The 131,588-nt window shown below is 40.0% G+C and overlaps 1 protein-coding gene and 1 long non-coding RNA gene across 8 annotated transcripts; one reads left to right on the top strand and one right to left on the bottom strand.

The window, feature by feature from the left end:
• Positions 1 to 12,717: 12,717 nt before the first annotated feature.
• gab1 (GRB2 associated binding protein 1) lies at positions 12,718 to 119,995 on the bottom strand. 7 transcript variants are annotated; one of them, XM_008111856.3, is made up of 12 exons: positions 119,445 to 119,995; positions 34,519 to 34,813; positions 31,212 to 31,425; positions 29,925 to 29,999; positions 28,066 to 28,667; positions 26,771 to 26,856; positions 26,014 to 26,320; positions 22,350 to 22,439; positions 18,333 to 18,426; positions 17,268 to 17,391; positions 16,411 to 16,533; positions 12,718 to 14,502 (listed from the first exon to the last, which is right to left on the bottom strand). In XM_008111856.3, the coding sequence occupies exons 1-12, from the start codon at positions 119,514 to 119,516 to the stop codon at positions 14,344 to 14,346; spliced, it is 2,241 nt and encodes a 746-aa protein (XP_008110063.1). In that variant the 5' UTR covers positions 119,517 to 119,995; the 3' UTR covers positions 12,718 to 14,343. The 7 variants fall into 7 exon arrangements, with proteins under 7 accessions (XP_008110063.1, XP_062836979.1, XP_062836977.1 ...); XM_062980909.1 differs by lacking the exon at positions 119,445 to 119,995 and adding an exon at positions 60,916 to 60,937; XM_062980907.1 differs by lacking the exon at positions 119,445 to 119,995 and adding an exon at positions 45,189 to 45,258.
• On the top strand, positions 38,405 to 41,626 carry LOC134299133 (uncharacterized). Its single transcript, XR_010006277.1, has 2 exons — positions 38,405 to 38,622; positions 39,088 to 41,626. It is a non-coding gene; the product is annotated as an uncharacterized LOC134299133 (long non-coding RNA).
• Positions 119,996 to 131,588: the final 11,593 nt, after the last annotated feature.

The following is a 131,588-nucleotide window of genomic DNA, read 5'->3' as shown; positions in this document are numbered from 1 at the left end:
TAAATAGAGCCTTAGCTTTAGTAAACAGCATATAGTTAGTGGTTTTAAATTACATTGAAAATCAAGAGTCAAATGGCTTACATGACCAATTGATTGGTATAACCATATTTCTGGCTCTCTAGACTCCTAGGGAGTTTTTTTCCAGAAAATTTTCAACAAGGGATCTGCTCACAGTAGTTAGACTGGCTACAACTTGTGCATTAATCTCAATCCCACTTGTAAATTCCAGTGGTCATCAAATTCCACTAAAATCAAATGCAGAGACTGGAAACATTACTGTTCTTAACTATAAATCTTACAGTTGCCCAGCAAGCAACTGGCCAACAAATCTTGGAGACGAAGACTCCAAAAATAGTTTTGCCAAGCTCTAATCAAATGAAATCCAAACACATGCCCTCCTTACCCTGCTGCTATGAGGCACCCTCTTCTGCAAAATTAGGTAAAGCAGCAACACAGCAATGTCCTCATAGATGCGAGCTACCAGCAGAGAAGTATAAAGTAAAGGTAAAGGTTTCCCCTTGACATTAAGTCTAGTCATGTCCAACTCAGGGGGGTGGTGCTCATCTCAATTTCTAAGCCGAAGAGCTGGCGTTGTCTGTAGATGCCTCCAAGGTCATGTGGTCAGCATGACCGCATGGAGCACCATTGCCTTCCTACTGGAGCGGTACCTATTGATCTATTACATTTGCATGTTTTCAAACTGCTAGGTTGGCAGAAGCTGCAACTAACAAGGGGAGCTCATCCCATCCCAGTGATTTGAGCCACCGACCTTCCGGTCAGCAAGTTCTGCAGTTTAGCAGTTTAACCCACTGCACCACTGCGGTGAACACAGTTTATCAAACACAGTTTATCTGTTTATATTTTTGTATATATTTACCAAATGCCCGATTTAAGTGTTTAGTTAGACATATCCTGGACATATTTGGTCTACTCGAAGTTCAAAATTCTCTGTCTAGCAGTATCAAAAATGCCAACATAACACAATTTATTCTTGTGTGAAGGAACCCACATAGTTGAGGTTCTGAAACAGCACAAAAAATTCTGTGTTTTTGAAAGGCAAGTGATTACAATACTCAGGGGCGGTTCAACTGTTAGGCGAACTACACGGTTGCTGAAGGTGCCATGAGTTGGGAGGGCGCAGCCTGCCTCCTTCCCCCTCCCTGGCTACCCCGCCCTCTTTGCGCCCTCCGACCTCCTCCCCCTCCTCCTGGGCGGCGGGAACAAAGCAGCAGAAGGAGAGGAAGGCCATGCCTGGGCCTCCCTCCTGGTCCTCTGCCCAGGCGTGGCCTTCCTCTCCTTCCGCGGGAGCGGCCTGGCCAGCCTCCATGGCCTGGCCTGCCTCCGCATCCTCAGAGGTCACGCTGCCGAATCCTTAATCCTCCACTGCTGTCTCAATGGTCCTCCTGGATCCTCTTCATCCAGTCTGTCTCCTCTTCTTCTCTCCGATAATTGTCTCCAATCTTATCTCTTTTCCTCTTTCCCTTCCAAGGTCTTTCTGTCTTAGTTAGTTAAACTGCCACTTTCCCCCTTCCGTTTTAATCAAGCCTCGCTATTTTGAGTTGTTTACCTGTCCGGAGCTTTGCCCTTAATAAAGATGTCCTCATAGGTGCATTTGCCCACTTCGTCTTGTGAAGTAACTTCCTCCCTTACTTTGCCCTTGAGTCCCGGGTAAATCATCACTTCCTCTGTGGGCAAAGCTCCGAGAATGTTTATGAAGATAGTTTACACAGGCTTCTCTTGTAGCCTAAACAATGTCGCCAATACCTGAAGGTAATTAAGTTTTACTTTTCTTGAGTTGTTTTGGGTTATCTGAGTCCACACTTCTATATAATCCAGTTCAAAGCAGATAATGTGGATTATCTGCCTTGATATTCTGGGTTATATGGCTGTGTGGAAGGACCCTCAGGGCTCTCCCACCCAGCCATATAACCCAGAATATCAAGGCAGAATAACCCACAATATCTACTTTGAACTGGATTATCTGAGTCCACACTGCCCTATATCCCAGTTCAATGTTTGGTGCTAAATTCGCAAATATAGTAATTCCTACATAACATTACCATGTATTGAATTGCTTTTTCTGTTGATTTGTTGTAAAACATAATGTTTTGGTGCTTAATTTGTAAAATCATAATGTAATTTGATGTTTAGTAGCCTTTTCCTTAATCCCTCATTACTCAAAATTTTCGCTTATCCAACGCTTTTATTTTTCAGTGATTGGTTTGGGGTGGGGGGGTGTCAGAACCCTGGCTGCTGGGCACCAATAACCTTACACGGAGGCCAGTCTCTATCTAATATCTTTATTAAGGAAATATATAAAAGCAATAAAAACAAGTGAAGATTATAGTTCAGAAGCAGACCTTTCAAATGAGGTCAAATATAGTCCAAAAATGTATTGTCCAATAAATGATATTAGAGTTCAAAGTTTTAATCCACTTGACCGAAACACACACTTTTGCCAAGCAATAGTGTGGGGAAATGACAGAGTCTTAGAGTCCAATGAAGCTTGACAACAAGGCTGGAAATAAACTTGGTTCTTGGCTAGGTCCGTGACTGGAGACAAGGCAAAACATGAAGCGTGGAGCAGGGTCCGTGGTTAAACCGCAAGGCAAGGCAAAGGCTTGAAAGCTTGATCCGGGAAGCAAGGAACTGGGGTTACGAAGTCCACACACGATCTCTCTCCTGAAGCTGATCAATTGACTCCGCAAAGAATCTCTCGCGCCAAACCCCTATATTGGGTCTTGTTTTCCCGCCAACAAACTCTTTCCCTAGAGAACGAGAAGCGAAACCCACTCTGTCCAGATGCATTACTCCTTAGAATTTCCCAAGGGAAGCAGACCTAATCAGCCAGTTGTTTGGCAGCGATTCTCAGGCTTCTCCGATTAGCTTCTCTAACTCCCCTATCTCTAGAATAAGATTCCTTCCTGGGAAACGGAGGGGAGTACTGCCCAAGGCCTGGTTTACTGAATTCTTGACGGCAAACGTCAACATCCGGCAGGTGAAGAGACTCCGGCTCTTGTTGCACCGGCGAAAACCCCATGTTTTCATCTTCATCTGCCACAATAGTACTAGGAACAGGACTACAGGGCCCATGAGGCATCACACTATCCCCTCTCCCAAGGCCCCCCTCATTCAGGGCCCGTCCCCGAGAGTCGCGGGGCCGCGGCTTGGAAGGGTAGGCCTGATGGAAGCGGCGGACCAAATCAGGGGCGTGAACTGTGGAAGCGTCTTCCCAGGAGCGTTCTTCGGGGCCAAAACCCACCCAGTCAATGAGATACTGAAGGCGGCGGCGATGGAAGCGAGAATCCAAAATGTCCTGAACTTCGAACTCCTCCTCTCCGTCCACTAGAACAGGGGAGGGGGCGGCCGGCTCGCGTCGGGGCGTACACCATCCGCCGGAAGGAGCAGGGAACGGCGGAACACCGGATGAATGCGCATGGAGCGCGGAAGTTGGAGTTTGAAAGTCACGGGGTTAAGTTGCGCCACCACTGGGTAGGGACCAATGTAACGGGCATCTAACTTCCGGCAGGGACGGTGGGAGGGCAAAAAACGAGTGGACAGCAGAACCCGATCTCCTACCTTGATCTCGGGGCCCGGCTGGCGATGGCTGTCAGCATGGCGTTTGTCAGTTGCTGGTGCAAGAGTTCTTGTACTGCTGTGAGTTCCTGCAGCCAATCCTCCGCTGCAGGGACTTCTGAGGTTTCAATGACAGAAGGAAAGAAACGTGGATGGAAACCGTAATTTGCAAAGAACGGGGTTTCTTTAGTTGAATTCTGGACACCATTGTTGTAAGCAAACTCTGATAGAGGCAATAGTGAAGCCCAATTGTCCTGTTGGTAGTTTACATAACAGCGAAGGTATTGTTCCAAAGTGGCATTGGTGCGCTCAGTTTGCCCATCCGTTTGGGGATGGTGAGCTGAAGATAAATGAGAGTCTATGCCCAATAGTTTTTGTAGTGCTTTCCAGAAACGAGAGGTGAATTGAGATCCACGATCAGTGACCAAACTCTTGGGCAATCCATGTAGTCGAAATACATGCTGAAGGAATAAATCTGCAGTCTCTTTGGCCGTGGGGAGGCCATCGCAGGGGATGAAATGGGCCAACTTGGTAAAAAGGTCCACCACTACTAGAATCGTGGTGAATCCAAGGGAGGGTGGTAGATCAGTGATAAAATCCGCGGAGATTATCTCCCATGGGCGAGAAGGAGTGGGAAGGGGATGCAGTAGCCCTGACGGCTTCTCCCTTCGTGTCTTGGAACGCTGGCATACAGGGCAGGTATTGACATACTTCTCCACATCCTTGCGGATCTTGGGCCACCAGAAATCTCGCAGGATCAAGTGCATGGTTTTAAATAGTCCAAAATGTCCTGCTGGCTTGCTGTCATGACACAGATGAAGTGCCTTTTCTCTGCCGGGGCCTGGAGGGATGTAAACATGATTCCTGTAGCATAGTAGCCCGTTCTTAAGTGAGAAAGGGAAACGTAGTCCTTGGCGAATCTGTTATTGAGCCCAGGCATCTGTCTGTTGACTGGCTCTAATTTCTTGAGTGAAAAGGGATTCTGGGTTAGAGGGAGTTGGCTCAATTGAAGTGGATTTGATGTTTCCCACTGTGAGCGTGGCAAAGTTTTCAGGTTGCAGCAATCGAGATTCTGAGGTCTCTCTGCGTCCTGCAGCATATTCTGGTTTCCGTGACAGGGCATCTGCTTGCTTGGTCTGAGCCGGGGTCACATAATGGATCCGGAAGTCAAAACGTTCAAAGAATAAAGCCCAGCGCTGCTGCCTTTGATTTAATTTTTGTGCGGTCCTTAGATGCTCTAAATTTCGGTGATCAGTGTGAACTTCAATGGGAAATTTGGCCCCTTCTAACCAATGTCTCCAATTTTCAAAAGCAGCCTTTATGGCCAAAAGTTCTTTCTCCCAAATAGTGTAATTTCTCTCTGGGGCTGTTAGTTGACGGGAGTAATAGGCACAAGGGTGAAGATGTTCTCCCACTGGTTGCATGAGCACAGCCCCAATTGCCACATCGGAGGCGTCAACCTGCACAACAAAAGGGGTTTTAGGATCAGGGTGCTGTAGAATTGGCTGGGTCGTGAATAACTGCTTTAGCTGGTGGAACCCTTTCTCTGCTTGTTCCGTCCAGCGGAAAGGCTGTTTCCCTCGGATGCAACTGGTGATTGGGTCAGACCAGTGAGCGAAGTCTGGGATGAATTTGCGGTAGTAGTTGGCAAACCCCAAGAAGCGCTGTACTTCTTTTTTGTTGGTTGGCGCCCGCCATTCCAATACTGCTGAAATTTTTGCCGGGTCCATGGAGAGCCCTAGTGGCAAGACGCGGTATCCCAGGAAGTCTACTTCTTGCAAATCAAAGGCGCATTTCTCTAACTTGGCATATAGTCCATGATCCTGCAATCGTTGTAGCACCATTCTGACGTGTTGCTCGTGTTCCGATTGTGATCTAGAAAACACCAAAAAATCGTCGAGGTATATGATCAAGAACCGATCTAGATAATCTTGGAAAATATCGTTGACAAAATGCTGGAAAGTTGTGGGGGCTCCGGATAATCCATAATTCATGACTAGGGACTCGTATAATCCGAATTTGGTCTGGAAGGCGGCTTTCCATTCGTCCCCTTCTCTTATGCGAACTAGATTGTAAGCCCCGCGAAGATCCAGTTTGGTGTAAATCTTGGCCCCTCGGAGTCGGTCCAATAGGTCTGAGATCAATGGCAATGGGTAGCGGTTCCGTTTCGTGATGTTGTTCAGTGCCCGATAGTCCACAACCAAGCGTAGGTCCCCTGACTTCTTTTTTACAAACATCACTGGGGAAGCGGCTGGGGATTGAGAGGGTCTGATGAACCCCTTGTGAAGGTTTGACTCTATAAACTCCCTGAGAGCTTCTTGCTCTGGTTCAGTCAGGGAGTAGAGATGTCCTCGCGGAATTGGGGCCCCCTCCACTAGGTCAATGGCACAGTCATAGGGTCTATGTGGGGGTAGTTTCTCGGCTTCCTTTTCATTGAAAACATCCCAAAAGTCCGAGTATTTCTTGGGCAAGGTGATGATGGGTTCTGCGTCTGTGGCATGGCAAACCTTGGCTACTAGGCAATGATTTTGGCAAAACCTTGAGGCGAACTGCAGTTCTCTGTTAGTCCAGGAGATGTTTGGGTCGTGGAGTGTCAACCATGGGATACCCAAAATCACGGGGAAATGGGGGACTTCGGTAACAAAAAAGGAGATTTCCTCCATGTGTTCTCTTATCCACATTCTGGTGGGCTCGGTCCATTGGCTTACTAGACCTGTCTTCAGGGGTCGGCCGTCTATGGCTTGCACCACCTGGGCGTTCTTGAAATCATGATATTGTAGTCCCAGAGAGTCAGCATAGTCCTTATCGATGAAGTTGTTTGTTGCCCCTGAGTCTATCATGGCATGGATCATAACGGGTCCTTTTTTCACTGACCACAGCGTGACCACTAGGAGAAATAGGACCCCCGTTTGCGGCTCTTGGGTGGATTTTTTGACCGGGTTGGCGAGCCCATCTACGCCCGGTCGCTGGCTTCCCCCGCCGGCTTTGTTCCAGCCGCCTCGGCAGCCTCCGCCTCCGCGGAGGACGCCGCCGCCAGACGGGCGGCGGGCTTCTTTTTGGCTGGACATTCTCTGGCGAAGTGGCCCCCGTTTCCACAGTACCAACACAGATTCAAACATTGGCGGCGGGCCTTTTCAGCAACATCTAGTCTGGGGCGCACGTTGCCCAACTGCATCGGCTCCTCCTCGCTTCCCATGGGGCTAGGGGCTGGTGGTGGGGATCTCCATACTGGACGCGGCTGGATACTGGCAGAAGTGGGGGGTTTTACTCCGGCTCTTCCACTCTGCCCCCGGAGCCACTGTTTTTTGTTGGCAAGCAGGACTTCAGCCCGTAAACACTGGTTGATGAGTCTTTCCAGAGTCCCTGGGGGGTCCACCTTAGAGATTTCTTCCTGCATCTCGATGTTGAGGCCCTCGTGAAACTGTCCTCTGAGGGCTATGTCGTTCCAGCCGGTGTTCTGAGCCAACACCCGGAACTCGGCTATGTAATGGGACAACGGTCTGTCCCCTTGGAAGAGGCGTCGGAGTTTATGACCGGCCGCCTCCTCGTCGTCCTCGATCCCCCAGGTTTTCCGAAGGTTATTCAAGAATTGCTGCGCTGTGTTTAGATGCGTGGAACCCGCATCATATAGCGCCGTCGCCCAAGTGGCCGCAGGCCCATCTAGGAGACTGAAGATCCACGCCACTTTGACATCTTCTTGGGGAAACCCGGCTTGGCGGGCTGCTAAGTACGCCTGGCACTGGCGACGGAAAACATGAACCTTGGAGGCTTCTCCAGAAAACTTGGTTGGTAGAGCTAGGGCAGGGAGACGGGCTCCGTGTTCCTTCAAGCCCCGTATTTCTCCCTCCTGCGTTCGGAGTGTGTCCCGGATCCGATTGAATTCATCTTGGGAAATGGTGTAACTGGGTGGTTGAGCTGGGACATCCGCTCCGGTTCCTGTAGACATTCTGGCCTTAGGTTGTTTGGTGCTGTGGGTGGCGGAGTCAAACTGTCAGAACCCTGGCTGCTGGGCACCAATAACCTTACACGGAGGCCAGTCTCTATCTAATATCTTTATTAAGGAAATATATAAAAGCAATAAAAACAAGTGAAGATTATAGTTCAGAAGCAGACCTTTCAAATGAGGTCAAATATAGTCCAAAAATGTATTGTCCAATAAATGATATTAGAGTTCAAAGTTTTAATCCACTTGACCGAAACACACACTTTTGCCAAGCAATAGTGTGGGGAAATGACAGAGTCTTAGAGTCCAATGAAGCTTGACAACAAGGCTGGAAATAAACTTGGTTCTTGGCTAGGTCCGTGACTGGAGACAAGGCAAAACATGAAGCGTGGAGCAGGGTCCGTGGTTAAACCGCAAGGCAAGGCAAAGGCTTGAAAGCTTGATCCGGGAAGCAAGGAACTGGGGTTACGAAGTCCACACACGATCTCTCTCCTGAAGCTGATCAATTGACTCCGCAAAGAATCTTTCGCGCCAAACCCCTATATTGGGTCTTGTTTTCCCGCCAACAAACTCTTTCCCTAGAGAACGAGAAGCGAAACCCACTCTGTCCAGATGCATTACTCCTTAGAATTTCCCAAGGGAAGCAGACCTAATCAGCCAGTTGTTTGGCAGCGATTCTCAGGCTTCTCCGATTAGCTTCTCTAACTCCCCTATCTCTAGAATAAGATTCCTTCCTGGGAAACGGAGGGGAGTACTGCCCAAGGCCTGGTTTACTGAATTCTTGACGGCAAACGTCAACATCCGGCAGGTGAAGAGACTCCGGCTCTTGTTGCACCGGCGAAAACCCCATGTTTTCATCTTCATCTGCCACAATAGTACTAGGAACAGGACTACAGGGCCCATGAGGCATCACAGGGGGGGACAAAATTCTGTTTGCTTACACTTGAAAATTACCTAGGGCCAGCCCTGACAGTTCTCCTCTATATAAGGGTCAAATTTTTATCAGTCCCAAATATTGTTTGCAAACATTTTGAAATAAATGCTCAGGCACCCTCACAGAGAGGCATATATCAGTGTCCCTTAAACCTATGGTGAAAATGCTTTGTTTTGGACACGCTTTAGGGCAATGATAGTTTTTGGGGAAAATACTTGTTACTGCTTTTATTTTTCACTTTTAATGACTATGTGTTAAAATTGTTTTCAATTCTGTTGGCAGGTTAATTGTATTTTGCATGTTTGCTTGAAAATACCTTTTGAGTGTACATATTTTAATGTAGTAATTTGTTTTGCAATTGTATTAATTTTATGATTAGTTATTCCTTCTTTGCTCTGTGTGTGTTTTAGATTGTATGCCTCTGGCAGGATCTCGTTTTGGCTTATATTGTAAATTATAATTATTATGATTATTCAAGCATATATACTTGATGGCATAATAATAATTATTAATATTAGAATTTAAGTATAATGAATGATGATACTGATGATGTAATCTAAAGTGACATTTCATGCTTTGAGTCTAAAGAAGTCTTCTGAAACAATCCACTGTTGAAGGTTGTTTCCAGTACATCTTTACATCTGAAGAAGTGAATTGAAGTCCATGAAAGCCCATGGTAAAGTAAATCAATTAGTCTTAATAGGTTTTAACCATTACATTTATTCTTCACTCACTTTTTTTTACTATAAAGCATAAAAACAGCCATTCCTTAGCAATGTGACATGCCTGAGAAGTTATTTCTGCTACAAGCACAAGAGGGAGCCCGCCATCAATAATTATGGTTTTGTGAACTTCTTGTTAGACCCGTGGCCTTAGGAACATTTCTCTTTCATAACTGAAATAAGAACTAAATAATAGTCAAAATGTAGATGCAACACTGTTTTTTTTTATAATCACAACTTATGCCCTTCCCATTTTATGCTCCAAACCCATATTACCCATGAACAAGAGCAAGTCTGCACAATACAGCCTGTGGGTAGGATGGCGCGTGCAAAGGGATATAACAACAACAACAACAACAACAACATCTTTGAAATCCAAATAAAATTCTTAAATATTTTTTGTTAATGAAATTATAATGACAATTTACGTATATATATTTTTTAAAAAATGTAAAAACTAATGGGCTCATTTTTTTAATTTGCAACATTAAAAGTTCATAAGTGTATTTTCATTTGGTGAATTAATCAATGATTTTTTTAAAAAAATTATTTGGCATAAGGAAATCGAGAACCCAGATCTGGAAATTGTGAAAGTCTGTTTTGGAATGAAAATTAATTGATATGAACATGAAGGACAGCTATACAATAAATCTGGGTTGGAGCATGATTTTACCTTGGAAAATGGTGATCTAGCTCTGATGAGTAATTAATTTGATGTATAAGAGACATAGGTAAATTACATTTTTTTTAATCACAGATTGTATTTATTAAATATGTTGTGGTTAGTCAGAACTATTTTCTTTCTAACCAAAATCATGCCAGTTCTTGGAATGCTGTTTTAGAGGTTGTCTATACGTTCTCCAGTGGCGAAGTGTGTTAAAGCGCTGAACTGCTGAACTTGCGGACCAAAAGGTCACAGGTTCAAATCCGGGCAGCGGAATGAGCGCCCGCTGTTAGCCCCAGCTTCTGCCAACCTAGCAGTTCGAAAACATGCAAATGTGATCAATAGGTACCGCTCCGGCGGGAAGGTAACGGTGCTCCATGCAGTCATGCCGGCCACATGACCTTGGAGGTGTCTACGGACAACACCGGCTCTTCGGCTTAGAAATGGAGATAAGCACCAACCCCCAGAGTCGGAAACGACTGGACTTAATGTCAGGGGAAACCTTTACCTTTACCTTATACGTTCTATCTGAGGATTTCTATTATTACTTCTGAAGTTATATTGGTTGTATCTTTTCTATTAGTCTATAGTATATATATATTTAAAAAACCATAGCATCAAGGAAGTAGGAAGTTGTAGAAACCATTTTGGGAACAAAAATGAATTGGTTTGAATGTAGCAAAGAGAATATTATATGGTATGAGTGCAGAAGTGGGGATATAAGTAGATTCACACAACTATACACTTTTTTGAAGTTGTCACTCTTCAGGAAGAGTGTTTGTTCAACTGATTTGCACACTGAACAGTCTTGTAAAAGCGACAAGATATGTCCCGATTGTCATGTTTAATATGTTATGGTTCTGCTTGAATTGTGATCACTCATCATGGTTGAAGTGATCAACAAAGTACTCATCCTACTTAACAACGCAAGGTCTGTGTTTGACACTGGAACCATGAATTGTTTTCAGCAATCATTGCCTCCTCCTTTTGAAAGAATTAATTATATTTATAGGTGGGCGAAGAGCAGTGACAAAACAAAACATGATGAGAGTGCCTTATTCGTATTCTTTTTGTAATCGTGCAATAAAAGTAGGTATAAAATGTTCTTCTCTTGTAAATCCTCCTCCTTCTGTTTAAATTGACAGTGTGAGGATGAAACTAGGGCTGCAGGGTATATGAAAACTGCCATCCTCATCTTCCTCCAGATGGGAACCTCCTTTAAATTCCGGCTCCTCTGATGGTTTTCTTCTGTCGATAAGAAAAGGCCTTTGCTTCATGTAGAATATCTATGGACTCGATCCGTTGTGTGTTTTCCTTTTAAATAGAATTTCCCCAATAGCAAGGCAGAATTGTGGTTTAAAAAAAGAATGTTCTTTTGTCCTGTTATCAGATTCACTTGCCACTTCTAATTATTAAAAGCCTGAATGAGTCTCTCCATTCCCATCCCCATCCTACACAGAGGGTCAAAGGATGCTGATCAATGGGGTTGGGTGAAGAGAAAAAAAATCATTAGATGGAGATATCTCCCAGTTCAGTTTAATACATCAAGCCACTCATTTTAGTAGGTATATCATTACCATGGCTGTGAACCACGGTGGTGCAATGGGTTAAACCCTTGTGCCAGCTGAACTGCTGACCTGAAGGTTGGGTTGCTGACCTGAAGGTTGGCAGTTCAAATCTGTGAGAAGGGGTGAGATCCCGTCTGTCCGCTCTAGCTTGCAGGGACATGAGAGAAGCCTCCCAGCTGACACATCCGGGCGTCCCCTGGGCAACGTCTCTGTAGATAGCCAATTCTCTCACACCAGAAGCGACTTGCGGTATGTTCTCAAGTTGCTTCTGACATAATAAAAAAGTTACCATAGCTGCTTTCAGCTCTTTGCAATAGCACATCTTCCAACAATGGCAAATTGTAGCTTCCATATCATTGACATGGTGAATCCGTTCTGGGCTGTAGTACAGTTTTTATAGTCACTACCTAAGCTGCCAGTTAGAGATGTGCACGACATTTGTCTCATTTGTTTCATTCGTGTTTCTGTTTCATTTCATATCGTCCATTCAGATGGTACAAAACAGAAAGACCCCCAATGAAACAAAAACTGCCTCAAAATGAAAGGCAGGCGGGAGCCGATATCGGCTCCAAGCCTGCCTTTCGAATCGATCAGCTGTAGGCCCTGTGGGGCCCAGGTGTGTACAGGCCTGGCAGGGAATGGAAGGAGGTTGGGGGTGGCTGAGTCGCCCTTTGCCCGGTTCCTTATCGGGCATTTGAGTGGCGCTGGCTGCTTCTGTGGCCTTGGCTGGTGCTTCCCACCCCTCCGGAAAAAAAAACCCCACAACAAATGTCTGACGAAAACAGATCAGGGCCTCGACGAAAGCCGGGACATGAAAGAGAACAAGGTAAGTCCCGAAAGCCCATCTCTAGTGCCAGTCTACTCCCAGGATAGTTTATTTACAGTTCAGACTTTAAAGTTTGATACATGTTAGCTGAGTGAGTCAATGTGATGTAGTGGGGTTTGCATGCTGGATTAAGGTTCAAATTCCACACTCAGCCCTGAAAATCCACCGGGTGACCTTCAGCAAGTCATACTTCATCTTAAGAGCAATGCAGTGGCAACCCTTCCCAAACAAACCACCTCAAGAAAATCCCATGATAGTAGTGACGTAAGTTGGAAACAACTCAAAGTCATACATCACATGACAGCATATTGACTACTCTTCTGATATGGAAGTCTCCAGCCATGGCTGCTTTCCAATGCATAATGCTAAGCCAACCATAAGAAATCCACACAAAAGTCACACCGGAGCCTTGCAATGGGATCACTTTGCAAACACATTGGTAATGTTTTGGTGAAGGCTTAATCAACAGCTTCCACACATCAGAAACTGAACAATTTGAATTTATTTAAAATTCATCTCAAAATGCAACATGTTTAGTTTTTTTAAAAAAACACTCAAAACATCAAAATACTTCTAATTTAAAAAGAAACCTTGTTAGGAATAAAGAAGATTTACATACTGTTCAATTGGGTGGAAGCAGGGAAATGGTCAATTAGGCACAGTGATTAAGGCCAATATCTCTAAATTCATTCAATATTTAGGAAGTATGAAGAAATTACTTGAATGCAACTGTATAAGGGTGAATTAGTAGATCATTTCCATCATGACATGACCGATGAATTTATTAAGAGGTACTTTAAAGACAACTATGCTTCCCCTCCCACTTTGTGAAAATTAAGTCTCTTGGAGATGCTATTTATTTGGTGAAGGGATAGAATCAAGAAATAAAAGTACTCAATATGAATGCTGTACCTTGGGAGAGGAATTCTTGTTGTTGTTTAAAAATGGGATCATTTTATTATAGCATCTCTCTAAAAACAGCCCAAGATGTTGAAAGATACCAACTGCATAGGAATTTAAATATAAGGCTAAGCGGAAAACTAGGCATAATACGAATCATTGAAAGAGCACTATGGTGTCATGACATAATATTTCCATCTGAATTGCAATCTAATTTAAACAGAAAAATATCACAGTATCTTCTAGTACTACAAACAGTGAATGTCAAACTGTTTCATTTATTTTCATATCAAAAACCAATACTAAGGCTTGGCAGCAGTACAAAACTAAAAATGTATTGTTCAAACCTGATAATTGTGTTAGCACCATAGTGCTAGAGTACGTACCTGATGCTAAAGTTTCTACCTTCTGTAAATAATGTAAAAGTTGTGGCTTGCAATTAAAGTGTTGAGATCACTTATACTACACACCATTGTCAGTGTGCGGGATTGTATTGTGTTTAATTCTTCAGTGCAAAGATCCCTCCCTGCAGAATCCTCACTCTCTGAACAATGAACACTGTCATCAGTGAAAATGCACTAGGAGTGCCCCTATTAGTGTGCTATTGCATACAAAAGACAGAAGGGTAAATCCTAAAACCCATAAAGACTAACTCACAGCCATTTGTGTTAGGAAGGTAACCTGTAGACTTCCAGATATTCTTTGCATGTATTAAATACAAAACATAGGTATTTAACAAATCATTTTTGACATTTCAAGTAGATTAAAACTGTGAAACTATCTCTTACTAATTAGTACTGAACTATTAAAATGCACTTCAAATCTTAACTTTAATATGATACAAGTAGCTTACTTCCTAGAATGTTATTGAGTAGTGTCAAAGGGGAGAAAAGTGTTAAAATACATTAGATAGGGAAAGCTGATCCAACATTTCAACAGGAAAAAAGTGCATAAACCATTGTAATACTACAAATGTATTAACTTCAGGCCAAACTGTTTTCTGGGACCTAATCAATACTATTTTACACATACATATTACACATCATACAGTTCACCCAATCATACAGGTTACTATTTTATCTCACTGCTGACATCTTGATTTTGTATGTTTGGGAAAAAAAGTATAACCCAGTCCTTTTCTGTCATACCATGGCATAACTGCAGCACTTTTTATGAACATTTCAATAGGATAATAAAGGGATGAGCTCTTTCATTTTACACTTTTTATTGGAGTTTCAGATTCTGTAGATTGCCTGCCATCAGTCCAAGCTTCCCGCGTACTCTTCAGTGCTAAAGTTTTTTGTTGGTCAACCACAACGTAATCAACTCTTTCGTCAGGAACACTGCTGCCAGAACCACTGCTCTTCTTCTGGAAAAGGAATCAAGAAGGGGAAAATTAAGATGAGTTAAAACAAGTCTGAGAGCCAGTGTGGTGTACTGGTTTGAGCATAGGACAATGACAATGGAGACCAAGGTTCAGATCCCAATCAACCATTTTTTTCTGTGTCAGGCACGACTTGAGAAACTACAAGTTACTTCTGGTATGAGAGAAATGGACGTATGCAAGGACGTTGCCCAGGGGACGCCTAGATGTTTGATGTTTTACCATCCTTGTGGGAGGCTTCTCTCATGTCCCCGCATGGGGAACTGGAGCTGACAGAAGGAGCTCACTTGCTCTCCCAAGATTCGAACCACTGACCTGTTGGTCAGCAGTCCTGCCGGCACAAGGGTTTAATCCATTGTGCCACCGGGGGCTCCTACCATTGATATCTATTGGATGACTTGGGGAAAGTCACACTTTTCGAGCCTCATAGGAAGACAATGGCAAAACCTCCTCTGAAGAAATCATGCCAAGAACACCCATAAGTGGATTACCATAAGTCAAAAATGACTTGAAAGTACAGAACAACAACGACAAAACAAGCACTGTATATGGACTAGCTGCAGAATGTTTCTTAGACGTTTCTGTTGGATAAGAGAAAGAACAAAAGTCCACTTCTTCCCCCATTTCTCCCAGGTGTTCACCCATCACCTCCTGCAGCACTGTTTTGGAGTTTCCTCTGAGGGCTCTTCCACAAAGCCATATAACCCAGAGTATCAAGGCAGGTGATCCACGATATCTGCTTTGAACCGGGGTATCTGAGTCCACACTGTCATATATTCCAGTTCAATGTGGATTTTAAACAGCGGTGTGGAAGGGGACTGAGTCAGAGGAGACGGGAGCTGCAGGAAAAAGGACCCAGAGGCAGAAATGTTTCAATTTCTCCATCTTGAGCATACCAGGAGCAGTCTTAAAGGCAGTTTGGATCAATGTCTCTAAAAACAGGAATACCCACATTTCAGTTTTAAAAATGGTTCTAGGTAAGATGTCTATCTTCAAAGGTGATACAAAAAATGTCCTCAGTTTAACAAGAATGGGAAGTGACATTTACAATTCCAGAGGTCTCCATTCTGCAAGACCGAATTAGTAGATTAATCAGATAAAACTTTATCTCATTCACTGGCAAGAAGAAAATTCAATCACCAACAAAAATGGAGATCCTAAGGCCATTGCATTTTTGCAGTAATTTGTACAGTAATGAGGAGTGATGGGACTGGAAAAGAAGATACTGAATGTATCTTTTCCCTTAACAACAAGTGATATGCTGAGTGCCCCTGACATATTGTATAAGAAAAGAGGGGGAGTTGTTTTAAAAAAAAAGTAAGAGCAAGGAATTTGTTACTCTCCAAAAGTTGTTCAACTCCCAACTCCCTTCAGCACTAACCAGGACAGACAGTAGTCAGGGATGATGTAGGTTGGGGCCCAAGTGCATTTGGGAGGCTACAAGTTCCCCATCTTTGCTGTGTGTGAACTTCTTTTTGCATGGGCTCCTCATCAACAGGAGACTGATTTACCCCATAGTATTTCCCCATGCTATATAGAGGATTTTATTCCAATTAAGAAATGTTATCCCATCCATCATGAAAAGCCCCCACTCAGACACACTTTGAAGGATGTAATTGTGTCAATTTTTAATTATAAGGAAAAACAAGCACAAGTCATTAATCTGAGTTAAGTATATTTCATTAACCTTTAGTTCTCCCAAAATATAAAGAAAAGATACACTGTAGTTTGAAAGTCTTTGATGGATATTTCCTGAGATGACTGGCTTCTAGAGAGAGAATACAGAAATGTTGTGCACTATAACTCTCCAAATCCTCCAGCTAACATGCCTGGGGAATTCTGTCAAAAATGTAACTTTTCTAACTGCTGTTTAGAGTGTTATATTTTGCATACCTTGCGAGGAGGGGTAGATTTCCCGGAGTCCAAATCCAAATCTAAATATTCCACTTGCTTGTCTCCTTTTGGTTTTATCATAGGGCTGCTTCCTCCATCAAGACTATTACTTCCAAACAAAGTCTGAAATTGTAATTGAAATAATTCATTCAGCAACATTTTTAATAGAATGGAGAACATGATTAGACATGACTTTAAAGATCCAGTATTTTACACCGACACCGTTTTAAATAAAAGCTAGAACAATAACATTTAATATCTGTGATCATAATGGCATTCCTTGCTGAAAAAACAAAAAAAATGGCTATAGGAGAGGCATGTTAGAAGTTTAGAAAATTGTGTACAGAACAGAGAGATTGATAAAGGAGGAAAATGTTCTTTTATCCCAAGAAATTGAACAATAGGGATCAAAAGGCTTAAATCCAACATAATTTTCAGCCACTTTGCTATCAATAGTACTTAAAACTTGTGGAAAACCTGACCCCCCCCCCCCCCACTCCCTTCCACCCAGAAGATTTCAAAGGTAAAGCGAGGTCCGCAAGAGACAGAAATGACTCTCCTCCCTAGTAACTAGAGAAGTTACTGATGCAGGGACAACGTCAGTACAACATAACAGACAAAGACTATACAACAGAACTATAGAAAATACTTTTGAAAAAGGCGTAGACACAGAAAACCAACACATGCACCATGAAGAGCAATGTTTGTTTTTAAGAATGCTAATTTAGAAGTATGTCTGAAAATGTGCCAATGAAAAAGGTCAAGATGGCTCTTCTTAAAAAAATGAAACACCCTTGAACTCAAAACACAACATAAGGGCTACATAGTAAGCATATTTGAAATGTGAAATAACATACTGGATCATCACTGGACTGATTTGGATTCATGGCTACATAATTTTCTTCACTGTCATGTGAGTCACTACTAGATGTTGTGCTGTGAACGGAATCTGGCCGAGGCGATAATGGAAACCTGGAGGAACTAAATTGAGAGATTAAATTGGAAGATCTATAAGTTTCACAAATGTCTTATTGATACCAAATATTTGTAGTCTATTTTTCTTCATTAATGTTAAAGGCAGTCTTCATTTAAAAAAAAACCCACAATATACAATAAACGTAAAAGTCACTAAGGAGAACAGCAGCTTCAGAGTTTGGAAATGTCAATGCTGGCATTACTGCATTACTATTAAATTGATAAAGAAATTGAGTTATGTTGATGTTAAAACATTAAACATGGGCTCTGGGGCAAAAAGGGCAAATCAGCCCTTATGATGAGGTTGTAAGACACATGCTAATATTAGTGCCACCAACAGAAAAAGCACCTGCATTTCTAAGGATCACAATTCATTTTTAGATATGTTTATATGGGCAAAAAGTGTATCTTAGAATCAAATATAGTATATCAAATTTAACACCCACACTCTATTTTTCCAGCAGCAGCTTTACCCGCCACCATCAGAAGCATTTCTTTGCCACTGGGAAGTTGGCAGCAGCCATCTAGCCATTTCCCATAAATGAGTCCATAACAACAGGCATCCATGGGGACCATGGAGATCTTCCAGATGTCCCAGTAGATGATCTTATTACCAGGCATCCAGCTAGGGGAAAATAACTGGCTGTCTTGTCTACCACCTTTCCCACCAAGAAGAAAATGGACATGTTGGGGACAGAGGACTGCAGCTAAGAAAATGTGGTTTGAGAGGATTGTGTTTGATGCCGACAGTACAGCTTTTAGATCTTTACAACAAGCAAACAAGTGAATTACAATGACATAAATCCAACTTATGATGTTGTAACTCACAGCTTTAAGATTACTCCATTCTAGTGAGTTCACACATTCATTGTAGTCAAAATTCACAACAGTCAAAACAGAAAGAATACATCTATCGTGACTATATAAGAAAGGGAAAAAAGACTTACTCTCGTGTAAAACTTCTGGTGATGGGAGATCTAACTGGAGCTGGCAATTCTTCCCATTCAGGGAGAGGTTTTATTTCCAGTGGTGCTGGTTTTACTATTTTAAAAAACATGGGGGCAGGGAGAGAAAAGAATAATAATGTACTTTCAAGCAGGGCACTGTAGAATCTCTTAGCATTGCAGCAAGGAAATACATTTTGCTGCGCAAATGTACCGGTATTTAAACATTAGAGAAGTTATTTCAAAATAATATTTTTCTTTCAAAATATTTGGGTTACTTGATTTACACATGAGATAGGTTTCTCATTTAACAGTAAATAATACCAAATTACATCCTAGGGAAAAGGCAATTGAAAACTTCAGGAGCTAAAAGAATGGTCAATGTACACTTTGTTCTATAAATTTAATTGTTAAGGCAATTAATTGTTCAAATGTGAATGGCTTAGTTGCTGTAGTAAGTATAGAATTGCTTTCTCTAAAATATAAGACAGGATGGGCAGTCATCAAGGATACAGGAATTCTCTCTTGTCCACCCAGATTCACTGTGGACCCCACTAGTTAACATCTGTAAAACTTCTAGTTCACTTCTAATTTCTCAAAAATTGGTTTAGAGCAGTGGTTCTCAACCTGTGGGTCCCCAGATGTTTTGGCCTTCAACTCCCAGAAATCCTAACAGCTGATAAACTGGCTGGGATTTCTGGAAATTGTAGGCCAAAACACCTGGGGACCCACAGGTTGAGAACCACTGATTTTAGGAAGAGCTCTCAAGACTCCAAAAGTAGCCTATGTTGGAAGACTGTAAATGTCCATATTTCCTACCCATGACTGAAGAGGAGGGAAAACAGAGTTGACTTTATACCAGTATAAGCTTTTCAGGTGCATTTTTCTTCTCTACGTGTACATGTGTCTTCAAGTCACCCACTGATTTATGGCAACCCTGTGAATTTCATGGGGTTTTCTGTAGCAAAGAATGCTCAGAGGTGCACTGATATAAAGTCAGATCTTTATCTTGCAAGTGGTATTTCAGTAAACACTCATCAAACTGTACTTGCAAAGTGAAAAGTATGATACCTGTGTCTCATGTACTATATCCAAGCCAGATCTGTTGCTTAGGAAAATGTCTACATTGAAAGTAGCTTCAAATGTGTCTTTTAAGTATATGAGAATCTAAGCTGCAATTACTAACTTAACAACACGATAACATCATTATAACCCTAACTAGGTCTCGGTATTACATGATTAAATTCAGGAAAGCCTTGCCAGCAGTCTACATTGATATCAATTACATAACTGCTGTTTATTGAAAAATTGAATTCTGAGCAAATAAGCTATGTCCTAACATTACCCTGCAATTAAAAATAATGTTTAAAAATCCATGTAAATGTTGACATGAATTATATTAGGACTATATTATCTCCAGGCTATCCTACTTGTATATGTATATAGAACAAATGTAAGCAACTTAAAGAACCAGGCTGTTCACATTCACTACTTTTATATGAGGTTTCTGACACTGTATTCCTAGGAACATCAACTCAGACATAAGCTCACTGACTTGAGTGGAAATTCCTCTCTCTCAAATGTACATAAGATTACAGCATTAAACAGTTTTTAAAAGTACTTCCAAGATTTAAGAGACTGCTTTCTGCAAATGCGCAAACAAGCAGTCGCAGGAGACTGTACTATACAAGAATTCAAGGCATTTAAGTGTTCCGGGCAGGCTGGAGTAGCAGTCCTTCCAGAGAAGCTGTCTAAAAAGCATTTTAAATTATTCATCCTAAATTTAGGTGAGGTATCATCCAAACTGAAATACTTTTACCAACAAGCCCTCTGATTCACTGCCAAATATAAACAAGGGCAGAATCCAATAGTGAATGTTTACTAACAGAATGTCAGAATCTACAGAGACTGGAGGAGGAATCACCTCTCCTGCTCTGTGCCTCTTAGCCATTTCTGGTGGGCCAAGAAACTATCAACAGACATTTTTAGTTGGCATAGGAAGGTATGAGAGGTCGGATGAAAAGTATTATTATTATTATTAACAATAACAACAACAAAAAACAACAACTTTATATACCGTTCTATCTCCCCGGAGGAACTCAGGGTGGTTTCCAACATAGGTAAAGCATTCAATTATCAACATAAAACATACTACAACAACAACAATAAAACATCAACGTAATTACTATTAACACAACATAGTCATGTAGAATTAAAACCAGATTCAAATGCTGATCCTTTGGGTGAGATTCAACTACCAATGGACAAGATCCTAGGGAGCATCTGGGCAACTCTGAAAGGCTGGGCCAGGGTAGGTGCAATGAAGTAGCATAGAGATAATGTTCAAAACTGGTGGCCAGGATAGAGCCTGGGTTTCTCAATCTCAAGGCTTGTTGAGCAGCTATGAGAGGGTTAAACTTGTGCAACGATGTATCGCAGGGCCGGGAAATTATTCAAAGGCAGCATTTAATCAGTGTAAATGTACACTTAACATTGATTTGTTTGTTTGAAGTATTTTTCTTCCCAGACCACTAGTCTTCCCAAAGCAACACACAACAGATAAAAACTTTTTTTTTAAAAAAGAATAGAGCCACTTTAACAATGGGTTTTAAAAGCCAAACATTCTTTGAGGACAGATTAAAACAATCCCAAAAGCCAACCCTAAACCTAGTTCAAAGAACCAAAGGTTATTTGGAATAACACAGTCTTGGATGCTCACTGAAAACTCAGCTTGACATCCTTCAGACGTGAATTCTCCAACAAAGATAGTACTACTGAGAAAGTTCAGTCTTGTGTATTCACTGACCAAGTCCCTATGGTGAAATCTGCAACAGCACCTCCATTGATATATATTTATAGTCACTGAATCTCACAGAAATTATGAATACTAGTTTACTTTATATGTTTACAATATACATTTCTACTAAGATGTCAGAGGCGACATCTCAAAGTAATAAAAATGTCCTTAAAAGTTTCCTTGTTCCACAATGTAGTAAACAACTGTCTCCGCAGAAAATAGGTCAGACTGTGAAGAATATTGTTCCATATTTTGCTTTACACATTTCTTCCCTTTGGCATCATAAAATGTTTATTATATGTTCACTCATTATTTGTTTATTGTATGTTTAGACCATCATAAGGAACAGGTGCAGGAATTAAGTCTAAGTGATCTCTTGTGATCTCTGCATTGGAAGTTATTTCTACTTAAAACCCAGTTCCTGCTGGCTGGTTTTTATTTTCTAGCAAAGCAGGAGAGGAAAAAGAAAACAAATTTTATTTTGCTTAAAGTCTTATATAGACCTTTATTCCCATCCCAAATATTCCAGGTTCTGGGTCTATTGGATCTATAATGTTATCCTGTCTCAAATTAGGTTACATATAGATGCAAGCCCCAAATATTTTTTAAAAGAAAAAAAATCAGCAGACCTTAGGTTGATAGCAAGTGTTTTTGACAATGGAACCCTTCCGCGTATTTACTGGGATTCTAAAACTCTCACCCAGATTCCACTGAAAATTTACATATTAGATGCAAAATTGCAAGTTGGCAAATGTGAGACTGTAACTTTTCAAATTGCTTTTGTTTTTATTAAAAACTCTATCTATGTGACAACATGGGATATGCGAGCATAATACAAATCTATCATTAAAATAACTTAAAAATACGCACTTTCCCTTCTTCACCACATATCACAACCATATACCTCATCAAGCATTTCATACTGGAAATATTAGTTAAAATAACATAGAGGAGGAAAAATATATTTGAAAACAAAAAATAAATATGTAGCAACAAATATTAAGCTGACTGGAAGAAAAATTGGTTAAACACATATTTCAGCAAGTTTTTTTTTCCATACCACGTGGTGCTTTTCCTTAATCATAAAATTTTGTAGCTAACATGTAAATGGAAACATGAATTGAGATAGTAAAGGAAGAAATAACAAGGTTGTACAAGAATTTCATGTTTACATGATTTTATCATATAGAGCCCCAGAGAGCATGCAGTGCTGATGTACATACCCTTTCTTCTTGCAGTAAATTCACCTATTGTTTGTGAATCTGTTCGCTCTAAACCATGGTGTTTAGGTCTTAAAATTTTAGGGCTCTGACCTAATTGGTAAAAAAAAGAGAATCTTTCTTAATATAGGATCTTTTAAAAATTATAATCAGTGGGGAGGTAAGAGGCTAGAAACCTATAAACAAGCTGCCAGGCCTCTTGCAGAAATATTGCATAGAAAAGGAAAAGGCAAGTGACTGGCAGAAAGAGTTTTGCAGTGTGGCTAAAGCTCATGCTGGGGAGTAGGCACAGTAGCCAGAAGGCATGCAGGAAATTTGCTTCAAGGAAGCAATAAGATATAATGCCATGAAGAAATGAGGTTTTCCCTCCCCCGCTTAAAGTCTGGTTTATTACAGTATTGACATGACAAGAGCAATACTGTAGGGAAAGAAACTGCTCCCTTCTCCAACAGTTAGGGAGACCTCATCTGCTTGTAGGTTTCTGGACTGTGGTCTGTTTCCTTGACATGTTTTCCTTAGAAATACCCTATAAAGTACACTTCCATGAAGAACAAAGCATGACTATGATATAGCGAGAACCTTGCATGCCAGACATACATATCACATACTCAGTGGAGAAGGAGGTGAATCAATGCATATCTACATGCATCTCAATTTTAATTTTTAAAATTTAGTTTCTCTATGAAGTCTGCACATAGTCCTAATATGCCCCTGGAGGAATTTCATGTTAGTAGCAGGTGGCAACCTAGTGTCGGGATGAAACGAAACAGTGCAGCATCTATTAATTTCCTCTCTAAGGTGAACAAAGTAATGGATCCTGGCAAACCAATGAGGGAAAACTTGTTTCTCCTAATTCTGATCCCAGAAATAGTTACAATTAACATGATAAAATCCAAACCTATTTCAGATACATAATGTATCAGCCATGTATTACATCATGAAAACTCTGTTCCATGATGAATTTCCAGTCCAATTTGTAATATGGTTTAGTTTCTGAATACAGCTTCATAACAATAATTTCCCCATCAAATAGGTTTTTGCTTTATTAATCTTCATTTTAGAATTATGCACAATATCATCTTGTAAACATTTTTTAAATTAAAAATGTCAGTGACAATTACTTTAACTTGCAATGTTTACTGTGTCAGAAGTGAATTGAGAACATACTGCAAGTCGCTTCTGGTGTGAGAGAATCGGCCGTCTACAAAGATGTTGCCTGGATGTGTTACCATTCTGCTGAGAGGCTTCTCTCACATCTCCACATGAGAATCTAGGGCTGACAGGCAGGAGCTCACCCTGTCTCATCTCATGGATTTGAATCACCAACCTTTGGTTCAGCAGTTCAGCCGACACAATGGTTTAACCCATTGCGCCACTGCGGGAATGATGTTCAGCAACAAAGAAAACGTACACTTCAAGCATTATCTTTCTCATTCCATTCATCTCCCTATAAATATACTCCTGGACTACCACCATCACCATCATCATCACCACCACCACCATTACCAAACACAATTTGAATGCAAAGAAGCCTAACCTCAGTCAACTAGATTAGGCTCACTGAATTAATGGAATGATCATGGTTTTATCCTAAGAATCCTGGGATTTGTAGTTTAGGGAGAGGAATTAGAATTCTTGGCCAGAGATCTCTAATACAGAAATACTACAAGCTTCAGGATTCCATGGGCTGCAGCTATGGCAGTTAAAATGGGATCATAGTGTTGTAATTGTCTTGTATGAAAGGGCCTCAAGTGTTGTATTGATTTACCAAATTCCAGCTGATTCAGTGAGTCAACTCTAATTGGGACTACCAAATGAAATGAGGCCTGAATATATATGGCAGCCTGAGAGTATTCATGTTCTTTTGATTTAGATGGACACTACTCAGTGGTGCTGAGAGCGGATAGGATTTTCCCAAACAAAACTCCTATTTGCTATCAATGCTGTTTCCAAAGTATCATCACCAACACATGCAAGCTTTGAAAGATTAAAAGCAGCAAAAAGAGTAATTGCGACATATACATAATTCAACATAGGTGGCATCAAAAAGATAACTCAAACAGCATTTCTGACATGTTCTCAAGTATCTGTTGTCTTTTCTGAAAGTTACCTATGTCTATATTTATATATGCTAGGTTGGAACTAGACTTCTCACTCTACAAACATAAGTGCTCCTTCCATTTACACAGTATACAGTTGAGATCTACAACAGTAGGAGGAGAACAGGATGGTCATTTTAGTCTAATTCTCCCTCTCCCTTTAGAACCCCACCGCCATTTCCAATTAGGGTCCAGAAAGCTGTCCAATCTAATAGAGCCATTCTCCAGGAGAACAGACAACCGTAGTGGTGAAGTGGGAATAAAATAAATCTGCCACCCTGTTCTGTTCTTTCGCTAAGTAAAAATCTGGACCCAACCCAGTAATCCGCAATGCATTACCCTTACCAAGGATGTTGGCTCACACAGTGTCTTTATAAAATCCCTTTCAAAGCTTTAAGAATTAATAGATGATCTATCTCAATTATAGAGCAAGAGATGAAGGCCTTTGCAGGACACCACATACATTGTTAAAGCAAACTTTTGTGTCCCCATAAAGCACAATACATAAAGATCTAAATGGGCAGCGTAGACCACCAGACTGTCAACTGCTCAAAAGATTGTTCATATTTGGTTGTTCAAAGCAACCTCATATTTGTTCATATGAAATTACTTTGATCTGAATAATTGAAAATAGAAAGCTGTTAACTTTTAGTAAAGGAAAGGGTTTTCACTTGGCATTAAGTCTAGTCGTGTCCGACTCTGTGGGTTGGTGCTCATCTCCATTTCTAAGCCGAAGAGCTGCCGTTGTCCATAGACAAGGTCATGTGACCGGCATGACTGCATGGAGCGGCATTACCTTCCCACCAGAGCGGTACCTGTTGATCTACTCACATTTGCATGTTTTCAAACTACTAGGTTGACAAAAACTGGGGCTAATAGCGGGAACTCACCTTGCTCCCCAGATTCGAACCACTGACCTTTCAGTCAGCAAGTTCAGCAGCTCAGCTGTTTAACCTGCTATGTCACCTGATTGATTTCTACTTAAGCACAAAAACTTTTTTTTTCAATTAACAAAGAGGTCAGCAGGAAAAAAATAATTTATGAAAAGTCTAAATTCTATGGATCCATCTGAACCTTCTATAGGTTGCTTGCCTCCAATGTGAGTTAGGTAACCTGGAGCAAAGGAACATGAACACCAGTGCAAACTCCACCATTAACATCGCCATGTGCTTGACTACTTTGGAGATGTGCACACACTTTAGCATGACGATCTGATAAAGGATTATAAGTGCATTTAGCTGAAATACTATGACAGAGGTAGCCATGTTGGGAAACTCTGCCTCAGCAGCATTCCCTATCATAAATAAATCAGAATATAAATCTGTCTCCCCAGCATGGGTTCTGGAAAAAAATGAGAATATACTTTCTGATTTATTTTGCAGGTGATGAGCTGTATAATCTCTTGATTTATTATAAAACTTATATGGCAAACATATACCATGCATATGTTTTATTGGATGGTTTATAACCTATTTATACAGTTATCTTGATTTTTATTCTCTCGATAACAATGCTTATAAATCTCAGCAAGCCCTCAGAGCACCTGGCAGTGAGCGCCCTTGCCTCACCTTTCCTGTCTGGCTTGAGGTTCCTATCCACGGGCGGTGGTTCACATTCTGCAACAGGGACTGGCCTTCTGGGAGGAGTCTTCGGACTAGACCGAAAGCCCATGTGTGCTGGTGGAGGGACTTGCATTCCAAACAGCGAAAAGTCAAAGGTGCCCGGAGTCATTGGCACATAGTTCGTCATTTCTTGAATTGGTTCAGTGAAACTGCTCGAATGCTGCCGTGGAGGAGAATTTGGGTTCATGGGGACGTAATTTTCATCAAGCTCTTCACTTGAAACACTTCCCACAGTTAGTAGGCTTTTGTTTTTCTAAAAGGAATGACAAATGTTTTAACAATAAAATTTCACTTTCCAAGCTAGATTTCTCCATACCCAACAGAGCTTCTTTCTAAAGTGCATCTTACCAGCTCAAAAACCAACTCTCTGTTTTGTAATTAACTACATCAATCATACACATTTTAGCTAGGCTCGTGAAGGATGATAGTTTGACCCTCATCCTAAGCCCTGAAGTTACACTCATTCCTCAAGTTACATTCATTCCTCAGATTGATTTAGCTTTCTCCAACTCCACATGATACCTGAAGGGATGATGGGGGCTGTAATCAAGCATACTTGGAGGACACCAAGTTAGGAAAATCTATATTACAGCTGAATATTATGTGTAAATACACTTCATATGCCCTTTCTGTTCTCAGAGAATATATATGAAAGTGCATACCCTATTAAGATGACAATACTGATAATTAAAATCAGACTTACAAAGTGGTTTTGGAAGCCTTCCAGTGAACTTGATCTGTCATTCGCAAATGTTCGTGGAACAAAATAGCAATCTTGAGATCCAATATCTAAAAATAAAACGAGGTAAGTAACTCAATAGCATAAGAACACACAATTGTCGTCAAATGGGGGAGATATTGGTTTTGTTGCCAGTAGAACCAGCTTGGATTTATGGTTTTGTTTTGTTTGTTTTTTTCAAAAATCCACTCAATACAAAAATAAGGACAAATAAGGATTGATTCTATATGAACTACATTCAGTCTAACAGCCTAAGAACCTAACAAATGAAGAATGCAAACCATTCACAGACCTACATATGTAAGCCCACTTAGTCATGACACAAAAATGTCCTGTCAAAAATGTAACATCTTCACCATGAGATAAAAGACCAACTCATGAGAGAAGCAAGTTAACTTAAAAGATCATCTAATTTGAACCCTGGCCAATTTAAGAAATGCAATAATGATGCATCTCTGATGAGTGGACACTACAGGCTGTGCTTTAAAAACTTTCAAATAAGATTCAAGGGATAAGACTTCCAGGCAAACACACTGTATGAGTTGGCCTAGCCATCCCAAGGATGTTTAATCCTAATTGTCATGCTATAAAGACTCTTAATATGGGGGAATGTGTCAATGATATTTTCCTGTTTGCATTTACTTTATTGCCCTGCAGAGCAATTAAACCAAGTAAACAAAGATCTTAGAGACTCAGAGAAGTTGTTTAGATTAAGTGAGGGGTTCTGGGTGCAACACAATAAGAAATAGAAGGATTACACACTTGTTTTCCTTTTAATTTCTCTAATGCAGATCCTTAGCACACCCCATCCAGGATACCTTGAGGTGCAAATGGTTTGGATGCTACAAAGCTCCATTATCTTTTACATTGTCTCCCAAGACTCACAAATACATTCTCAGTGCTAACCCAAGTTATTTTGCTTCAAGGAGGTGGACAATATGGCTAGTTCCACACCTGCTAAATTCCAGAAACCAAACCAGACTGGCAACTGAATCTTAGATTCCAGTGATGGCACAACACCCACTATTAAAGGCTATCCCACAAGCTAGTTTAGGCGGCCAGAACAACTCCCAAAGCAATGTCCTCACATACCTGGTCACTGTTTCCTGCCCTCCAGCATCTGCTGCATAAGGAATGTTTCCTCACTCTGCCTCACAATGAGATTGGCCCTAACTGGTTTTGACAGACTGAATCTTACAAGTTCAGTGAAAAGAAAGGAAATTTGTGTTAAAGCATAACCAAGAAATGACAACACCAACCTCTACGGAATATATTGAAATCCATGGTGGAAATAGTGTTGCTGCGTGAGGGGGGCATGCTCCCCGTAGGGACGCAGTAGCTGCTATCAGTGTCTGAGGAAGTACGGGAGATACTAGATGCTTCCACAGGTGAGCGGTCTGAAGAATAATGAGGTTTTGGTGGCCGAGGTGGAGGAACATCTGGAATGGTCTCAAGCTTTGAACTCTGAGCCAACGATCCTTCTGGAAAAGTCCGTGGGATCTGGTAGGTACTTCCAGGTGTGGGTGGAATGTCATAACTAATGGAAAAGTGCCTCATTTGAGCATCAAGAGAAGAGGGAACAGACGGGGCACTGAAAACATGTTGCTCTCCATCTGCATCAGTTGCAGATGGAGAAGCCTTCGGTAAAACATCCTGTGAATAACTCCTTGGAAGGTTATAAAGGCTACCATCTACTGACACTGAGGTAGCCCTTGGTGGGGGAGAGTCATACACACTTGGCTGTTGAAAAAATCCATTCACTGTATGCTTATTCAATGATTGAACAGATGTTTTATGAGAAGGCACATTATCATTGCAGTCTGTTTCAGAAAAAGCTGCTTTTGATGCATCAGCCTGTGACCTAAAAAATACAAAATTTCTTTTTAAAAAAAATGAATTATTCAGGTTATTATAGAAGCAAATTCCTTATGAAATAACGAGCTTCAAACAGTGAATCAAAACAGCATGCTAAAATGACTTCCACTTTAGTGACTGCTGTCATCCAGTTGTCACATATGAAATTGGTTCTTCTACAGCTGGTCCATGAGATCACAAAAAGTCGGAAGCGACTGAATGAATAAACACCACCACCACCACCACCACCAGAGAAGTAGGATGGGACAAGCTTCTTCTTGTTTAATATTTAAGAGGCTGCATGTTGGGTTGGGGCAGAAGAACAATATCTTTTTCATTCTCTGACCCGAAGTGTAGTTGTTACTTTAACGATGCACTGCATTTCCACAACATATTGCTGAGGTCTCAGTTTCCATTCTGTCATGGAAGTGGGTAATAGTTCAGCATTGTGGAAGCCTCCTTTAAAATCTGGATCACTGACATTGAAGCCATCAGCTTGTCTTGCATTCTGTCTTGTTGATTTCAGTTTGAGAGGGTTCTGCAAGAACAGCTGAGTTTGACAATAAAATGCAGCCATAAAGAAGATGACTTATGGGACCACTTCTATAACTAATATTTGCAATGCTAGATAACAGTCACCATGTGGAACTGAGTTAATTATTGCTATTAGCTGGCCTTATCTTAGTTATTCAAATGGAAGACTGTTGTTGTTTTGCTTGTTTTACCAAAAGATGCTGAAATAACATATTCTGTTTTGCATGGTTTTGAAATCATGTACTGTAGTTGATAAAGCATTTCAGTATCTACATTAAAAGACAGTCATGAGGTGAAATGCTAAAATTAATTATGAAGAATATGGTATCTTAGAAAAGAAATCCCAGACTCTTCCATGACTGCTTATCTGTCACAGTAGTATTTCCCAAACACTGGTTTTTAAGTGTTTTGAACTTCTTCCTTGAGAATTTTAGGTCATTGGCCAAGGCAGCTGAGGCTTCTGAGAGTTGAAATAAAAAAAAAATGAGACAACTAAAGTTTAGGAATCACTGAATTACAGGAAATCCATACAAACTACAACAAATCAGTCCACACTTGGAAGTCAAATTTTCTTATGATACTTGCAATTTTTTGCACTGGTTATTATAATCCACAGCAAAACATGCACTATATATATGTGCACACAAAGAAATCAAAATTGTTACAGGCAAATTACAACTTCTTGGTTAAATTCTAAACACAGATGCCAAACAATAATCATTACACTCACTGCAAAGGAACTTTTTTACTTTCAAAATCCTCCAGCAGTAAATACTCCTCCCCTTCTTCTGAGAGAATGTAAGAGCTGGTTTACAGGTACATGATAAAAATTGAGAGATATCAGAAATGCACATTATCTTTCATGATCCTCAAAGGCTTTTTGAAAAGCAATGCCTTCTTCTGCTTCAAAAAACCTCCAAACAATCCCTTCTACTAAATTGCTAGTCCAAATTAAAGAAGACACATTTAATCAATTATTGAATAGTAAATCAACAGTTATGGAAATCCCATTGAGTCAACATTCTACTTGAGATTTAGGATGTCGACTTTAACATATTTTTTAACAGTATGTTAAGATTAAGATTGTTAAACAGCAATGAGATATTGACTTCTTGGTGAAAAACAAGATCCACAATCCACTGTGGGTTTAGTGCAATTGTTTAAATGCCCACTGAAATTCCACCAAAATCCCCACATAGGAAAAATGTGGCTCCTTTAGTACATCAGTTGTATCACTTCTAGTTCAAAGGGCTGGCTATTAAGGAGCAGAAGAAATTGATTTCCTAAACCAATTCATCCGGTAACAGTGAAAGAGCCAAAAAATTGTGAATCAAATGTTGAAATTAGGTGGTGCAAATTGACTGCCCAATATGATAGCACTACAACTGCACTGAAATATTAAAGTGAAAAGCAGCATTACATAGCAGTGGAGGCATAAAAATGCAATATTCTTTGCCCTTCCCCCATTATACATTATACATTAAAAATGTATATTTTAATTCATAATGTATTTTAATAGTTTTAACTGTTTTATGTTCTGTTTTATATTGGTTTGTATGGGCATCTAATTGTTGCCACTGTTGTAAGCCGCCCTGAGTCCTTTCGGGTGAGAAGGACGGGATATAAATGTGAGAAATAAATAAATAAATATCTCACTACAGAGTATTTTAATCAATTAAGCTGTGGACCTGCAATTGAGTGAAGTAGTAAAAGCAAAAGCAATTATTTCTGCAGTGCAGTGTTTGACCATGTACAGTGTTTGACCATGTATAGGTTCAGCATCTCTTATGTGTTCTGTATTTTGGAACACTTTCTTGTAAGATATATGTGTGTGTGTCTGTGTGTGTGTGTATAGGGATATCTTGGAGGTGGATCCCTAGTCTAAACAAGAAATAAATTCATTTTTCATATGCACCTAATACACATAGCCTCACGGTCATTTTATAAACAATATTTTCAAAGAGATAACTTTTCTAAATTGACTACATCTTTTAAGAAATCAAAAATTAGCATTTACCTTGGTGGTCCTGGCTTCTTGCTCTGACAGTTAACCAGTAGCAAGTAGTCTTGTGGATCTTCTTGACTTGAGGCAGATTCGACGGGTGGGATGTTAATCAGCTGATACGGAGGTGGTAGCGACGGTTCAGGTTGTGCAGATGGCAGGGAGGTATTGACAGTTAAGGGTAATTCAGTTGCGGCTGGCACAGAACTGCCAGGTGGCTTCACAGCATCTGAAAAATGCAGGAACAATCAAGTCATTCCAAGGTTAATACATTTAACCTTTACAAAATGGTTAATGCATTTTACCTTTTCAAAATTAGGCATGACAGTCAAAAACTGTTTTAATCTGTTACATCTACTGATATCCATTTTAATAACTTTCTAACCTACATAAATTTCTTTTAAATAACAATGAAGCATCAGGGTGATGTAGTAGTTTGAATGTTGGACTATGACTCCAGGAAACAGGGTTTGAATCCCCACTCAGCCACAGAAACCCATCGGATGACCATGAGCAAGTCAAACTCTCTTAGCCTTAGAAGAAGGCAATGGGAAAACATCCTCTGAAATAAATCTTAGGATCATCATAAGTCAAGAATGACTCGGAGGCACACAACACATAATAAAAAAAAATTGGACATTTTTCTCATCCTAGTGTAACAGTTTAATTAATATCATATTCATGCCTAAGGATCTTTACTACATAGATATGGAAAGAGGCAATGGAAAAGAGATGAATCAGCCATAAAATGAAATGATTATGTGGCTCTGGAACCCATTTTCAAGGGATGAGTCACTACGGACATCTGTGCAGAAGCAAACAGGTTGAATGCACTTCAGATTGATATCAAGAAAAAAAATTGTATAGATACCATGACAACAGATCTTAAATACATAGCGTATAAGAGGTATGGGAGCTATTCTCAGAATGTGTTTTGTCTGCAACTGGAAACTGCAAGCAAATCACTAAAAGGACAAGGAACCTATGAATCATATACATTTATTTTAATTTGAAACTCTCACACAAATGGTAGTACAACATACGGCCAAAGTGCCTGTGTTTCTCCCACCCTACTTGTACTTTATTACCTTAGTTATTAAAGTGTTGGAAAGCATTTATTATATAAAATCACAGGTTTGCATTCAAACTACAGCATCATCCAACTGTCTTTCAGTTTTCTCCACCATTTTTCTTGCAATCATCATACAAATTACTATATACATTCCATGGTTCGTACACTTTTAAACTGTTTCCCTCCACAAGTCATTTCTTTTTCATCTCCCAACTGGGAGATGGAGAAATAGCACCCCTTTTCTAAAGAAGGAAGGAAAAGTGACATCTTCTTCTGCCTGGTGGAAGGGTGCTGCTTCTTCTTCCCTCTTTAGAAAATCGTTTCTGGTAATGCACACCTCAAAGTTCAATGGTACATTAGACTCGAGTAAATATGGTACTGCTTGTCATACAGCAAGGTAGCAAGAAACAAGTGATGAAATTTCCTCTTCTACAGAACCACTATTGTTGTATGCCTTCAAGTCATTTCCGACTTAAGGCAACCCTATCATGGAACTTTCTTGCCAAGATTTCTTCAGACAAAGTTTGCCATTGCCTTTCTTTGAGGCTAAGAAAGTACAATTTACCCATGGCCTCCCAGTGGGTTTCCATGGCTGAATAGGGTTTAAACCTTGGTTTCCAGAGTTTTACTCCAGCACAACTATATCATGCTGGCTTTCTCATTGAGGCCTAAATACACCAGATCCCATCTGTTCCTGGAAACTAAGCAGGTTCAGACTAAGTAAAGGCTTGGATGGGAGACTGCAAACGTATACTGGGTGCGGTTTTAGGCTGTGTTTTAGAGGAATGAACTGACAAAAGCATCTCTGAGTATTGTTTGCCTAAGAAAAGCTATGAAATTCATAGGTTCACTGGAAGTCATTAATAAAGACTTAAAGGTGCATCCACGTACACGTGCACACACATAAACAAAGAACCATTAGCTGTCTCCAGTTTCTATTTCAGCATTCCTATTACTATAACGTCTGCACAAAAGTTATTTGATTTGTGCACTTTATTTCTCAAGAAACATAGAAAACAGCATACAAACTATTCAGATTCAAGTGAAGCCCTTAGCTATTAGTTAAGATCAAGGAGAGTGGAAACCAGTCACTAATTCCAAAAGCTGAGCAAAAGATCAGACCTTGGTAGGGGGGGGGAGGTGCTCTTTATTGTCTTCCTTTCTCTTGTCCTTTTATTTTCTGTTTGTTGTAAAGCAAAAATATAAAACCTGTGAACTTCCAGGTGTTGCACACTACTAACTTCTTGTTTCGGATGTCAAAGGTGAAAGATCTCCAGAAGTAAGGAATTTGAGAATTGCTGCTTTACCTCATTATATAAATATTAAAATTTTTAACTGGAATCTGTGTAATTTCTTCCAATTTACTCAGTAACTATTACCCTTCCTCAGAAGGAGAAGCAGTGTTGTCAGAAGCTGCTGTTGCCTCTGCATCGCCTTGAGTTCAGCCTCATAAAACTGAAGTAGTAATTGCAGCAGCAGCATCAGTAGATGCAAGAAGCCATATCTAATGAATCAATAATCTATCATTTAGAAATCCAGTAAGATTAGATTCCTCAGAACTCCTTATTAGATTCCTTAGAACTCCACATTTTGCACCAAAATGATCAGCTGAATGCATTTACTGCATAGATGTGAGTACATTCTGAAATCTCACAAGAGTGGTAGTTTGGGACTTGAAGGCTACAACACTGCACAAATTTAGATTTTTTTTAAAAAAATGTCATTAAGAGGGTGTCTTTCAAATCAATTGCGAGGAATCAGTCTGGTACTTCACAACCTCTGAGGATGCCTACCATAGATGTGGGTGAAATGTCAGGAGAGAATACTTCTAGAACATGGCCATACAGCCCGGAAAACATACAACAACCCTGTGATCCCAGCCATGAAAGCCTTCAGCAACACACAGCTCAAAGGTATCCTCCCGAGCTGGCACTGGCCTTTAACTTATCTACAGGCCATACCAAAATCCATAATATTGGTCCCAAAAACCCACCTCATACATGAGGTCAACTTATACACCCATATATACAGTTCACATAAATGTAAGCAAGAAAGAATTCAGTGCTGTCATCTAATTACTACTCAATCAGAAGCCAATAAAACATTTTAAAAATAGAAATACATTTTAGTATGTGCATTTATAGAATTAGTACAATGTTTATGTATTTTAACTATGCTGTAACCCACCCAGAGCCACAAGGAGAGGTGGGTAAGAAATAAAATTATTATTCTTATTTAAAAAACTCTTACCTTCTTCAGTAGGATTGAACCCACAGATGTCACAAATACATCGAACCCACTTATTCATTTCCTCTTCACTGTCAGCCACTAGGTAGAAGACTCTATCTATGGTGTTAATGTCAAAAATATAACTGTTTTCAAATTCTTTTTTGTTAAATGTCAATCCAGCATCCACTTGCTGACACAAATTCAAGTCAATGATTCGAATTGGTTTCTTGGCATGGTCATTTTTGTAGTATTCCAGGACATCTGGATCCCCTGTCAGTCGACCGCTGCGGAGCACAAACCATCTCCTCTTCCATGCCTAAAGAAAGGAAGGGATAATAAAAATATCGAGGTTATTCATTTTTAAATGCATTCTTTACTGAGCCAGCGCTGAATACAATGTGTAAAGTTACAGTAAACAGCCAAAGCTTTAAAACTGCATTCTGAATTTAAGCGTTCAGTGTCCATGAGTTCTGCATCCATGGAGTCAACCAATCATGACTCAAAAAATTGAAACAAAATTCGAAAAGTAAATCTTGATTTAGTTGTGCTCCAAGCACTATGCTGATGTATAAGCATTTCCTGCTGTATCTTCCTGCCATTTCAAAACCCTCAGGCTTTCTCTAGTATCATTTCCTATACTACTGTACATAATGGGACTTGAGCATCTACAGATTTTGGAATCCAAGGGGAGGAGATGAAGTTTCTGGATTCAAACCTCAGTGAATACCAGGAGTCCACTGTATATAAAGTGACTGAGAAGACAAAGGAGGCAAAAAGTTGACCTATAATGCAATCCTATAAAGGCAGTACCTAAGTTATGAATAAGATAGGTTCTGTAGGTTTGTTCTTAAGTTGAATACACACATACACACACAAACATACACATGCATACAGAAGAGATAACACCACTGAAACATGTTTGTTTTTTGCTGTCTGTTCAGAGGATTTCACCTCTCTTTCTGCCCCTGTGATAATTGGATTTTGAAAAGTTTGGTTTGTTGTGGAAATAAGGATTAGTGAGAAAACTTCAGTCGGCACACCTTTTTCCCATGATAATCTCTTTCTGGAGTAAATTCCCCTTCCAAGGGGTAGATTTCTCTCACTTCCTGAAGTCTGACCCCTGTTCTGAACTATGAGTTGTTTGTAAGTCAGATATTTGTAACTTTGGGACTGCCTATACATGTCTACACCAGCACAAGTATGCAACCTTACTACTCCCTTTCCTTCCTGTGTCTTTTTTATAACTTATCTCCGCTCCACCAAACTGTAACTAAAATCAGCATATGAAAATCGAAACAAATACTAATATTTGTGTTCCTATTTTTGCTCTGAGTCTGTAATTTTACTACGTCTTCATAAGATAAAGCAGAAATGCTATGACAAGCAAAAATAGGAACACTGTGACAGTTATGATAATATTAAATCCTGATTACACCTTCCGCAAAGGCTTAAGAAATGTAATGTAATATAATGTACCATGTGGTACCAAAGCAAATATCTTTATAACTGATAACAAATAAACAAATTTGTGATTTTGGGTTTTACTTATTCTGGCATAACAAAACAGAATAGAACAATATGCTTTCTCTGTTTTCTATGGCTAAATGATGACTAAAACATTTTTTAAAAAAATCTAAGGCCTTACAGAATGACATGTTTGTCACTTTATGAAAATTACATTTTCTTTTGCTTGCCATCCAAAATGGAAGCATCAATGGGAGTATCAGCCACTTGCAAGTTTCATGAACTCTTCAACGTTTCATTTATGTCTTCAAGTAGGAATTAATGCTATAGTAAATTGGGCCATCGAGGGCTCTTCCACACAGCCATATAACTTAGAATATCAAAGCATGAAAATGTGGGATTTTATTCAGCTGCATGGAAGGGGCCTCAAACCTCGAGCTCCTTATTGTCAACAGCAGCCACATGGCTAGTGGTTTTGATGATGGTCAGTGTAGTTCAAAACATTTGGACAGAAGCAGCATGGGAACGATGCACAATCAACAAAATTATTATACAAGCTTCCACACAGCATGACCTAGAGATGCCACTGATTGTACCTAGGCATTCCACATGTAAACAATGTATCCTAAGCTAATTCTTTGTATTGTTATTTACAAGTTACATGTATACCCCTTTTTTCCTCCAATGAGGTCTAAATAATATGGATGATATATTGAGTACAGCATTTCTCCTAATGAAGCAGAGAGTATTTGAGGATTAGGACATCCGTAGGGATACCAAGGTGCTTGTTTATAAAGCTACTAGCTGTGCCCGGCCACGCGTTGCTGTGGCAAAGTCTGGTGGTATGGGAAATAAAGTATTGAGAAATTGATGGTAGTTAAGGTAAAGGGTCAAGGTTTTCCCCTGACATTAAGTCCAGTCATGTCTGACTCTAGGGGTTGGTGCTCATCTCCATTTATAAGCCGCAGAGCCGGCGTTGTCCGTAGCCTCCTCGAAAGTCATGTGGTCAGCATGACTGCATGGAGCGTCGTTACCTTCCCGCCGCAGAGGCACCTATTCATCTACTCTCATTTGTATGTTTTCGAACTTCTGGATTGGGAGAAGGTGGGGCTAATAGTGGGGGCTGTGTTCATCTGCGACCTTTGGGTCCAGAAGTTCAGCAGCTCAGCTGTTTAACACGCTGCGCCATCAGGGGAGCTTATTTTCTCAAGGTTGTGAATATACAATATTTCTGATTGTTTTTTGTCTGTTGGAGGCAAGTATGAATGTTGGAATTAGGGAAAATGATTAGCATGTAATGGGCTTGCAGCTTTAAAGCCTGGCTGTTTTCTGGCTGAGTGAATTTTTTGTTGGGAGGTGTTAGCTGGCCCTGATTGTTTCCTGTCTGGAATTCCCTTGTTTTGAGAGTGGTGTTGTTTGCAATATTTTATGTGCTTCTATTGTGTGTGTGTGTCAGAAAAGAGAGGATTTGCCAGACTTTGATGATGGGAATACTTTGTTGGGAGGTGTTAGGTGGCCCTGATTGTTTCCTGTGTGGAATGGCCCTGTTTTCAGATTGTTGTTCTTTATGTAGTGTTTTGATTTTAGAGATTGTATTGTTGTGTTTGATTATAGCAGAGTAATTTTTATATATTGATTTTATTGTTTTTGAATCTTTGGAGCCAGATTGTATTCATTTTTACAGTTGACAGCAACATAATAATAATAATAATAATAATAATAATAATAATAATAATAATGGGACTGGTAATACAAACTGCTTCACTGCATTGTGAGCTTCCTTTCTGGAAGAATCCTTTCTTGGGAGGTGTTAGCTGGCTGTGATAGTTTATTTTGTGGCATTCCCAATTTTCCTGATTTCAGAGTGTTATAAAAATAATAAGTTACTATTATTAGTTATTATTATTGTATTGTTGAATGATTATCAATGTTCTAATAATTATTATTCCATTTGTGAATGATTATCACTGTAATAATAATAATAATAATAATAATAATAATAATAATAATAATTTACTCTTATTTTGAATTGTTAATACATTGTTGGATGATTATCAGTGTTATAATTGTTATTATTATGACAGCCTTGAATGTTTATTATAGTTGTAATAATAATAACTTGTTATGATTAGTTATTATTACATTCTTAAATGATGACCAGTTATTATTATATTAATAATAATTATTACTGACAGGGAAGGGAAAGGTGAGGGCGATAGGGCTTGAGAGGGAAAAAAGGGGGGTGCTGAGGCATTGGAGGGGGTTGTGATTTGTGGGTGACAACAACAACAACCACAATAACAACAGAAAAGGGGGGCTCAGCCTGGGCCAACTTGGGCCTTCCCTCGAGTTGTTTTGGGCGCCAACTTCCACCCTTCCTGGTCTGAGACTCTTTACTTTCCCCCCCTCCCCCGTCAGCCGTTTAACTGGGTGAGGGGGAAAAGGAAGGGGCCTGAGGCCGGGAAGGGCGGGGGTTGGCGCCCAAAACAACTCGAGGGGAGGCCCAGGCCTGCTCGAGGGCCATGCCCCCCTCTTCCCCCCTCACCTTGAAGTTTTCAAAGAACCGGGGAAGAAGTCCTTGAGGCGGGCCAGGGTGCAGACGGTGCTGCGGAGGGCCCAGTAGGAGGAAGGCCGAGGCCGAGGCCGGGAAGAGGAGAGAGGGTGAGGTGGGGGGGGTGTCCGCGGGGCCTTCCTGGCGCTGAGGGGAGGGGAGGGGGCGGGAGGAGGGGGCCTGCTCGGCGACCCTCCATGGGCCCTGAGGGGGGCGGAGATTGAGGGGGAGAGGGCAGAGAGGAATCCGCCTGCCTGCCTTCCTTCCTGCCTTCCTTCAGCCCAGGCCCAGCTCTGAGGCGAGGTGTTTGTGAGGCCTCCTGGGCTAAGGATGATGTGTGTGTGTGTGCGCGCACGCACGGGAAGGGAGGAGAGGGCAGTGTGCGCGCAGGCGCAGATCGCCTGTTGCGGTTTTTGGGCTTTTGTTGGCCCTGTGATTGTGTTTGCCATCTAATTGTGCTGTATCTTACTGGAGCCGTGGATGATGGGCTATGTTGCCAAATTTCAAGGTTGGGAGGCCTTTACTTTTGTTGTTTTGTGCATCGCCCTGATGCCATTACTTTTTTATATATATAGATTGTCCTCCCACACCTGTTATATGCCTGTGAAACACGGACTGCCTACAGACATCACACTCAACTCCTGGAAAGATTCTATCAGCGTTGCCCCCCAAAAATCCTGCAAATCTCTTGGGAAGGCAGGTGGACAAATGTCAGCGTGCTGGAAGAAGCAAAGACCACCAGCACTGAAGCGATGCTCCTACACCATCAACTCTGCAGGACTGGCCACGTTGTCCAAATGCCTGATCACTGTCTTCCAAAGCAGTTACTATACTCCTGACTCAAGAATGTGAAATGTAATGTTGGTGGGCAGGAAAAGAGATTTAAAAATGGGCTTAAAGCCAACCTTAAAAACTGTGGTATAGACCCAAAGAACTGGGAAGCCCTTGCCCTTAAGCACTCTAACCGGAGGTCAGCTGTGACCAGCAGTGCTGTGGAATTCAAAGAGGCACGAATGGAGGGAGAAACATGCCAAGAGGAAGGCGCATCAAGCCAACCCTGACCGGGACTGCTTTCCATCTGGAAACTGATGTCTTCACTGCGGAAGAACATGTGGGTCAAGAATAGGTCTCCACCGCCACCTACGCATCCACCGCCAAGACACAACACTTGAAGAGCCATCATCCTCGGGCTACGAGGGATCACCTAAGTAAGTAATATTTCATCTCCACTTTATCTTCACAACAGCCCTCTTAGGCAGCTCTTATGCAGCTCAAGGTGTGAGAGAGTGATGGGCCCAAAATTATTTTCATGGGCTGTGGGAAACTGAATGGGATTTCCAGTTTATAGTCACACACTGTAACCACATCACATTGGGTGTCCGTTTTGGCATGGGACTAATTCTTAATGGATTTCCTTTGGCATTGATGTTCAGTGGGTTGTTTGCAATCTTAAACTCCGGGTTTCATTCCCTAGCAAGAAATAACAAATTCTACTAGCTATTTTTTTCTACAGTTGTTGGCCAACTGCTGACTAGTAACACCTCTGTAGATAAAATGTGCTCCACATATCTAGATATTCACTGCAAAGAAAACATAAACTTCTGATGCCCACAAAGAGGTTTCTGAACACACTAAATAAACAGTAATAATTTCAAAAGGGAAATTAATAGCTTCGGATAAGCAGAATTACTCCATGTGTTCTCCCAATACAGCACAGTTAAGGAACCTGTTGGCCTCCAGATATGGTTGTACTCACACCTCCCATCACTTCCAGCCACTATGGGCATAGTCTGGGATAAGATCAGTGATAGTCCAACAACATCTGAATGACCAGGAACTCCCCATCCCAACATTAGAAGTTGCCAAATATTTTATATCATGGATAGGAAGCAGGTAAGGAAAACAAATTGCTGCAGACTAACATTTGGAACACAACTTGTGTTATGACTTGTGCAACAAGGTTATTTGGACACATAGGGTGCAAGTGTGAAAGTCTGCTGCACAATCTCACTTATTCATGGAATTGAAACCATGCCTACATTTCACTGTTAACACAAACCTCTTTCAATGCTGAGAATGAAATACAGGTCTTGTTGCAGTCAGTTTCATAAAATAATCATCTAAACAGAACTCGTTTATAGCCTTGGATGTCACAAAATACCAAGTATCTGAAATAGTGATTTTAGACTATTAACACCTGCTTCTATGCCTCCCACCCCATCTCTGCTCAGATGGGGGTTTTTTTCCAGATAGGGAAAATGGGAATGTTTATTTCAGTTGCATAAATGAGTCACTCTCACTGAAACTGGCACAGACTATCCTCAAAAACAAAAGCAATTCCATAAACTACACACAAATAAGGCAGACACAAAGGTTCTCTGGGTTGTAGCACAAAAGCACAATTTAGCAGCAGAATAAAGCTTGGAGCTAGACAAGAGAACTGACATCAGCACGCGTGCTAATCATAGTACAAAGGCCCTTCTATGTTTTGTCAAACTGAAAAGGGAGCCCACATAAATCACTCTTTGTTATCTGAAAATATCTGGGATTCTTGAAGCCTGTTCTATTTTTAACATTTTAGCATTGGCTGCCTGGCAGGGGCTGTGCATGGCCTGACTGAAAAGCACTGAAAAACACCATGTGTGTGTATATATGTGCCTTCAAATTGCCTGTTGACTTATGACAACGCCATGAAATTAAGTTTTTTCCTTAGGCAAGGAATCCTCACAGGTGGTTTTGTCAGTTTTTTCCTCTGAAATATAGCCTACAGTCTGGTATTTCTTGAAAGTATCCCATCCACGTACTATCTTTGCTTAGCTTCCAAGATCTGGTATATTAAACGTACTGAGACTGCAAAACAACAAAGGACTCTGGTTTGGCATCTGCTTCCCAAACCTAGAATCTCTGCTGTGCATTTGAGCCAAACTCATATAAAATGTATTCTTTCATTCACCCATGCTGAAGACTTATCAAATCTTCCAGATAGAGCAACTGATGTGGATGCCTACAAACACATACTAAAGGGAAATATCTGTTCTTCAGAAAACAACCCATCTTATAATGAACTTGAAGGGTTTTTTTATTTAAAAAAATCAAATGCATAAGAAAGCAAAACTGACAGATTTCTACTTCATGACTTTTCTGTTATTTTTTCAAAATGGAGAAATAAAAGTATCTCCTTTCTTACCATAATAAAAGCTGGTATTGTGAGGATGTTGCTCAATGAGCCCCAAAAACAAGGACTAGAATGCCAATCACAGCCAAGTCAATGGAACAAAAAGTCTATGCCTAATGTGGAAGGACTGCCAATGCAGCCGCAAACATTTTCAGTACAATCCTGTCCATGATTATGTAGAAATAAAACCTACTGTATTAAATGGGATTTACTCCCAGGGAAATGTGATAATAAGTGAACCTCTGTATGTACAGCAAGGCTCGCCCACATAATGTGGATTGTGATCACGGTGGGGGGAGGGTGTCACAACCCATTATTCTATTTAATGCTATTATCATTTAGCTAATTAATCATACAATTAGGGCTAGAATGCGGAGTTGTCAAACTGACCCAAGAGAATTCAAATTACCTTTTGTCAAGACGTGCTTGTTCAATAGCAGGTAAAGCTCTTAACTCCCTCTGCAAAACTTTTGTATCTTAAGCAGAAAATGTAGACAATATTAGGTGCACCTTTACTTACAGTTACCCACACCACAAAAAGGGCAGTCATGCTCCTTAAAATACTTGTTTTTCCAGGAAGCACCATCTTTTTGCACAGGGGAAAATAAGGAAAAAACAGTCTCAGTGGAAGTTTCCACTCCACCAGCGATCATCCTGATAATCTGTTCAGAATACACACATGGCCAAAATTTCCTGTTTTCAAAGTATTGTCACTATTTGCTAGTCTTGCGTTGGTCAGTTCTAACTTTAGCTTACTTACACAAACAAAGAAAGCACTGAAAACAGAACAGTGGCACTCAACTGCTTTGTGCTTTGCCATTAGAAATGGAACTTGTTTAACTGCGCTGGAGAAAAACAATAAAACAAAAACAACAGTCAAAAAGATTAGAAGTTTTTTTAAAAAAACTGCAAGCATTGTACTACTTTGTAAGATCTGCTTCTTCATTGTTACACAGTTTATAAGATTGCTCCTTAGTTATTACCCACTTAGAAATGCCGCATTTTAGTTTTAGCTGCAAATTAAGGGATTTTATCTGAAATGGTGCCTGCAAGATTACCAAATCATAAGGATACACATTGCATTTAGCTCTGTAATACCTTCAGTATTAGAAGAGACTTCTAGGATCATAGAATCACAGAATCATAGAGTTAGAAGAAACCTCATGGGGCATGGATGTTGCTGTCTATATTTGTTCTCAGATAAATAAGAACAAATTATTACAAATATATTAAATCCTGAAAACTGTGTTGACTTCTAGATCAGTGGTTCCCAACTTTTGGGCCTCCAGTTGTTTTGGACTTCAGCTCTCAGAAATCCCAGCCAAGTTACCAGCTGTTAGGAACTGTGGGAGCTGAAGTCCAAAACACCAGGAGGCCCAAAGGTTGGGAACCACTGTTCTAGATCCATTATACTACAGCCACATGAGCCACATCTACACTGTAGAATAAATGCACCTCTCTCTAACTGCCATAGCTAAATGGATGCCATAATTTGGTGAGACACCAGCACTCTTGGGCAGAGAAGGCTAAAGACCTTGTAAAACTACAACTCCCTTGATTTCATAGTATTGAGCTGTGGCAATTACAGTGGTGCATGAATACTAAAGTGTAGATGCATCCATGGTCATGCAAAATACATCCTTTCTGCAAGTTATCAGATCCAATATCCACAGCAGATTGAAGTACAGAATCCCTATAGCAGGTATTTGTCCTCTCTGAGCTACAGGAGGGAGAGACACAGCTAGAATAGTTTTCACCATTCTTCACACTGACTCTAATCACACAGGTAAACTAGAACACACAACCAGAGCTTAAAATTGCAATCTAGAGATCAGCTCTTTCTGCCTATTGACTAGCTTGGGCTGGATCTACACTGCCCTATATCCCAGGATCTGATCCCTGATTATCTGTTTTGAACTGGATTATATTAGTCTACACTGCCAGATAATCTGGGATAAGACGATAATCAGGGATCAGATCCTGGGATACAGGGCAATGTAGATCCAGCCTCAGATGTAATAAGAAGGTGCAATTTCCTATAAAGTCTTAACATGCTCTATCAACCGTTCCGTCTCATGCATGCACATGAGTGTGATGTTCTGAATCTGCATAGTCAACCACAGAATACAGATTTAAGCCTTTTTTCTTGCATCTGTCCTATATTAGTTTTTAAAAGATGATTTGCCCATACTCTCCTTTTCTTGCTCATCTGAAAGCTGATTTGACATCATGCTTCTCCCACCATCAACTCACCACCTCTACTGTTCATTTGGCAGGCTTCATCAAACTTCAGTTTAGAAGCCAGAAGATATTCATCTTGTCTAACGGCTCTCTTTTTTCTTTTTTAGTGAAGCCATGTTTTCCCAGTCCTCATTCAAATGCTTCCATTCATGAATAGCTCTTGAGTAGAATGGCTCCACAAAGCCTTATCCCCAGTGATGTTAAACTTTTATCTAACCGACAACTATCTGAACACATTCTTTTAAGTTCAACGTTCTGCTTGTCTCTCAATAAAATATGCACATTTTAACATAATCTGCATTCTTTGGGACACTAGTAATCAAGTCTGCCTTTTGGCACATGACACCAAATTATCACTCTTATTTACACAAAGTTATACATACACAAAAAAGTCTAGTTTGCAACTGTATTCTGTTTCACAAGATCTCTTAAAAATGTGAATTTTGCAAAAGTTCCATTTTGGTTTCCACACTTTGGGGAATTTTTAATATGCATGTTTGAGTACATTTCTTTTTTTCTGAACAAAACCTGTCTTTATGTTTCTGCTCAGAACTAAGCCGATTACAGTGGGACTTACTACCAGGTAAAATACCTCAGACTGTATTTAATAATAGTACTTATGTTAATCAACAATGCTATTTTTATTGATTATATAAATAATTAAATAAATATATACCAGGGCCTATTTCTAAAATGTTGTACAGCCTCTAGAAACTTTAGACTCTTTATACAATGATGATGACAATGAACTACATATTAAATGTATGCTTTCATGACTACATTACTGGTTACCCTAAAGAAAAACCAATGGAAAAGTCTGCTTTCAGTTATGTAATAGTGGTAGATGCAGTCCCGCTTTCACAAAAGTCCACCATTCAAATTACATTTAAAATATTTATGAAGATAAATACTATCAGCCATACAGGTTGAAAAACATTAAAACTACTGCAATTTTTGAAATAGCAATGTTCCCAGTTGAATAATAATAATAATAATAATGTTCCAAGACTGTTCGGTGCCACATAAAGTGATTGCTTAACATCTGAGTAATAGGTATTAGAAAAAGATTCAGTTCACATCATTAAACTAAATAGTATTGTTTACTAAGAAAAGAAACATCACTCTTCTAAAACGAATTAGAAGGTATTCTCGTTAATTAAAACCACTTCAATAAATGGTCTTAATTTCCATTACAACAGATTAAAGACATAAAATTTTATAAATTTGTATGCAGAATTTGAAAAAGAGTAATAATGGTACCTCATTTTTGTTTTCAGCACAGCCACAAATTCCTGAACTTTTCAGTAGTTGTGTCTACCCCAAAATAAGCACAGTGTTAGTCTTCCTGTCAGCTTTGCATCTCGCTATACACCACCCTATTCTAATAACCTTTGACCAACAGGAAGCAGACACAATAGACTGAAAATAACAGCAATTGTATGAATTCAAAATGATTTAATGTAAAGGAGAGACGTATATATTACAGTGTTGAACAAAATCACTTCAAATTGTATCCACACGCTCATTCTACATTCACACTGTACAAAATAAAACCATAAGAACACATGTGTAATTACAAGAAATATATGAATAAATGTATTATGGCAAACTATACTCACAAAGGCTCAGTCAATCTTAAATCTATTAGTCATTAAGATGACACAGAATTCTTTGTGTTCCTGCTACAACAAATTGCCATAGCTACTGTTTTGGAAATCATTTCATGTAGTACCTTGTTTTACCAAATCGAACATCATCCTCTTCTTTTGTGAACTTCTGTCTTTCTATGAATCTTCTACAATAATTACTGCTTTTTAATACTGCACAGTTCATGAACTGTGTTGTAAACACCCTTTCAGAAAGATTTCTTTGCAGTTACTGACAATTATTGAAATAAACAAATGGATTGGATGGATGTGGTCCAGTACAACCCATTCTGAACAGATATCTAGTGAATTAAAAGAAAACTAGGGAAAAGATGGAAACTAGTTACCAATTTGAATTCCTGTGATAAAAACATCACAAGCAGAATAAGCAAACACACACACACGTATACACACAACAGTACCTGGAAAAGGATATAGGTGTCTCATTAAATTGCAAAATGACATGAGCCAGTGGTATGAATATAGCTGCTAAAAAGCTAAATGCAGCCTGAGGTTGTGTTAACAAAAGCATAGACCACAGAAAATTTCACTGTATTCTGTGCTTGTCTCACCACATCTAGAGGATGGCGTTCGTTTTGGATACTATGTTTTTAAGAAAAGAACACTGACAGAGTAGAGCACTGCTTCTTAAACTGTGGGTCCCAATCCCTTAGCTCAATGTTGGGGTCCCAAAAAAAACCTGGGCATCAGTATAAGGTTTCTGAATGCGATCTATACATTTGCAGATGGAAAGGGGTCAGAAATGGAAAAAAGTTTAAGAAGCTTTGGACAGAAAGGGGTAACAGGTTGATGAGAACAAGTGAAAAATACAGTTCTGTGGGGAATGAAAAAGTTGCTTGTGTGTAGTAGAGTTTTACAGATCTCAAACCAAGCCTGAACTCCGCCTGGAAGCCAAGATGACTAAATTGAGGCTATCATATTTTGAGCATATCATGAGATGACGTGACTTACTAGAAGAGATGATTGTGCTCAGCAAGGTAGAAGGCAGTAGGAAAAGAAAAAGATCTTATTACCTATTGATAGATTCAATCAAGAAAACCATGGCCCTGAGTCTACAAGTCCTGATAAAAGGTTGATTTGGAAATCTGTCATTCATAGGATTGTTGTAAGTCAAAGTTAACTTGACAGCAGTTAACAACAACAAGAGAAATAAAAATGTGAGTGTGTGTGGAGGGGAATAGAGAAAATGTCTGAGATTTTTTTTTCTGAAGCCTTTCAAAAATTGCCTTAAAGGTGGTGAATATACCAACATTTATTTCTACAATCTGTCATGTAAGGCTATTTACAGTATCAGGGTATTCCAATTTCTCTCTTGGTTGCCTTTTGTCAGTTGTTTTTATAGCAATGATTGCTTTATGTTTTCATATAATTATGAAGAACAGAAAGGAGACAAAATAATATTCTTCAATTTACTACCGTTGACAGTTCCTTCTATTCTTAATGTCTTGATATCTTCTCCTAAACTGACAAAACCAAAGAAAGTACTTACACTTCAGCTGATCTATACTGATCCATTTGTAACAAAAACAATTTAATATTTTAGCAAAAAAAATTTTTGTGTCAGGAGTGACTTGAGAAACTGCAAGTCGCTTCTGGTGTGAGAGAATTGGCTGTCTGTAAGGACATTGTCCAGAGGACGCCTGCATGGAAAGCTGGAGCTGACAAATGGGAGCTCACCCCACTCCCCAGATTAGAACCACCGGCCTTTTGGTCAACAGTCCTGCTGCCACAAAGATTTAATCCATTACACCATCAGGGGCTCTAAATGAATGCAATTTCAATAAGCTGTACCAAACAGGATAATTTTACACCAAAGAAAATGTACATCATACATTTTATGTTCTAAAATTACAAAGTGACTTTCAGTTTACAAAAGATAACATGTTTCTTACAATTTTTCACATTATTCAAAAAGTACATATGGCTTTCAAATTTTTGGATCTTGAACATTTCAAGATTAGATAAGAAATGATTAAAGGGAGCTGTGATAGCTATAATCAATGTCTGAAATACTGTGGAGTTTATTTGTTTATTGTTGCTCCAAAAGACAAGACCAGAACCAGTGGGCGGCAAATGTAGTGAGGCATATCCAAGTTCTCTTCCAACTTTATGATTCTCAGTAAAAGCACATAAAGAATTTGCAGAATTGTACAATGATTTTATTTTGTGGATCTACTCTTTATCCAATTTCCTGAGCTCTGTGTCTTTTCTTTCAATATACCTTTCATTTTTCTACTCTTTGTGTCTTTTCTTCCAGTAAACATTTCATTTATTTGTGCTCTAAGAACATCTAGTTCTGTGAGCTAAATTACACTAGATACATTCAGGACACAGTTTTCACTTCCCTCATCCTGAGTTTGGGAGCTTCTGCTGTAACACCAAGGAATAACAGAAAAAGGATATCCTGTTTAAATCTCTCCCTACAACCAGGCCTTTACAGATACCAAGGACGTCAGCACTTCAGAAACCTCTTTCCATAACAGATATTGAGTAGTAACTGATTAATCTTAAGATGTAAGCAAGGTTTCCACTTTAATGGGAGCCTGTAAAACAGAGTTTAAAATGAGCAGTGTACTGTCAAAATTTGGGAAGGGAGATCAGGAAATAATGGTTATAAAATAAAAAAGACAGAAGAGCATATTCTTAAAGTTGTTTCTGTAAAGGTGCCTCCATGATGTTTGCGGGGTTACCTCTCAGTATTTATTAGAAGGAGGCTTCTCTGCATCCCACAAGTAGGAGCAATACATTGCAAGAGACTGGAAAAAGGACCTTCTCTGGCCTGGCACCCTAACTATGGAAAACTTTCTAGAAAGGCCCAATTCGGACTAACACTCGCATCATTCTGGTGCCAATTTATTTTTTCCATATGTGTGATTGCTGATATAATTTTAAATTTCTAATTTAAAGTGATAAAATATGTAATATGTATATTTTAATATTTTGAAAGTATTTATTTTTCTAAATTATTTTTATTGAATGCATCTCTGTGATTCTAAGATATAAATATTTTAACAAACCAATAAGATGGGGCCACATCACAGTCATGACCCCCTCTCAGCCCCACATTGCAGAATCCACATATGGAACTTGGATGAGGGGAAATATAAGTGAATATATTTCATTGTGGCAGCTGGTGGCTCCCACATCAGTCAGACAGTCAGACAGAGAATCTGCTCTGAGTTTTATTCTGAACAATGCAGGATGCTGAACAGGAACCCCAAAACCAGTTCAGTATCTTGGATAGCTCTTCTAACGTTTGCAATAAAACCAAGAGTGATTTCACTGCAGTTAATACTTATTTTATGAAGGGGACAAAATTATTTTAATCAAGCTAACCATGTTATTTTTTCTGGAATGAGCGAAGTAAGAATCCCTGGCTACATCCAAATACAACAAAAACATCAATCAACTGAGTACTCAGAGGCCTGTCTTCGATTTTTTCTATATCCAAACACAACCTCAGCTCGGTGTTCTTTCTCACAATGGAGCGGACTTTTATGAAGATTGTTTTTTCCTGACTATGTACATGAGCTAATAAGTATATCAACAGAAGGACTACAACGATTGGAAGCTAACAAAGCAACAAAAAAGCACTTGAATTGAGAAGCTCATCAACAGGGTTACACAAAACAAGAAAGCATTGTAAAAGTTATGTGAAATCTAAATGAAATAGTCACAGTTGTGAAATACTGCTTGTTTTGAACCATTTGCTACTATTTTTACTATCATGTCATACAGCCTGAATGTGCCCTCACCAAGTTCAAATATCCTTGACAAGGACCAATTTTAACATCCTGACACTGATCCCTTTCTCAGAACTTCCATTATGTCTTGTTCTGCATTAAAAACCTTTTCACTGTTGCCTCTTAGTCTTCTGAAACGTCACTCAACCAATTTCGGTTCTTCAACACGTTAGGCAGAAATGTATAAAAACATAGGGTTTTTTTTGTGTGTGTTATTTCGGGCTATAATTCCTGTAAGCAAAAAAGGAATTTTTGCATGTTTGACCATGGACATCTTTTGTTCTGTGACCTAGATCCTATTGTCTGCTGAAAATAAAGAAACCCATTGAATCAATGAGCTGTACATCAGTTTCAACTCATCTTTTAATAAGTGATCTAGTGGGTCACTACTTTAGTTAGGACTGCCAATGAAATATAAGATGTTTGCTTTATATTTACTGTAGAAACAGCTCCCAATGTCATAATTTTATCTAACTTTTATTGCTCTGGGATTACTCAGAGATACAATGCTTTGGAACAATATCAAGTGTCCGCATGGCTTGTCTAAGGGGCTTCGCATGACAAACCCATATTCATAAACATAACACAGTGGCAAAGCTTGGATTTGGATTCTTTGCACTCTGGTATATTAATTGTTATTTCAACTCATCACACAGATTATCTCATCAGTGTTGGGCTCATGCAACTAAATTGCATGGCTCTCTGGATCCTGATCATTATCTCTTTCACTGTCCAGAGGAGTACAGAATTCAGTCAGTCAAGAATATTTCTCAATCAAAGACACCTGCACAGATCAAGAAAGTTTAAAATGTGTGTTACATAAACACATGGCACAAACAACTAGAGCTCTATAATTCAAGCCATTTTCACGAGTAACTCTTACATTCATATTTTCCCCTCTGGTTTTATTAATCCAATGAAAAGGAAATACCTTCATTCACTTTTCAACTCATAATAGCATAGATGAATTTTAAATTTTGTTCTGAAAAGTCTGCAACACTGCAAAAAGTTTCCATCAACATTTCTTATGATGAAAGGGGCATGCTCTGTTCTGTATGTAGAACTATGAAGTACAAAACAGTTCCTTACACATGTTATGTGTCACTAAACAAACTTCAAACTTCCCATCTCATCTTCTTCTTCTTCAATCACACAATCATTTCCGACTCTTCGTGACCTCATGGACCAGTCCACGCCAGAGCTCCCTGTCGGCCGTCGCTGCCCCCAGTTCCTTCAAGCCAATCACTTCAAGAATACCATCCATCCATCTTGCCCTTGGTCGGCCTCTCTTCCTTTTTCCTTTAATTTTCCCAGCATCATGATCTTTTCCAAGCTTTCCTGTCTTCTCATGATGTGGCCAAAACATCTCATAGAAAGGTTAAAATTGTATATTCTTGATATTGTTCCAAAACATAAGAAAAACATACTAGTTGTTCCTGAGGGATTCCTAACGAGGTCTCCTCTTTATTTTTCTTTGAACAACTGGTGAAAACAACATTGTGCTGCCAAGCTGTTAACAGTTAATACGTTTCTCTGGTTTTATTATTGGTTTTACTGCAGTGACAATTGTGATTTACTTCCTAGCCAAATAAAGACCTCATCTAGGCCTAAAACAGCCTGTTAAGTTAAAAATCTAGGTTTACTGAAGTGTGGGAAAGTGTTTTGAGTGAAACTAAATAGTTATTTTAATTTTAAAAAGATACATTCTCTCTTTCCATCTCTAGATCTAATAAGTATGTCAGAACTCTTGAGAAGGACACTGGCTACACAAGAACTAGGTTTTTAAAAATGCCTTTTCTATTAATATATGGAAAGTTAGGATAACATATAAAGTCCTACTCTGGGATCTCATTGCACTGTGGAGGTGACCCTGGGCTCTTGAAGACTGTGCCAGTAAAGAAAAATTCTGGCAGCTTCTACTAAGTTTATAAGGTTTCAAATACATCCCCAAAGTGTCTGCCATTCTAACCAAGTACGGACAGACTCATCATAAAAAAAGTTTGCTACCAGAGGACAAACTGGCTCCAGCCACAATGAACACAAAAGTATGAAACACTTTGTATCCGTTGATAGGCCACCACAACATTGAACCTCTGGGCCTTTGAGGTACTGAATATATAGAAGTTCATGTTTGTTTGTTTGTTTTGTATATGTTCACATTTGTGCATTGTTATTGCTTTGTACCTTCAAGACTATTCCAACTTATATTGACCCTATCATCGTGTTTTCTTGGCAAGATTTGTTCAGAGAGGATATGCCCTTGCCTTCCTCTGAGACTGTTTTCACATGTAACGATCTGAAATATCTAAGAATTCTTTACAAAATGAACACTGTGCTGCACAGATTTCAACTGAAAACTATGACATATGTTTAGTTTCAACATATTCCCTCATTCCAAACATTTGCCAATAATGCATATCCCTTAGTCTTAAAGCTGCTCGTAACACTGGGATGATGGCCTAAATTCCGCTTTTATGAATTTTGGCAAGAAAACTTCTGTGCTTTCTTCACACTCCTTGTGTTGCCTGCTCTTCTGAAAGAATATACCGATGCTGCCAACCTCAGCAAACTATTCTTTCTCAGCTAATCACAGAGGCGTGGCATCTTTCTCACACCAAAATCACAATGTTTCAGGTTTGGCTGGCCTAAGAAGAGCAGAGATATTTCAGATAGCAATGCGCACACATTTTTGAATTTAAATGCTGGATTCCAAGCTACATTCCTGAGCTCTCTATAGCTACAGAAAACCGCTCAGAGGTTAAAATAGATTCTTTGCAGTCCATCCTGGTGAGACAAGTCCTCACTTGCTGCCAACTGCACTACCTCTCAATAGCATCGCTGGCTTGTATGAATTTGTCAGTTGTGCTCTCTCCATTAGCATTCTAATGAAGCTTTCCTCATTAGGCGCTGATGCCTTTTGCTTTAAATTGTAGAATTACTCATAATTATTCAAAAACAAGCTGTTGTCATTAGCATTAGGATCACAGGCCCATGAAATGATAGCTCAATATCCTGACAGCTTTCCAAGTAAGCTGTTATCTGTAGCACTGGCCATTTGCTCTGTTCTAATGTTCCAGTTCTGCTTTACATTGCTTTCTAGCATATTTGCTCATGCTCATCTCTTCCCTACTCTTTGAACACCTCACCATTTAATTCTTCTTTGATTACCCTATTCTTCTGATGAGGTAATGTAAAATAAACCAGCCATGCACAGGGATGCATGATTGAAGTCCCTTCTTTCCAGAGCTTGGAAAAGTTACTTTTATTTACTACAAATGCCAGAGGCCCAACTCACTGGGAATAAAGTAGAAGTAGAAGATAGGTAAACTTCACGTACCTTGCTAATCTCTACTACTTGAAAATTATCCCCCTATCTTTTAAAAATTTATTTGACATGAAATTTAAAAAATCTTTTAAAAAAAGAAAATAGGAGAAATCTACAATTACGTTTCAGTTGCATTCAAAACAAAGCAATCACAACAAACAGGCTTCACATTCCTCGAGTTTTAACCATCTGACTTACAAACGACTCATAGTTAAGAGACAACAGGTGAGACAACAGGAAGTGAGAGAAATCGACCTCCAGGAAGGGAAATTAATGCCGGGAAAAATTATCATCAGGAAAAGGTGTCTCCACTGAAGCTTTCTCACCAATCCTTATTTCCACAACAAGCCAATTTTTAATTTTTTTTCCAAATTTGAAAGTGAGGGGAAATCTTTTGAACAGGGGCATAGAAGGAAAACAAACACCATGAGGTTTTAACCCTTCCCCGTGCTATTCAAAGTATGCATATCTATGCCTGTCTATATGTATGCCTGTAGTTACCCTTAAAATGTACTTGTTCCAACTTAAAAACAAATTCAACTTAAGAACAAACCAAAAAAAACCTATCTTCTTTGTAACCTGAGATCTGTCTGTACATTGCTGCACAGCAAATATTTCCAGACTGCATAAACTGAACAGGAGAAGGCATCTTCCTGCATAGATTAATCTTTATTTATGGTGTCAGGAAAAAAAATGACAGCAAGGAGGAGCAGGGTGGGAGGAACAAAGACAAGACAACACAAGAACAAAGATGAACTCTTTCACCTCTGTAGACTACAATCCCATAGGCTAGGTCTTGGAGTTCATGTTCAATTCCTGTGTATCTATGCTGTATCTCCAGACAAACAGCAACTATGAACCATGTTTGTCTTCCATGGTAATGCCCTAACCCAGGTTCTTAGATACAGTATGATGCCCATTTCTGCTTGGGATATGTTCCACAACCACCACTGTAGTAACTGAAACTGCAGCTAATTTGCAGACCCAATATGTTGACTATATTTGATACAGAAGCAAATCCTAGAAAAGCACTGGAGAACCTAGAGAGGTCCACAATCACATTGTGGAAAGAATTTCACTTTCTCTTTTTTTCAGAATTAGTGAAACCATAGCTATTAAGTCCATAAATAAAGGGGTTGTACTTTCATGAAACTTTCATTGGTGTTCTGTAAACTCCAACCAAGTTGGCTTACTCCTCTGAATGATTTCCTTTACACAGGGTATAATTCTTCTGCTATAGATTTAATCTACATGCTCCACAACAGTACCAGAGTTGTACACAAATGGAGTAAGATACATTTCAGGGCAAAGGCAAGCACAGTAGCTGCAGCATGAATAGAGCCCAATTTCTGCCCCATTTTTCCAACAGGCTCCATGGATACAATGTAACAGAACTGAAAGTGAAATGATGCCACTCTCAGCTTTGCCCAAAAACTGACTTATTATTTTAAAACTTTGGGGATGGCAGGATATTGGGCAGGCACTAAATCTATCTCAACTATGTTTCTGTGATGGCTCAGGCAGTTTAGGGTGGAATGGATACTGGTTGATGTTTCATCTACAATTCTTTTGTTTTAGGCGAGGTGGCCACTAAAAGAGGTTTTTTAATCCCTGGTCTCAGATTACAAGTGGTGGTGATGTTTAAATGTTTTAAGACTAATTTATGTTTCTGTTACCCTAATTCACATTTTGAGGTAAAACTGCATCACACTTTTGTTTAAACATATCTTACCATGGCTCTGCACCTCAGGATTACTGTTTTTCCTGTGTAAAATTGAGAAAACAGACTACCCTTTAAATGTTCAATTGTTGCTGTGAGACTTATAACTGTGCTTTGATGTGGTTAGGCACACCTTACTTGAATGAGACATATATAGTTTTTTGCTTTTGCTTATATCATAACTGGCTCAACTCGGTGTATCAAGGTGTGTTGGCCGTGGCCGGTCATATTGTGAAATATGGCTTTGTGACAGGGGGATTTGTAGGTATCTAGAATACAAATATATGTCTCAGTTTCACAAATTGCAGTAAATAGGCCTTTTAGTAATTAGCAATCTTACACATCAAACAGAAACATACTGTGTGAAGGATGATGAACATGAAGCATCTTCTTTTTGCTGCTAAGTTTCTTCAAACACCCTGTTCATTATAATGAAACTCACAAAAATCATCTTCAGTAAAGCAAATGAATGTAATCTTAGTGTTGCCTCCTCATTGCAGAGCACTTTAAAAAATTCTAATCTCAGTTTCATTATCTATGAGATGAGGTAATTGTTGTGCCTATGTGTAAGGTTTCATAGCGCAGCCTGAACGGCAACCCATGACAGAAGACTCCCAGCACTGTGCTAATCAGCTTATCCACCAAACACTGCTCTGTAGCATCTAAGTGCAAGAAGAATGGAGGTAATTGATTACATGCCATTACTAAACTAGCCCAGTTCACAAATTCCCCTAAGCTCCAACAGAAAAATATGGCTAGATATTGGATGAAAGGTATACCATCATTATATTAATTTAAGGTTATAATATTTACATGTCTCTCTCCATCATTTAGTATCCAAATTAACTTATTAGATATTCATGTATAAGTCGACCTCCTGTATAAGTCAGGGGCAGGTTTTGGGGCCAAAATTATTGATATTTTTTTATGACTCGTGGTTAAATTGAGAGTCATTCCACGGAGAGAGAAAACATTAATGCTGCCACAGGAGGTCATACTGACTCATGGATAAATTAATCCAGGCTCTTTGGATTAATTGTTTTAACTAACATTTCTAGACTTATACATAAGGTGATATATAACTTATGTAATAGAATTTATTACAGTGATTTTCAAATAAGGGAACACTCAATTATGGAATGTCAATGTACAGAATTCTCCAGTGAACATAAAATCACTGGATTATTTCAGGTACCTATATATCCTGATATTTTGAACCCTAGTACAGTATATATAACTGCCTTCATGCCAACTAAACTCTCATCAGAGGTGATGGGCAATTTTGACATCAATCTCAAACACCTAAAATATATAGCACTGGGAAATCATTTTCCTCTCTGTCAAGTCCCTACCATGGGGTAAACAAGGTGTTTTATTTTCCTGCTGTTCCAAGGCATTTTTCTGAAGCAATACATTTTAACCAAGTATTTTTAGATTTCCTGCTGTCAAACATCCTCTGCACATGGCTCAAGACAGGCTAGAAACAAATTGATTTAGTCTTGTAATGGCACATCCCAGTTACTTTGTTTGTTAGAGGCTCAAACTTAAAATGTGAAGATAGAGCCAGTGTATTTTTCCTTGCCAGTGAACAAAGACATCCATGTTTGTGTGTATGAGAGAGAAACCAACCTATTGCCAAGCACACATATGCAAAATGAGCTGACCTCAAGACTAACCATGCTCAGATGTTGGAAAAGTTAGTCTTTACACTATGTACTTGCTGTGAGTTTTAGTCCAAGAAAGTAACTTTCTCAAACTCTGTTCTACTCCATCATTTCGCCAAAGCACTACATAATTTTGTAGTGTCTATTTCTGGCAGTCGCTTCTAGTCACAGTCCCCAAGGAAAGAGAGCCTAGACACAGACAGCTAAGTGGGTAATTCCAAGTATAGCACAAAAACAAAGGAAGACGTTGTCATGTAGGCAAACTGATGTAGGTCAAAGAGGTCAAAGATCCATATGGTTTATTTCTGCATTCATCATAGTCTGAAAGACAGTATGGTAAGGATCTATTAGAACCTGTCATTTCACACCATGTCAGTTTTCATGCATATGCCACATCCATAGATTATCTAATGCCAGAAAGTGGCAACTTGATACGGCATGGGAATTCTCCTGGCTCTTCTCACTTTATCAGCATATCATTCTCTCAGTTCCAAGTTAATCAAAAGACTGGAAGCAACGGATTTGAATTTTGTAGCAACGACAAATCGGGGCATGCGTTCACCATGCCTCTTGAGCTACGTACAGGCACATAAATCTCACAGTCAGAGAGCCCTTCAAGTTCAGATTGACCGATACGAAAGATGCCATTTTCGTACGAAAATCCTATTCGTATAGGCATCCTGTTTTCGGAAGCGGAGACACATACAAAAACGAGACAAAACGAATGAAACAAAACAAAACGAACAGCGATTCCGTACAAATGTACAAATGCTAACAGATACCTACATTTGTAAAGGATTCCACTAAAACTGCACCGCAGTTTATTCTCAGAACATAAAAAGGAAGAAATGTTACAAAAGGGAAGGCTATCTTCAAAAATGCTGAAAAGCTACTTTTTCAATTCATTGAGCAACAAAAATCACAACTATCACACGCACAAGGACCATTAAGTTCCATCTATTTCAGAGGACCCTCTTTCAGCATTAGCTGTGTTTTGACGCACTAGCTTAATCGTTGCCAAATCATTAGCTATAATCATAACCATTCAAGGCAGATGGTTACCGGTTTTTCTCTGAAGCTTATGCAGCTGTCATAATAAACAAAGATTTGTGTAAGTAGTGTGCCCTATGTTTAAATGAGGTAATATCCTGCAAAGTAATTTTAACGCTTTATCACATGGATTTCTGCCATTTTAGCCTAACATGACAGGAATATCCCTAAAAATGCAAACACACCGACATTTACAAGGCCTCATCACTTGCAAACTGATGGCACTTGCTTCATTTTTCATCTGTCTCCAGTAACCGCAAGACAGCTCTGCTTAGAACACAAACACCTGCTTCCCGTTTCATCGTAATCCTAAAAGTTAGGTTAGACTGGAATTTTTTTTTTTACACAAACTAGCTTTACTGCTGAATAAGTGTTTGAATGTGAGTTCCCTAGGTATATGGGTACATCTACACTTTGACACCACTTTAACTACCATGTCACAACGCTATAGAATCATGGGAGTTGTAGTATTACAAGGTCTTTAGCCTTCTTTATCAAAGAGTGCTGGTGCTTCACCAAACTACAACTCTCATGATTCTATAACATTGAGCCATGGCACTTAAGTGGTGTCAAACTACATTAATTCTACACTGTCAAGGCACCCTTAGATTGAGGAAACCCATAGATAAAGGTAAAGGTTTCCCCTGACGTTAAGTCCAGTTGTGACCAACTCTGGGGGTGGTGCTCATCTCCATTTCTAAGCCGAAGAGCCGGCGTTGTCCATAGACATCTCCAGGTCATGTGGCCGGCATGACTGCATGGAGAGCCGTTACCTTCCCGCTGGAGCGGTACCTATTGATTTACAGTAGAGTCTCACTTATCCAACATAAACGGGCCGGCAGAATGTTGAATAAGCGAATATGTTGGATAATAAGGAGGCATTAAGGAAAAGCCTATTAAACATCAAATTAGGTTATGATTTTACAAATTAAGCACCAAAACATCATGTTATACAACAAATTTGACAGAAAAAGTAGTTCAATACGCAGTAATGCTATGTAGTATTTACTGTATTTACGAATTTAGCATCAAAATATCACGATATATTGAAAACATTGACTACAAAAATATGTTGGATAATCCAAAACGTTGGATAAGCGAGTGTTGGATAAGTGAGACTCTACTGTACTTAAATTGTCATGTTTTCGAACTGCTAGGTTGGCAGAAGCTGGAGCTAACAGCGGCCACTCACGCTGGTTCTGGGATTTGAACCTGGGACCTTTCGGTCTGCAAGTTCAGCAGCTCAGTGCTTTAATGCACTTCACCACCGGGGCTCCTCAACCCATACTCAAACCATTATTGAGCAGTAAAGCTAGCAGCTTGTGTGAACTTTTTTCTTCCAGTCTAACTCCAGTTAAAACTAATTACCATATCACACTTGCTTTCATCAATAACAACTGGTAAATTCAATAAAGAGCAATAAAGCCCCAAATCTCTATATATAAAAAGGTAATGAAATTTCGGCCTAGGACAAAACAACAAAACTACACATCCCAGAAACACTAAACTTGGCAGAACAACCCCTCATCCATGCCTCTACATTCATACAACAAAAAGAAAAGAAAAATAAAGTCCTAATTAGAGGGAGAGGATTTTTTTTTTTATCCAATTGCTGCCAGTTAGAAGGCTAAGCTCTGCCCACTTGGTCTCCTAGCAACCTACTCAGCCCAGGGGACAGGCACAGTTAGGCCTCACTTAGGCCTCTTCCACACTGCCTATAAGATACGGATTATCTGATTTTAACTGGATTATATGGCAGTGTAGACTCAAGGCCCTTCCTCACAGCTATATTACCCATTTATAATCTTATATTATCTGCTTTGAACTGGATTATCTTGAGTCCACACTGCCACATCCAATATCTGCACAATAACAATACACATCGAATCATAGCATCAGACAGTTAGGAGACACCCCTAAAGGCCATCCAGTCCAACCCAATTCTGCCATGCAGGACACAAGCCAAGCACTCCCAACAGATGGCCACCCAGCCTCTCAATACTAATACTACTAACAACAACAACAACAACAACAACATCATCATCATCATCATCATCATCATCATCATCATCATCATCATCATCATCATCATCATCATCATACAATCTTAAGGTTTGGAATGACCCCTAAGGATCATCCAGATCAACTTCATTCTACCATGCAGGAGGACACAATCCAAGCACTCCTGACCGATGGCCATCCATCCTCTACACAATAATGATGATGATGAAGATGATGATGATAATAATAATAATAATAATAATAATAGAAGCATAGAATCCAAGAGTTTGGAGAGACCCTTAAGGGCCATCCAGCCCAACCCTTTCTACTATGCAGCAGGACACAATCCAAGCATTCACAACACATGGACAACGTATTATACAATACTACACAGGGACATAGACCCCCTCTACCCTCACTACTTTCACAGTACACAAACAACCAAATGCATACTAAACATAAAGACAACCATACAACAGACATTCAATACCACCACTACTTCAACAATTTCTCACTAACACCACCAGACAATGCCACAGCAACGCGTGGCCGGGCACAGCTAGTGTTTCCTAAGATGTTTACCTACTGTGCCCCTCTGTCTATAACCTATATTCTATAATGATCTCTAATGCTGTCTCAAGATAATATTACACTCAAATTGTACTACACAAGCAAGCATAATTTCTCCCATTCTATTTTATGCCATTCACAAGTCACTTCATAATTTAAATTCTCAGGACAGCATACATTAAAAAGCGAATACAATAAATACAGTAAGAAAGCCAGTATATAATTGAAAGCACCATCATTTTAAATATATATATAATATATTGTAATATAGTCAGCAGTATATTAACAAGGTCATCTACTGATCTATAAGTATAGTTTTAATGTTTAATCAAGTGCAAAACCACTAAAATAATTTTTAAAAGTTGAGGTGAAAAGTAAGAGGATTAAGATATGAATCCCTTCATTGTAATTTTCATTGATATGAAAATAAATTTAAGCATATTTGATTTCTTCACACTTCAAAAAGTTGTTTCTTATGCCTTACATTATTATTATTTCTTTTAAATTACGACATACCAAATGCTCTGAGATGGGGGGAACGGACAGACAGACGGGTTAAGGCTGAAGTTACAATGCCCCATTTCTTCAAGGCATTACTGCCTAAACAAGCTTAGCTAGATACAATGGAGTTTATATGCCATGCTAGGATTGAACTCCAAGCTTGTGCTTTGTTACAAGGCTTATACATCTGATGTTGTAAAACATAAACTACTTTTTTGCAACTTAATACTGGTAATATATATTCATGAAATCTGACTTTCCATTTATCTATTTTTGTCTTGTTTGCATCATCACAACTTCACATATAATCATGTTTGTTTTGAAACCTACTCATCAAAACACAAATATATGAATCAGATCGCAGATGTACAGTGCAATGCTTTATTTGTACTTATAATTACACCATAGCAAAGCATCTTTGGCTGCCTCTGCTTTGTCTTACAAAATGGTTTAAGCATTAAAGCAACTAATTCTGTGTACCGTCTGCTAAATTGTAATATTTTACTGAACTTTACTGACAAGGCTGTTAAGCAAGACTTTTCCTCCATGCAACCGATATTACTTAATGGAGGTAGACCTCTAATAGCTAACAAAACAGCGTCAGTTTGTCTAACTAGACAGAAAGCAAAATTATTCTGGCAAGATGCAAAAAGGGTGGAGAAAAAGGGGGAAAAGAGAAGAGTATCAAGCATTGAGACTTGGTTTGGACATACTACAGAAATGAGGCAGAAGGAGAAAAAGCATACCCTTCATCCAAGCTGAGTCTCTTCTTATCTCTGATTCACATCATCACACTGTTCATTAAAATGATCTCCACAGAAGCTATACACAGAGCACAAAGTGGCTCAAAGCCAAGTCAGTGATTTCAACCACTGCATATTATTAAAGTAACAGAAGCCACACACAAGGGACAGAGACAGAAAATGGAGGGGATGAGACAGAGTCCTAGAGCTTCTGTCTGTATTTTGAAGAAAGAAGAATCGAGCTGCTATAATTTCTGCATTAAAAATGCCGAAAACATAGAAAGATTTCTGATAATTTGCAAGAATGTTTGTTGTTCTCCATGGAGGGATAAATTTATTTCGTTCTACTATGATTGCATTGTTCAGAGATGCAATTCTTCGCTTATTTTCTTCTCACACACCAGAATAGGTAATTTGAAAAGTGTTCTCCCTACTGAGAGATTATTGTAAGAGTTTCTGTATGTCTTTTACATGTCTTCTGCAAATTATTTAAACACAAAACATCTCATGCAAAAAAGCACTAACATTTGCACGTTTATTTATTATTTACAAATAAATTTTTGCACAAGATACAATTTTTCTGCAGTTTTTTCACTAACACATATTTTGCAAAAAGTCCTGAAACACGGAAAATTTTTGGGATGCCAACCCATTTTGTTGCTTGAATAAAACACACTAGATGGTTATGCTATTAGGAAGATTTGAATCTGGCTGACAGGTTGACCCGAAAGAGTGTTTATTCATCAATGAGACCTTGTTATCTTGGAAAGAACTGACAAGTTGGAGGACGCACTCCTTGTTTAACATCTCTGTAAATGATTCGGATGAAGGGCATGCTCATCAACACTGCAGATGACACCAGATTGTCAGGGACAACTAACATCTCAGAAGTCAGATTCAGCATTAGAATCATTCAACTTTGCAGTCAGAAAAGCCTGCAGGAATTATTCTTCCTGAGCCAAGCTTTACATTACATTAGGAAACATTTGGCCCTCCAGATACTGCTCAACTGTGACTGGATGTTAGCCAGAGATTATGAAAGTTGCCCTCCAACAATATCTCAAGGGCTGCATATTCCCCATTCTGGCTTCACATCTCCAGTACATTTTGCATCAACTTCATGATGTTGCCTTGGGTACATATTTTAGTTTTCTACATTCAGTATTCTACATTAAATTTTCCCCCAAAGGAACATAGAGTGATATATATAGGGTTCTTGGACAATTTTTCATCAAAATATCTGCTTCTCTTCAGAGGTGGAGCTAAATCCAAACCTTTCTTACATTTCCTGTACTGAAACCTCTTTCTCAGTGCTATTCCTCTTCTGAACACAATTCAATCTGAAGTATCAATGACAGGAATCCAATGGAAGGGTTTATTTAAAAACATCATTTAATACATAGGTTCTGCATTTTTTCCTGCTACGTGATTGTTCTTTCCACAGCCACATTTCTAATACAGCACAGAAAACTATATGACTTGAATAGCTTCAACATGTATCTCTTACACAACATGTCTTAGCGGATATCTGACATACAAAATATTTGCAATTCACTGGAGGGGGAGGGGGCTTATGTCTTGCATAGAAACGAATCACATTCCACTGCAAAAGAATTCATCACAACTTCTGATGAGAACCCTTAGGGACAAAGCATCCCTAACACAAAGGTAATTTCATCCATCTGTTCCTTCAACAAGTTCTTTTGGAAGGATTCTGTGACCTTGATTTAGATAATTCTGAACACTTCTTAGTTGCCAGATGTCATCAGCTATCAGAATTTATTGACACAGAATTCAACAAAGGACATCTTCTGCTTTTTGTAATGGTTGTAGTGTAAAATGTGGCAGTCCACAAAAAAGCCAGAGAACAGAAACAGGATGTCTTTTGCAACAAAGTCTCACCAAAAAGGGAAGAAGAAGTTAATTTTTCTTTGCCAAATGCAGAAACTTTATCTCTCTCCCCCCAAAAAACTAGTTAAACACAAACTCCAACAGAAAAGGTTTCTCAGCAGTCTTAAAAGAAGTCTTGTATCTTTCCAACCAAATGCTAAGATAAAAAAAAAAACACCACAATGTGACTGGGTGGTGGTTTTAGCATTTCAGAAATTTTCCTTAGAATGTTTTTGCACTTGTAACACCATAGAAATGATCATTCACATACTTCATTTTTTTCTGCATTACAGAAGCCATAACACATATGTTTCTACTGTATCATGGACCAGTAATTTTTATTCAGTCAGCAAAACTCAGAATGAGTGACAAGACTGGCTCAAGCAAGTATGCATAAACTACATCAGCAAAGTCCTAGTCTATGGTACAAATAAATTCACTCACTCACTCAGGACCATGCCTACAGGCTATTATAAACTTTGCATATATGCCAGAAATGTAAAAACTCTTCATGGAACTTCTACTATTCTTTTTTTACGTAGACAGACACGAGTGAGAGGCTTTCCAAATACCAATCATTCTGATTATGTCTCTTTGTTGGAACAAGTAAGGTCAACCAAGGAGATCTAGTTCGTGGATTTTAGTTAGGCCTGAAAAGTGGATGGTTACATCTGTTGGACGTCTCTGCATCTTTTTTGCAACATTCTGACTTCACATAGTCATTTCAATCATAATTATAGTGTTGTTCCTCTCTACTTTTTATCCATGCCAGCATTCAGAAACAGTGGCTATCCACTACTCTCAAAATAGCTACTTTGCAATAAAAAGCCAAGCACGTCAGACACTGCACTTGTACACAACATTCTGCCTAACCATTTCTGACCAGGGAGCTAGTAAAAGTTACACTCATCTGTTTCCATAAGATTCTAACTTGGAAGACTATGTTAAAAAAACAAAACAAAAAAGGAATTACTATGGTGTAGCACAGGGGTCCTCAAAGTTTTTAAGCAGAGGGCCAGTCCACAATCCTTCAGACTGTTGAAGGGCCGAATTACCATTTGAAAAAAAAATACAAACAAATTCCTATGCACACTGCACATGTCTTATTTGTAGTGCAAAAAAAATATCAACAACCATGAAAGAACAATACAATATATTAAAATAAAAACAATTTTAACCAACATAAACCTATCAGGATTTTAGTGGGCCTGCTTCTGTCCAATGAGATAGTCAAATTAATTAGGATTGTTGTTGTTGTGTGCCTTCAAGTCATTTCAGACTTTGGGCAAGCTTAACTCTAAAAGTGAGGGCAGGGGCCAGATAAATGACCTTGGAGGGCCGCATCCGGCCCCCGGGCCTTAGTTTGGGGACCCTTGGTGTAGAATATCCAATAAACATATATTGTATTTGTAAGTAGAACTAGGACAAGCTGCCCTACACTGTGGAATGAATGCTGTTTGACACCACTTTAACAGCACATGACAATAGCCATGACTCCCTGCTATGGAATCCTGGGACCTGTAGTTTCACCAGATTATTCGCCTTCTCTGTCAAATGGGGCTATTGTCCCACCAAACCACAAATCCAAGGATTCTATAACATGGAACTATGTGGTGTCAAATTGCATGAATTCTACAGAGTAAATGCACAGTGAGTGGGCCAAGTATTGTCAACACTGACCGGCAGAAGCACTTCAAGGTTTCAGGATGGTTTGGTTTCCAGTTCTTTCCTGGAGAGGCCATATTTAAATGTGAGATTTTCTCATGCAAAGGAGGTGATCAGCCACTAAGTACAGCACTATCTGAACTACACAACTACGGTAACTACTTTCTAAAGGAAATCAACACACACAAACCATCTTTTTCCCGTCATTCCAAAAATATGTATATTTGGATATTCCAGAAGGAATTAAAAACCCAATTAAGGCTTAAACTAGACAGCTCTAAACTTTGGGTGCATTCATATATTTTTAGCAAACACTGAACCACAAAGAATGAGTTCTTTTTTCCACACTGCTCTAATGAGAGTTTATGCATGCCCTTCTCATAAATTATATAAAATGCATAACAAAGTACTCTCAGGCCCCTTCTGCACTGCCAGATAAAATCTGCTTTGAACTGGATTATATGGCAATCTATACTCATAGAACCCATTCAAAGCAGATAATATGGATTATCAAATTTTGATAATCTGGATTATATGGCAGTATAGAAGGGGCTTCAATTCTCAGTGAAATGCACACAGTTCAAGGAGATCTCTCACCCACTTGCACAGTCTCAGTTCTCATTCTGTGAAATGGAAACAGTTGGTACTGCGCTTGACTGAGAAGAAAAGTAATATGCTTTTAAATTAAAGATTAAATACTATGGAACAACAAATATTTATCCACAACAAGCAAAAACAGCTTATGTTGTTACAGATGCCTGGCCTATACTAATTTCAATAGAATTTCTGTTTCTATTCTCCTTATGGGAAAAGTGTTTAATTCTGTGATGTAAAGGTTGGTCAAGAGCAAGATAGATTATATTGCATTAAAGAAACAAAACTAGGGAAAATCATTAGATGAACTGTACATTTTAAAAAACAGTCTTTTGCACAATCTATTTGCATAATTCATTAGCTGAATAATTATTCTGCAAAAAGCCCCATCCAAATTGAAGGTAACATTTAGTACCACCCCATCTCATTCAGAAACATTACATAGTCTTTCTTTTTATCACCCACACCCAAAACATAGTGAATGGTTTTACTGGTACATGATTTAAAATCCATCCTTAAATTTAAATATTCATGCTGTTCTTCTTTTGATATTATGAAATTTGTAAGACTGCTACATGCAAACTTGCACAACTAGAACATAAACTTCTTGGTGGTAAGTTATGCCTGTAGAAAATGCCATCCTTTCTATTATAGGGCCACTGGTTTTGAAAAAGAAAAGCTATTTCAGGTCCTGAACAAGTAAAATAGTAGACAAAAATAGTGTTAAAATACACAACTGTACAGGTCAGCTTTACTGAGCTACAAGTCACACAAATCTCATTTATACAAAACTATTTGATCCACTAGCAATCCTCTACATTTACACATATAGCTTCTACAGGATAAAGGAAACAAGTTAATTTCTGTAAGATACTATTCCAATGGGTTTTTTAATTAAATTGTTTATCTATTCAACTAGGCAGGATCCATGCCAAGTCCCTTAGAGAGGTGAACAAGAGTTGATCTGTAAACACTTATATACATTTGCTTTAAAAGGCCAGCCAAAGAGCAGATGCAAAAGTAGTTTTCTGATTTAGAGTTTCAAACCGTATGAGTTTTAAAGATGGGGAGAATAAAGAACATACATGAAAGTTTAAACAAGTTATTCCAGTTCGTTTGTTGATCCTTTTACTCTTTGAATATACAGCACTACATAATGAGTGAACACATGCAAACATGAAGGTGAATATTATAATAAGATTGTGTGATTTAATTTTAACTCCATCCAAACAAATTGGAGGAGGAAATCACATAATCTTGAACACATCTAATTGTATCAGCTGGTTCCAATAATCAAGAATCCTTCCAAATGACTTGAGATCAGATCTTTATCAAATGCTCAGACTGTGGAGATTTATTTCTAAATAAAAGGTAAAGGTAAAGGTTTTCCCCTGAAGTTAAGTCCAGTCGTGACCGACTCTAGGGGTTGGTGCTCATCTCCATTTCTAAGCCGAAGAGCCAGCGTTGTTCGTAGACACCTCCAAGGTCATGTGGCCGGCATGACTGCATGGAGTGCTGTTACCTTCCCGCCGGAATGGTACCTATTGATCTACTCACATTTGCATGTTTTCGAACTGCTAGGTTGGCAGGAGCTGGGGATAACAGCGGGCGCTCATTCCGCTCCCGGGATTTGAACCTGGCACCTTTTGGTTCGCAAGTTCAGCAGCTCAGTGCTTTAACACACTGTGCCACCAGGGGCCCCTTTATTTCTAAATACAGGGAACTAATATGGCTTTATATCCATGTTTATAAGAACAAGTTCTAAACTTAAGGGACACCCAACCCATTTCAAAGGCTGACTATAATGATAGCAAAGACAAAGCAAAAGAATGGATGACATATTGGAAAATCAAACTATCGAAGAGATGAAACAAACATTGAAGTATCAAAGCAAAACTTTCCTTCATGGAAAGCTGTTGCTTCTGAACAACAAAAGAATGAAGAACCATAAGTTTCCATGGAAATTTAAACTCTCATCAAAACAAGACTAAGCATATTGCAGTTTCTAACCATTAAAGATCTAGAGCAGGCATCCTCAAACTGTGGTTCTCCAACTCCCAGAATTCCTGCCCATTGAACAAGCTGGTTAGGGCTTCTGGGAGTTGGAGGCCCAAACAACTGGAGAACTGCAGTTTGAGAATGCCTAATCTACAGACTCTAAAGATGGCAGTGTATGCACTGGTGACTTCAGAACTGGACTTCTGCAGTGTCCTGTACTTTGGACTAACTTCATACCAAGTTCAGAAAATCCAATTAGTTCAAAACTTCACATCCAGATTGGTCATTGGTACATCTAGGAATGATCATATTATAGTTATACTAAAATTATTCCACTAGCTGCCAATTAGTTTCCAGGAAAAATATAAAGTGTTGTCATTACATTTAAAACCCTACAAGGTTTGGGTCCAGATTACCTTTGGGATTGCCTCCTCCCATATAATCTACCCTGTACACTCAAGTCCTCTGGGGGAAGGGCACTTTAATCATCCGGGACTCGACTAGCAATGGTCAGCCAGAGGACTTTTTCTTCAGCTGTCCTAAATTGTGGAATGACCAGCTGGAAGAGATTCCAGAGCTGAATATGCTGTCTGAATTTCAAACAGCAATAAAGACCTGTTTCTTCCAGAAGGCCTATCCAGATGATTTATAATTTATGTACTGGTTGTTGTAAATATGTATTGAGTGTGCATGTTATTTAAAACTGTTTTAACTAAGTTATGTGTTTTAAATGACTGTATAGTTTGTAATTTAATATGTTATTATTCTCCACCTTGATGCTGGGCAGGGGAAGGTAAGAAATAACAACCACAACTAAGAGGAGATATCCCTGTTCCTGCAATCCATAATTTAAAGGACTGGAATGTTTAACAGCAGTGGTTCCTAAACTTTGGTCCTCTGGATATTTTGGACCTCAGCTTCTAGATTTGCTGGCTTTTGCTATGCTGGTTTTGGCTCTGGGAGTACAAAACATATGGAGAAAAGAAGGTTGAGAACAAGTGTTCTACAGGCTGAAGAAATCCCTTTCCCTTTTCCATGCTGATTTTTCTTCACACTCTAGGTTGTTACAGTCACAGGGTGTAGTAATATCTGAGGAGGCAAACTAGGGTAAAATCAATAATAAACTGTCCCTAAATTATGGTTTCAAACCATAGAGGTTTTGCTTTTGGAATTCATATGGACACTAGTCATGTGCATTCGGGACTTACCTTGTTCCGTTTTGTGTCCTGGTTTCAGAGAGGCCCTAATTTGTTTTTGTCTCACCTCCCAAAATTGGAAGATCAGACATTTCAATTTTGTTTTGTTTTTTTGTTTTTCCGAGGGGGTGGGGGGAAGGCACTGGCCAAGGCCACAGCACAAGCCAGCACCGCTCAAATGTCCGGTAAGGAGCCAGGCAAAGGGAGACGGGGAGGCACAGGACAACCGAGCCACCCACTCCCAGCCAGGCCTGTGTGCATAGGCCCAAAGCCTGCACCCATAGGCCTGGGCACCCAGGTCTATGGGTGCAGGCTTTGGGCCATGCCTAGCCAGGCCTCACAGGGCCAACAGCCAATTGCCGAGTAAGGAGCAGTCCTTACTCGGCAATAGGCTGTAGGCCCTGCGAGGCCCGGGTGTGTAGGCCCAAAGCCTGCATCCGCAGGCCCAGGAGTTTTGGGCCTACACACCCGGGTCTCGCAGGGCCTGCAGCTGATTGATCCGAAAGGCAGGCTTGGAAATGATATCGGCTACTGCCTGCCTTTCGTTTTGAGTCAGTTTTTGTTTCGTTGGGGGTCTTTCCATTTTGTGCTGTCCAAATGGACAATACGAAATGGAAACACAAATGAAACGAATAGGACAAATACCGTACACATCTCCAATGGACACACCCTTTTGAACTGTTATGGCCATGATGTCATGGCCAGATACCACAGATGTGGAGAAAGCAGGATAAGTGGATGGAAAGGGAAGATTCACCCTTATTCTTCCACCACGGTAGGAGAGGACATGGGAGACATTTTACCATAGTTGTTCAATCCCAAATTTGTCATCACTTCAGTATTCAAAAGTATTATTTGTATTTGACACATAGAGAGCGGAGAAGATAATTTTCTAGCTATGTGGTCTGAATCCAACCATTCCAAATTAGTCTTCTAACCACTAAGCTATGCATATGCTAGGGAAGGCAAGGCAATGATATGCTATCTGCAGCGGCTGAATGTGTGAACAGCATTGGTTCTCTCTACTACTCTGAGCCTCAAGCAATGTATCTGCATGAAGGGGTCACAAGGAGGGCAAAAAAAGAAGAAAAAAAAACAAGGCCACACTGGAACCACCAGAAGGGCTATAGGGAATCCATCACAATTATGAAGCCCTGTATGAGTTAGACCTCCAATTTACCAAATTGCATGCATTCAAAGGAAAATTCCTTCGCAGCCTGTAGATACTGGAATTTCAGATAGTTAAGGGTTTTAGGCATTGGTTTTAAGATACATGATACTTTTTAACAGGTGAAATTGAAAATATCAAAGTATGCATGCATTGCCATTCTTCTGGAAACAACATCATACAAGAGCCAGTAAGCTCTTAGGAATTGTGGGAGCTGAAGTCCAAAACACCTGGAGGGCCCGAGTTTGCCCCTGCCTGGTCTACAAGATATCCGCCATTATTATGGCAAAGCTAATGAGTATGTTCCAAACATTACTCAGTTTTCATCATCTGCTTGTCAATCGCAGGAGAAATCGAACAATTAACATGCAAGCTCCTCCTCGGGTAGGATTCAGTGTTACGTATGCACCTCCACTGCCAATACAGCTTCATGATGGGACATACAACACTGTTTCTGGTAAGATTCTCAAATTGCAAGCACTCTTACAGGATAAAGCAATATCTCCAGTAACTTGGCTTCAAGCTGAAAAATTCAGCACCTTTAATTGGGTTAAGAAACAAACAGTGTTTGGTTCAAAACTAGAGAACAAATGATTTCAGTATGATGAGATAGATTCATCAACGTTAATCCACATTTACTTTAAAAATATCCTCAGATATAAATAAAGATATGCAAGAGAGTCATGCAGTGACAAGTATGAATGTGCAGTTTCGCTGATTGGGCACAATGCCACCTTGAACAACAAGACAATAATATTACGGGTGAAAGGCTTTCTACTAAGCTGTATTACTTATATGCTACAGACTTTGAGGTTTGGCATGTTTCTATCACTTGAGATATCACTTTTACTTTCAACTTTCATCACTAGTTTTTATTTCTTTTAGCTAAAATACATTTAATTGCTTGAATTCGCTATCTTAAATGTTGCTTATTCTTTGCCATATAGAAAGAATAATGGGATTGCTTATAGCATTGCTTCTCTCAGATATACAGTATATATACAATGACCACCGTAAGAGGTGATACACTGTAAGGAGATGTTTTGGTAATACTCCTCTCATTCTCTTGGCAGTTTTGAAACCGTACATGCCTAACAAGATAGGCAAGTTTGAATTGTACAATCGGTAAACAAGCCTGAGAGAAAGCATGTTTGAACACTTAGAGGCCTCAGTAATGTGATGATAATTCGCTTTTCTAAATGCAAGACCACTGCTTCGTAGGGAGCATTAAGACCTCAGTGTACATCAATCTCTTCTCGCCTCCCTCCAATAGTCCTAACAATAATACAACATAATATATAAGCAAATATTGTTTTGTTTTTTGTTTTGTTTGTTTTTTTTAAAAAAAATAGATTCTTAAAGCATGGCTTTCAACTCTGATTTCATATGCAATAAATTCCTTATGTGTTACACCCAGAAGCTGGAAATACAGCTTTTTTGAACTATACCTTTCAGAATTTCTCAGCAATTTCACAGTCCAAGAAAGTAAGTTTTCTAAGAACTGATTAGACCTGTTACCTATGATTTGCATCATTCATCCACTATTTCGTTATGTGCCTTGGCTACATTTCACTATGTAACACAATTTTTGTTCCTAGGTTATAAATGTCATTTCCTAATTGATTCTATCATAAAAACATGGAAAAGGTTTATTAAACTGCAAAAACTTTGTTTTGGTGGGACATCCTGTAGCACATTTTGCTATAGTTTTTCAATGAAAATATCATCGAGTCTCAACCAATTCAACATAGTGTGTGGCAGCCACAAACACAAAATTTCTGGAGTATAACAACTACTTACAAAGTAAGTACCACACAATTAAACAGGAAATAACACTTTCAAACCAAGAACAGGAAAAAAAATTACTTGGTGTTATATTCACATACTGTACTGATCTTGGACGGACAACCTAATTCCTCAAATGTCTTGGAGAACAGCAGGCTGAACATCAGAAGACATATGAGCTCACCACACAAAGCCACTGTATATGCGTTGACCAAGAATTCCTGAAAACATTCTTCCTTCCTGTCAGGTCACAATCTATCCACAACTGCCAAGAACATCTGGACATTTTTGATAACACATACATTCTTCCACTATGACTGCACAGGAGTTGTAGGAAGCTCTTACATGTACAAACTGGAACAGACTGCAGTTCTGTTTAAAAGAAACAAGTAAGTTGCTTGTTTTCAGCACAATACTCTCTGCATGGTCCATTATTCAGTAAGAACTACACCGGTGTGAGAAAAAAAAGTTATTACTAGATACATTCTCCCACTTTTAATTTCTGCTTGGAGCACCTGTTGTGAACACGTGAAAAGGAATAGTTCCTGCGCTGTGTAGGAGCTCGAACCTGATGACCTAGGGATCTAGTCCAAAACTATTATTCTAATTAAAGGTGCCAGCAACATGAAATAACTGGAAATAGACCAGACTTAACAGGTCCAAAAACATGATACAGAAAAGGAAAACAGGACAGATAAAAATAGGCCAAGATCCTGCGTCAGGAAACACAGTCTCCCCCCCTTGTCCCTCAGCCACTTCCATATTGCCAGAATGTCCAACTACATAAAAAGAGCTGGATGTGTGTCTCTGCTCATACCCAGAACAGCACGGAAATGGCTGCATGAGGTGAGGGGGTAAAGTGCTGCTGAAACAGTAGGTGTGAGAAGGAATTTTGATTGATGTGTGCAATATCCATAAAAGTGAATTGTGATGGTATAAGGGCGACTTAAGATGTTGCAGAGCATACACCTATCATTTTAAAGAACTAAAGATTTAACTCTCATGCACCAGTATCTTTTCCCTCCTAAGTTTGCAGTGAGTATAGTATGGGATATTTTCTTATTAGACTGTAGTTAGGGTCAAATTTAATTGCACATTTCTTGTATATATATCTCTCTTCCTTGAGAACCAGCTTGATTTAGTAGTTTCAGTGTTGGGCTGTGATTCCGCAAACCAAGGTTCAAATCTCCACTCAGCCATGAAAACTCACAGGTTGACTTTGAATAAGTCACACTCTCTTGGCCTCAAGGGAAGGCAAAGGCAAATCCACTCTGAACAAATCTTGCCAGGAAAACCCTGTGATAGGTTTCGACTTAAGGTCATTCACAAGTTGGAAACAAGCTGAAGGCATACAATAACAACATATCTTCCTTAATTAGAATTCTAGTAGCCCCACACATAAGCACTCACTTTGACTAACCTCCTAACAACCAGAGTAGTTCTGTTTCTATGCAAAATCCACAAAGAACTACAATGGATAGATTCTTTAGCATTGAATCATAGAGTTGGAAGAGACCTCATGGGCCGTCCAGTCCAACCCCCTGCCAAGAAGTAGGAAATTGCATTCAAAGCACTCCCGACAGATGGCCATCCAGCCTCTGCTTAAAAGCCTCCAAAGAAGGAGCCTCCACCACACTCCGGGGCAGAGGGTTCCACTACTGAACAGCTCTCACAGTTAGGGAGTTCTTCCTAATGTTCAAATGGAATCTCCTTTCCTGTAGTTTGTAGCCGTTGTTCCTCATCCTAGTCTCCAGGGTAGCAGAAAATAAGCTTGCTGCCTGAACCGTTGTAAACAATTTTCCCAAATTCCAATCTCTTATATGGATTGTTTTGGTTTGTTTTGTATTTTACAAACAAAACCACAATCAAAACAAAAAAAAACCCCACTGGTCTTTGCCACAATCATGTTTTTTTTGTCTCAGCCAATAAAACGTACTGCTCACAAAGCAAACCGTGATGCAGTGGAATAGAACTGGTGTGCTCTGTCAGTAGGTTGGGACCATTCCGGGACATTGAAATTTCTTCCATAACCTTCAATATGTTAGAAATGTCAAAGGTCAAAAATGACCTAAAGCGCGCGTGCTCTCTCTATATATACATACATATACTTGAGTATAAGCCGACCCAAATATAAGCCGAGGCACACAATTTTACCACAAAAAACTGGGAAAACGTACTGACTCGAGTATAAGCCGAGGGTGGGAAATGCTCTTGGGAATCCAAGAGCACTCCCGCAACTGGGTTTCACTGTAGATCAGCAGCTTCCTGCCTGTCTTGCCGCGCGCACATGGGAAAGCAGGAGCAAGGGAGGCGCGTGCGTGTAGAGGAGGGAGGCCTCACATGTCTCCCTAAATCTTCCTTTCGCTGCGCGCATACTCGCCTATCTTCCTACTCCTCTTCCTGCGCGCGTGAAAAACATGCATAGCAACACGAATGGCGTGCAAAAGGGGTAAGCTAAAGCCGGTAGTCCCTTCCCTTTTGGTGGCCTTTTGATTCCTATGGAAAAGGCCGGCGCTCCTTCCCTGGACCCCGGATTCCCCCCCCCCCACACACAGGCTTTGCTGCCTTCTCCAGGTACATCTACGCTGCCAGTTAACGCAGTTTGATGGCGAATGAATTGCTATGAGTGCTGGGTTGGTGTGCAGAGAGGTGAGGGTCCTGATGGGGCCTTAAACAAGGGCTTTTTTCAGCCCCATGCCTTTCCACCTGGATCCTCTCTCGAGTATAAGCCGAGGGGGACTTTTTAGCCTTTAAAAAGGGCTGAAAAACTCGGCTTATATTCGAGGATATACAGTATATATCCTGATGCATGACGGTTAGTGAAATACCTTTTTTTAATATATGTCATGGATGCTTAAGATTCTGAGTGGCTCAAAGAGCCTAACTGATTCACAGGTTCTTGCTAGGGAGAGCTAGTACCCCGTTTCCCCGAAAATAAGACATCCCCAGAAAATAAGACCTAGTAGAGGTTTTGCTGAAGTACTAAATATAAGGCCTCCCCCGAAAGTAAGACCTAGCAAAGTTTTTGTTTGGAAGCATGCCCCACGAACAGAACACCAGAGCATGCAGGATCGGTAAATGTACGTACCATATACATGGAAATAATGGTAGTAATAAGAAATTCCTGATAGGATTCACAGTTGTCTGGTTATGCTGGTTTGTGATGACAACTACTGTACAGTATATAATAAATGTTCATTTTTTTGTTCAACAATAAATGTGAATTCTTCTTCATGGAAAAATAAGACATCCCCTGAAAATAAGACCTAGTGCATCTTTGGGAGTAAAAAATAATATAAGACACTGTCTTATTTTCAGGGAAACACGGTAGTTATGTGGTAGCTAAAGGAAGTAGGGGAAAGCAGGAAATAAAAGAAGGGACCTGATTCCTCCTCCTCCCCACTATCTCAAAATAAAGCAGATGGAAAAAATACAAACCTTTGACAAATGACAGGAAGAGAACACAGAAAGAAGGCAAGACTGGTCATTTCACTTTTTGTTTGGATGGCTGGTCATTAGAAGACACTGATAAAAGAAGGCTCTGACAATGATTGGTTTTCTCTGGTGAGCATATATTCCACTCATACAAGCACAATAAGCCCCAATTTTAATTTATTTAAATTAAATTTATGGTATGTTTTGTTTATTGGTTGTATTATATGGCATTGAATATTTGTTGTTATATGTTGTTGGCCGCCCTGAATTCCCATTGGGGAGATAGGGCAGGATACAAATAAAGTTATTATTATTATTATTATTATTATTATTATTATTATTATTATTACCTCCCAAACTGTTCTGAATTGGCAGGAATAATCCTGATGAATCTTCTGTGTCCCAGTTTTTCAGCTGCTTGTAAAATGTCCCAATTTCTTCTCTTTCCACCTTTGTACTCAAGCTTACTTCAATTATTGTAACCTGAGTTCAAGTTCTAAAAGTAGTTTTCACTCTATAAACATAGCAAGAAGAAAGGAGAGGAGGGGATAGTGTCTTGCCTTTCCCAATAGATTCAGGCAAAGCAAACTGCTGCACCCTCTCCTACATTGTATGTTTTGCCTCATTAATAACTTTTACCATTGTGACTACACTTTTAATATTGTTTGATCACATGTGTCCATGTTTTCATCCATGAAATGCTAAAGGGTATGTGAACCTGTCTTCATTCTAAACTAATGATAGAGAGCATAAGACTCTTTCCAAAAGTTGTACTGTACTTTCTCAGGAACCTGGAGCAACTCCAGAATACAGTTAAATTGCATAATCAGTCTCATTCCCCTTTCCAATTCTAAGTGCAAGAAGAATGCTGCTGTTCTCAATTTTAACACTGCCCTGAGAATGCTTTAGGAATGGCAGCAAGGAAGGGCTTTATTTCTGTAGCGCACGGAAGGTCTTAAATGTAATCCCTGGTATCTCAAACACTGTCCTTGTTTGCAAAGGTTTAAATCAGGGGTCCTCAAACCTTTTAAGCTGAGGGCCGGTCCACAATCCTTAAGACTGTTGAGGGGCCGGATTATCATTTGGAAAAGAAAAAAAAAAATTCCGATGCACACTGCACATGTCTTATTTGTGGTGCAAAAACAACAACAACAACAACAACAACAATGAAAGAACAATACAATATTTAAAAATAAAAACAATTTTAACCAACATACATTTATCAGGATTTCAATGGGAAGTGTGGTCCTGCTTCTGGCCAATGAGATAGTCAAGTTAATTAGGATTGTTGTTGTTGTTGTTGTTGTGTGCCTTTCAGACTTTGGGCGAACCTAAGTCTAAAATTTATTTATTTAATATTTATTTATTTACTACATTTGTATCACACCCTTCTCACCCCAAAGGGGACTCAGAGTGGCTTACAAATTATCTGTTCATACAATATATCATATTATTAGCATTATATATTACTATATTGAACTATACCACTATACTGTAATATTATTAGTAATATTATATGTAATATAGAATATATAATTAACATTATTATATGGTATTATTATTAGTGTTATTTTGTATTACATTATAATATTATTATCAATATTATATGTATATACAATATATTATATTATAAAACTGAGGGCAGGGGCCAGGTAAATGACCTCAGAGGGCCGCATCCGGCCCCCGGGCCTTAGTTTGGGGACCCCTGGTTTAAATCATGCACACACACCTAAACAACCTACATTAATGGACAATGTAGAAGCCAAAAGCCAAGTGCATTACAGTAGGAATTAAGATGGACAGTGAACACGCAAACAAATTCACAGACAGATTTTAGAAGAACCTACAATTTGATTTATGGTCCCATCCCCCCAATTTATTTGAGGTTGTTAAAAATCAATGTATCACCTGCTTTTTTTTTTTCCAAAAAAAGAGACTCAAGGCACCCCACTATTAATAGAACATCTACAAAAAAATAAAAGCAAGCAAGCATAAGATATCTAAGCAACAAGAATGTTAGCAAGATTTCTTGTTTAAAACTTTAAAATTATTTACAAGAATTAAACATTCCAATTGTAAAATGTAGTAAAAGAAATATAGCATACACCTAGTTCAAAGTCCCTTCTACAGCAAACAAAGTCCGTTGCAAAAGGCCAGCCTGGATTACAACATCTTTACTTTCTTATTGAATGCTGAATAAGGAGGGACATGCTATAGCTTCCCTTGGTAGCAAGTTCCAGAACCTGAAAGTGGCATTTGAAAAAGCTCTTTAGGCTGGCAATCTGCTTTGAATGAAACTGGCAGCAGCAGAGGTCAGTTCAATGGAGGGATTTTAGGGAAAGAGGGTATTAAGACCAAATAAGGAGAAAAGAGGCCAACAAATACATAAAGTGTAAAGGAATGAATCAAACAGGGCCTTGCTAGAAACAAAATAGACTCAGAAAGTTGCAGATAAAAAGGGAAAGAAGCAGAATGTTTACAAAAATGAATCAGATATTGTAAATATTGCCTATCCTAGAATAAAGCCCCCGGTGGCGCAACTAGTTAAACCGCTGAGGTGCTAAACTTACAGTTTGAATCTGAGGGTTGGGGTGAGCTCCCGCTGTTAGCCCCAGCTTCTGTCAACTTAGCAGTTCGAAAACATGCAAATGTGAGTAGATCAATAGGTACTACTTTGACAGGAAGTGATGCTTTATGCAGTCATGCCAGCCGCATGACCTTGAAGGCATCTACAAACAACGCCAGCTCTTCGGCTTAGAAATGTAGATGAGCAACAACCTCCAGAATCAGACACGACTAGACTTAATGTCAGTGGGAAACCTTTACCTTAGAATAAAGGAGTCCATCCCCAATCGTAGACCAGGAGCAACAGGAACATCCTTGGGAGAGTAATGGGCTCTCGGATGTATCTCAATGGATTGTCATTGATGAATACACTGGGGATGTTGAGGAGGAGGACAACACTTTACACCTGCATGATTCACTTCAACAGGAACACTCTTCAGGGGACATACACACTGTCTTGCACAAAAGGGACCCTGTCAATCCTCAAAGGAAACAGGTCTTGGTAGTAGGTGACTCCCTCCTTAGAGGAACGGAAGCCATCATTTCCAGACCAGATGGGATGGCTCGAGAAATATGCTGCCTCCCGGGGGCAAAAATACACCATATCACTCAGAGGCTCAGCAGGCTCCTAAAGCCCCATCACCCTCCCCACCTTATGTTGATTCATGTAGGTACCAATGACACCGCTACGCATACTTTTCAAAAGATCACAAATGATTTTCGAGTTCTGGGAACAAAGCTAAAATTGTATAATGTACATGTGATCTTTTCATCCCTCCTCCCCGTTGTAGGACACGGCTCTACAAGGGCCGGAAAAATAGTACAGGTCAATAACTGGCTCAGAAAATGGTGCCAAGAGGAGCATTTTGGCTTCCTTGACCATGGTCTACTCTTCCAGGAGGATGGCCTACTGGCAAGTGATGGGGTGCATCTCACACAAGCAGGAAAACATCTTTTTGCACACAGACTCACAAACCTCATCAGGCGCACTTTAAACTAGATCCACTGGGGGAGGGGAACAACAGCCTGGCGAACACTATATTACCCACGACCACAGGGAACCGCCAAAAGGCTAAACGGAGGGCTGCACAAACACAGCAAGGACCAACTACGGAGAGCACAATAATCCCAAATAAATAGCTCAAGGGGAGGTCACAGGGGCTTACATGTCTTTACACCAACACTCAGAGCATGGAAAATAAGCAAGACGAACTCCAACTCTTAGCACAGCACCACACATACGATGTCATAGGCATCACTGAAACCTGGTGGGATGACTCCCATCACTGGAATGTAGCCACTGAGGGCTATAACCTCTTTCACAGAAATAGAACAAAAGGGAGAGGAGGGGGAGTAGCTTTATATGTCAAAAACAGTTACGTTGCAGAAGAAATGCAAGACTGTAATCCGGGAAACCAGCTTGAAAGCATCTGGATAAGAATCAAGGGAACCGGGACTCAAAAAGATCTTGTCGTGGGTGTCTACTACAGACCTCCGAGTCAGGATGAAGGACTTGATGAAGCCTTCTGTCAACAGCTGACCAAACAGGCACAAAGAAGAGATATAGTAGTCATGGGCGATTTCAATTATTCCGATATCTGCTGGAAAACAAACTCAGCCAAGAGTACAAAGTCCAACAAATTCCTCACTTGCCTTGCAGACAATTTTATGGTCCAGAAGGTAGAAGAGGCAACAAGAGGATCAGCAACTCTTGATCTAATCTTAACAAATGTGGAAGACCTGATCAACACAGTTGAAGTGGTTGGATCCTTAGGGGCAAGTGACCATGTACTCCTGGAGTTTGCAATACAAAGGAATGCTGAAACTAAGACAAGTCAAACACGCATTCTCGACTTTAAGAGAGCTGACTTCCAAAAAATGAAGGAATTACTGAGCAGCATTCCATGGACGCCAATATTAAAAAGCAAGGGAGTTAAGGATGGATGGGAGTTTTTCAAAAGTGAAATACTCAAGGCGCAAATGCAAACAGTGCCAACAAAGAAGAAAAATAAGACAAGTGCAAAGAAGCCAGAATGGATGTCCAAAGAACTTCTAACTGAGCTAAAGCTCAAAAGTGACATGCACAAGAAGTGGAAAAGGGGAGAAATCACCAAAGAAGAATTCAAACGTATAGCCAACACCTGTAGGGAAAAGGTTCGCAAGGCTAAAGCACAAAATGAGCTCAGGCTTGCCAGGGACATAAAAAACAACAAAAAAGGCTTTTTTGCTTACGTTGGTAGAAAAAGGAAGAAAAAGGAGGCGATAGGGCCTCTGCAAGGAGAAGATGGGGTGATGGCGACAGGAGACAGGGAAAAGGCAGAACTGCTCAATGCCTTCTTTGCCTCGGTCTTCTCACAAAAAGAAAGCCATCTTCAACCTCAGCAACATGGAATGGACGAAGGATTGGGGGAAATCCAACCCCAAATAGGGAAACAAGCTGTCCAGGAACACCTGGCCTCTCTAAATGAATTCAAGTCCCCAGGGCCAGATCAGCTACATCCAAGAGTATTGAAGGAATTAGCGGAAGTTATTTCAGAACCACTAGCAATTATCTTCGAGAGTTCTTGGAGAACGGGAGAAGTCCCAGCAGATTGGAGGAGGGCGAATGTGGTCCCTATCTTCAAGAAGGGAAAAAAGAACGACCCAAACAATTACCGTCCGGTCAGCCTCACATCGATACCAGGCAAGATTCTGGAAAAGATCATCAAGGAAGTGGTCTGCGAACACTTAGAAACAAATGCGGTCATTGCTAATAGTCAACACGGATTTACCAAAAACAAGTCATGCCAGACTAATCTGATCTCTTTTTTCAATAGAGTTACGAGTTGGGTCGATACAGGGAATGCTGTGGATGTAGCCTACCTGGATTTCAGTAAGGCCTTCGACAAAGTCCCCCACGACCTTCTGGCAAATAAACTAGTAAAATGTGGGCTAGACAAAACTACGGTTAGGTGGATCTGCAATTGGCTAAGCGAACGAACCCAAAGGGTGCTCACCAATGCGTCGTCTTCATCATGGAAAGAAGTGACAAGTGGAGTGCCGCAGGGCTCCGTCCTGGGCCCGGTTCTGTTCAACATCTTTATTAACGACTTAGACGAAGGGTTAGAAGGCACGATCATCAAGTTTGCAGACGACACAAAACTGGGAGGGATAGCTAACACTCCAGAAGACAGGAGCAGAATTCAAAACGATCTTGACAGACTAGAGAGATGGGCCGAAACTAACAAAATGAAGTTCAACAGGGACAAATGCAAGATACTTCATTTCGGCAGAAAAAATGGAATGCGAAGATACAGAATGGGGGACGCCTGGCTTGACAGCAGTGTGCAAAAAAGACCTTGGAGTCCTCGTGGACAACAAGTTAAACATGAGCCAACAATGTGATGCAGCAGTTAAAAAAGCCAACGGGATTCTGGCCTGCATCAATAGGGGTATAGCGTCTAGATCCAGGGAAGTCATGCTCCCCCTCTATTCTGCCTTGGTCAGACCACACCTGGAATACTGCGTCCAATTTTGGGCACCACAGTTGAAGGGAGATGTTGACAAGCTGGAAAGCGTCCAGAGGAGGGCGACTAAAATGATTAAGGGTCTGGAGAACAAGCCCTATGAGGAGCGGCTTAAAGAGCTTGGCATGTTTAGCCTGCAGAAGAGAAGGCTGAGAGGAGACATGATAGCCATGTACAAATACGTGAAGGGAAGTCATAGGGAGGAGGGAGCAAGCTTATTTTCTGCTGCCCTGCAGACTAGGACACGGAACAATGGCTTCAAACTACAGGAAAGGAGATTCCACCTGAACATCAGGAAGAACTTCCTCACTGTGAGGGCTGTTCGGCAGTGGAACTCTCTCCCCGGACTGTGGTGGAGGCTCCTTCCTTGAAAGTTTTTAAGCAGAGGCTGGATGGCCATCTGTCGGGGGTGCTTTGAATGCGATTTCCTGCTTCTTGGCAGGGGGTTGGACTGGATGGCCCATGAGGTCTCTTCCAACTCTACTATTCTATGATTCTATGATTCCAGGGAGCTCATCAGCAGGCCACTGCCATGTGTTTTGGACTATAGATTTCATCAGACCAACCAGCATGGCAAATTATTAAGGATTGTGGGTCCTTTCGTCCAAACTATCTCAAAGGCATAGGACTGTAAAATCAGGGTATATAAGTTGTGATGTTTTGGACGTTGCTAGGATATTCCTCTCAATCGATGTTGCTAGGTCATTTCCACCCCTAGGCTATGCTGACTATGACTGATGAGACTGATGGGAAAGGTTGATGGGATCCAACAACCTCTCTGAATGGCTAAAACCTGTTCTTCGTTTCTGCTAGAGCCTGGAAAATTACAAGTTTGGAAGTCTCATATCTATGCTCAGTTGGACCTAGCAAGTATAGGTAGGTCTTCTGCCACAAAGTTTTTAGCTTCCTACAAAATGAATATTCTTTTAGAACACTATCTGACTATTCCAGTTCCGTTACCCTTAAGAAGAATATATACCAGGGCCAGGTTTGAACAACTCGGTATTATGATGCAAACCGGTTGCTACCGTAACATCCCAAGAAATGAAAGATTTTGTGTCTGGGGAGAACAAATAATGGAAGATATCAAACATTTTTTGATTGACTGCCCAGCATATGCTGAACTTCGACACAGATATTTGCATCCATTACTATATAATTTTAGGTCCCCCAACATAAATTATCTTTTGACATTATTTTTGCAAGGATGATAAAGATCCACCATAATCAGAGTAAGCCTTTTTATCCTGAAAGTTATCAAGAAAAGAGCACATTTCCTGAAAGAAGAATCAGGAAAATAAGGTTTTGACAGCAAACAGAAGGTCAGCTGCTGTCCTCCCATCATTTTTGCCTTGTTTTTATTTGTGTCGCACTTTGAAATGGTCATATGACTGGTCTAACAAATAAATTATTATTATTACAAGTTTGGAAGTACAGTGCCCAGAATCTGCAGTCAACATAGCTAGTGGTCATATTGACTAAGGTTACACAATCTGTAGTCTAAACAAGTTTTAGCTGTTACATCCCATAAGAATACACTAACAAGAGAAGCTCCAGCTCTTAATCAATCCTGGAAGCCAGTGCAATGGTGCTGTGAGGGAAGTAGCCCCAAATAAACACCTTCAAAGTTCACCCGCAAACAAAAATGGCAATCAAAAGTTTTGGTGAGCTGTTAAAACCAGCCAAACTATGTATAAATGTATTGTCTCTAAATCCTGAGAATAAACACCAGTGGAAGAATTCTTCCAACTGCAAGTTTACTTATTTCTCCAGGATTGTGACCAATAAGAAGAAACAAGAAAAAGCAAAAACAACACAGGTGGGGCTGAAATTTACGTATTAATTTGAAGCAATTAGCCAATTATTATCACTGTAGGCCACTAATGTTTAAAACACTGTCAGAACAATTTGCATCATGCTATAGAGGCCAATGTGGGATTATTTAATTATTCAGCATGACATAAGGCCCTTGAAAACACAACATCATGGTAATGACACTGGAAACAATGCATTTTTTTGTCTATTAACTACAGAAACCTGAAAAAATGGAGGCTTTGAAAGGAAAACAACTCCCCCTCTTCTGACTCCTGTTGCTCTGAAAGCACCTCTGACTAACCTGCAATGTGAAAAATAGAAGCACTGTTCCCGAGTCAGCAAATGCCATTCTTACGTGGGTCCTAGAGCAACTCAAGCCAGAACTTTCTTAAAAGTCAAGATGACTAAACTGAGATTCTCCTATTTTGGCCAAGTCATGGGAACACATGATTCACTAGAAAAAACAATAATGCTTTGTAAGGTAAAACGCAGTAGCCTGAGTCTACAAGACCTAAGCAGGGCTGTTGATGATAGAAAGACTTGGAAGTCTCTCATTCATAGGGTCATCACAAGTCCCTGGTGGTGCAATGAGTCAAATCCTTGTGCCAGCGGGACTGCTGACTTGCAAGTTGGGTTGCTGACTGAAAGTTGCCGGTTTGAATCTGGGGAAAGTGTGGATGAACTCCCTCTGTCAGCTCCAGCTCCCCATGCAGGGACATGAGAGTAGCCTCTTACAAGGGTGGTAAAAACATCAAACATCCGGTGTCCCCTGGGCAATGTCCTTGCAGACGGCCAATTCTTTCACACCAGAAGCAACCTGCAGTTTCTCAAGTCACTCCTGATATGGAAAAAAATCCCATATAACACAGAATCTGACATGTTGGTGCCTACTAACTTCTGTGAGCTTAAATATGCCTCTCCCTGAACAGAACTGTGGCCATACTAAGTGGTGTTCACTCATTGTTATATATCAGCCAGAGGGTCAATAGATAAAAAAAAACCACATTTTTCACTTCCACCTTGATATATATATTAGAAGCTAGCCTATTCTGGGAAAATTATTTTCAGAACTTGGCTCATAAAGCTCTTTGTATACTCAGGTTTCAGATTTGGGGGGGGGGGGTCTTACTTTTTGTGGAGGGGAAAGGAGTGGCAAAAGACAAGATTTGTGAAAATAGTTTCATTATTGACAAGCAAAGATGCCTTCAATTTACACAAATGTACCATAGGCTTCAATAACACTGTTACTATTTGCATATCAAAAGAATGCTTCCTGAATTAGTTTTAATTAATTAAATTTAATTAAGTGTGAAATGATAAATGTTCTTAGGTAGTTTCACGATACTAATTTAACAAGTCTAATCAATTAACACCTATCTACATATAACTGCCTTTCTCCTTCAAAAAATAAATTATAACAAGCTTCTACTGATTTTTACAATATTCAGTTAGTAATCAACAAAATAAAGAGCAGACTTGACTTTCTTGAATTTTTTTCCATTAAGACTGAACGGAATTATCACAGGGACAGAAAGTGAGGTGAAATCTTCTGAACAGGGGCACAGACAGCAAAACAAACAACACAGGGGTGTTAATCATTCCCTATGCTATCCAAAGGTTATATATAGATGGACTTACACTTAGAAAATGTACTAGTTCTGACTTACAAACAAATTCAGCTTAGGAACAAACCTACAGAACTTATGTTGTTTGTAACTTGGGGATTGCCTGTACTATTGGTCACATACGTCTTTACTCCTCCTGTCATTTGACTTTGGTGCACAAATCCTAGTTTATATTAAAGCCAGGGCCGGTTGATTATACGAGGCCGCTGACGCGGCCGCCTCGGGCGCTGGCCGCTAGATAGCCAGATAGGCCATTTTGCCCTTAGTTTGTAGACTAAGGGCAAAATGGCCTATCTGTGCTGTGCGCATGCGCACAGCACAGATAGGCCATTTGGGCCTTACTTCCTGGTCGCGGCCGCCGATCGCCGGGGCGATCGGCGGCCGCGACCAGGAAGTAAGGGCAAAAAGGCCTATCTGGCTGTGCGCATGCGCACAGCACAGATAGGCCATTTTGCCCTTACTTCCTGGTCGTGGCCAGGGCACGCTGGATGGGGGGCGGGGCCAACTCTGGCCCCGCCCCCAGCACTATTCGCCCTGGCCCCGCCTCCCACGCAGCGTGGGAGGCGGGGCCAGGGCATGCTGGGCGGGGCCAGGGCGTGGGAGGCGGGGCCGGTGGCAGGGGCGCTTTTTAGCACCCCCGCTTAACATTTAAAAATATCTCCGGCCGGCCCTGATTAAAGCAGAGGTTCCTCTGGTATCAAATGAGAGGCACGTGTTCAATGTAAATTATAACTGCAAGATAATGAATCAGGATGACCTCAGGAGTAAAAAAAAAAATATTAAAGCTTGGAAGATTTACTTTTTTGGGCAACAATGGGATATGCTAACTGGGAGATTCTGATAATTGGTGCCCAAAGTAGTTATATTTCCAAGTACTATATAAATTCTTTTCCATGAAAGTGACACAATAGTTATCAAGATGTGTGATTAGATGAGATTTATTCATTAGCTTTATTTCTATCCTGCCTTTCTCCCCATAAGGACTCGAGGAAATTCATATCAAGGAAACACAAGTTTTTGGTCATCTGACATAGCCCAGTTTGTCCATGTGCTTAGTCTAAGCAAAGATTCATTTCAAAAGTTCATTCCTTAAAATACCACATAGATCTCTACACGTTGAATAAGAATCAACAGATAATTAAGAAACAACACTTATATTAGAAGTCTGGATACAGTACTGGTTCCATTCATGTGATGCTATATTTTCCACCCATTAGCTATTTCAGTTTCACGTCCACCATTCTATTCTGTGAAAGCAGAAATACCACAAATTTTGTGCTGTAAAAGGAAGAAAACTTTTTCTATAAGCCAGCATACAAGACAGTACAAAAAAGCAAATCAGAATGTTCCCATCCTGCTCCATAATGCTGTATATAGTGATGAAAGATTAAGTCATTTGCTATGTCAAAGGATTCAAGAATTTATTACTTTAAGACTTGTTCTTGTTTCTAAAAGGTAAACATCTTTGAGCACGTGGGCTCCCATGGATTCTGTAACTATTTATATCATGAATAGCTGTCTCTCTACATAAGGGATAAGCAACTTGAGATGCAGTTCCATGATTCACTGGCTGATGGGACTTACAATCCATAAATGCTAGATGAATGTTATCAGCTCACTCCTTCTATGAACTTTTAGGACAACTCTATTATGGACTATGTAGTTCCTAATGTTGTATCCAAAATTTGTTATTTATGCATTTTTCATTATTGCACGATTCTTTTGCAATGATAATACATGTATACATATTTCCCTAATACAGGGAGATATGAACTGACTGTAGCTGCAGCAAAGACAGTTACCACATGCTCTTTAGGATTTAAGAGCTATTCCTTATCTTTTGAACTCAAGATGCAGCAATTCCAAGAAGCTAGCATTTATTTCCAATATTGAGCAATTGCTTCTCTATACTTTTGCCCCGCCTTTAAAAAATCTTTTGTAGAGAAGCAAATGTTGCAAAGCCATAAGAGATATGTGCATTAAATTTTAATGACTTTCATCTAATACAGTAAATTATTCAACAATGCAGATTCCTTTAGTAGATTAGAATAAGAGCAAATGGATCTATAGTTCAGTGATATGGTATGAGAACAGTGGCCCTTATCAAACTTTACTACACTAAATCCAGAGCCAAAGTTTCAGCCCTATCTTCTAAAAAGATCAACAGATCTGATAATCCAACAAGGGAACAAGATCAAACAAAACAGAGCTACTTCATATACGATTGTACTTATTCCAATTTCAATTATGAGTTAATGCATCCATCAACATGCTGAAAAGTCTCTTAAATCCCAGACAATAACAGTAAAACACACCCAAACATATATTTTCTCATTTCTTTTTTGTATAGATGTATTTAATTTCAAATATATATAACATACTGTATTCACCTTTCAAAAATTTAGAAGACACTGAGGTGCTTTTCCATGCGCAAGATATAATTGAGTGCTTCAATCTGAGTTGACAAAAAACTTTTGAAAACACTACAGAGACGTTTGGATTGTATTCTTTAAAATCCACTGTCATGTGACCATAACCTCTTTTCAAAAGATTTGCTATATTTTAAGGTAAAAGGTTTTCCCCTGATGTTAAGTCCAGTCATGTCTGACTCTGGGGGTTGGTGCTCATCTCCATTTCGAAGCCGAAGAGCCAGCGTTGTCTGTAGATGCCTCCAAGGTTATGTGGCCGGCATGACTACATGGAGCGCCGTTACTATATTTTAACGTTGCTATATTTTAAAGGAGGTTAAATTCTCAAAGGGTTGTGACATTTCAACAGCATCCATACAAATGAAAATATTCGCAACATTGATGGGTATCTTTATTTTTCTGGCCAAGAATGTGAAAAAGGCCTTGGGCTTGCATTCCAGCGATAATTGAGGCCAAAAGCAAAATAAGCATTGCCACCAGTGGGCAGGGCCACCGAATGTGACTGTCTCTGCAGGGATAAAATATTCAGCCAAAAAACAATGAACATACCCAAAATATGAAATTCTTCACATTTCTTCATTCAATCCAACCAAGCTCTTCACACATACACACCCTGCTATAACGAAACACTTTACAACATTGCAAATAACAAATATCTAACCAGGCAAGGGATTCACATCTAATATAAATAAGAGCCTATTGTAGGGTCTACTCAATGGAATGAGGGTAGCAATAAAGTTATTCCTCTCTATGTCAGTGGTTCTCAACTTATGGGTCCTCAGGTGGTTTGGCCTACAATTCCCAGAAATCCCAGGCAGTTTACCAGCTGTTAGGATTTCTGGGAGTTGAAGGCCAAAACATCTAGGGACCCACAAGTTGAGAACCACTGGTCTATGTTTTGATAAGTAGTTTTCATTTCATAAATCTTATTCCACAAAGTTGCTTCATACAGTTAAGGAACTATTGCATTCTAGACCAGGATGGGCAAAGTGCAGTCCCCTGGGATTATTTTGTGTCCTTCACTGACTAAAACATCTGCAATAAAATAGGGTTAAATGTTGTGACCACATGAGAAACTGGAAGGATGAGAGCTATTCAATATTACAATAGGTTTTACTGCTTTGCATCCATCCTGTGTATCTCCTCTTCCAGTTCACCAAGACTTCAGTTACACATTGTAGACGGTACTTTTTCTTCTCACTCTGAACCCAATCCAAGCTTCTCACATGAACTGATGGGATCTCAGCAATCAGGAAAGAAAGCACGGGATTTTGGGGAAAAGCTCGGTGAAAACATCTACATGCTATGCAACTGTTTTGAAAAAGATCAATCCCATGTTGAAAATAAAAACTAACAATATTTTAAAGGCTTTATGCAACTCCATCAATTGTACCCAGAACACTATGTACAGTATAATTCCAGTCACCACACCTACTATAAAGATGAAGTGCAGAAAATAGCAACTCAAATATGCAATATCCCTATGATAAAAGCTTCAGGCTTTTTAGTTAAGGAAAACAGAAAGATTATAACAGAAATGTAAAAGTTCACATGGTTGCAGCCAGATCGCCCTCACATCCAGGTTTGAAAAGTAGATGGAGAGATCTTTTCTCCCTCTTTCATAATACTAAATCAAAAAGGTCATTCAAAGAAATTGAACTGAGCTTCAAAGACACACAAAAGTAAGTATTTCTTCACACAATACATAGTTAAACTGAATTGTTTAATCCTTCAAGATGTAGGATAACGATCAAGTAGAACATTTCTGAAAGGGTATTAAACAAATTCACGCAGGATAAGGTTCCCAATGGATACTAGTCATGGTGGCTAAATATTGGCTCTAGTACTGGAAGTAGCATGTCTCTCTGTACAAGCTGCTGGGAGAAATGAATGGGATCAGTTGTTGCATTCATTTCTGGTTGTGAGCTTCTACTAAGTTAACTACTATGATAACAGAATGATTGACCTACCGTATATACTTGAGTATAAGCCGACCTGAATATAAGCCAAGGCACCTAATTTTACCACAAAAAACTGGGAAAACTTATTGACTCGAATATAAGACGAAGGTGGGAAATGTAGCAGCTACTGGTAAATTTCAAACATAAGAATAGATACCAATAAAATCACATTAATTGAGGCATCAGTAGGTTAAATATTTTTGAATATTTACATAAAACAGTAATTTAAGATAATAATAAGACTTTAATAAGATAAGACTGCCCAACTCTGATTACCTGTTCCAAATATAAGCCGGCCAGGACCCTCACTCGAGTATAAGCCAAGGGAGGGCTTTTTCAGTCCTAAAAATGAGCTGAAAAACTCAGTTTATGCTCAGGTATATATGATAATTGGCCTTTGAGCTGATCCAGTTGAACTCTTATTATGTTTCATGTTCTCATAAGACGACACTAGGAATTACAGAAGAGTTTTCTTTGAGAAATAACTTTATCATCCTCTGAATTATATGGTATTTCCCAATATGTCCAGTAAAAAGTTCTGCCCTACCCTTCAAAATAGACACTAGAGACCAACATGAGCATGGTTTTTACTAGTAACTGTTTACTAGTACAATGCAGTTTCCAGCTCCCACACAGCAAAACCTAAGTTTCATCAATGTTTTGAAAACATTTGTTTTTTAAACACAGGCTAGATTCCAGAAATAATTTGATGTGCACACAACTTATTGCTACACCCTCTGAAGGCAAGTAGACGGGAGCTTGGGTGTGACTGAGAATGAGGTGAAAGCTCTACTGACGTAGTCACTCCTCTGCTTTATGGCATGAAATTCTGGGTACCACATGTCCTCAACAACCCTTTAACCTCAACCGCCCTACTCCACAGAACTTTCTCACAGTTCAATTTTGCCTCCATATCACTTCCTCTTGTTATCGCCAGCCTCTTCATGTGCAATGGAGCATAGCCTCTGCACCACATCAGTCACTGCTAAAGATCAGCCTTCACATGCTTGCTGCCTCACCTTTTGAATGCAATCTGCATTCCTGCTGACTTTCTTGTCCTCAAGAACACCTCAAAGCTGTCCAGTCAGGCCAATGTCATGGAAATACTTTATTTAAAATATTTATGTCTTTATTTACTGCTCATCAAGAACCTTCAGAGCAATAAAACAATAAAACCCATACAATAAAGTAGTATAAACAAACATGGATGAAACAAATACAAACCACAATAATACAACAGATTCAGTTCCCAATTAGCAAAAATAGTGTTAAGACAAGCCAAAGGAACCCTTCCCATGGAGGAGAATTTGGAACTCAGGTGCAACTGAAAACAAATCCAAATCCTGTGTGGCCAACTGCCACACCTTAGATGATCAGAACACAATGAAAAAGATTAGGTGAAAGCTTAAGTGAGCAGATAGGTTAGTGTGATTCACCTTAGCTCGGTAACCTCCTTTTATTAGTGTTTGTGTCTGTGTTTGTGTCTGTGTCCATGAGTGCCTTTAAGCAACCTGTTACCTTATGGCAACCCCATGAAATTCATAGGGTTTTCTTAGGTTAAGGAACACTTGGAGGTGGGTATTTTTGTGTGTCAGGAGCAACTTGAGAAACTGCAAGTCACTTCTGGTGTGAGAAAATTGGACGTCTGCAAGGACATTGCCCAGGGGATGCCCGGATGTTTTGATGTTTTTACCATCCTTGTGGGAGGCTTTTCTCATGACTCCGCATGGAGCTGGAGCTGATAGAGGGAGCTCATCCATGCTCTCCCCGGGTTGGATTCAAACCAGCAACCTTCAGGTCAGCAACCCAACCTTCTAGTCATGAGTCCTGCCAGCACAAGGGTTAAACCAACTGCACCACCACGGGCTCCACTTGGAGATGGTGTTGCCAGTTCTTCCTTGGAAATATAGCCTGCTGCACTTGGTATTCAGTAACAGTCTCCTATTCATGTACTAACTAGGGCTGTGACTCTGCTTAGCTCACAAGATCAGACAGGATCTAGTATTTATTTAATTATTTCAATTATTTATACCCCACCCTTCTCACCCGAGGGGACTCGGGGCGGCTTACAAGTGGCAATTGATGCCGTTAAAACGTACCTTTGGGGTATTTACTCTTTTATTAGGCCTTCCATGAAAATGGTCAGATACAGACTGTAGACTTACTTCATCCTCATCAACTTCTTTCTGAGCCCCTGCCTCCTCTCAAGGCTCCACACACATTCCAAAACAAAACATCTAAGATCAGCACACGTCCACAGGTCTTATTGCAGATCAGCAGCTGATGAGAGACAAGATCCTTCTCTCCGCCCCCCGGTGGAAAACTCTTATTACCAATTAGTGGCTGGATGGAGATATTGTTGCTGCTGAGATCTAAGCACTAAGAATGTAAAATGTTTCTCCCTACAGCTAATCTGTATGGAGATTGTGGGGGCAGAAAAGTAAGAGTGAATGGAGAGAAGAATAATGTGGATAGAACATCCAGATGTGTAAACGCTATGGATGGGGGGTGTGAATGCTAGGTGGAACAGCAGAGGGGTCATGCCCATTTTGGGCACTGGACACACTTGTGGCTAGCGTGTACCCTGGGGGAGGCTTCTTGGGCAGAATCCAGTCTTCAGGTCAAAACCTGGGAAGGTTGGTTTGTTGCTAATTTTGGTTTATCTTCAAGCTCTTTAGAATCCAAGGAGCAACAACTATTGAATTTGACTAAATGGGTATCAATGTTATAAAAACTCAAACTAAAGACAATGAACTAAATCCTTACACTACACTCAAGGGGGGTGCGGGACCTACAAATCTAACTCAACTTTTAAAAAAAGATTGTACAACATCTGTTAACATAATACCAGTTCCTAATAAAGGAACCTTTTATTAGAATAGATTGGAGCTTTATCAGACTCAATCCAAGAGGCCCAACAAAAGGTTCACGGAAAGCAAGTGACCACCAAGAATTTTCACACAACCTATACCCTCAGTCTGTTGTAAAGCATTTAGAATTTCTGTTTTCTCTCTCACACACACATACAAATATCTGTTTTCCTTTATCCACATGATCACAAGAGGGTGATTAGTAGCTTTCATTTAGATTTTAGATTAAAGGCAGTTTAGTATATTTTTAACCCTAAATGGTGATTACTCTCAACTACCGTATATACTCGAGTATAAGCCGACCTGAATGTAAGCCTAGGCACCTAATTTTACCACAAGAAAACTGGGAAAACATTGACTCAAGTATAAGCCAAGAGCGGTAAATTTCAGAAATAAAAATAGATACCAATAAAATTACATTAATTGAGGCATCAGTAGATTAAATGTTTTTGAATATTTACATAAAACTCTAATTTAAGACAAGACTCTCCAACTCTGATTAAAATCATTATTCTCATCCTCTTCAATGTAAATGCCATTTATGTATCCTTTTAACAATAATAATAGGGTAAAATAATAAATGTAATAACAATAATAATATCAGGGTAAAATAATAAATGTATTATTAATAATAAAAATAGAGTAAAATAATAAATGTAATAATACCAAAAATAATAGAGAAAAATAATAAATGTACCATATATACTGGAGTATAAGCCGACCAGGACCCTCACTCGAGTATAAGCCGAGGGGGGCTTTTTCAGTCCTAAAAAGGGGCTGAAAAACTAGGCTTATACTCGAGTACATACAATATGTTTGGCTGAAACAAGCCAGCTTCATCAACTGAATTAATCAAAGTCTGCCTGGGAACAGTCAACATAGTCAACTGTGATTAATGGACTTGTACTACAATCCCCACAATTCCATGTTGCTTGAGACTGATGAAGTTGTATGCCAAAATATCTGGAGGCCCAAAGTTCCCCACCCAGAGCTGAGTGTTATGTCCAAACCCGCTCAGTATGTGCATGCACGCTGAAAGGCTGTGTCATCAAGCAGAATTTCCTGGCATGCATACATGAAAAGATAAAAATGAACATCAATTTGCACATAAACCATATCCTAGATATAAGTGGTTTCTTCATAGGAAATGTATATGTTTGAAACAGGTCATGGTGTGCAAAGAAGCAAGACTCAACCTGTAGCACTGCAGGAAAATGCTTGTAAACTGCTATTCAGCCAGTAACTGCTATTCTGAAGTAACATTTATTTTCCTGCCTTTTAAAAACTAGGCTTCCAAATGAAAAATACAATGAAATAAAATAAAATGAATAAAATGGCACAACAATGGTCATGCTGTCCCTTACAAACATGTTCTGTCATCATATAATTAAGACTTTCATAATCCAGATGCACGAAAGGGCACGCTCAGTGTTTCCCAATTTTGAAGTGCTTAACCGTACAATTAGACAGTTTTCTATATACTTTTCACAATGCAATATAGTTTCCTCTTCCTTAAAAAAAGAGACTCCAAAACATACATTTCAAATGAAAAAAGAAAACCAACTTCTTGTCCAAGAAGGGCCTCTGTCCTCAGGGTCCCACATGAAGCCTCTTGCAGGCACAATAACTCTCTGAAAACAGTTCTCAGAACTAAGGATGACAATCAATGTCTAAACTACATTCCAAACTCTTCGCCCATCTGACAGAGTTTTGAAACTTTAGTTTTTAGATTACAACTCCCGGGATCCCTCAGCCAATATGAACACTATCCATCCATGCTAGCTGAAGGAATTTTAATAGAGTTCATCAGAGTCACCTGCTTAAATACTCTATGAACCAAAACTTCTATGATCTTGGAAGCTAAGCAGAATCAAACTTAGTTAGTACTTGAACTGGAGACACCAGCGGATATATCAAGCATTGAAATCTATATTTCAGATGAAGGAATTGGAAAAACCATCTCTTAAATATTCCCTGCCCGAGAGAACCCACTTATAGTGCTGCCATAGCTCAATAGGTGATTTGAAAACACATACACAAACATACAATTCATCAAGGTAATGCTTCCACATTCTATCTTTCTATGCAGATTTAATCTAGGAAATATCTCCTTTTTGAAAGATTAGAAATTTGCGGTTATATAGGAGTCCATGGCCAATATTTTGCAATGTGTTCACAATGAATTACATTATTCCCCACAATTCTTACAAGATTTCTCCATCCCCAAAAAATCAAATTTGGACAGAAATATCTGTATATTTCATGTTATATGAATGAGATATGTGTGTATTTATAGATGCCATCTCTAGCACAATGACCATCAATGTGGTACAGTGCTCAACATACTAGACTGAAGCAATGAAAATCCAAATTCTAGTTCCTGCTTAGCCATGAAAATCACAGGGCAACTTTGGGACAGTCTCTCCGCTTCAAGGGAGATCAGGTCAGGCTTAGGAGAAAGGACTGTGAAGATAAAGAGGTGGAGACTTATGCATGTTGCCTTGAACTCAATTAAATAAGATTAGGCTAGAAAAGCAAATAATAAATTAAATTTAATAAACACGTAGTAGGTAGTAAGAACAAAGTACCAGTCTCAGCATTCCAAGCATATTTGCTCTGATCATGATCTTCACTTGCAAGATGTAGCCCTCATGTGACTTCCAATTGTCACCATTCATTCAAAAACTGAAATGCAAATAATGACACAAGACTAGAAGTGGACTTGAACAGAACATTGCTCGTGCCTCTGCTAAACAAGAAAGCCTAGGATTAGCTAATGGCTTGTACACACGGTTGTTCTGAAAGCACACCCAACAGAAGACAACAAAGTACTTTCGATATTGCAGGTGCTACATACCCACAATAATTAGCAGGCCTGATATATTTGATGACTTCAAAGTTTTCTTGTTTACAGGTTCTTGCGGGCAGTCTGTCATTTAAGAAACTGCCCTTGAGCAAGTTGATGAACTACACCTAGCTCTTGTGAGGTAAGCTTTACTTGGGGGAAAATCATTTTCACTTCTTAAGAGGAATGTCATCAGAAGAGCTTCACAGGTTTGACAAGTTAGTAAAATATGCATTCCTGTAAAGTCAAGGTAAAAACATGTTGTTGTTGTTTTATTTTATTCATTTATAGCCCACTTTTCCCCAATAATGGGACTTAAGGTTGCCAACACCATACTTAAAAACTATACAGAAACATTAATGAAAGTATAAACCTAACATTAAAAAGCAATTAAACAATTTAAAAAGTTAAAACATTAGATATTAAAATTTTAAAATTAATTGAAACTACAAACTTTACAACAACACAACAGCTTAAAGGTTTAATTCCCACAAGGTAGCTTTCCATGTACTCCACTTAATAGGCCTGAAGAACCTGAGTTTTATTAGACTTCAGATCTTATAAGTCCAGTCCAAACTAGCCTTAGGTCTTGGATTATGGAAGTTTGAGCCCAAAATGGCTAAAGGGTGGTAGGGTTCCCACAACTGCAACAAAGCAAGTCAACTAGTCTTTCCTGTGCATGGATATCATAGGTTTAAGTTGTTATTTGGAAGAGCAAACATCAAATCAGACCCATTTGCAATATTAATTGATGCAACCCAGAAGAACCAGATTTAGTGTTGCAATAAAAATTAAGTCAGTGTTATATTTTTGGTAACTTAATTTAATTTCCTTTGCTTTGAGTTTACATTTTCCTATACTTCCATATTCAAAGTGATTTGATGTGCCCTATGGCCCCACTCCCACACTACTGAGAGAGTCAGGATGAAGTCAGCTGTTTCTTGGGACATGAAGAAAGGTCTGCTTCTTTCTCACCCTATTGGAACAACCTACATTATTTCAGATTCCTCCTAAAACAGCACTTACAATCTCATAATGCAATCAGAAGATAAAGTGAGGAAACCAGAATATGAAAAATTAGTGGTCTTTCTTGTCTGAATTAGTAACTTTCAAATGAAGTCCTCACAGTCCCCTACAGGACTGGTACCTGCAGTTTCATTTATCCACTTCCAACAAAACAAGCATCTCTGGGTATTTTCAAGATCCTCCACCAATACTAGATGGCATTCTTGAACAGAAAGTCCTTCATTTCAATAGATTTTGCTATTACCCATGTTTTTGTATATACGCATGAAGGCTGAGGACATACTGGAAGAACATGCTGGTCAAGAATAGGACTCTACAGTCAGATATACCTACGTATCCACCACCAAGACACTACACTTGGAAAGCCATCATACTCAGACAACAAGGGATCGCGTATCCAGTTACAATATAAAATTGTAACAAACACTAAAACAAATAAGATGATACACTGAATCACAATATGCCAAGCAGTATTTTTGGATACAGCTTACTCTAAACCAGGGGTCCCCAAACTAAGGCCCGGGGGCTGGATGCGGCCCTCCAAGGTCATTTACCTGGCCCCCGCCCTCAGTTTTATAATATAATATTTTTATATCAATTTTAATAATATAATATATTGTATAGACATATAATATTGATAATAATCTTATGTTATACAATACAATACTAATAGTAATACCATATAATAATATTATATGTTATATATTAGATATTATATAATAGTATAGTGGTATAGTTCAATATAGTAATATATAATAATATTGTGTTATGCTAATAATATAATATATTGTATGTACATACAGCTGCTCTGAGTCCCCTTCGAGGTGAGAAGGGTGGGATATAAATGTAGTAAATAAATGCAGTAAATAAATAATTAATTTTAGACTTAGGCTCGGCCAAAGTCTGACATGACTTGAAGGCACACAACAACAACAACAATCCTAATTAACTTGACTATCTCATTGGCTAGTAGCAGGCCCACACTTTCCATTGAAATCCTAATAGGTTTATGTTGGTTAAAATTGTTTTCATTTTTAAATATTGTATTTGTATTGTTCTTTCGTTGTTGTTGTAAGACATGTGCAGTATGCATAGGAATTTGTATTTTTTTTCAAATGATAATTCGGCCCCTCAACAGTCTGAAGGATTGTGGACCGGCCCTCTGCTTAAAAAGTTTGGGGACCCCTGCTCTAAACTGTAAGCACGCTTAAATAAAATGGTTTTCAGTAAAGATGTCTAAAGGCAATGAAATAGGCAGGCTCCCCACAGCAGCAATTACAAAATCTGGGGCTAGTGAGAGAGACAGACCTAACTGACAGACAAAGTAACAATAACAAATGTTACAACATCAGATTGCTTTCAGAGAGACTGGAGCAATACCAGGCCAATGCTGTTTTCCCAGACTTAGGTGGATGAATCTTAGTTTACATTACCACTTTATAGAGGGCATGCACAACTGCTCTAAAAGTAAGAAGATAGTTTATTGCTAGCAAGAGATATTATTAGTGGTTCTGACCAGTATTTCCAGCAACCATTTAAAGTGATTTTTAAAAGAAGTGCTTCATGAACATACCGAGTGCTTATTCAAACGTAGGTTCCTAGTAGACAGACAAATATCAGTCTGAACAGGATTTATATGAATAGAGAAAAACATATTAAAGTTTTTAACACCCTTTAAGCAAACTGATTTTATATCTCAAAGGAAGTTAAGAGTATAAAAGCTTTGAATGCTTAGAGGCCATGCTCTATAAAATAATAGCGCGGGGGGGGGGGTGTTCAGGAATGTGCAACGACCAGACATCTGCCTAATAGCTTCAAAGGCTCTCCCTCTCACTTCTTAAAACACTGCACTGAAACCACATATAAGAAGTGCAACATCAGACATATCCTCTTCAATCCAGATGAAATCTTTTCTTCACACTTACAGACATCAAATGAAAGGGTGTGAAGTTGCAGCTTTCCAGATATACAAGGAAGTATGCTTTGCAAGAAGAAGTATTTCCTTTCATGTACAAATACAGGTTCAGTCTTGCTTATCTGAAAATCCAAAATACTCCAAAGCCCGAAACTTTTTTCTTCCCGTCACCAGCTTTGGGGAAAAGTGACAAGCCACTCATTCAGCAACTACTGAGTTAGAAAGTATAGGATTCTGCTCTACCTTTTAGCCTATTGCAGTCACGTGTGTGTCTCTCTCAGTAGATAAGTTAAATAGCACCAGTCTCCAACAATCCCTTACTGAGCGAAACAAAAAGAGGAAATGCTGATTAGGGGCTCAGGACCTCCTGAAAAAGTAGAAAAACAGATTTTTAAAAAAAGTTTGTTTGTATGATAAAACACCGCTCTATGAACCTCTAGGTCCTTGGAGTGATTCTATGATCAATTCCTTCTCAAAGTTGATTGCAGAATTATGCTGGAGTACCTAGGGATTTCTGGAGAAGTATTTTTTTCTAAGAATTTCTAGTCCTGGGGTCCCCAAATGTTTTTGGCCTACAACTCCCAGAAATCCCAGCCAGTTTACCAGCTATTAGAATTTCTGGGAATTGAAGGTCAAAAACTTTTGGGGACCCCAGGTTGAGAACCACTGTTCTAGTCCTTCAGTGCAGTTCTATGGCCAAATTCCAACAGATGTTGACCATAGACTTGCTCTGAATGTTTTTTGTTAGAGACATAATGCCCAGGAAAATGTTCGCTTTCTTTAATGAGTTAAGCATGTACTTCTACAAGCTCCTCACATATGTTGCTACCAAGATATAGGTGCTGCAGACAGGTCTACATGCTCCTTTTTGAGAAAAAAAAATCAGTTCTTTATACAGAGGTGACTTCACACAAGCAAGTGAATGACTGAAAACTGAACACTGACTTTAAAAAATAAGTGAAACATCAACAAGAACCCAGGGCTTTGAACATACAACATCCCAACAAATAACCTCCAAAGAGTGCCACTTTGTTCCCCCTCATGTATCTTACAAGAGATTCATTATACAATACATGTATACAAATATGTATAATAAATATTTCAATGATGAGAGTAGAAAACTGGTCCATGTACAGGAATCCTTCAAAAGCCACATTTTGCCATTTAGGGAGCTGTACATCTTTTTAAAAGGACTGCATTTAACATCTGTTTAAGGGTGCCTATTCCTTATCACTTTTGCAAGCTAGTATTCACAACACAATATAAGCAATATTATAAATACACCCGAGCACAATATTTGGGCGCATCTTTAAAAGCAGAATTATACCTCATTTAGCATGAAAATATGCAATGTTATGAAGAAGGAAGACATTTTACTGGAGTTGCCAAACATCAAACCTTTTAATCATCATGGAATAACCACTATTTACCAACCAATTTAAACATACCTTAAAAGCCGACACGTAACTGCATATTTCCATTCAAATACATACTTATGCAGTGTAAATCAGTAAAACAGAACTGACTGGTCACATAAAATATTTCACTTAAACCTGTTAATTAGGGTCCAACTAAATCCAGCAGAAAGCTTTGCCTTCATTTTGGAATAGAGAAATCACTTAAAGATTTCATGGCCATATACCCTGAATCAGGCCAGATGTCACTTAACATGACAGGGATTCAGGGATTTGCACCCCTTTACCATGTGTTAGCAGAAGCTGAGGGATGCTCCACACATGGGAGGTTGGTGTAAACAGCTGTGCTGGTTCTAATTCATACCAACCTAGTTGTTCACATGGGCTAATGCTGCCATTTCCCTGTGGCACAGGGAAAACAGGATAGTGAAATAGAGCTCCTAGTCATCGCCAAGCCACTTTTGCCAATGTCATCTGCACAGCTTGGAGAAATAAGGGGGAAAGAAGAGGGGTGATCCTTTCTCCCCTCCTTTCCCTGGGTCACAGTGGTGCCTTTGCTAACATCGGCAAAGATACTCGGTGATGGCTAGGACCTCTCCTGAGCTCTATGTCCATTACCTTGGCTTTAAACTACATAAAAGAGACCATTCAGAAGGGAGATTTTTCAAAGCGGGTAAACTGGGTTTGGCACAACTAGATGGCCACTCCACTCCCACTGCTACCATGGTTCAGGAATTGAGAGGTGAAAACACCCTAAGAATTTGGGAACAGTGCAAAGCAGCAATATTTTGTGGTGCAAAGAACATATAGATTGAGCACGATCTTCAGTATTCATTGTATCAAAACAAATGGGAAGTGCTTTAGAAAGCTAGTAATCCACAAGAGCACCACAGTTCCCATGTTATGGAATCTGTCCTCTCAGCAAACAAGGATCAGTTTCATGCAAATTAAAATGTCAGATCTACCGCAGCCTATTAAAATATTTACACAGTAGAGCCGGTAGGGTGCTATAAAAAGAAAAACATGTTCTTGTCTCCAGATTCCCCCTCTCCATTTGTAATCTAAACAGGTCTATCCCAAGGGCAAAGCTTCTTTCCAATGAACTGCATGCAGCCAGGGAAGGCAGGGAGGGAGGTGTGGCTCTCAAATATCAGTGGTATGGGACAAGTAATCCTGTTACAAAAACCTGTCATCAAAAATTACTCCTATGTTTAGAAAAGGGTAGAGATCAGATCACATGAATCCAGACAAACATGATTATTCAAAATAACCTGACCTAAATTCACAATACACTCTGCCTCCATGTATACACATGCTGGACTAGAACAATCCCGGGCAGACAACACCCAGAACAACTGAAGAGCCAAGAAAGCAAACAGAAAATCCAAAACTAGCATCATGCCAGCCCATAATTATTTTCATATGATGGGAGTAGGCTATCTTTTCACTTTAAAAAATCTGTGCAGGCATTAGAACAGTTACCAGAGGTCCTTTCCCAGAGCATTCCTGCTTCCATATATATGACAGGTGCTAACCATCAAAATACGGACTTTTGCAAAACTCTGCTTGAAGGAATCACCAATCCCAGAAGGTTCTATGTGGGACTTTCTTTGTTCAGGTAGCAAGTGAAGACTTTTATGTTTGCCTGAGATTTCAGTGAACAGTGAGCTTTTTTATTCATTGAAAAATATTTTCATTTTTCATATTGTCTGATGTTTAATTCCTCTTATTATTGACACTGCCCACATTCTGATCTTCTGCTATTCAATTTGATCCTTATTTTGGCTTAATTTTATTTGAATTTTTAAAAAGGATTAGGCATTATTAGCTATATTGACTGTACGGTTTGGAAATTTCATCATAAATTTATAAGGATTTCTTTTTTAAAATTAAACATTGGAATCCTGTGGTCTCCCACAATGAAAGGTAGGGTTTTTAAAAATTATATCTATAGCTTTTCTTTCCTCCAAGGAGGTCAAGACATGAAACATGGTGCTCTGACCCCATTTTAGACTCACAAAAATCCTGTGAGGCTGGCAGGGCTATGGGGTGTTTTACAAAGAGAATACAGTAATCATGGTCAATCATGGTGTTACAAAGCTAAGCATGTTTTCCAAATATTGGTCTGGCACTCTGGTCACTGAACAAGGTTTGTCTCTCCGCAGTCCAACTCATAATGGAGCTCACCGAGAAGTTTAAGCCCCATTTAAATGGGTGTATCACTTCTGGACAGAGAAGTTCTCATGTCCACAACAACAACAAAATATAATTCTGGTACATCTTCAGTGGTTAAGGAGATAAGATTTCAGAATAAGATTATGGCCAAATCTTCAGAAGCCCCCCCCCCCCCCATCCCCTTTGTGCTATATAACCACAAAAGTATCCCAATAGATTGGCAAGAAAAGGAAAGGAAACAAGTGGAAGACATCTATTCCGTAAGCAGCTATGCACATTCTGTTTATTATTTAAACTGTGCTTTCTGGATGTGCTTAAATATATTCCTAGCAATGTGATGCAGAGTAAAACAGCTGTAAGGCACCAAATTGTGGAAGGTTAACTTAAAATAAAACAAAGAGCATAAACCATTAAGAGATGATGGTCTAGTTCTGTTGTTGCAGCAGCAAGGCATATATTCTAGCAATCTGTTCAAGCTGCAACTGCCAGTACTCCTGAGCTGCAACTATGGTCAATAAAGATGATAGGCATTACAGAAAAAGTGAATCCCACAAATATGAATGGTTGACTGTACTTTTCTTCCTTTTTTATTTATTCAAATAGACATACATTTGTAAGTGTATGTTGCATGCAGTGCAATACTTTCCAGATATTAGCATTCCGTAATCATTTCTCTGATTATATATTTTTTTTAAGGTGTCACAGTGTTCTATTTAAATAGTTAAACACAAATTTCAAAATGATACCACAAATGTACCTTTTGAACATGCCTGATGAAGAACTAGAAAGGAATATTGGAAAATTTTTGTTTTATATGACAGTGGCAGCTCAAATAGTATATGCTAGATATTGGAAAACCTCAGAGATACCTCCTTTAGAAGAATGGGAAAAATACATTACCAATTTTCTGATAATGGATAAAATAACTGTTTTCTTAAGAGGAGAACTTTTTAATGAATGGCAACCAATGATCCAACATCTCAATGTAAAATTAATCTAAAAATGTACATAGGGGAACCTATAAGACTGTAGACAAGGAGGAAATAGATATTAATTTAAAGTCTATGATACCTTTATATGTACTATTTAAATACAAGGTTGACTATACTTTTGATCAAATTAAATACAATAGCACTTACTTCCCTTAAATTGTTTGAATTTCAGGAGGGAAAGAAAAAACACATAAAACTTTTAGCATGCTTGTGGATGGTAACGTAACATCTTGCCAGTCGATCATCTATTTCAACACAATTCAAATCTCTTCCACTGAATTACTGTTGAAAGTCCTTCAGTTTGCCTGTCACTACTTTTTAGTCCCATTTCAGGCAATCATTTCAAAAGAACTGTTCAAAAAGTACATATTTGTCACATTCCCACTTGTTTACAAACCAACATGTAATCATTCTCTCACATTTTTGCTAAAGACAAACATCTTGAAAACACGGATTACAGCTTTGACCCTGTCAGTCTTACTATTATATTCACAGTCGTCATCCATTAATTATTACTATTAAGCAACATTATCCTCAGAAAGGTACAGCACCTTTTCCCACCCAGAAAATGCTTCCTTCTAAAAACACCTTCCATGGAAAATTTTCCACTTCACCTACTTTCTAAAGGCTAACTTCACATAGGAGGTGCAAGAACGGGGTGCTACCAAGGCCAGAGGTTCAATATCCCTGCTCTGGTGACTTAGTCAGCTTCTAGGCTCTCTATCAAGTAAGCCTGATTAAATACAGCACCAGGTTATACCAGGTCCTGTAGGACAGTAGTTCTCAACCCGTGGGTCCCCAGGTGTTTTAGCCTACAACTCCAAGAAATCCCAGCCAGTTTATCAGCTGTCAGGATTTCTGGGAGTTGAAGGCCAAAACATCTGGGGACACACAGGTTGAGAACCACTGCTGTAGGCTATATTCAGAGGGAGACAATGGCACAACCAACTCTGAGTGTTCCTTGTCTATGAAATTCATGGGGTCACCATAAGTCAATAGGTAACTTGAAGGCACATACTACATCTGTTAGACTAAGCTAAGATTAAAAGGGGGGGAAACACATTTACCACTTTAGTGCAAAAACAGCTAAAGACTGATTTAGTCAGGCAGCAGAACAAATTTTGGCCTTGGGATTTTTGAAAAAGGGTAAATGAAGCAAACCTTCATGGGGTCAGATGTTCCTTGAGAACTGTAAATCATCTTCTGTTATCTTCATGCTCACAAATATTTGAGGTAGAGCATAGTTTGCTGTACTGAATAGCCTTGGGGTGCAAGTCAGCCACATGCCCTATTTTGAAATTAGGCCCTCTTTCCCTACTTGGTTGCAACAGAAAGGGAAGGAAATAGCTACAGATATGCAGCCACAAGTAGCAAAGGTAAAGCATCCCTTATGAGGAATTCCAAAATCCAAAATACTCCAAAATCCAAAATTGTCCATATGGGCGGTCAAGATAGTGACACCTTTGTTTTCTGAAGGTTTAATGCATACAAACTTTGATACATAAAATTATTTAAAATGTTGCATATAGAATTATGTTTGGTCTATGTGTATAAGGTGTGAAGATGTATATGAAACAAGCGAGGTTTGTGTTTAGATTTGGGTAATATCTGTAAGATATCACATTATGTATGTACATATGTACAGGCAGTCTCCCCTTCTCTCTCTCTCTCTCTCTCTCTCTCTCTCTCTCTCTCTCTCTCTCTCTCTCTCTATAGGCTGGAGTAACACTTAAAATGTGTGTGTGTGTGTGTGTGTGTATCACTTTGGAAAGCACAGGGAAGGGTTAACACCCGTGATGTTTGTTCTGCTGTCTGTGCCCCTGTTTCACCTCACTTTTTCCCTGTGACAATTGGATTTTGAAAATTTTGGCTTATTATGGAAACAAGGGTTGGTAATAAAGCTTCAGTAGAGACCTCATTCTCCCATGATAACTCTTTCTGAAGTGAATTCCCCTTCCAAGGGGCAGATTTTTCTCACTTCCTATTGTCTCAGCCCCATTCTTAACTATGAGTCATTTGTAAGTCCGATGTTTGTAACTCAGGGACTGCCTATATATGAAAATACAGGTACATTGCTCCCTCACTACTTCGTGGTTCACTTTTGTAGACTTGCTGTTTCATGGTTTTTCAATAAACTCTAAAAAACTATTATAAATCATAAAATAATTACAATTTACAGCCTAAGGAAGGAGGAAGGAGAAGCCGAAGGGAGAGAAAAGAACCCAAGCGGCAACGGGATGAGAAGGAAGCTATTTATCAACACACGATTGGTTGATAAAGACTTAAAATAGTGTATAACTACTAAAATAATGTATAAATATATAGCATCCCTACTTTGCGGATTTTCACTTACTGCAGGTGGTCCTGGAACTTAACCCCAGCAATAAGTGAGGGAACGCTGTATTCCACAATCTCAAAAAAAATCCAAAATCTTCCTGGTCCCAAATGTTTTGGCTAAGGGATATTTAACCTGTATGTGACTAAGAGACAAATGAGTCATGAGGAATCTGTGATGTGAGGTCAGTGCCTTCTCCCTCCTTCCAACCCATTTCCAGGTAAGATGTCTTGAGCCACTTGATGCCTTTCAAAAAGGGAGCCAGCTGTTAGTAGCCACCATTTCCTTAGAAACAAAAAAAGAAAGGCAGAGAAAAATGGCTCCACTACAGAGAGCAGAAAAATAAACAGTTACAATCTTAAACACCTTTTAAAGACACAGAAAGCAAACAAACCCAGTATAGAAATTAGAAGGCTAGTAGGGATGTGGATGTTGTCTTGTGCTTCACACAAGCAGAAGCAGCATTGTGTTCTAATCATAGAGGTTCATGCCTCTAGGGGACGTACTTACTCCCTTCCAGAGAAGCAAGAAGGTATGCAGAGAAGATCTCAATGGACATGACAGAGAATACGTCTGCCAATAGGGCTTCTGTGTTACAAAATATTATGGTTTCAGTGCACACTGAAAAAAATAAAAATGCTTAATCTATTGGGTTATTAACTAATCATCTTTTTCATGGAGCCCCCGGTGGTGCAGTGGATTAAACCCTTGTGCCAGCAGGACTGATGACTTGAAGATTGGGTTGCTGACCTGAAGATTGCCAGTTCGAATCCAACCCGGGGAGAGCGCAGGAGCGCTCCTTCTATCAGCTCCAGCTCCATGCGGAGTCATGAGATAGGTCTTCCACAAGGATGGCAAAAACACCAAAAACATCCGGGCATCCCCTGGGCAACGTCCTTGCAGATGGCCAACCAGAAACGACTTGCAGTTTCTCAAGTCGCTCCTGATACACACAAAAAATCTTTCATGAGAGGTAGAAGTGTGCTTGGTCTCCTTAATATGGAGAAAGGAATGCTAGTATCTCCAGCTGTTTTTGGACCCCATACGCCCTAAACAAAATGATAAATGATATGAATTATGGGAAATGAGTTCCAAAACATCCAGAGGGCACTAAGCTGCCCACTAACTATCCCTGTAGTATAGCATTTAATCACTAGGAACTTATAGATGAGCAAAGAATGTCAACATTGTTCTACAACAAAGGGAAACCTTTTCCAGCATGCTTTAGACTTGCAAGTCAGCAGACCTCAGGCTAGCAGAATCTACTTTATTGAAAAGTCAAAGAACTTGATTTTAGTAACTGAAAAATGGAGCTAATTATCCTTGTAATATAATACAAAGTGAGAGAAGGACTCTCTCTTGTTGCTGCTGTAGTTGAAATACCTGGATATCAGAATTTTTGCCAGTATACAACAAGTCACTCTAAGATTCACCAATAACCTTCTGCTCATCCTTGGTTTCAACTGCATAACGGGGGGAGTGTGAAGTATTGTCTTACATGATGGCATCAGGAACATTGGGAACTTCTGCTCAGGAATGTAAAAACAATGCTGGCTTGGATATTGAAGTCCATATCTTGAAGGCAGACTTTTCAGAAATACTACCCATCCCACAGAGGCATCAGCTAATAAGCAGAAATACAAGATATCAAAGCATGGGTAACAGTATTTGGGAAGGGGTTTTAATTTATCAGGGGGACATTTTGGACAAGTCTTATCCTGACCAGACTACTAATTATTAATGCTTAACATCTAAGATGTTGTGCAGTAACTTTAAATGACTTTTGGAGAAGAGCTGAGAGCCATTCAGTTTGGACTGACGATTTTTTTCATAGCCATTGATAAAAAAGATCCAATAAACTACTCAACTCTAGAAGAATGAAAAATTCTCCAGAATTAGCAGGCGGAAAACATATTCCTACTCCCCAACTAAAATCAAGTAAGAATTTTTAAAAGTAAATGTACCTATATTTATATTTACTAGAGAATGAGTATCATATTGCCAGAAAAAGTCACAACTTCAAGGCACCACAAAGGTCTGATCTGTTTCACAATGCTATCAAATGTAGTACATACGTAAATGGAAAATTGCCTTGAAAGCCGAAAGGAGAAATATCTAAATACATAAAAAATAAATAAATAAAGGAACTAGTTTCAGCAGACAGTGTCAACAGGGTCAAATCCTGCCAAGACTCAATGACACTATTTAAAAATGAGACTAGAAGCCCAGACAGCAAATATATCCCCAATAAGGAAAATCATGGAAGATTTCAAAAGGATGCCAGTTATTGAGGAGAGCTGAACAAGCTATAATAAACCAGAAACTTTCATGGAGGAAAGGCAAAGGTATTGAGTAATTGAGAAAAGTTGAAAGGAGCACTAACTCTGACAAAGACAAAAAAAATTGACCAAAATAGCAAAAAAGGAAGCACCTTTCTGTAAATACTAAAATCCCCAAATCGTTTTTATAGCTGAAACATAGCTATGAGGGAAAGTAGAAAACAATGAAAGAGGCGTATGCAGCATCCAAAATGCTATGCCTGTTTTGCTGGAAGCTGTTCAGCAGTGATTATGTGTTTGGCCAATCCCTTTTGTGGCTGATACTGGCTTTCAAATACAAAGTAAGATGGCAATCACAGAAAACCCAGCATCCACAAAACAACACTCAGATCTCTTTGTCCTGACAGTACAGGGCATGCAGAAAAGGATCACAAAGTGTACTTCCATAAGAAGTCTTCATATTGATGTACAATGGTCTATCCTTTTAATTTTACATAAAAGAAGACTAAGCAACACATATGTTTATTCCACCAAGAGGATATTATTCACACCAGCCATTCCAGATAAATTAAAGTCAGTCACCTGAGGGCAAGAAGATAAGCAATGCAACAGATGAATCCCAAAGACCCTTGTGAATGAATCTGGAGAATTCAAAATTTGGAGATACATATGGCATCTTGTTTCCTTGAGCAAAATTGACTCAAGAGAAGCTACAGCAACATGCCATATGAATTCTTCAAGCAGGTGTCTCTTCAAAAGTAGGACAGGCAGAGATGCTGGTTCAGGTTAAATACAAACACAACAATACTTATACGAAATTCAACTCACTCTCCTCTGCAACTCTGGGTCTTAAAGTAGGTCACCCGAGGGCCAGAAAAACAATACATATGAGCTAAAGAAAGCAGTGATCCATACAACAACATTAAAGGGATAACTGGAAAGAAAATGAAAAAAGTTTCAATGGTGAGGTGATTTTACTATAAGGATGGTGGGACAATAAAAGCATGGTGTCAGTCAGCCCTCCACATTCACTGAAGTTAGGGGCACTGGACCTCCATGAAAGTATAAAACTGCATTTTTTAAAACCTGAGACAACATTGCTCTAGAAAGTTCTTGTTATCTTATCACAACTCTGTGACTGACAATGGACAGCCCTGGATTATGACTTTGGAATTTTGTATTTTTAAATGGATGTTTTATCATTTATGTTTTAACTATTTCTTTAAATGTAATTGTTATTATAATTATATGTGTACTGTTTGGCATCTAATGGTTGCCAGTTGTGAAGCCACCCTGAGTCCCCCCTCGGGGGTGAGAAGGATGGGATATAAATGTATGAAATAAATAAACTCTATGGTCAACTTCCACTAAAATCTCTAGGTTCTTCTGCATGACTCCAGAAGACATTTTCCACAGAGTCATACTTGAGGATCTAAAGATTCCCAGATTGAAGATTTTAATCAAATCCTTGAATAATCAAATTCGCAAAAGTCAAAGTCACAAATCTGGAGGGTCAACTATATAATAAGTTTGATGGCAAGATCTTCCAGCCAGCATTTCCAAAGGGTGGAAACTTTACTTCTTTGGACTGTTATCCAAGGAAGCCCTGCCAAAATTCAACTAACTTTTCCAAACTCTGCTTAGAACCAATCCTAAAACACAAGTAATATTCATCAAGCACAAGGAAGGTCGCTTGGGGAATTAATTTTCACACTCCCTGCCTGAGATTGTTTCTGCCCAATAAAAAGCAGAGATAAGGAACCCCAGAAAACATGACATAATTGCTTTTATCCCACAGTGAAACAAACAGACAAATCTCTGCCAGGAAAACTCTAAGAACCTGTGCTAGTCTATTTCTCAGCAAAAATGTTTCTGTAAACAGATAAAAGAAAAAAGAGAACTAATTTTTGGTAAAATATACACATAAAAAGCTGATAATTATCCCATTTTATTACACCAGCAAATTCCGGTTGGTGAATTCAGCAAGCCCTTGATCTTTTTCTATAAAAAGAGGAGCACAAGACCACCCTCCTCATCCAATTGAATCTTTCTCTAGGGATAATTAAAAAGGGAATAAAAATAAACCTGTTGATATTATATTAGAGTCTATGTGGCATAGTGCTTTGCATATTGATCTTGCGCTCAGGACAATCAGGTCTCAAATGCTTACTCTGTATGGAAACCAGTGGGTCATGGTGGACCAGTTTATCTATCTGCTTAAGAGGGGGGCAATGGCAAATCTCTTCTAAACAAATCTTGCCAAGAAAACCCTCTGGCAGGGTTGCCATGACTCAAAGTTGTCCGAAAGGCACAAAACAACAACAGCAACAGCTTCAACAACAACATGATGTGCTGCCTTTAAAGAAATCTGCTCTACAACCAGAATTAGAATAATATGTAAAGGCTAAAAAAGGTCATAGAAGAACTGGGGAAAGTGAGAAAGGACTGTCAAAAGGCCTAGAGGTAAGGGCAGATGTGATGGATGTGAGATCAAAGAGTTGGGCATAAATGTTACATTGTAAGACGAACTGAATTGTAAGATGGCTGTTCATCTTATAAAAGAGGCAAACAGGGGTGATATGATCAAGTTATGTAAAACTATGCAGAGGAATTAGATACCCAAGCTTTTTTTCCCTTGTACTTAATCCTAGAACCAGGGGTCACCTGGGAAGGAGTACCGTACTTCATTTCATCTGTCCCGATTCTCCCAGGGTTCAGGGAAGTACCCTCTATAACAGTAGTTCTCAAACTGTGGGCCATGGCCCAGCAGTGGGTCAAAAGAACGAAATTCTGGTCTGACAACTTCCTTCCTCCTTATTTATTTTATTAATTTTTATTTTTATTCCCACTCCTTTACACAGAGCTGACCATTGCATTGGATAGACCACATCAGCTCTAGATGATTAAACATGGTTTTCTGTGGGCAAGCAGATGGTGACTACTGGATGGCATATGTTCTGTATCAGAAACTAGAGCCGATGTGGTCTATCCAGTGCAATTTTCTGAATGAGAATCCCAAATAACCAAACCAAATTTAAAGTTGACCAAAAACTGATTTGTAACCCTTCTGCTACTAATGTTGGAGAGTGGGCCCTGGTCAAAAAAAGGTTGGGAACCACTGCTCTATAGTGTACAAGTCTAAAATCAACTTTTAAAACCTGGGTCGACCTATCCATGGATAAGTGCAAGTATGATACCTCAATTTAAAAGAAACCTTCCCCTTCTTTGTTAGCTTACATCTGTCCTGGGAGAACGTAAATAAGCACCAACCCCCTGTACTGTCTCCTCTGCGGTGCTGCTTCTGGTCTTTTTGACATTCTTGGTGGGAAAATGACAGCCTACAATGTGACGCGGCAGCTAAAAAAGCCAATGGGATTTTGGCCTGCATCAATAGAGGAATAGCGTCTAGATCCAGGGAAGTCATGCTCCCCCTCTATTCTGCCTTGGTCAGACCACACCTGGAATACTGTGTCCAATTTTGGGCACCGCAGATGAAGGGAGATGTTGACAAGCTGGAAAGCGTCCAGAGGAGGGCGACTAAAATGATTAAGGGTCTGGAGAACAAGCCCTATGAGGAGCGGCTTAAAGAGCTGGGCATGTTTAGCCTGCAGAAGAGAAGGCTGAGAGGAGACATGATAGCTATGTACAAATACGTGAGGGGAAGTCATAGGCAGGAGGGAGCAAGCTTATTTTCTGCTGCCCTGCAGACTAGGACACGGAACAATGGCTTCAAACTACAGGAAAGGAGATTCCACCTGAACATCAGGAAGAACTTCCTCACTGTGAGGGCTGTTCGGCAGTGGAACTCTCTCCCCGGACTGTGGTGGAGGCTCCTTCCTTGAAAGTTTTTAAGCAGAGGCTGGATGGCCATCTGTCGGGGGTGCTTTGAATGCGATTTCCTGCTTCTTAGCGGGGGGTTGGACTAGATGGCCCATGTGGTCTCTTCCAACTCTACTATTCTATGATTCTATGATTCTACTCCAGGGTTAACAAGACTGCTTTCCCTTCTCCGCCTAATGACCCTCAACTTATCCATAGGTCATATCAAAATCTATACTTTTGGCTGCAAACACTGTGTTCAACATATACAGGGTTGACTGACACAGTACTTCTTCACACAGTGCATAGTTAAAACTGTAAAATGCATTGCCACAGAAGGGGTTATGTCTGCCAACTTCAGCAGCTTCAAAGGGGGGCTGAACAAATTTATGAAAGACAGGGCTATTCATAGCTACTAGTGGAGATGGATGTGTATTTCTACTAGTACCTTAGGTGGTCTGCCTCTCTGGATCTGCTGCTGGGTGCCATATGCAGAAAGATGCTGCTGAATTCATACTTTCCTGGCAGACTTTATTTGGGCAAACAGCTGGGCATTGTGTAAAAGAAAGCTGTACAATAGCAGCCACTAATCTAATCCAGTAGGCCTCTTCTTCTAGTCACATGTAGGTTTTATTAACTTCCTGCACCAATCTCCACATAATCTACTAATTTGCTATTCCTTTCTGACAGAAGAATGCAGAACCAAGAAATATAAGCTTTACATGTGATAATTAAAGATGCCTAAGCAATTCAGTAATGGCACATTCAATCCAACCAGATGAGTACCTCCAAAGCTAATATATAGGCCAAAGCATCACAAACTTTTGCATTTCCCCAAGTGCATCTACACTGTAGAATTAATGCAGTTTGACATTGCTCAATGATATGGAATTATGGGAATTATTGTTTTGTGAGATCTTTTGTCTTCTGCCAAAGAGTGCTGGAGCCTCAGCAAACTACAAACCCCAGGAATCTATAGCATTGAGCCATGGCAGTTAAAAGTGGTGTCAAACTGCATTAATTCTACAGTAGATGCACCCTCAGTGTTGGCCCAAAACCCATATGCATATGGTCAGGGAAAATAACTTTTAAATGACTCAGTTAAACAGATAATTTATGAAATGCATATGTGAATATACACACACACACACACACACACACACACATATATATAGACTGTTTTAAAATTTGCAGAGTATGAGGATGAATTTTGGGACAAGTTTATAGGTCAATACATGCAGAAATGACATAATAGGCAAACACACAATTTTCTACCTATAATAAGTATTTAACTGATTTGTGTATTTTATACATATTTCAAATAAAACACTGAAACAGACTTGCTAGTGGATGGGAGGAAAGCAGCGTGAACAAAGACAAATATTTAACATGCTTCAAAAAGATTCAGCAGATGGGCCCACATGTTTCCTTCCTCCAATGGAAGCAGTTTCTCTACTGGATTAAAAAAAACAACTTGAGATCAAGCATAGGAAACAGCCTTCCATAATAATTATGTTTATTTATACCCCACTTTTAATAATAATACTCCAGATGTTATTGGGCTTCAATCCCCATCACCATTAGCTATGCTGGAAACTGTGCTGAATCATCATTTTGAGATCTGCACACTGGCCATTGCTTTGTGTGTGTGTGTGTGTGTGTGTGTCAGGAGTGACTTGAGAAACTACAAATCACTTTTGGTGTGAGAGAATTGGCCGTCTGAAAGGATGATGCTCTGGGGATGTTTTTGATGTTTTACCATCCTTGTGGGAGGCTTCTCTAATGTCCCCGCATGGGGAGCTGAAGCTGACAGAGGGAGCTCACCCTAGTCTCCCCAGATTCGAACCGCCAACCTGTCGGTCAGCAATCCTACTAGCACAAGGGTTTAACCCATTGCTATTGCTGCTTAAGAGACAAAAAATGCTTTTTTCATGCCAGGAATGACTTGAGAAACTGCAAGTCGCTTCTGGTGTGTCATGGCCATTTGCAAGGACATTGCCCAGGTGACACCCAAATATTTTTGATGTTTTGCCATCCTTGTGTGAGGCTTCTCTCATATCCTCGCATGAAGCTGGAGCTGACAGCGAGAGCTCATCCACGCTCTCCCCAGGTTGGATTCAAAACGGCAACCTTCAGGTCAGCAGTCCTGCCAGAACAATGCTTTAACCCATTGTGCCACCAGGGGCTCCTAATAAAATGCTTAAGTAACATGAATAGCTAGACACAAGCAGTAGTATTTTCTCCATGTTTTGGCAGGTCTCTCCCAAATTATTTTGTGCCAAGAATTATTATTTAGAAGTGCTGTCCTAAATTGACATTGGACACCTTGGATACTTCTACAGGTCAGACCGCAACCTTATTATACAACATTTTAAGCACAAGGGTCAGTTAAGGCTACATTACCGTCAATGCCTATTATAAAGTTTAACAGTATCAACTGTTTCAAGGTTAAAACAAGAGGCAGCTAAAAACAGGTGATACAATAGTTACTAAAACAATTACATCAGCTATTGTGCAAAAATGCTCATAATTTAAAACAGTTTAAAATCATTTAGCTGAACAATACCTTTATTAGGCTTAACCAACATGCCCTCAAAACTAGCATTGTTTTGACATTGTTCGACAGTGGATCTTAGCATTGTTGAATCAAAAAGTTCACAAATTACGAAGATTATGACAATGGGACAAAACTTGCATTGTCTTAAATAAAAGTTTAAGACCATGCAAATCTTTGAAGCTTCATCACTAAGCAAAAAAATTCTAAAACGAAGAAAAAACCGGACAGTGTTGGAGTTACAAGCCTACATTTTCTAACAGTTGTAGTCGGTTGTTTTGAAGGGATCAAAGGCTACTCCCCTTCCTGGCTATGTGAGGACCAGGGACAAAGGGCAATAAAGACAGTTATAAAATTTCAACTCCATTAGCAACAGAAAAGTAACTTCCCTTGAGATCCAGGTTGTCCTTGTCCTGTTAGAAGCTAGCTACTCCTTTCTTAGACAGAGAACATCGGGTTTCTCAGGAAGAACCTGTACTGTTACAACTGGAAAAATGTTAAGGTCCCATATAGGTAAAACTTGCCAATTGTTTAGGATAGTTGCTCACATAAAACTATTTGAAAGTTGCAACTATTCTGACACAAATGTACTGTTCCTAATTCAGGAAACCCTGCCAAGCAATCAGTCAAGGCCAACTAACTGGATCCTTTTGATAGGTCTAAAAGGAAATGAGAGCATATGTAATGTTGTTGTCTGCCTTATTTCTTTTAAGAATATTCTTCTTTGGACAACTTTTTAAAAAGTCAGACATTAGGACCAGAAATAGGTATGTAGTTCCATGAATTATTGTGCTTGAAATTACCAGAGTTCAGGCCCACCGTAAATTTGAATGGCATAGAGTACCAACTTAGTTACATGCCAGAACAACAAAACAGATCTACAGTATAGTCTTTACAGAAGCAATATATAGATGGCTGAAATACCTGCTGCCCTGAAATGGTTTGATTAGTTCAGGGTATACATTTTATTTTAAATAAATTAAAAATTACCAGTATATGTAAGAATCAATGTCAGATAGCATTTATTTTCCAACCACTGCACAATCCTGATATTCTGTGAATTGATTAATTTAAGGAGGAATATTAGGGTTAGTACTTGGATGGGAGATCGCCAGTGAATATTAGGTGCTTCAGGCTGTTATTTCAGAAAAAGGAGCGGGCAAAACCAATTTTAACTATTCCTTGCATTAAAGAAACCTTATAAACAATGTATGGGGTTGCTATATGTCAACAGGTGACTTGAAGGCACAGACACAAACACCTGAAGGGAATATTTTCTTTCTAAGCCACCTGATTTTCAAAAGAACTGGTACACAGTAGGTCAGTATCTTCTGAAAGATCTTTTGGTAGTTTCTAAATGACTGGCAAGAATTTCTGACTGTTTCATATCTACAACAAAAATACCCTATATACACTCATGTGGGGCAGTTGTATCCAAAAGAGATTTTTTGTGTGGAAGACTTGGGAGTTCCGACTGAGGACAGACGTTCTCTAAAAAAATTTTTAACTTGTACAGATCTCATTTACAATTGGCACTTTTCTTCTAGGAAATTAAAGATTCATCTCCCAGCAACTCAAATCACTGCACTTCAAAACTGCACTTCTAGCATCCAGTCCACTCTTCACCCACATGTGGATATCATGACAGTAGCGAAGTTTGCATATTCAAATGACTGATATTTAAATCCCATGTGCACAAAATCGGAAGCCAAGAAGCACAAGCTGATGTTGTTGTGTGCCTTGAAAATGTTTCTGACTTATGGCAAATCTATCATTGGGTTTTCTCAGCAAAGATTTGCACAGAGGTGGTTTCCTCGGAAGCATAGGGAGTGTGCTTTAACTTTTGTTGTTACTGTGTGTCTTCAAGTCATTACCAACTTGTGGCAACCCTACGGCAACCCTATCATGGGATTTTCTTGGACTCAAGGTCACTCTTTGGTTTCTATGGCCTAACAGGGAATGACTCCGGTCTCCAGAGTTGTAATCCAACATTCAAGCTATTACACCACACTGACTCTATACCAGTGGTTCCCAACCTGTGGTCCATGGACTACCAGTGGTCCCCAAGAACTAAAATATGGCCCACGGCCTCACCGTTACTACACCTGCAACGAGAGTGATTGATCTTGCGAAACCCTCTTATAGTGCCAAGGCAATGGGGTAGTCGGGTTGTGAGAGGCTGACTATCCACAAAAGGTACAACAAGCCTTCTGACTGTTGCTTCTCCTCCTCCTCCCTTCTCCTGAGTGGAGCTGTTCCATGTGGCGCCTGGAAGCAGGGGGGCCTTGGTGTCTACATTTTAAGGCTTATTCCTGGAGTTATTTGGGGTTCTGATTCAGAAAACATTGGATAGACCAGATCAACTCTAGATTATTAAATATGGTTTTCTGTGGGCGAGCAGATGGCAACTACTAGATGGCATATGTTCCGTATCAGAAACTAGAACTGATATGGACTATCCAATGCAATTTTCTGAATTAGCACCCCAAATAACCGGACCCAATCTAAAGTTGACCAAAAACTGATTCATAACCCTTTTGGTACTAACGTTAGAGAATGGTCCCTGGTCAAAGTGGTCCCCCATCAACAAAAGGTTGGGAACTGCTCTATACACATGCACACTTCACTGAGAAGTCACTATATATGCATATGGATTCAACCAAAAAACACACATATTTGTCGTATGTGATAGCTATCCATGTGAAGTTTTGCATACTGTTTTCTACATGGCAGTTCCTTCCACAAGGACAACAGATCTCTATAAAACACTCCTCAGATCTCTTTTTTGGGCGGCATATACATTCTTTGCACATAAACTTTAACCCTTGGATAAGAGCAAGCATATTTCTAGATTCCAGCAGGGATGACCAACTTACAAAACACACACACAGAGTTAGAAAACTTCATATTAAAGCAACTAGTCTTGTGCAAATCCAACCATTACAGAGCCCTTTGGTGTCCTCAGGAATGATCCACCCAGTTCTGTCTGGAGTGACTTTGAGACATGTTTTCATTTTCAAAACAAAACAAAAAAGGAGGTTTAGACAGAGACGTCCCGGGAGAACAGAAAAGAACGCTTCTCCCCTCAAAAACACACCCGCCTTCCCTCTGCAAGGGGCAATACAGGCAGGAGAGGGAAGTTGGGTCCCTTCCGGGCCTTTTGGAAGTCGCTGAAAGCAGAACTGCGCACTTGGCACTTTTTGCAAAAGTTGTTGGGAGCCTCGACGCAGCTCTGAGACACCTTCGTCCCAAAGAGAGAGAAAGGGATTGAGAGAGAGAAGGAGAAAGGAAAAAAGGAGGTAGAGGGGAAGAGAGAGAGTGTGAAAGAGGAAGAGAGAGAGAAGGAAAAGGCGGAGTGGGAAAATGACAGAGGAGAGAGAAGGAAAGGGGGAAGTGGGAAAGTGACAGAGAGGAAGAGAGAGGAGAGAGTCAAAGGAAGAGGAGAGAAAGACTAGGGCCCCTTCCAGACAGCCCTATATCACAGAATATTAAGGCAGAAAATCCTACAATTTCTGCTTTGAACTGGATTATCTGAGTCCACACTCAGATAATGTGGGATTTTCTGCCTTTATATTCTGGGATATAGGACTGTTTGGAAGGGCCTGCAGAAGCCCAGGTTTGAGGGGGTCACAGTGAGGAGAGATATAAAAGTGAGGGGGTTCAAACTGTATGAGGTAATGTGTTGCTAAAGGCTTCATGGCCGGAATCACTGGGCTGCTGTGTGTTTTCCGGTCTGTACGGCCATGTTCCAGAAGCATTTCCTCCTGAGTTTCGCCCACATCTATGACATGCCTCCTCAGAGGTGGTAAAGTTTGTTGAAAACTAGAAGAAGAATTTATATATTTGTGGAAAGTCCAGTGTGAGAGAAAGAACTCTTGTATGTTGGAAGCATGTGTCAATGTTGCCATTCGCTACCTTGATTAGAATTGCAGCTTCAAGGCCTGGCTGCTTCCTCCCTGGGAAAATTCTTTGTTGGGAGGTGTTAGCTGGCCCTGATTGATTCATATTTGGAATTCACTGCCTTCTGAGTATTGCTCTTTATTTACTGTCCTGATTTTAGAGGGTTTTTTTTAATACTGGTAGCCAGATTTGGTCATTTTTGTGGTTCCCTCCTTTATGTTGAAATTGTCCACATGCTTGTGGATTTCAATGGTTCTCTGTGTAGTCTGACATGGAAGTTGTGAGAGTGGTCCAGCATTTCTGTGTTCTTAAATAATATGCTGTGTCCAGGTTGGTACATCAAGTGCTCTGCTATGGCTGACTTCTCTAGCTGAGTGAGTCTGCAGTGCCTTTCATGTTCCTTGATTCGTGTTTGGGCAATGCTGCATTTGGTGGTCCCTATGTTATCTGGGCTCTACAGGCCAATGGAGACTCCACCTCAAATATCAGAAGAGCTGCAAAGCCAAAAACAAGCCACAAGAGTAAAGACAAAGATCCACCCAGAGGAAAAGTGTTCTTACCATACATCAAGGGAACCACTGACCGCATTGGGAAGAAAATGAAGAAACACAACCTACAAAGTATCTACAACCCACTAAGAAAATTCAACAAATGCTACGTTCAACGAAGGACAAGAGGGATCCTCTCACCTCTGCAGGAGTCTACCGTATACCATACAGCTGTGGACAAGTCTACGTAAGAACCACCCATTATAAACTTCTAAAACTCTAAAATCAGGACAGTAAAACCCAGACTCTCAATCCATGGCTGATACCAAATGAGAGACTTCTTCCTGGGCACACAGAAGACTGGGCAACTTGGAAGGCACCGAACAGAGAGATGCAGAGCCAACCTTAAGAAATGGGGCCACAAAGTGGAGTCCACGATATGCGAGTGTGGAGAAGAGCAAACCACAGACCACCTATTATAATGCAACCCCCCCCCCCCCGCCGAAGATTTTCAGGTTTAAAAAAAAAACTCATAAATTTTAACTGGTTAACCAAATCCTCATGAGTGTCCACTGAAGTTTATCTGTCTTGAGGTTCCACTGAAGTATATCGATAGAGCCTGATTTCTAAATTATTTTGCGTTATACAGCTACTCTTCATGATTTGCTAAAAAAAAGTTTCAAACCCACCCCTCCCCCCAGAAAAAAAATTCCGGCTATGATGCCAGCTAACACCTCCCAACAAAGGATTCCCCCCAGGATAGAATCAGTCAGGCTTTGAAGCTGCAAGGCCATTCAATGCTAATCAATAATAATATTATAATAACTTTATTTATATACCACCCTGTCTTCTCAGGGGACTCCGTTTCCAATATAGCAGGGAAACCATACAACAACTTAAAACCATAGGACAACAAAACATAATACAATACAGTAGAGTCTCACTTATCCAACATAAACGGGCCGGCAGAATGTTGGATAAGCGAATATGTTGGATAATAAGGAGGGATTAAGGAAAAGCCTATTAAACGTCAAATTACATTTTGATTTACAAATTTAGCACCAAAACATCATGATACAGTAGTCTCACTTATCCAAGCCTCGCTTATCCAAGCTTCTGGATTATCCAAGCCATTTTTGTAGTCAATGTTTTCAATATATCATGATATTTTGGTGCTAAATTCGTAAATACAGTAATTACAACATAGCATTACTGTGTATTGAACTACTTTTTCTGTCAAATTTGTTGTATAACATGATGTTTTTGTGCTTAATTTGTAAAATCATAACCTAATTTGATGTTTAATAGGCTTTTCCTTAATCCCTCCTTATTATCCAAGATATTTGCTTATCCAAGCTTCTGCTGGCCCGTTTAGCTTGGATAAGTGAGACTCTACTGTATATTGAAAAGACTGACTACAAAAACATTGACTACTAAAAGGCAGACTGCGTTGGATAATCCAGAACGCTGGATAAGCGAATGTTGGATAAGTGAGACTCTACTGTAATGAGCATAAGTACAGTAAACATACAAATCTATCAATTAACCACAGGCTTAAGAACTAATACAGTAGAGTCTGACTTATCCAACACTCGCTTATCCAACGTTCTGGATTATCCAACGCATTTTTGTAGTCAATGTTTTCAATACATCGTAATATTTTGGTGCTAAATTCGTAAATACAGTAACTACATAGCATTACTGCGTATTGAACTACTTTTTCTGTCAAATTTGTTGTATAACATGATGTTTTGGTGCTTAATTTGTAAAATCATAACCTAATTTGATGTTTAATAGGCTTTTCCTTAATCTCTCCTTATTAACCAACATATTCGCTTATCCAACGTTCTGCCAGCCCGTTTACGTTGGATAAGCGAGACTCTACTGTAACAACATCAAGGTGGCCAATTGCTACATTCAACAGACAAGAGTCCTTTCTCACACCTTGGACTTTCCACAGAGACGTAAACCCCTCTTGCCTAGTTTCCAACAGACCTCACAACCACTGAAGTTGCCTGCGAAAGGTCAGGAGAGAATGCTTCGTGGCCATACAGCCCGGAAAACTCACAGCAAACCCTGCCGGAGGGAAAGTGGGGTGGAGAGAAACCAGGAAAGAGAGTGAGAAGACAAAGATTGAGAGAGACAGGGCTGAGGAGGAAAAAGGCACTCGCACAGATCCAGGAAGGAGGCGAAGGGAGGAGGGGGAAAATGGGGGGGGGGGGGTGCCTGAAAAGGGGGGGGAGGGTTTGTTTGTTTGTTTTTTGCCTGGCTGGCTGGAGACACTTACGTAGCGCTTCAACTTCTTCTCCGGAGGCGACTTGCGGAGCCATCCCGAGCAGACCACCTCCCCGCCGCTCATGGCTGCGCCCGAGGCGAGCGCAGAGACCGAGGCGGATTCCTGCTCTCTCCCTCTCAGTCTCTCTCTGGGGCCGAGGAGGAGAGGACAACAACCCGGGGAAAAGAAAACACACACAGGCGTCCGCCCTCTTCTCCAGCGGTGCCTCTGGGGGAAGGGAAGAGGAGGGAAGGGGAGGGAAGGAGGGAGGGAGGAGACGGCCGGGAAAGGGAGCGGAGCCAGAGAAGGAGGGAGAGAAGGGGGAGGGAGCCAGAGAAGGAGGCGTGTGGGTCTCCTCCTCTCCCTGCGAGTGAGTGAGTGTGTTTCTCTCTCTCTCTCTCTCTCTCTCTCTCTCTCTCTCTCTGTGCGCGCCTTCAAAGCACAGCCAGGTCGGGCGAGAGCAGGCACCCTCCCTGCCCAGTTCCTAACAGAGAGAGGCCCCGCCCGGGCAGCAGGGCAACTTTGAGCTACTCCAATCCAGCTGCTTCCAGCCAAGAGAGAGAAAGCCGCCTCTTCCTCTTCCTTTAAGGCCAGAGGGAGAGAGAGAGAGAGCTCAAGCAGGCGGCTCCAAGGCGCGCCTCGGGGTCATTGCGGCTCCTTCTTCCGCGGCTCCTACTTTTACTTCGGAGGGAAGGAGGAGGGAAGGAGGAGGCTTCCTTTCCCCCTTCAGCTCCGCCTCACAGGCCTCGCCGCTGGGATGAGTGGCCGAGGGAGTAACTATTCTACACACTGTAGAATTAATGTAATTTCGACCCTACTTTAGCTATGGAATCCTGTGAATTGGGAGTGTGTTTTCTGCCTCAGCTCCCAGGAGCATTGCAGAGCATTGAGCCTTTGTGTTGTCCAAGGCTTTCATGGCTGGAATCACTGGGTTGCTGGAGCCCCCGGTGGCCTAGGGGATAAAAGCCTTGTGACTTGAAGGTTGGGTTGCTGACCTGAAGGCTGCCAGGTTCGAATCCCACCCGCGGAGAGCGCGGATGAGCTCCCTCTATGAGCTCCAGCTCCATGCGGGGACATTGAAAAAAGCCTCCCACAAGGATGGTAAAACATCAAAACATCCGGGAGTCCCCTGGGCAACGTCCTTGCAGACGGCCAATTCTCTCACTCCAGAAGCAACTCCGGTTGCTCCTGACAAAAAAAAAAAACTGGGTTGCTGTGAGTTTTCCGGGATGTATAGCTATATTCCAGAAGCATTCTCTCTTGACGTTTCGCCCGCATCTATGACAGGCATCCTCAAAGGTTGTGCCTCCAACAGACAGAGGAGTTTTTTTCTCCCACCTTGCCGTGATTTTAGAGTTTTTTAGTACTGGTAGCCAGAAGTCAGCCATAGCAGAGCACTTGATGAACCAACCTGGACACAGCATATTATTTGAGAACACAGAACTGCTGGACCTTTCTAACAACCACCATGTCAGAATACACAGAGAAGCCATTGAAATCCACAAGCATGTGGACAATATCAACAGAAAGGAGGGAACAAAGAAAATGAACAAAATTTGGCTACCAGTATTTAAAAAAACTCTTTAAAAAACTCTAAAATCAGGACAGTAAATAAAGAGCAAAACTCAGACAACAGGGGAATTCTAGACATGAATCAATCAGGGGCAGCTAACACCTCCCAACAAAGGATTCCCCCGGGCAAGAATCAGACCTTGAAGCTGCAAGGCTATTCAATGCTAATCAAGGTGGCCAGTTGCAACATTCTTACTTGCCTCCAACGGACAAGAGTTCTTTCTCCCATCCTGAACATTTCACAGATATATAAACCCTGCTTGCATCGTTTCCACAACCTCTGAGGAAACCTGCCATAGATGCGGGCGAAACATCAGGAGAGAATGCTTCTGAAACATCGCCATTTAGCCCAGAAAACTCACAGCAACCCTGTGAGCTTTTGCTGCCAAAGTGGTGTCAAATTGCATTCATTTTTCAGGGAAGATGCACTCCCAAAGCGGATGCTAGTTGGAGTCTCTACCAGGTGAGGCGCTGTCCGGTCCCTTGCCCCGTCTACACTATGACTGCTGAAGCCAGTTTCAAACCAACATTGAAGAAAGAGGCTTTGCTGCGCAGAGGGTGATAGGATTCTCTACACTCTCGAGTTAATACGGGCTGACGCCTGCGGTGGAATCTGGGAGTTGTGGTTTGGCGAGGCAGCAGCCCTCTATACTAGATCAGGGCAAAACTACAAATCTCTGGATTCCAGAGCATTGAGTTGACAGTGTCATACAGGCATGGGCAAACTTCGGCCCTCCGGGTGTTTTGGACTTCAACTAACAGCCTACCGGCTGTTAGGAATTGTGGGAGTTGAAGTCCAAAACACCCAGAGGGCTGAAGTTTGCTCATGCCTGGTGTAGTAGATGCATTGAGGCGCACTGAGGGATTACTTTTGCAGGAGTTTGTTGCCTGGCCATGAGCAGTTTGAAGCTACTTTCCAAATGCATTTAGTGGTCAGAGTGGTATAAGCCCCCCTCTCTTCTCCCCGCCCTGAAGCGCTCTCTTTCCCCCGTCCTTGGCCTCTTATTTTGTCCAGTTTTCGCCCTCAGAAGCGAATTCTCCCGTCTTCAACAAGGGAAGGCGCAAAGTTAAAACTATATAGCAAGGAGAGGGGGAATGTGGAGCCGCCATCGTCCTTTTCAGCCTGGAAAAGTCAATAAGCCTGGAATCGTTTCTTATTCGCTTGGAAAAGTCAATAGCACTGAGTTTTTCCTGCCAGTCTTGCGAGGAGCGCTCCAAGGTTCACGCAGAGCTCGCGAGAGCGGGTTTGGGACGAGGAAAAGCCCCAGGGCTGGCACTGGAGGGAGAGGAGTTTTCCTTTGGGTTACTGTGAGTTTTCCGGGCTGTATGGCCATGTTCCAGAAGCATAACTCCTGACGTTTCTATGGCAGGCAAGGCATCCTCAGAGGTTGTGAGGTCTGTTGGAAAACTATGCAAATAGGGTTTATATATCTGTGGAAGGTCCAGGGTGGGAGAAAGATCTCTTGTCTCTTTGAGGCAAGTGTGAATGTTGCAGTTGTCCACCTTGATTAGCCATAGGCTCGCAGCTTCAAAGCCTGGCTGCTTCCTGCCTGGGGGGATCCTGTCATCAGTAATGGACTGGATGAGAGCAAACAAATTGAAACTTAATTCAAACAAGACATATCAGTCAGAACCAGACCAGGGAATAGGGGTCCTACTCCCCCTGAAAACACAGGTCCACAGTTTGAGGTCCTCCTGGACTCCGCTTTGATCCTGGAGGACCGTATCAGCTGTGATCAGAAAGGCCTTTGCACAATTAAAATTTGAGGGCCAACGGCACCCGTCCCTTGAGAAGTCAGAGCTGGCCACATTGGTACATGCCTTAGTTTTATCCAGTCTGGATTACTGTAACACGCTCTACACGGGGCTGCCTCTGAAGGGTGTTCGGAGACTTTGGCTGGTCCAAAGAGCTGTAGCCAGGTTGCTAACTGAGGCTGGCAACATGAAGCAAACAACCTCCCTATTGTAGCAGCTCGACTGGCTACCAGTCTGTTTTCAGGCACAATTCAAAGTGTTGGGCCTTCTCGGTGGTGGCTCCCCGGCTGTGGAACACCCTCTCCAGAGAAATACGGCAAGCCCCAACCCTTTTGAGTTTTAGAAAAGCCTTAAAAACATGGCTATGCGCTCAGGCTTTTAACGAATAAACGACAAAGACGACCCAGACTGATGTATGGATAAAGTACGAGGATATTGGATGAACGGATTTTAAACACATGTTTTATATTTTATACTGTATTTAACTGTTTGTAATAGACTTTATATGCTGTTTGTTTTTAATGATGTGTCGGCATCGAATTGTTGCCAATTGTACACTGCCCTGAGTCCCTTCGGGTAAGAAGGGTGGGATAGAAATATTGGAAATAAATAAATAAATAAATAAATGGTTATGACTTTTAAAGCCCTAGATCAGTGGTTCTCAACCTGTGGGTCCCCAGATATTTTGGCCTTCAACTTCCAGAAATGCTAACAGCTAGTAAATTGCTAGGGATTTCTGGGAGTTGTAGGCCAAAACACCTGGGGGGGGGGGGCATAGGTTCAGCACCACTGCCCTAGATGGTTCAGGTCCAGGCTATTTGGGTGACCACATCCCCTTGTATGAACCTGCCCAGGCCCTGAGATCTTCAGGAGAGCCCTTCTCTCAGTCCCACCTTCATCTCAAACTCGGTGGGAACAAGAGATGAGCCTTCTCAGTGGCTGCCCCTCCATTGTCCCCGTTGGGGAGATGGTGGCGGGGTATAAATAAAGTTTTATTATTGTGGAACTCCCTGCCCAGGGAAACCAGAATGACCCCCTCCCTGCTGTCCTTCCGGTGACAGGTAAAACCTTTTTATTTAGGCAGCCCTTTAAAGATGGAGGTGTTTAAGAGCCATTCAGGGGATGCTGTGGTTTTAAACTTTGAATAATACAGTTTATACTTAATCCTGTTTTAATGTTTGCACATTTGTATATTCGTGTATAGCATCAAATTGCTGCCTGTTGTAAGGCTGCCTTGAGTCCCCCTCCAGGGTTGAGAAAGGCGGGATATAAGTATGGTAACTAAATAAATACATATTTTAAATTGTATGTTCGTGCTTTTACGTTAAGCCGCTTTGAGTCTCCTGCAGGAGAGATAAAGCAAGGTATAAATAAATATAATAATAATAAATATTATAATAATGGAAACATTGTGAGATATGCCTTCTCAGAGCTGGAGAAGGGAGAAGGTGGGCAGTGGTCCCAATGACACCGGCAATGTCAGTTATATACATTCATCTTTTTCAAAATCTATATGCTACAAATTGCTGGCCTGGGGTCCAAGACATACAGTAGAGTCTCACTTATCCAACATTCTGGATTATCCAACACATTTTTGTAGTCAATGTTTTCAATGCATTGTGATATTTTGGTGCTAAATTTGTAAATACAGTAATTACTACATAGCATTAATGTGTAAAGAACTACTTTTTCTGTCAAATTTGTTGTATAACATGATGTTTTGGTGCTTAATTTGTAAAATCATAGCCTATTTTGATGTTTAATAGGCTTTTTCTTAATCTCTCCTTATTATCCAACATATTCGCTTATCCAACATTCTGCCAGCCCGTTTATGTTGGATAAGTGAGACTCTACTGTACTTTCTTCTGGTCATCTCAACTGTCACAATTTAACACGAGAGAGAAGCACTAGACTGTCCTGAAGCATATGAGCTTCTTCCTCCTTTATTGAAACCATACAGTGTGTCAATCTAAAAGTTTCACCAACACCACAAAATGAGTGAAGTTTTCTTTCAGTAAGTTGCAATCATAAGGTACTTCTGGTTCGGAGGGCGGGATAGATTATTGGCAGATTCAGCCATGCATGCCTTGAAAATATTTCCCCTGAAAAAAATCCAAAAGGAAATAATAATAATAATTTTTTCTTATATCCCACCCCATCTCCCCGGAGGGACTCGGGGTGGCTTACATGGGGCCATGCCCAGACACGACAGCACAAATCAGATAAAACATTAAACCGAGCAGTAAAACTTCAACATGATTAAAAACAGTCTTAAAAGTCAATATACACAATAATATTAAAATCCCGATTTGGGTCAAAAGATCCAGGCCAAGGTGCAAAGCAATATCAAGTTATCAGGGAGGGATAATTATACAGCAGGTGTAATACTTAAAGTGCTGAATGAATCCTAAAAACAATCCAGAGGGTCTACTGCTTAATAGGTAAATAACATGATCCCACAAGGATCAGTCAACGAAGGCCTTCTGGAATAGCCAAGTTTTCAGGCTCTTCCTGAATGAGAGTAGGGTAGGGGCCTGCCTAATCTCCCTGGGGAGCGAGTTCCACAGCCGGGGGGCCACGGCGGAGAAGGCCCTCTCCCTCGTCCCCACCAACCGCAACTGCGAAGTTGGTGGAAGCGAGAGGAGGGCCTCCCCCGACGAGCGAAGAGGTCATGCGGGTTCATAGGGGGAAATGCGGTCTCGAAGGTAGGTGGGTCCCAAACCGTTAAGGGCTTTGTAGGTGATAACCTGCACCTTGAATTGGGCTCGGAAAATAAATGGCAGCCAGTGGAGCTCTTTAAACAGCGGCGTTGAGCGCGTCCTGTAATCTGCCCCAGTTAGAAACCTGGCTGCCGATCGTTGTACTAGTTGTAGTTTCCGAGCCGTCTTCAAGGGCAGCCCCACGTAGAGTGCATTGCAGTAATCCAGTCTAGAGGTAACTAAGGCATGGACCACCATGGTCAGATCTGACTTCTCGAGGTATGGTCGCAGCTGGCGCACAAGTTTTAGTTGTGCAAAGGCCCTCCCAGCCACGGCCGACACCTGGGCCTCAAGTGTCAGCGCAGAGTCCAGGAGGACCCCCAAGCTGCGGACCTGCGCCTTCAGGGGGAGTGCAACCCCGTCAAGCACAGGTTGCCACCCAATACCCCTAATTTATACAATTAGGGGTATTATAATTTGCTAATTTATACAAGGGGAACCACATTGCTATGGCATCTATACATATCAGAGTCAAAGTGTGCATGTTTGTCTGTCTGTACCATAAAGGCTGTAGCTAGGTGAAGTGGCCCTCTGCTGTCACTGGATTAAATCCAAATCGATATCAAAGACACACCATAATTGGAAATAACTATTTCTAAGTAATTATTTCCTGTTTATGCCCATCTTTTAGATGCCTTGAAATAAGGCTATAAAACAGATATCCCAGCAATCCAAGTACCTCTAATAACCCAGTCCGCTGTGCAAGGCTTGATGTATACAAATGAACACATCCTCAAGAAGTCTCTTGAGAAGAACAAGGTGTAGAGCAACCATGTTCATAATGTAGCAAAGCCATTGTGAGTTACACTCCCAGTATTGGCTAAGTGATATATTCTCGGGTCTCTGTCACTGCAGAAGAACTGGTTAGTGAGTCAGAAGTAGTGGGAGACAAAGCTTCCATAAAGTATGGCAAACTGAAACTGGGAGGCTGAGTAGCTGAAGAGAAGCAGATGGCTTTCCTCTTGTTTTAATAAATAATAATAAAAAAACTTTATTTGTTGCCCTATCTCCTCAGGGGACTCAGGGCGGTTTCCAACATGATAAAAACAATACAATACACATAATAAAAACAGAACCATGCAACAATTTTAAAATAATACAAGTAATAAACATAAATACACAACATACGATCCAACAATGGAAAAAAAACCTTTCTTATAGGAATCCAAACCCTGGAGAAAGCCTGTCTTGAGGATGGATCTTGGAGAACATTCACCCAGGTTCTTCTCCATGTCTTTGACTGCTTAAAGCAGCTTATTTATATTTAAATAAATATAATATAATACAGTATAATAACATACATTAACCCAGAAGCTTCAGTAGGCAGACCCCATGGTGAGGGATTATGAGAGCTGAAGTTCTAAACACCTTGGGGACAAAAGGTTCTTCACTTGTTTATCACAATTTGAGATTATTGACTATGAAAACAGATATGGTAGACATCCCAATAACATCAATGAGAACAACATATTTAACAGAATTTAGGAAGGTCACCTTTTGGAACTACAGCTCCCAGAATCCTGGAAATTCCAAGAATATTAGTCCATAACCAGCTCTGATGTTTACTTTTACATTTCCTGTTTGAGTAAACCAATTGAATCTATTGTATTTATACATATTTTGACTCATATATCTACTCTATTGAGAACTAGTCAAGGGAGCTGAATTCCATTGACTAGTTCCAATTGAATTGATCTATTGAGTCAACACATTCATGTCCAAGGTTGGAAGGTAATATGTTTCTGCAAGTCTAGGAGACGAGTAGGTATTTTCACCATAATCTTGGGCCTTTTGTGTTTAAGAGATTCCCTTTTTTATATAACAAGAAGCGAGCGAAAACAACACCCTATTTTAATAAAGGCTTCTTTGTTAAAATTGAGCCCCAAGTGGCCCAGACTGGCCCCAAAAATGGTGGAAATGCCCATTATCTCCTAGCCAAGTGCCTGGACAATCCTTGTCACAGAGGTTGAATTGTACTGCACCCAATTTCTCTTTGAAGTAAGTCAGAGCATTTGATTGCATAAAGTTTAAGGTTCCAATGATTATAGAATCATAGAGTTGGAAGAGACCTCATGGGCCATCCAGTCCAACCCCCTGCAAGAAGCAGGAAAATCTCATTCAAAGCACCCCCGACAGATGGCCATCCAGCCTCTGTTTAAAAGCCTCCAAAGAAGGAGCCTCCACCACAGCCCAGGGGAGAGAGTTTCACTGCCAAACAGCTCTCACAGTGAGGAAGTTCTTCCTGATGTTCAGGTAGAATCTCCTTTCCTGTAGTTTGAATCCATTGTTCCGCGTCCTAGTCTCCAGGGCAGCAGAAAACAAGCTTGCTCCCTCCTCCCTATGACTTCCCCTCACATATTTGTATATAGCTATCATGTCTCCTCTCAGCCTTCTCTTCTGCAGGCTAAACATACCCAGCTCTTTAAGCCACTCCTCATAGGGCTTGTTCTCCAGACCCTTGATCATTTTAGTTGCCCTCCTCTGGATGCTTTCCAGCTTGTCAACATCTCCCTTCAATTGCGGTGCCCATTCCATTAAATAATTCACCTTTGAAAATTCAAAGTTACTGTAAGAACTGCACATAAGGCAAAAAGAAAAAATGGAAAATCTCTTGCAACTATGTTCTTGATGGAAAGAAGGAAAGATGCCAACCCCCAAAATTCTAGTGTTGCAGCTTCATGGACCACCTGCAAATCTACCACAAACCACAGTTAGGAACCTCTGTAGTGAGGCAAAGAAGAGAATCCACAAGACTCATGTGAGTCAAACATCTGCTTGTTTCAACCATCAGCAAATACCTGAGGCCTGCCTGCTCCAGTGCAATGTTAATATTAATATCTACTGTTTTTCTTTCCTTTCAAGTTTAAAATTGTACATTCAAATGTGCACTCTTTGCTACTTTTGGACTGCTAGATGGGAAGAACTCTTCCCAGATTTTGGACATGATCTTAAGAGTTCAGCCACACACAAGAATAGTTGAACATTTCCAGGTGTCCTGGATCCCTCAGGGACTATCAAGACATACAAAAAATTCTTTCAGTGTAACGCTTTTTTGAGTGAACTTCTTTGGGGGCCGACTTGAAAGGCAAAACCGCTTGAGTTTCCTTGTGGAGAGAAAAAGTGGGGTATAAATAAACATAATCATACTAATAATAATACTAATACAAATTTTTACTGAACCATTTATTTCTCCCCGCCAAAACACAAAAAACTAGTTAGATAATTATAACTAAAAGCTACCTTAAATGTTAAAAAATATCAAGAACAATTATTTCAGTTGCTCAAATACTGTTCAACATAATGGATTTTGGTGCATACTAGACAGCACAATTACAGCTGTTTGATGACACTTTAGTTGCCATGATGCAATCCTATAGAATTCTGGGATTTGTAGTTTGGTGGTTTAGCTAGCCTAGAGCAAAGAATTCTAAATGCTACAGAGTTTCTAAGAAGAACTTTCTGAGCAGCTCACATAAATACAAATGCCAAGATTCTATAGGATTGATCATAGAATCATAGAGTAGGAAGAGACCTCATGGACCATCCAGTCCAACCCCCTGCCAAGAAGCAGGGAAATCACATTCAAAGCACCCCTAATAGATGGCCATCTAGCCTCTGTTTAAAAGCCTCCAAAAAAGGAGCCTCCACCACACTCTGGGGCAGAGAGTTCCACTGCTGAACAACTCTCAGAGTTAGAAAGTTCTTCCTAATGCTCAGGTGGAATTTCTTGTAGTTTGAAGCTATTGTTCCGCGTCCTAGTCTGCAGGCCAGCAGAAAACAAGCTTGCTCCCTCCTCCCTATGATTTCCGCTCACATATTTGTACATGGCTCTCATCATGTGTCCTCTCAGCCTTCTCTTCTGCAGGCTAAACATGCCCAGCTCTTTAAGCCACTCCTCACAGGGCTTGTTCCCCTGACCCTTGATCATTTTAGTCGCCCTCCTCTGGCCATATCTCCCTTGAATTGCAGTGCCCAGAATTGGATACAGTAACGAGCAAGGTCATTAAAGTGTTATCAAAGAGGTATAAGTGTTTACTGTGGATACAAACTGACTGAATTTGTCAACTGCAGTTTTATTTTATTGATAATTAGCTGGCTACATTTCTGTCCTATATTTCTGCCAATGAATGGGATTCAGACAAGCTTAATGTCCAAAACATTTTAGTCAGAAATACAATGTACAAAAAGTTACAGTTTTGACCTTTAATTATTTTCTGACTACTGTAATGCATTCTATGTGGGGCTGTCCTTGAAAAGTATTAGGGAGTTTCAGGTAACATTCTCTGGTGAGTACAGCAGAGACCATATACCAGCAGCACTGGCTTCTAGGTTACTTCCAAGCTCAATTCAAGATAACACAAAGCCCTAAACAACTTGGGACCAAAATATCTGAAGAAGTACCTGCTTGGAACCTGAAACCCTTAGAGGACAGTCTGTTGCACATCCCATAACCCCAAGCAATTGATGGATACACGAGACAGAACTTTCTTAGTGGCACCTTAGTGGAATTTCCTCCCAAAGGACGTCAAGCTGGCTCCATCCATTGGCAGACAGGCAGCCAAGACTGCATTATTTTGATCCATAAAAGTAGACCTGGCTCTGAAGACTGTTTGAAGTGTATGTGTAATAACGTTCTATTGTTATTGTTAGTTTTGTTTTTAAATAATATTTTTTATCTAAGCCTTGGCAGGCTAAGAGAAAATAAGATTTAAATACATAAATAATATGACTGATATCAGACTTATGGAGATGCTATACAGCATCCTTTGCAAGGGAACTATATCAATATGGTGCTGTCATTTGCAATCCATATTTATAACATGTTGTCATAGCACTGATGCAATAACCCAAATCCCTATTGAATGCAATCCCATCACCAACATAGCTCTACCTTTCTATGGTGATGGATTTGCTGGTAGGATCTCACTTGTCAGACAGGCTTTCACTGAGAGTCAAACTACCGTAAATGTGCCAAACAACTACTGGCAGCAACAATCATGAGGTGTATGTGTGTAACACTGGTGAAGAATCTCTCAGAGATTAACAGCAACGGCATCATAGCTAGTGCTTGTTAGTAATACACAGAAGTGGCATGTTAAACCCCTTTTGAATGTCTTCTATCATGAAATCCTTACATTGCAGCAATAAAAAATGAAACAATAGATGAAAAATTAAGATTAAACTCCCAGGTCTAATGACACTCAACAAACTACTAGGGTACACAGCATAAGAAAACTATGAGTCGCACAGTGACTAATGAGGCAGCTGAACTCAAGCCAAAAGGACATTCAGCTGCTGATGTTTCCAGAGATGAAAGGAAAGTCAGAAGTTAAAAAACACATATAGGAACATGGAATGTGAGAAGCAAGGATCAGGGGAAGCTAAACACTTTAAAACAACAAATGGAAATACTTGGAGTGTGGGAGAGCTAAAGTGAACAGGAACTGAACATTTCCAGTCAGATATTTATACTGTATTTACATAGGAAATGAAAATCTAAAAAGATATGGGGTGGCATTAATAGTGAGGAGAAATATAGCAAAAACAGATATAGTATAAAGCCCGACCAAATAATATCAAGAAAACTTCAAGACAGGTCCCGCATTTTGGGCTGGCCTGGAAGAGCCCAAACACTGCAATGGAATTTGGCCTGGGATCAAGAAATGATGTAGGGGAGCAGCTGATACAATTTTACAAGGCCAAACAGTTCATCACAAGCACATTCTTCAAATGACCAAAGAGATGACTATATATATGGACATCACCTTATGGCCAATATAGGAATAAAATAGACTACACAATTGGAAGCAGCTCTGACTGTTCTAACTGAAGATATCCAAGACAGCCTGAGAATTGCTTCATGGGTAGCATGTTCCATAACACAGAGTTGTAGTCCCTCCCTATGAAATAATTGTAGTTGTGTTGTTTTTATGTAAAGAAATCTGATGCAATTTTAACTTGGAAGACTTTCTCTTGCCATAAAAAATAATTGTTTTATTTTATTGTTACATGAATCAGTCATAAGTCCTGGGCCGGTTCATAATGCCACAAGTAAGAGCTAGAATGATTC

This window comes from Anolis carolinensis, chromosome 5 (assembly GCF_035594765.1).
Source record: "Anolis carolinensis isolate JA03-04 chromosome 5, rAnoCar3.1.pri, whole genome shotgun sequence".
Classification (NCBI taxonomy): Eukaryota; Metazoa; Chordata; class Lepidosauria; order Squamata; family Dactyloidae; genus Anolis; species Anolis carolinensis.
Note: the sequence above shows the minus strand (reverse complement) of the source record. Positions and strands in the feature narration are given on the sequence as shown.

Bases quoted from the DNA above. Each gene is read 5' to 3' on its own strand.
- gab1 (XM_008111856.3), bottom strand. From the start codon at position 119,516: ATGAGCGGCGGGGAGGTGGTCTGCTCGGGATGGCTCCGCAAGTCGCCT. The intron at 34,814-119,444 runs GTAAGTGTCTCC...TCCTTTCTTTAG, and splicing joins AGAAGAAGTTGAAGCGCTAC to GCATGGAAGAGGAGATGGTT. The intron at 31,426-34,518 runs GTAAGAGTTTTT...TGCATTTTTCAG, and splicing joins GTTCAATCCTACTGAAGAAG to ATGCTGTGAAGCCACCTGGC.